The sequence below is a fragment of the Pelobates fuscus genome, chromosome 4, assembly GCF_036172605.1.
Source record: "Pelobates fuscus isolate aPelFus1 chromosome 4, aPelFus1.pri, whole genome shotgun sequence".
Classification (NCBI taxonomy): domain Eukaryota; kingdom Metazoa; phylum Chordata; class Amphibia; order Anura; family Pelobatidae; genus Pelobates; species Pelobates fuscus.
The window spans coordinates 372,065,898-372,178,397 of NC_086320.1; the positions used below are offsets into that span (position 1 = coordinate 372,065,898).

Below are 112,500 nucleotides of genomic sequence, written 5' to 3' on the forward strand. Positions count from 1 at the left end.
AAAGAAAGAATGAACTCTGTACAACTGATCTTGTTTAACTGGTCTGGGTGTAACATGATCACCAAAATAAAGCATGTCCACATTCACTAGCTTAGTGACATCTCTCTGTGTTTCTACACCTGGTACAGTGCGTCTGTGTAACTCTGTATTAATTGGGATAAATTTACAAAATAGTGATTTTATGTTTTTTTTTTTATATGAATATTTAACGTGCAGTGGTTTAACATTTACCTGCAATTTCTACCTCTTGCTGCCCATTGTTTATAATATAATGACATTTAGGAGCGTCAGAGCTCTCGCCCTTTGACCAACACAGGTCACCAATCTCTCAGACTTATTCACTGAGAAGACAAAAGTCTGTCTGATGTCACATAAGAAGCAGCCTTGTGACTTGCACGTTTTGTCCATGTGGCACACCCCTATCTCAGCCGTGTGCCACCCACCTACCTAATAAAATAGTATTTTACTCGGTATGCCACTATGTAAGTTAAATAAATTGTGCAGGAAGAGGCCAGAGCCAGTAACCCCAGGCAGGAAAAGATACCAGGAGGCGTTCTAGTAAAAAATGAACTTTCTAAATGTTTCACATGTTTTATCTTACCGTACCCAATGAACAGGCAGGGTTAGATAATTATTTTATTCTTTTTAAATACTTTTTTAAAGCTATCACTATCAAATAAAGCAAATACTGAGTGTAGTGAAGGGGGAGAAGAGTGGGGCAATAGTCTCTGGGGGCTGAAGTGAGGGGCATTGCAGGGTCAACAAAGCCCCCCCTCCTGGCACACTGCCAACATCCAGCTGCGTCTCTGTCCGATACATGTAACAGGTGCAGAGCAACATGCCGGCATCCACGGCCTGAAAACTGTGCCACGCGCAGTGCCCATACTTCCCCACCACTAGAGACCAGGGACCCTCGCTTCCTTTCCTACTTCCACCAGTAAAACTTGTGTTACATAGAACGTGACGGCAGATAAGAACCATTCGCTCCGTCTAGTCTGCCCAATTTTCTAAATACTTTCATTAGTTCCTGGCCTCATCTGATATCTAGGATAGCCTTATGCTATTTCCCACACATGCTTTGTGTTCGACTATACTCTGTGTGTGACTGTATATACATGGATATGCTGGTCCACATGGATTGTGTGTTATGCAAAGGATTAGCGCAGTAAGGACTAACCTAGGCCAAATCAACTGAACTAAAAATATCTCAGTTCCAACTCTTTTCAAATCTGCTTTGCGAGCCTAGAATCCTAGATATTACAAGTCTTGGTATTTTGGTTTTAGAATTAATGGTTCCACAAACACCTTTATTACAATGTGTAGAGGGCATGGAAGAATGGTTTGGGGGAGGAGCAAATACCAGATTTCCTCCCCAGCGCCTCATGACCTTGCGATGCCCTGTAGCAAATGTCCAAACTTGAGTAGATAATGGACTCCATGCATATTAAAAACAGGCCTTTCCTGATTTGACAATGTAACAGGTTGTTTTCCAATCGTTGACAGTCAGAAACAAGCTACAGTGAGGTTTGAGGGACGATGCTAAATGCCAAGGGGATAAGCCTTTTTTATATCGTAACTAGCAATGCCTGTCATCGGCATCCTAAATCCACAAACCTCCCAAAAATCTTCCTAACCCTCTCTTAGGTCTCCCTTACATGATCTTATTTTCAGCAGTGCTCCTGCTATGATAACTTCAGATTTCCATTAAATATTGCTGCTGTTATGAAACATGTCAGCTATTCCGTTAGCTCTCAGCACACAGTGTGCGCATGGTTAAAGCATCAAGACAGTTGGCATCAGTGTTTTGATTGATCACAAGTCTCCCGATCTCATGCTTTGAGAATTAACTTTGTCTTTCAGGAATACTGGAGTTGTGTATATGTTTAGATTCCAATTTTAAGAAATAATATATATTCTTTACAAAACATATTTGATTTCATATCAAACACAACCGTGTAGAACCAGAGAAAATATCCGTCAGTTTTACATGTTGGCTACTTTCTCCAAAACTTAAAGTTTCCTGGTCAATCTCTGACGATTTGCAGTTAAATTAAAATTACCCCAAGTATGGTGCTCAATTAGTGAACCACTTCCCTCAAGGTAAAAAAAAACAAAAGGTGTAGGAATTGTGTGACTTACAAATACTTTCAGTGTTATTAGCTAAAGTGAGGATTGTCAAGAATTCAAAGTGCGCTGAAAATTTAAGGTCAAAATAGCTGGACTTGAAAAATTCTTCATCAGCTATGTGTCCACTTCTGCTATATTTGTTTTACATTTGAAATTCACTCTGAAATCTCCTTTCCTTAGTGACAATTCTCACTCAAATTTGAGCATGCCTCCCAACTGTCCCACTTTTGGTGGGACAGTCCCGATTTTGGGTTACTGTCTTGTGTTAGTTCCCTGGTGTCCCACATCTGGCCCCGGGCAGTAGAGAACGAACACATGATTAAACATACTTTGTGCAGTGGGCATTAGGATTGCACCCTGCATGGTGCTGATAGTTTGGGCCAGACTGACAGCTGCACTCTGAGCCAGTTAAATGGTTCATGTGCTCTGAGCCAGCTAAAAGGTCCAATCAGAGGCTTCTCTATTTAATTGGACTGCACATCAGATGCTGTGACGTCAGGAAGGGGTGTGGAATAGAGGTAAAACTTTTTTAAAAACTATTTTGGTAGTGATCTGGAGAATCACTACTAGAGAATAATACCCAACACAGCATTGTTTTTTTTTTTTGTATTTCTAAAACGTATATATGTTTAGTAACTTTTTTAAAATTTAAAAAATAAAATCTTTATTTTATGTAGTGCATTGTCAATTTCACATATAGCCAGGGCATGTTCAAATATAACATTTCGATTTGTCATCAGGTAGCTTATTGTACATGTTAGTTGTTCTGCACAATTTTTATGGTATAAGAAACTATGAAAAACATGCATTACACAGTGCCTAGAGATTTAGCTTACCAAATGTATCTAACTTTTAGGAGCAGTCTATTCTCTGGCAGAGATTGTATTTAGTAATTATGAAATATGAGATAACAACGATAGGGAACAAGATGCTTAGTATGGAGCACTAGTGAGCGAAGCAGGTGGGCCAGTTCCAGGTGCTCGTGAGCAGCAACATGATTTGGGGCTTACTCGGGTTGTCAGATTTACCTAACATAGGGAGCTGAGTGCTTGATGTTCTCCCGTTGTTCTAGCTATATATAATATCAACTTGTCTTACATTGCCACAGCCACCTAGTTAGGCAATTCAGAAACAGACATAGTGAGACATTGGCGTGGAAGTCGAAAAAATGGCGCACAGTTCTTGATTGCGTATAGCGGGAAAAACACGGCTTGACATGTAAAGAACATTACCGTGTTGAGCCTGCAGCTATATATTTATAACAAATAATAATAATTTCCCATGCATACAACCACATGAAAAAGTAATTGAACAAGATAAACCAGTTGAAGCTAAAGAGTATAGAATCCTGGGACCCCCTAACAACCCTATTTGCCAAAACTGTGCTTAGCTACACATAACAAGCGTCAATTCTCATATGTTTTTCCTTCAGCTTGCCTTGTCATGGGTCAATAAAGAGAGATGGATTCCAGAGGTGACCTGCTCACAGTCATCATGTGGCGTTACGGGAGGCTGTGTGTCCCAGGCCTCATGTCCCAGGGAGTCCTCCTAAACCTATGCCTTCAGGGGTGTCTGTCCAGTCATGAGTCTCGTAAAAGGGCTCACCCTTCTCAACTGTGTGTTCCATGTGTCTCATAGATGTGCTCCTCCACCTGCTTCGTTGTTGGCAGCTGTCGGGTCTCTCCGGGATGTTTGCCGGTGCTATGCGGTCCCTGCTCGGGTAGGGGATAAGGTTCGTGCCGGTTTTCATATGTCGCTGCTCTTCGGTTGCATGCGCGGGTGAGGCTGGCTTTGTCTTGTGCAGAGTAGTAGCCGCTGGTGGTTGTCTCCGCTTGGGTGTCCTTGCCGGCGGGTGAGGACGTCGTTTTCGGCACCATGTTTTGGCCCGCTTAATCTGGGTGGGCGATCGGTAAGGTGGTGTCATAGGCGATGTAGCGGCCGAAGCGTGTAGTGCTCAGTCGGTCGTATAGTTTCTCCCAGAACACTGCAAATGTGGCCTCCAGCCGCACCAGGATGTCTGTCTCCTGTGTGGTCTCGTGTAGCCCGCTAGTGTTCTCCGCCATATTGGAGTGTTCTTAGTGTTCTTGCCTCTGTTGGGGCTGCCGCCCCAGCCTCTATGGGGGCCCACCTGGGACCATGATGACCCCCACCGGTCCATGGGGGGGGGGTTAACAAGGGCCCTCTGATTAAAGTCGTTGTAGGCAACAGTGGAGCGGCCGTCTCCCCCGCGCCGATCATGCTGGTAGGCCTCGAGGAGCATTTAGGTGGATCCCGGTTATTGTGACACATGTCTGGTAACCCAGCTCTTGGTGTCTCTGTTCCGTTAAGTGTATGTTTGAGGTGATTGAGGTACTGTGTGAGCTTGTAGCACCAGAGATTTGCCCGTAGGAGCTGGAGCACCTCTTTTCTGCGACCTCTTGGCTTAGCGGTCAGGCCCCGCACCCTGTTTAGTAACTTTTTAAGGTTTTGTTGATTAAAAATGTAATCGTATTGAATTGAAAACAAAATTGGAGAATGTAGGTTAAAATAAGAGTATTTGAACAAATCAATTATTTTGGCTGAACTATTGCAATTTTCAATTCACTACAATTTACTGTTTAGTGCATAACATGTTTTAATAATTAAGATTCCCAGGAAGAAATCTAACTAAATATCCACACGTTACATTCACTCGTAATGATTCGCTCTTACATCAAATCACCTAGGATTTATAGAGCATGATTGGTGCAGACAGTGAATCATCCAAGTTTGCTTATTATAAAAAATACTCCAAATACTCAGGAATCCTATGTTTATGAAATGCTAAGTCATTAATCTGGGTGAAAGTGTTTGGCTTTTCCTATATTGTCCCTCATATATTGCAAGTAGAAAGTCTGCATTTAAAACCGTGGGAAAACCGATAGCAACACAAAATGTGTGTAGTCAAAATGCCATCACGCACTTTTACTTCATTTGCTGAGCAACAAGTTCTGGTGATTTAAGATCCAACTTGCAAACTGTAGGCTAAATAGAGGGGTTAGGGTAAGGCTAGTTTTATTGCTGACTTAATTGGAAGTGGAGCCGCTGCTCTGTGGAGACTGACCTCGCACTGGAATAAAGGTGGGTTTTATAGCCATTTTTAGCTTACAAAACAAACTGGTAATGCAATAGCCTTTATTGTGACTCCTGCCTTTCTAACTTGCTTATATTCCTGTGTAATAGATTACACCAGAAAATGGCTGTATAGGGTTTAGCTCTGCAGAGCTAACAGAAGTATCCGCTTTGGAGCCTCTGGCTTTTGGCCGATGGTAGTGGTGGAGGGGTGTAGTGCCTGGCGGACCCTTGGGAAGAAGTCGAACCATTCAGAAATGATTTGACTCCTTACAATGAGGCGGAGGGGCAGTGCATACGATGCTTGGTGTGGTGGTTATGGTGCTTGGAGTATTCTTTAAAGAGGAAGATTGACAAGTGGAGGAGGGACCATTTTTGAAAGCACATTAAATAAAAAAAAATGTACATTGGGGACGGGGCCTGACTGACATGGTGGAAGGATGTGCACTGCATGAGCTCCTCTCCTACACTACATAACACTGTGGTTTCTAGTCCCCTCTAACCTGCTTCGAATTGGAGATCCTGGTCAATTCCTGGGAGGCTACACCAACCATAAGCCACGTAGGCTGACAACTACTCTATCGGAAAATCCAACGGATGCCTCATGGTGGCGCAAAAAACCCCACATGATACCTGGTCCAAGCTTGATGAGATCTTCGAGAATTCTGGAGGATGCTGGAGAGCAAGATGAGTCGGTCTGACTTACAGCAGCAGTGTGGTCGCCCACCATACAAGCCGGAGAACATTCCACAGCAGAAACCCACGGCCTTGGCAGTAAAGCAGGCTCCAAATGGCGCCAGAAAAGGAAGCACCCATCACTCCAACCAGGCCCGGACTGGCCATCGGGCACACCGGGCAAATGCCCGGTGGGCCGCGGTGGCCGTGGGCCGAGGCCGGCAGGGGAAGGTCCCAGGATCTCCCCTGCCAGTCTTTGCAGGGCCGGCACTATCCTAGCGCCGGCCCTGCTGTATTCCATGGAGGGCCGGTGGGGAGATCAGAGATCTCCCTCACCGGCCCACATGCTATCAAAGGCGGCCGCCGGCGGGGAGAGAGAGGTAGGGAGCCAGCCTGCCAGCAAAGGAACCCGGTGTTCTATCAAAAAGACATACCCCGTGAAAAAGACATACCCCTCGTCACTTCCGGTGACGCGGCCGCACCGGAAGTGACGTTCGGAGGGGGTGTGCGCCGCCGCGCAAGCGCACAACGACTGGGTAGGTGATTTTAGAGCAAGAAGGGGACATTAAGCCCACAGTGCGCACGCGCCTCATAGTACTCCCGTCGGAGGGTCATTGCGCGTGCGCACTGCTGGGCAGAGAGCGCTTCACACACCGCGCGTGCGCAGTTGAGGGGTAGGTAATTTTTATGGCCATTTCGCCTGTGAAATCTCCATACCCCTATACTGCGCGTGCGCGGACCCAATAGACCGCGCGTGCGCAATGTGGGGTAGGGAAATTTCACAGGAGAAATGGCCATAAAATTTACCTACCCCTCAACTGCGCACGCGCGGACTCACATCATCAGCTCCAAACTTATCTGGACACAGGTCAGTCTTTCCCTGCTCCCAACACCCTCAGCCATCCGAGGGGAGGGTACAGTATATTGGGGGGGGGTGTCTGCGCAGTATATTGGGGGGGGGTGTCTGCGCAGTATATTGGGGGGGGTGTCTGCGCAGTATATTGGGGGGGGGTGTTTGCGCAGTATATTGGGGGGGGGTGTCTGCGCAGTATATTGGGGGGGGTCTGCGCAGTATATTGGGGGGGTCTGCGCAGTATATTGGGGGGGGTGTCTGCGCAGTATATGGGGGGGGTGTTTGCGCAGTATATTGGGGGGGGTCTGCGCAGTATATTGGGGGGGGTCTGCGCAGTATATTGGGGGGGTGTCTGCGCAGTATATGGGGGGGGGTGTTTGCGCAGTATATTGGGGGGGGTGTCTGCGCAGTATATTGGGGGGGTCTGCGCAGTATATTGGGGGGGTCTGCGCAGTATATTGGGGGGGTCTGCGCAGTATATTGGGGGGGGGTGTCTGCGCAGTATATGGGGGGGTGTTTGCGCAGTATATTGGGGGGGGTGTCTGCGCAGTATATTGGGGGGGTCTGCGCAGTATATTGGGGGGGTCTGCGCAGTATATTGGGGGGGGTCTGCGCAGTATATTGGGGGGGGTGTCTGCGCAGTATATGGGGGGGGTGTTTGCGCAGTATATTGGGGGGGTGTCTGCGCAGTATATTGGGGGGGTCTGCGCAGTATATTGGGGGGGTCTGCGCAGTATATTGGGGGGGGTCTGCGCAGTATATTGGGGGGGGGTCTGCGCAGTATATGGGGGGGGTGTTTGCGCAGTATATTGGGGGGGGTGTCTGCGCAGTATATTGGGGCGGCTGCACAGTATATTGGGGTGGCCTGTGTGTTAGATGTGGGGGACAGTGTGTTAGATGGAGGGGCTGTTCGTTACATGTGGGGGGGTAGTGTATTATATTTGTGGGCTGTGCGTTAGATGTGTACAACCCTAGTTTCACAGAAAAATATTTATTTCCTAGGTATCATATGCCATGGCATGCTTTTTGCTACGAAACCGCAGCCATCTAGTCACTCGCCAGAGAAGGATGAGAAACTGCACCCCAGCGAGAGGGACTGCCCCACATCAGCAACCAAATCCGTCGGTCACCGAATTCAGTAATCTCCGTCTCTTTGTCCATTCTGTATGTATGGTACTCCCAATTCTTATATTTAATCCGGTGTGTCTCCCACAATCTGCGTGCACTGTGTCTGTTATGCCAGTCACTCTAACCTGTTTATTTCTTTTTGTGTGTGTCACAGCTCTGACAAGCATGTTCTCCTATGGGACACGAAGTACATGAAGAGGAATGAAGAAGCACATGTTTGATGGTCGTCTCCAGGGTGGAGAATTTAATTTATAAGTAATGAAGTGGCATCTGACACGTGACAAGCTGCTCCTGTTTGCACAGCAACTTCAACATTGTGTACTGTGATCACGGCATAGTTCAGAGGTAGGTAACCTTGGGCAGTCCAGATGCTGTGAATTACATCTCCCATAATGCTGGCAAAGCATTATGGGAGGTGTAGTCCAAAACCTCTGGAATACCGAATGCGTATGAATGAAAAGTATGCTCTGTGTGAATGGTCAGTAACAAGGGTTGAAGCCTTGACGTGGCGTTACTGCTCACATGTGTATCCATGTGCCAATTCAACCAATGTGAGTCACTGTAATACTTATGAGGTAACCATAAATACCGTGACTAGGGAGAATTAAATGCCTGTATCGCCTAAACACTGCTTACACTGTAACCGTATCTCCTATACACTGCTTACACTGTGACCGTATCTCCTAAACACTGCTTACACTGTAACCGTATCTCCTATACACTGCTTACACTGTGACCGTATCTCCTATACACTGCTCATACTGTGACCGTATCTCCTATACACTGCTTACACTGTGACCGGATCTCCTAAACACTGCTCACACTGTGACCGTATCTCCTATACACTGCGACCGTGCCACCTAAACACTGCTTACACTGTGAATGTTATTTTTTTCAAGTTAGTTTTAGTGTTTGCAGTTTCATTAAATTGTTAACCACTATCCTCAATCTTCTGTTCTGAGTTTTCTTAGATTTGTGGGAAGAACAAGGTGATCCTCTCAATTTTACACTCCTTTACTGATGGTTCCAGTGCCAGAGAAAAACCCACCACCATTAACCTAGACCTGCTGAAACAGAAGAGATTACCTTCTTCTACAGAAAACTTCCATATGACTGCTTCGGAACGCATGCTGCAGACATGAAGTAACCTTCATCTTCCAGTGATTAATAATCCTGGACGGCCCAGATAGAGAGAGACTATTCTATTATAAAGATACTGCCTTCCTAATGCCATACAGCCTTTCTGTACAGGTGATTGAACTTTCTCCATGTTGGATACGACACTGTTTTTTTCAGCCAGTTTCCGCATTGACTTTTATATTTTTTTCACTATACATATAAAGTGTAAACTGCATATTAACTTTGAATAAATAAAGTATATTGCTGACACCTTAATATGCTACTTGTGTTACTTAACTATAAATAATAACAGCACTTGCTGTGTCCCAATGTATGACATCACTGCAATTCTACAGCAGGGTGATGAGATGGTGGATTTCAGAGGAGAAAACACAAAAAAACAAAGACTTCAGGTTTTATTGTTGAACACAGATTGGAGTGCCTTTTTGGCGTTATAGATGTTTTGGGAACCTATATAAATTTAGAAATGGGGTAAAGACTCTTTGTTTTAAAGGAAACCTATGGTGCTAGGAATATCAAACTGTATTTCTAACACCCTCTTCAGCCTTTTTGTCAGTTACCTGATTGTTAGGTCAGGCTCCGCCAACATCAGGTCCCTCCTGCGCACACATTTGGGCTTCCACATCGGAAAGCATTAACTCAAGGCTTTTCTATAGCGTTTTTAAAGACACTGGTTGTCCTCATGCAAAGCGTGAGGATGTCCAGTGTCATTTCACGTAGTTGGTCTCCGCTAAGGACCTGAAGCGCCTCTAGTGCCTGTCTGGTAGACAGCCAATAGAGGATGAGAATCTTTCAAGGTAATTATTGCAGTTCCTCAGAAACTGCAATATTTCACATTGCAGGGTTAAGGGGACATAGGCACTGCACCCAAACCACTTCAGCGAGATGAAGTGGTCTTGGTGACTATAGTGTCCCTTTAAAGAGCAACTTCTTTCTCTGCTTATTGCTATCTTTTGAAAGTCATCACTGTTATAAGCAAAACTTTCCATAGGCACAGTGACAAGAGGACCTATGTGCACCATAAATTATCATAGTTTGATACAAAGCCATATTTCCGAACAGTCCTGGATTGTTTGATAGAGTACCAGTTTGGGGTTGCTCTCCATTGTCCCACAGTAATTAGCAGGTTAACGTTGATTACAGATACACATTTCACTGCACATTTCAACATTTTTTGGAGTTTTAATATTATTTTTTTTGCAGGGAACAGCAGTAAACAAAAAGTCTAACAATATTTGTTAATTTCTAATGTAACAAAATAGTGAAAAAATATGTTGTACATCAATTACATACATAATAATTGCACGTGGACTATTATCAGATATTGTTAGCCGCTCTATACTCTTAAGATTATAACTCCTGACTAGGACTTAGATGATGCTGTGATGAGATCTTCCTTTAGTACAGCCTTCTGTATCCAATAGTCTCTTATGCAGGGACTCCTCAAGGCGGTTTGCTCCTTCCCTCGGGAGCTGTAAAAATAAAAAATTAAGTTAAAACTCACCAGAACGCATATTACAATCTACATATTTGCAGATTAACGCTCCAGATGCTGAAGAGGACCTTGAGAAAGAAGATGCATACAGAGGACATTTTAAGTCCAATAAAAAATACCTTCACCTGCCCTTCATGTCCACTGGAATACAAGTGGAACAGTGACCATCTGGGGTCTTTGCACAACATTCAAAATACATAAATAAAATATCATAAAAATATTAAGTGCTTTAGGGTTCGGTCATAATATCAGAATTGGGTCTAATGCAACAGAGGTTTCCATTTCAAGAACCTGTTGAATTCCTGCTGAGCCGCCAGTCATAGATGATGCACAACTATCCTCTTGTTAAACAGAACGATGGTCTCTATCCCGTACTGGGACACCAGATCTAAAATACAGAAAATGCATTTAGTGTATAATGCTTTAAGCTGCCTCCCACATCAAACAGAAACTTGATCTGGAATTGAGAAAACAGTATATATAATGATTTAAACCTGACCAAACTGGGGCACTATATCTGGAACACTTTATTACCCCCCCCTGATTAAAGTGGCATGGAGTATATAACCCTAGATTTCCCCTTTGATGGATCCTGATAAGTATAAGCAGTTTTTATGATACAGTCACAGTGTGAGCAGTGTTTAGGAGATACGGTCACAGTGTAAGCAGTGTATAGGAGATACGGTCACAGTGTAAGCAGTGTATAGGAGATACGGTCACAGTGTGAGCAGTGTTTAGGAGATACGGTCACAGTGTAAGCAGTGTATAGGAGATACGGTCACAGTGTAAGCAGTGTATAGGAGATACGGTTACAGTGTAAGCAGTGTTTAGGCGATACAGGCATTTAATTCTCCCTAGTCACGGTATTTATGGTTACATCATAAGTATTACAGTGACTCACATTGGTTGAATTGGCACATGGATACACATGTGAGCAGTAACGCCACGTCAAGGCTTCAACCCTTGTTACTGACCATTCACACAGAGCATACTTTTCATTCATACGCATTCGGTATTCCAGAGGTTTTGGACTACACCTCCCATAATGCTTTGCCAGCATTATGGGAGATGTAATTCACAGCATCTGGACTGCCCAAGGTTACCTACCTCTGAACTATGCCGTGATCACAGTACACAATGTTGAAGTTGCTGTGCAAACAGGAGCAGCTTGTCACGTGTCAGATGCCACTTCATTACTTATAAATTAAATTCTCCACCCTGGAGACGACCATCAAACATGTGCTTCTTCATTCCTCTTCATGTACTTCGTGTCCCATAGGAGAACATGCTTGTCAGAGCTGTGACACACACAAAAAGAAATAAACAGGTTAGAGTGACTGGCATAACAGACACAGTGCACGCAGATTGTGGGAGACACACCGGATTAAATATAAGAATTGGGAGTACCATACATACAGAATGGACAAAGAGACGGAGATTACTGAATTCGGTGACCGACGGATTTGGTTGCTGATGTGGGGCAGTCCCTCTCGCTGGGGTGCAGTTTCTCATCCTTCTCTGGCGAGTGACTAGATGGCTGCGGTTTCGTAGCAAAAAGCATGCCATGGCATATGATACCTAGGAAATAAATATTTTTCTGTGAAACTAGGGTTGTACACATCTAACGCACAGCCCACAAATATAATACACTACCCCCCCACATGTAACGAACAGCCCCTCCATCTAACACACTGCCCCCCACATCTAACACACAGGCCACCCCAATATACTGTGCAGCCGCCCCAATATACTGTGCAGCCGCCCCAATATACTGCGCAGACCCCCCAATATACTGCGCAGACCCCCCAATATACTGCGCAGACCCCCCCAATACTGCACAGTCCCCCCGATACTGCACAGTCCTCCCCGATACTGCACAGACCCCCCCATTATACAGTGCAGACCCCCCTTTATACAGTGAAGACCCCCCATCATACTGCGCAGCCCCCCATCATACTGCGCAGCCCCCCCATTATACAGCTAAGTCCACCCATCATATTGCGCAGCCCCCCCATCATACTGCGCAGCCCCCCATCATACTGCGCAGCCCCCCATCATACTGCGCAGCCCCCCCATTATACAGCTAAGTCCACCCATCATATTGCGCAGCCCCCCCATCATACTGCGCAGCCCCCCATCATACTGCGCAGCCCCCCATCATACTGCGCAGCCCCCCCATTATACAGCTAAGTCCACCCATCATATTGCGCAGCCCCCCCATCATACTGCGCAGCCCCCCATCATACTGCGCAGCCCCCCATCATACTGCGCAGCCCCCCCATTATACAGCTAAGTCCACCCATCATATTGCGCAGCCCCCCATTATATTGCGCAGCCCCCCATTATACTGCGCAGACCCCCCCAATACACTGCGCAGACCCCCCCAATATACTGCGCAGACCCCCCCCAATATACTGCGCAGACACCCCCCCCAATATACTGCGCAAACACCCCCCCCCAATATACTGCGCAGACACCCCCCCCCAATATACTGCGCAGACACCCCCCCCCAATATACTGTACCCTCCCCTCGGATGGCTGAGGGTGTTGGGAGCAGGGAAAGACTGACCTGTGTCCAGATAAGTTTGGAGCTGATGATGTGAGTCCGCGCGTGCGCAGTTGAGGGGTAGGTAAATTTTATGGCCATTTCTCCTGTGAAATTTCCCTACCCCACATTGCGCACGCGCGGTCTATTGGGTCCGCGCACGCGCAGTATAGGGGTATGGAGATTTCACAGGCGAAATGGCCATAAAAATTACCTACCCCTCAACTGCGCACGCGCGGTGTGTGAAGCGCTCTCTGCCCAGCAGTGCGCACGCGCGATGACCCTCCGACGGGAGTACTATGAGGCGCGTGCGCACTGTGGGCTTAATGTCCCCTTCTTGCTCTAAAATCACCTACCCAGTCGTTGTGCGCTTGCGCGGCGGCGCACACCCCCTCCGAACGTCACTTCCGGTGCGGCCGCGTCACCGGAAGTGACGAGGGGTATGTCTTTTTTACGGGGTATGTCTTTTTGATAGAACACCGGCGGAGCTCTATCTTGCAGCTCCGCCGGGTTCCTCTCGCGAGATCCGGAGCGTTGCCATGGCAACGACCGGATCTCGCGAGAGTGAACTCTAGCCCGCAGGCTAGAGTTCACTCACCGCTGGACCACCAGGGAAGGTGCATCATGCCGGTCCCCCCCTCCCAGATGCCACAATGCCGGTCCCCCCCCTCCCACTCACCAGCGTGCCGGTCCCCCCCTCCCAGGCTAAAAGGTAAGAAGGGAGGGGGGGTCATAATGCTTACTTATTTATTTTTGGTTTTATTTACCCCCCCACACACACAATCCCTATTCTAACATGTATACAGAGCACTCTCACACACATCATCCATAGCACTCTCACACACATCATCCACAGCACTCTCACACTCAGCACTCTCACACACATCACACTCAGCACTCTCACACACATCACACTCAGCACTCTCACACACATCACACTCAGCACTCTCACACACATCACACTCAGCACTCTCACACACATCACACTCAGCACTCTCACACACATCACACTCAGCACTCTCACACACATCACACTCAACACTCTCACACACATCATCCACAGCACTCTCACACTCGGCACTCTCACACACATCACACTCAGCACTCACACACATCATCCACAGCACTCTCACACTCAGCACTCTCACACACATCACACTCAGCACTTTCACACACATCACACTCAGCACTCTCACACACATCACACTCAGCACTCTCACACACATCACACTCAACACTCTCACACACATCATCCACAGCACTCTCACACTCAGCACTCTCACACACATCACACTCAGCACTCACACACATCATCCACAGCACTCTCACACTCAGCACTCACACACATCACACTCAGCACTCACACACATCATCCACAGCACTCTCACACTCAGCACTCTCACACACATCATCCACAGCACTCTCACATCTGCACTCTCACACACATTGCACTCAGCACTCTCACACACATTACACTCAGCACTCACACACATTACACTCAGCACTCACACACATCACACTCACACATCACCCTCAGCACTCACACAGCACTTTCTCACACACACATCACACACACATCATCCACAGCACCCACACACACAGCACCCTCACACAAATCAATCACACACAGCACCCTCACACACATCACACCTCACACACACATACTGCACCCCTCACATACACACAGAACCCCCCCCGACACACTGCACCACACACATACACAATACTTCCAAACATATTTATATATATATATATATACACACACACACACACACACACTAGATTCCTTGTAAGCAAACACATACTACACTCCTAAACACACACACTCTCTACAAACACTACATCACTTATACACACACACACACACTATAGCCTGCATGCACACTCTTGCTACATCCCCTATACACATTCTCTACAGCCCCTCGCCACATATGCATTACATTACACCACAAACACAACATGCCTAAAACCGACCTTATAACACAATACCACACCACAATCAGCTCACTCTGCACACACACAATACCACAAGCAGGCTCCAAACACATGGACAATACTCTTTCCTGGCATTTTTGTCTCCTGGTATCCATTTATAGAGACACCAGAGACAAGTTGCAAGGAAACATAGTGCAAGCATATTATTAAATTTGCTTGCGCTGTGCAGAACAAATACAGGGCCTTTTTCTCATGCTAGAGCTCTTCAGCAGAGCTCTGCGCATGGTCTGCCCTGGAAGAGCATTGAACCAACATGCTCACTTTGAGAGGGGGCGTGTTTGTCATTGGTGATGACAAAACACACCCTTCCTGCCCCGCCCCCTTCTTATTGGGCCACTGTGGTAAAAAAATGCCCGGGCCGAATTTTTTTCCCAGTCCGGCCCTGACTCCAACGTAAGGCAGCTGGACAGCGACGACAGCTACGATCTCCTGCTGGGTACCTTACCTTTTTCGGAGATCCAAAGAGGATCCCCGACCGTGATATGTCGCCTGATCTACCGGCTCACCTCGAGACCTTGAAGTTCACCGTACTCACCTTGACAGCGAGACTATGTCATACCCTTGGTCGGCATAGGCTGACCTGAGCCAGAAGGGACTTATCCCTCCATTCTGCTTAGATGGGGAGATGTGTGGGTCAGTGCCTACCACTCAAGCACCCTCCTTTGCTGCCTTTGAGTTTCTGAGATTTTATTTTATTCTTTTTATTTCACCATGTTATGCCTCTAACCAGTTAGTGTTCTCCTAGGGAACTTCTCCTGTTAAATACAACTAGCATGTTGCCATCACTTTATCTAAAAATGGCACAAAATGCTTAGTTCGTTTAGCTTGCCTACCCTTAATATAAAATGTGCAGTTTTTCTCATGTGCCATGACAATGTAACCATGTGTATCTACCTAAAAATGCTTGTCTATGCTGTCCTGACATACTTAAGCATGTTTGTATAATCTTGCATGCTATAAATAAAGAATATAATAAATAAATAAATACATGTACATTTGCTTGTTTTTTTCATAGATTTAACGGGAAAGCAAGTATGCTCTTGTAGAGCCTGCCTTGTCCCCCAAGTCACTGGGAGCTAGTGAGCGTGAGTGCCTGTTTCCCTCTGTGTCCCAGGCTCTGAGTGCATGTAGGCACTTCCAAGCGCCCACGCGGCTCAAAATTAGAGGCTTCTCACTGAAAGTATATGCTGGGGAAGAGGGGGGGGGGGAGGGGGGCTTGCAAAGGCTGCAGACAAGAGAGCTGCAGCTTTTGCAAGATGTTTTTAGATATACCCAAAACGAAAAAAACAAACCCATAAATAAATGTATGCATGTTTTCATTTTGGGAATATCTACTAAAAAGTGATGTATTTAAAAAGGGGACTGTCACTTTAAATGGGGACTTGGAGGGGAGTTCATTGTTCAAGGATACCAGGTAAGTACCAGATGTTGGATTTAATATCATGATCACTTATAAAGTGCCTACATATTACGCAGCGTTTTACAATGGGGACAAATTAATGCAATCAGGAATGAGTTAAAAAGGGCGTTGCAACCACAAGCTTACAATCTACTCAAGCAAACTAGATTACATTAAAAACTGCATAGAGATACATGTCAAAGTTTGTCAAATAATAGATTTTGCACCCAGCATACAAAGTGTTAAACAATCCCATCTGAACCAGGATCCACATGTACGCCGTGTCAGCGATTCCCAATGTCGGTATAGGTTGCAGAGGAATATATTGGGGGTTTGTATAAAACATGGAGCGCTGTTTTCTCCCCAAAATGTTGTAACATCTTCTGTTTGCACCAATATTTCTCCTGTGTGCGCCATTCCTGGGTAGATAATAGTAGCGCTGCCGAAGTATTTAAAAAAAAAATAAAATAAAAAATAAGGGTAAAAATATGCCTTTTTGACTGACAGTTTTTTCCTGCTCTTTCAGAGTTTTCTGTGACAAGTACCCAGCTTTCACAATCTTCCTTTCTTTTAAAGGGCTACAAAATTCAGACTGCAAGTGCGGCTTTTATTGTAGAAACACTGATTATCTTGATTGTCAGTTTTATAGTTATATACGTAAAGATACACTAAAGTGTTAGGAATCCAAAACGGTATTTCTTACACTACAGCGTCCCTTGTGCTCCCCGCCACCGTGGGGCTGCTGGGAGGCGTCCGGCTGAACTGGATTGCGAGGGAGCTCTGATCTCTCTGATCTCTCTGATCTGCTCCCTCGCAGGCTGTTTTCTGATACCGCGGGAGCCGGAATATGACGTCATATTCTGGCTCCCGCGGTATCAGCAAAAGGCGCGCGAGGGAGCCGGTCAGAGAGATCAGAGCTCCCTCGCAATCCAGTTCAGCCAGACGCCGCGCCTGGGATCCAGGAGGTGACCTGGCAGGAGGGAGCACTTCCCTCCTGCCGGTCACTGGAATTTTGCGCCTCCAGAGCCGGTGCGCCCTAAGGCAGCCGCCTGTGCCGCCTTATGGACGCGCCGGCCCTGCCTACAGTGTCCCTTTAAGAAAAAAAAAACATTCGCACAAAAGTGAATGAGACACTTTTTTTTTTCTTTTTTTTATTATTTCCACACTTCCACAAGCTCTATTTTCATGTGATGTAACAGAAACATGGCTTGGAGATATCTTGCACATTTTTGTATTTAGAATACTATCCCATGCTAGGTTAGGTATGCATATAACTTCGAGTAACATGAATAAGTATACTTATGCTTATAATGTGATTTGCAGGTCTTGTGTTACGACTAATAGAAAACAATAAAATTGACAAGCTTTTTACACGTTATGGACTGAGGCTTAAGACACAATAGCAGTTGAATGAGACACTTTTTATACATATCTCCCAAATATCCGCAGGACACAGGAGCCAGCCCTGATATGAGCAGAGCTGAGCTCTGTGCATTGGATGGGGAGTGTAGCTTGCCTCCCAGACAGAGCATTGAGAGGTTGTAGGATGGGCTGAATGGTATGGGGTAGGATGGGCTGGGCTTCTGCAAATCACTCAGCAAAAAGCTGATGGACCAGATGTACTCATATTATCCACTGACTCAGATTGGAGCTCTGTGCTGACCTAGGAGGCGAAGCTCTGCCCATTAACTCCACACAGTGCATTCAGCCAGGGACAGGACTGCAGAGCCAGGCAGAGTGTTGGCTGAGGATTACAGGAATTGCAGACTCTGCACTCTGACTTTGCCTCTGTCCGTGTGTTACCAGCAGGATGGAGACTAATGACAATGTATCCACAGATGAAGCACGTAAGTCTTCACTCCATGATAAGCAATGCTCCAGGTGCAGTGTGAATATTGATTGCAATGCTGGCTGAGATTTGTGGGTGCTTCGTGATCCACAGTATTTCCAGCTGCACTACCAAATGCTGCTTTGGGGGTATTGCTTACATGCTATATTTTCTATGAAGTCAGTTTATTAAGAATTTACTAAAGATGAAAAAAATAAATCTGTAGAATTGTTGTCTGGCTGAGCATACTGTGAGATAGTTAATAACAGATTGAGTGGGACTTCCATTACCCTTAGTTGTCCTAGTTAAATATAGTTTACACCTTCAATATCCAACTTTATCAGATATCTCTGTCTCACTTTTCCTAGTAGATGTTTGTGTGTTTTACAGAGCTCCACAAAAATAACTCCCAGTGATATGTATGAGTTTATCACAAAGCTTCAAAGCGTTGCAACTTACTGTAATGTGTATGAGTGTATCACAGAGCTCCACAGAAATAAAACTCATAGTGATGTGCAGTGTGTATGTGTATCACAGAGCTCCACAGCAACAAACCTCATAGTGATGTGCAGTGTGTATGAGTGTATCACAGAGCTCCACAACAACAAACATCATAGTGATGTGCAGTGTGTATGAGAGTATCACAGAGCTCCACAACAACAAACATCATAGTGATGTGCAATGTGTATGAGAGTATCACAGAGCTCCACAGAAATAAAACTCATAGTGATGTGCAGTGTGTATGAGTGTATCACAGAGCTCCACAGCAACAAACCTCATAGTGATGTGCAGTGTATATGAGTGTATCACAGAGCTCCACAGAAATGTGCACTTTGAATATTTCACAGATATATGATAGAACTCCGTAATGTGCTGTAAGCCATAGCCAGTGTGTACAGAAATTAGTTTGCATAAATAAAAGACAGATTTAGTTTCCAGTGACTTCCCCAGTTACTTGGATATCAGTAGCTCATGAAATCCTCAAAAATGTTTAAATAACCACACCTTGTGATCACGCCCCCAGTAACATCCCACAAACACGTCTGGTTACTTAAACTTTTGGGAGGTATGCGGTTCTGGCTGTTTTTTTTACCTGCACAGGGCTTGCTAGGGCAGGCTTTATATTCCAGTGCTGCGATGTGTTCTGGCATATTTTCTAATTCCGTCCTGCTCAATCAGACTGCAGCAGTGATTTTAACCCTTGTATCAGGTCAAATCGCTACATCTCTGGTGGCCAAAAGGTAAATCTCCAGATGTTTTAAACCGGACGTTTCCATGGTGCTTTGTCATTCTAAAGACACCCACAGCATCATGGGAGTTGTAGTTCTACAACATTTGGGGATCTACCTATTGGGCACACTTGCTGTAGATATGATATCCTCATGCCCCAGATTCGCCAGTCTGTGGGAACGTGCGTCGGATTTATTTACTAATCCGGAAAAATTGATTCGGTAACCCAGATATTTTTTCCTAATATTCTCTTCTAAATTGTTCACAATTCCTGTTTTTGTGGATAACCCTTTCCTAGTCTAAGTGGGCCATGCCGCCGGTTTAACCCTTCTGATGCAAGAGAACTGAAATAAACCATAGGTGTATGAACATTCTGGGTCCATAGGGCCACGTTTTACAGCTGTTGTTTCCGAGGGGCAGACGGAAGGTAGACAATGTTTCTTCCCCCCGCTATTGTTCAGTCCTTCAAACTGCAAGTAGTATGCATGCAGACTGTTCACCATTCCAAGGGATCTGTTATTAATTATTATGAATTAGAATGTTTGCGTATAACGTGTCCTGATGTTTCCAAGTGTTTAAACGTTTTACCCAGAGAGTGTGGGAGATTGCTGGTATTACGCAGCGCGTTGGGGAGGGATTTAGGACCTGTCTGATTATTTTTTTTTGGTGTATGTTTTAAGCTGCACAGTAAGTAGGTCACAAACATTCCTTGCATACTCCCTGCATGGAATTAATAACCCTCCCATTGCCAGGATAGCTTCGCCAGTGATGCAAGACAAAATTACAAGTATTTATATAGCGCCAACATATTCCACATCGCTGTACAACAGGTAAACAAGACAAACATTTCATTCTAACAAAACCTGTTTGACCTACGGGTCCAGTAGATGAAGGGGGCCCTGCCCTAATGAGCTTACAATCATTCTAAAGGGAGTGTCCAACGACTTTATTTAAACAAAATAGTGGACTGGGCACACAAAAGATGTCCAAGGTTTTGAACAAGAAAAGGTGTAAGCTTGAGACACACTCCTTCTGAGCTGGAACATTGCCTGTTATTCAATAAATCTGCCTTAAACGTTTTTTGGGTTGATTGCAAAGACTGGCAGAACACGAGTAGGAAGCAGTGGGATGGGGTCCCAGAGATGCCATGTTCCTTATAATGGCAAATTAGGTGTAAAATGTCCTGAAAAGTGATCTAAAGATGTAAAATGAAACTTTTTGGTTCCACTGGTTTCCATGGTGACTACACCCCTTTTAGTACTTTAGACCACTTTCCAGAACACCGCACATTAAAGGGATTCTCTGGTGCCAGAAAAATAAACCCATTTTCCTGGCACTGTAGAATCCTGGAGTGTCCCCCTCCCTCCCGCTCCCCATCCCATGTCGCTGCAGTCATTTACCTGAATACAACACCGATGTCCCTCGGTGCTGGGTCAGGCTCCGCCCACACTCATCCCCCTCCGACGGGGGAGACCTAATGTGCATGTGCGGCAATGGCTGCGTTCGCATTAGGATCTCCCCATAGGAAAGCATTATTCAATGCTTATCTATGGGGATTCCAGAGGTCCTCATGCATAGCGTTAAACGGACATGCGTCGTTTAGACGACCAAAAGGGCCGAAGTGGTCTGGGTGCCTACAGTGTCCCTTTAATACATAGCCCCATCGTATCGGTGTTTTAGGGTGCCATTTTAGGTAGGTGAGACTTTTTGAGAAGGTGTGAGAATGGGGGGTGGGGGTGAGCATATTTTTACAGAAACACTTTTTGGTTAATGTTGGAGCCCGATCAGATTTGGGCCACTAATACCTAATGTCTGGACCAATTAACTCCCTAAGGATCAAATATTTAACTTTGTTGCCACCAGAGTATGGGCTCTGAAGACATTATTCCAGCATGGGATATACTGCTCATTTTGATATGGGATCTCAGTGGAACCATGCTTCATGTCCATGACACCGTTTATTTTCGCCATAACCTGAGTCCTCAAGGGGTTAGTCTCATGGTGATGTGGGGTATCGTGTGAGCTGTAAATCCTCGTCTCAGACGGGATCCTGTGTTTAATTTGATCAGTGCATGCTTTCAATCCCATGAATTCGGGTTTCACCTTCTAGGAGGGTACTTACCCAACCAACATTGAAATCAGTATTCCCTTAGCTCTCTTACTCCTTGATTTCCAATCAGCCTTTAATTAAAGGGACAGTACAAAAGCAGATAAGTGGTCATGGTGTTTCCCATGATAAATCACGTTTCAGATTTTCACTGTTTGCAATGTGAACCAATATTATCTAGCGCTTAAAACTAATATAAACCGCTTTTTAAGCGCTAGATAATATTGGTTCAATAGCTGCTAATCCAGAGAGTGATACCTGTATCTAACAATAAGTGGTATTTAACAGATCCTGCCCCACCTGCAAGCCATGGGCCCTTTCTGTATACAGCCACAGGACAAACCGTTTCAGGTAGTTTGGCACTCCCAGTTATTTAATGTAAATGGATACAAAGACTGCCTCTGGATATTCATCGTAAGTGCTTTTATCTTTTTTTGTCCACTATAATGTTCAATTGATAAGTGGGCGTATTGCCTAATCCAGCCACCATTTATGAGATTGAAAAGAGCTATTGTATCTACGTCAAGCAATGGGATGTGAGCGCAGAGCATTTTTAATTGATCTGCATGTATTGTGAGACCGCATGGCTGCTACTCTGCAATGCAATAAAAAACGGCATTAAACGACTGCATATCCCATCAACCACTTATGAGATATTTATATGTCCATTAAAAATGCCAGGAGGGCAAGGATTGGTGCCAAGAGACCTGTAACTCCCCTGTCTAGCAAGTGACAAGATTGGCAGCTGTGAGATCTTTTCCAATCTTTCTGTCATTACTAGAAACGACTAATGTGACACCGACTGCCAGTATTATTGCTAAACATTCATCATAATTGCTCAGTTGGGGCAGGGTGAACCAGGGCCGAATCTCCCATTGGGCAGAGTATACACCTTCCTACAGAAACATGCCTGTGGTACGAGCCCACTCTGCCTGTTAAAAGCCCACTCACTACATCCTGTGCGGAGTCTGTGGACTCCAGTACTCTGAGATCGCTCTATTCAGTCTAAAAGTCTGATCTGTGCATGGCCCTGCCCCTCAGACTGAAAACAGCGATCTGTGTATGGCCCCGCCCCCTCAGACTGAACACTGCGATCTGTGTGTGGCCACGCCCCCTCAGACTGAACACAGCGATCTGCGTATGGCCCCGCCCCCTCAGACTGAACACAGCGATCTGCGTATGGCCCCGCCCCCTCAGACTGAACACAGCGATCTGTGTGTGGCCCCGCCCCCTCAGACTGAACACAGCGATCTGTGTGTGGCCCCGCCCCCACAGACTGAACACAGCGACCTGTGCGTGGCCCCGCCCCCACAGACTGAACACAGCGACCTGTGCGTGGCCCCGCCCCCACAGACTGAACACAGCGATCTGTGCGTGGCCCCGCCCCCACAGACTGAACACAGCGATCTGTGTGTGGCCCCGCCCCCTCAGACTGAACACTGCGATCTGTGTGTGGCCCCGCCCCTCAGACTGAACACCATTATCTGTGCATAGCCCCACCCTCTCAGACTGAACGCAGTGATCTGTGCATGGACCCGCCCCCTCAGACTGAACACTGCGATCTGTGTGTGGCCCCGCCCCCTCAGACTGAACACTGCGATCTGTGTGTGCCCCCACCCCCTCAGACTGAACACTGCGATCTGTGTGTGCCCCCACCCCCTCAGACTGAACACTGCGATCTGTGTGTGACCCCGCCCCCTCAGACTGAACACTGCGATCTGTGTGTGGCCCCGCCCCCTCAGACTGAACACTGCGATCTGTGTGTGGCCCCGCCCCCTCAGACTGAACACTGCGATCTGTGTGTGGCCCCGCCCCCTCAGACTGAACACCATTATCTGTGCATAGCCCCGCCCCCTCAGACTGAACGCAGTGATCTGTGCATGGACCCGCCCCCTCAGACTGAACGCAGCGATTTGTGTATGGCCCCGCCCCCTCGGACTGAACACAGTGATCTGGGCATGGCCACGCCCCCACCGACTGAACAGAGCGATTTGTGCATGGCCACGCCCCCACCGACTGAACAGAGCGATTTGTGTGTGGCCCCGCCCCCACAGGCTGAATACAGCGATTTGTGTGTGGCCCCGCCCCCACAGGCTGAATACAGCGATTTGTGTGTGGCCCCTCCCCCACAGGCTGAATACAGCGATTTGTGCGTGGCCCCTCCCCCACAGGCTGAATACAGCGATTTGTGCGTGGCCCCGCCCCCACAGGCTGAACAGAGCGATCTGTGTGTGGCCCCGCTCCCTCATACTGAACACAGACTGAGCACAGTGATTTCATGGAGGGAGATGACTGGCCAAGAGGAGGATGGACTGGGGCAGCTGGATCAACTCATGCTGACAGGTAAACGCACACACTGCTACACACACTGCGAACACATACAGTGCTACACAAACTGTACACACACTGCTACACCCTCCTACACATACTGCGCGCGCACACCCTCCTACACATACTGCGCGCGCGCACACTTCTACGCGTGCTGCGCGCGCGCACACTTCTACGCGTGCTGCGCGCGCGCACACTTCTACGCGTGCTGCGCGCGCGCACACTTCTACGCGTGCTGCGCGCGCGCACACTTCTACGCGTGCTGCGCGCGCGCACACTTCTACGCGTGCAGCGCGCGCGCACACTTCTACGCGTGCAGCGCGCGCGCACACTTCTACGCGTGCAGCGCGCGCGCACACTTCTACGCGTGCAGCGCGCGCGCACACTTCTACGCGTGCAGCGCGCGCGCACACTTCTACGCGTGCAGCGCGCGCGCACACTTCTACGCGTGCAGCGCGCGCGCACACTTCTACGCGTGCAGCGCGCGCGCACACTTCTACGCGTGCAGCGCGCGCGCACACTTCTACGCGTGCAGCGCGCGCGCACACTTCTACGCGTGCAGCGCGCGCGCACACTTCTACGCGTGCAGCGCGCGCGCACACTTCTACGCGTGCAGCGCGCGCGCACACTTCTACGCGTGCAGCGCGCGCGCACACTTCTACGCGTGCAGCGCGCGCGCACACTTCTACGCGTGCAGCGCGCGCGCACACTTCTACGCGTGCAGCGCGCGCGCACACTTCTACGCGTGCAGCGCGCGCGCACACTTCTACGCGTGCTGCGCGCGCGCACACTACTACGCGTGCTGCGGGCGCAGACACTACTACGCGTGCTGCGGGCGCAGACACTACTACGCGTGCTGCGCGCGCAGACACACTGCTACAATACCTGTAGCATTCTCATATTTGTTGTAAACCAATGCACACTTCATTATCATTGGTCACTAACGCCAGTCAATCAAAATAACTGTCAAATTAAAACATTGTTGCCAATTCCTGCACTTTATATAAACACACAGACATACACACAGACACATGCACTCACTGTTACACACACACTCTACATAAACACACAGACACTCATTCACAGACATACATACATAAACATGCACTCACTGCTACACACTGTTACAAACACACTCTACATAAACACACAGACACTCATTCACAGACATACATACATAAACATGCACTCACTGCTACACACTGTTACAAACACACTCTACATAAACACACAGACACTCATTCACAGACATACATACATAAACATGCACTCACTGCTACACACTGTTACAAACACACTCTACATAAACACACAGACACTCATTCACAGACATACATACATAAACATGCACTCACTGCTACACACTGTTACAAACACACTCTACATAAACACACAGACACTCATTCACAGACCTACATACACACACTCACGTACTCTATATTTTTGTGTGTGTGTGTGTATATGTATGATAATTTTTGTCGTGTGTGTGTATGTGTATATATATATATATATATATATATATAAAAACAACTGTCACCTCAAAAAAAATGTTTTAAGTAATAGAATACTTTCAGCAAGTTTTGAAAGGAAATAGAATTTTTTTTTAAAATTAAAGTGTGTATATACAAATTTTTATTTTTTTTAAACTCATACCTACTTTCAGCCATATACATACACTGTGGGTCACACAGAGTGTGAAAACTGACAATTGGTGTCCATGGTCCCTGTTTCTGTGCTGGGAGACACAGACCAAAGGAGTATGTACATGGCACCTCTGGCTATATGGTACATGCCGTCACATACTAAGGTTGGGAGGATTCCTTTAATCATTTTTTTATATGTACTTTTATAAAAAAATCTTTCAAAATTATTATTATAGTCGCACATTTTAAGGTGAGTTGTCCTTTTAAATGAAAACTTTAAATGAAAAAATATTTTTTTATGGGGGGGCAGGGGAGGGGAATTAGGGGCGCTTGAGAATTCTGTGCCTTCAGGCACTCATGATGTAAATCCTGCTCTGGGGAGAACCCATGTGTAACATGGCTTTAATGTAGAGATACACTAGATTACATTATACGCGATTTCTCTGATAAATGTTCATTTCAACAAATAGTTGTTGATTTTAAAAAAAACATTTTTTATTTTTTTGTGTTTCTGTAATTAAAAAATCTCAGTAGAGTAATTTATTATTTACCATATTTGGTGCAATTTAAAAGATGACTTCCTCTATCAAAGAGGATTTATTTATCTGTTTTAAAAACGTCATGGTAATTTTAAAGAGACATTACATGGAAAAAGTACAACTCTATTAGAGTTAATATATTTAAAAAAACAATTTAAATGAATGGGGAAAACAAAAGAGTAGTATCGGCTGCTTCTGCGGAGGTGTCTGTGTGGACAAGGAAATTACGGAGATCTTTTAGCCAGTCAGGTTCTCCAGCGGCCTCTAGTATGTATCACGTGAAGCTTTGCATAGCTGTCAGCTTCCATTCACACAAATGAGTGCTTCATATTCCTTTTTTTGTTTTTCTCTCTAATTGACGAATCAGGAATGAGTCTGACCGCACATGTGCTGTTACTGTAAACTTTCTTGTGTAAAATCCAATGGAGTGTGTTAACTAGATTGTAAGCTCACTTGGCCAGGGCCCTCTCTACTGTCCCTATTAACACGTGTTGTTCATCTCTTATTCATGGCTTATACCACGTTGTAAAGCACTGCAAAAATTTTGGCGCTGTTTAAATCCTGATTAAAAATAATTAAACCTTACGCACTAGGGGTGAGCTGCATCACAACTTTCAGTTTTTGCTGCCCGTGTCTGAGGTCCAAGCCCCAAGCTCCGTTATCACAAATGAAGGGAGAATTTGAGGTAAATGTGGATTCTGTTCCGTGATACATAATGTCTCAAATACCCCTTCTGCAGTACCAACATGGTGTGGCTCTTGGCATGCCAGGAGAGGGAGAGAGACGATGGCAGCTCAGAAGGTGGAATAACTAAACTTTCTTCTACAAAGTGCCACAATTCTGGAACATGTTATCACCCAATACGAGGTCTGCGTTATACCGTAATGTGTGTAAACTACTATAAATGCATCTATAAACCAGTCTCTGTAAATAAAACATTGGTACTTGTTTTGAATGACTTGTGTGATCGCATGGTTATAAATATCTCATGATATCACCATAAAGGTCATGGCCGTGTGGGCAGCATGTGGACATCTGCATAATACAGCTGAGCCCCTCTTAAAATAAAGTATTGCGGCTCAAATCTAGAGAAACTGCTGGTGTGTTAACATTAGGATCAGTTTGTAGTTAAAGATAACTGATTATGAATCCAGTCTGTTAAATCTAATCACTATATAAGTCGGTATATTTGCATCTGATTACATAACATTTGGAGTTTCTGGGGGCTTGTTCTGCCTGTTTACCAGACCAGTCATTACATATATTTTCCAGTGGGAGTACAATGCAGACCTTGTTTTGTGATTAGACATGAGACCAGCGTGATACCGTGTAACCAGTCATGCAAACCCAATGTTGAGAGATGACATTAATGTCTTAGCGGGAGGGGGGGGGGGGGGGGGCAATCTGCGTTGCTCTGGCTCACTGTTGGCATTGACTCATTGCGCATGCCACCTGCCAAAGGACATTGTCTGTCCATCTCATGTTAAAATCAGGCATTTGTATCAGAATATTCAAGTCACTTCTTTACCACTTGTGCGAGCGTCAAACACTATGTAGTGACGAGCAACACCACATGCTTCTGTACTGCATCTCCCATGATGCTCAGCCAACCGCATGGGCACAAACATTGTATTGTTTATAGAACAATAAAGTAAACACATGCTCCAACAATAGAACTGAATATTGGAGTGTAACTTTAACCATAGAAGTGCCAGGCACACCATCTCCGTAACCTAAAACCAAACATTACTTACCTTTTTATCCATTGTCGAAATCTCTCTGACTATCAATGATAACAGTCTCCCTTTCCTGCCCAGAGAAAATTGGCAAATGCACGACTATTTCTACAAATGAATCGATCAAGTAATGTGCCAGTCGCTCAATAGAATGCGTCTAATAGGGAAGGACTGACTCATTGTTCAGGGACAGTTGTGGACTGAAAGCTGCAAAAAGTTAAAGCATATCAGTCTCTTTTCAATATTTCATAAATTCCTGTGCAATCCAAAGATACCATAAGACATTTTAGGGACTACTTTGTCTTCTGGGCAAGCCTAAGGTTGACCAAAGCCAACTTTTGTCCAATCTCAGCAGCCGTCACAAGTGCAAGTGTTTCGCAAGAGAACCAAGAGCTAAAGGGGACAGGCAGCCTGGAGTGTCTCTTTAATAATATAAACCCACCCAGTATAACTAAATTCTAACCTACACAGTGCATCTAACATGTGTGGGAGCCCGGAATGTCCCTTTAATATAAACCCACCCAGTATAACTAACAGTAACCTAACCTACACAGTGCAACTAACGTGTGGGGGAGCCTGGAGTGTCCATTTAATAATATAAACCCATCCAGTATTACTAACTGTAACCTAACCTACACAGTGCATCTAACATGTGTGGGAGCCTGGAGTGTCTCTTTAATAATATAAACCCACCCAGTATAACTAACTGTAACCTCACCTACACAGTGCACCCAACGTGTGTGGGAGCCTGGAGCGTCCCTTTAATAATATAAACCCACCCAGTATAACTAACTGTAATCTAACCTACACAGTGCACCTAACGTGTGTGGGAGCCTGGAGTGTCCCTTTAATAATATAAACCCACCCAGTATAACTAACTGTAACCTAACCTACACAGTGCATCTAATGTGTGTGGGAGCCTGGAGCGTCCCTTTAATAATATAAACCCACCCAGTATAACTGTAACCTAACCTACACAGTGCATCTAACGTGTGTGGGAGCCTGGAGTGTCTCTTTAATAATATAAACCCACCCAGTATAACTGTAACCTAACCTACAAAGTGCACCTAACGTGTGTGGGAGCCTGGAGTGTCCCTTTAATAATATAAACCCACCCAGTATAACTAACTGTAATCTAACCTACACAGTGCACCTAACGTGTGTGGGAGCCTGGAGTGTCCCTTTAATAATATAAACCCACCCAGTATAACTAACTGTAACCTAACCTACACAGTGCATCTAATGTGTGTGGGAGCCTGGAGCGTCCCTTTAATAATATAAACCCACCCAGTATAACTAACTGTAACCTAACCTACACAGTGCACCTAACGTGTGTGGGAGCCTGGAGTGTCCCTTTAATAATATAAACCCACCCAGTATAACTAACTGTAACCTAACCTACACAGTGCACCTAACGTGTGTGGGAGCCTGGAGTGTCCCTTTAATAATATAAACTCACCCAGTATAACTAACTGTAACCTAACCTACACAGTGCACCTAACGTGTGTGGGAGCCTGGAGTGTCCCTTTAATAATATAAACCCACCCAGTATAACTAACTGTAATCTAACCTACACAGTGCACCTAACGTGTGTGGGAGCCTGGAGTGTCCCTTTAATAATATAAACCCACCCAGTATAACTAACTGTAACCTAACCTACACAGTGCATCTAATGTGTGTGGGAGCCTGGAGCGTCCCTTTAATAATATAAACCCACCCAGTATAACTAACTGTAACCTAACCTACACAGTGCACCTAACGTGTGTGGGAGCCTGGAGTGTCCCTTTAATAATATAAACCCACCCAGTATAACTAACTGTAACCTAACCTACACAGTGCACCTAACGTGTGTGGGAGCCTGGAGTGTCCCTTTAATAATATAAACTCACCCAGTATAACTAACTGTAACCTAACCTACACAGTGCACCTAACGTGTGTGGGAGCCTGGAGTGTCCCTTTAATAATATAAACCCACCAGTGTAAATAACTGTAACCTAATCTACACAGTGCACCTAACATGTGTGGGAGCCTGGAGTGTCCCTCTAATAATCTAAACCCACCCAGTGTAACTAACTGTAACCTAACCTACACAGTGCACCGAACGTGTGTGGGAGCCTGGAGTGTCCCTTTAATAATATAAACCCACCCAGTATAACTAACTGTAACCTAACCTACACAGCGCACCTAACATGTGTGGGAGCCTGGAGTGTCCCTCTAATAATCTAAACCCACCCAGTATAACTAACTGTAACCTAACCTACACAGTGCATCTAACGTGTGTGGGAGCCTGGAGTGTCCCTTTAATAATATAAACCCATCCAGTATAACTAACTGTAACCTAACCTACACAGCGCACCTAACATGTGTGGGAGCCTGGAGTGTCCCTCTAATAATCTAAACCCACCCAGTATAACTAACTGTAACCTAACCTACACAGTGCACCTAACGTGTGTGGGAGCCTGGAGTGTCTCTTTAATAATATAAACCCACCCAGTATAACTAACTGTAACCTAAGCTACACAGTGCATCTAACGTGTGTGGGAGCCTGGAGTGTCCCTTTAATAATATAAACCCATCCAGTATAACTAACTGTAACCTAACCTACACAGTGCATCTAACGTGTGTGGGAGCTTGGAGTGTCCCTTTAATAATATAAACCCACCCACTATAACTGTAACCTAACCTACACAGTGCGCCTAACGTGTGTGGGAGCCTGGAGTGTCCCTTTAATAATATAAACCCACCCAGTATAACTGTAACCTAACCTACACAGTGCATCTAACGTGTGTGGGAGCCTGGAGTGTCCCTTTAATAATATAAACCCACCCAGTATAACTGTAACCTAACCTACACAGTGCACCTAACGTGTGTGGGAGCCTGGAGTGTCTCTTTAATAATATAAACCCACCCAGTATAACTAACTGTAACCTAAGCTACACAGTGCATCTAACGTGTGTGGGAGCCTGGAGTGTCCCTTTAATAATATAAACCCATCCAGTATAACTAACTGTAACCTAACCTACACAGTGCATCTAACGTGTGTGGGAGCTTGGAGTGTCCCTTTAATAATATAAACCCACCCACTATAACTGTAACCTAACCTACACAGTGCGCCTAACGTGTGTGGGAACCTGGAGTGTCCCTTTAATAATATAAACCCACCCAGTATAACTGTAACCTAACCTACACAGTGCACCCAATGTGTGTGGGAGCCTGGAGTGTCCCATGTTTACTAGCCCAGCACTAAACCCCACCCAAAGGAACAAGCATTAAATGTAGATGTAATGTTGGTGCTCTGACTCCCTCTTACTGCCACTCTGCATGATTTGCTCTGTTTAAGTAACAAAAATATGCAACGCTGTCGAAAATCCGAAGGAGGGCAAATCAGTTTAGTTTTTTTGCTGCACTAAAAAGCGCAAATGTATAACACATGTCTGCCCGTGGTTTCATTTCCTATTGGGAAACACAGAAGTGCTGCCAAAAGTAGGATAAGAGGGTGCGGTTTTAGCTCTTTAAATATCTTGGTTTTGGAGTGATTTCTCAAGTGTATTTCAGTCTATATTTAGCAGATATGGGTTGTATTCACTAAACCGTGAGTTAGTAAGACATTGAAAACCCTCTGCCAAAATAGCTGGGAATGGATCTTAGCTGACCCGCATCCTCCCTACAAATCCGAAGCGTTACTTATAGTGAATTGTGGTGAACTGACAAAGAAACGGTAAATTTCAGGCGGAAATAAGAGATCTAGAAAAGAGCTTGACAGGACACTATAATAACTTAATTGGAATTAAATTGTTATTGTGCCAGGATTACCCCTGCTCAGCTTACCTCCAGGGGTTAAACGTTTAACAAAAACTTTACCCCGCTTTCAAACCTGATCCAAAACTCTATTTGTTAATCAAAGAGAAATACCAAAGGGCTTGTTCCTCTATTCACTGCATCCTGTCTGACTGCATGTCAGTGAAAGCAATGAATGTCAAATCACTTCAATACTAAATCATTTTTCATCTACAAATTTAGTAGCTATAACAAAAATGTAAACATGATATTTTATGCTGGTTAAAGGAACACTCATAGCACCATAACCACTGCAGCTCTCCTGGCGTCCCCCTGCATTGTAAAGAGTCAAACCATTTTAGTATGATTTGACTTGTTCCCAGATGTCTGACGCTAAATACCACGGAGAGCTGAAAGCTTCTAATCAGGAGTTACAGTTAGCTCTTCGGAACCAAGACCTGCAATGCATGGCCAGCTCGCTGGCTAAGAGTGTCAGCGAGCGTCCGGTAGGTGGAAAGCTGTACCTGATGGATGCCAGGTAAAAAAGATCAGACCAATCTAAAAATGTTTGACTCCTTACAATGGGGGGATTGGCATTATAAACACTGTGTGCTGTCGTGGTTATAGTGTATGAAGTGTTTATTTTAAGTCATGTTAGCCACTACAAGTGCTCTTTAATTGTGTTTGTAAGACATATTTATAAACCCAGAACCGGGTTCTCACATCATAATACTCACCGCACGCTCCTACCATGCTCTATTGCATAGTGATGGTAACTTACATCCGTGCAGCTGCAAATAAGCATCTCACATGTAGCGGTATAGCCGAATGGAAGCCATTCAGTAGATATTCATCGAGGTAGTTAAACCATGACTTGGGGTTCAGGGCCTTTTTGTGCTATTGTCGGCCTAATTGGTGGTTTATTTATTTAGTGTTTAGTCATGTGGTTCTCAGTGTGGTGTATTACCAAACTCTATAAATTATTATGTATGCATACATATATAAACTCTGGTCCGTCTACTTTAACAAATATTTATTCAGAGACAAAACAACAACAACATACAAATAATGACACACAATCTAACTAACTATACCAACAACAACAGCAAAACAACAACCTAACTAACAATAACAACTATATCTTATAAAATCACCAGATCCCACTCACAGTTCACTATGATAAAAATTAGCCCATGTCTGCTTGAGGGTCTGCTCAGTAGCACAGCCAAGAAGGAACAGGAAGGAATGGGGATAGGGGGAAGTGGTTATCTCTTTCCTGACCTGTAAAGGTATTGAATTACCCAATTACCATATCAAAGGGTAAAGCTTATCCCACTGTGAGAAAGGCATACATGAGCTTGGTCACATGACCCCTGGTCACCATATTAGTTTGATGACAGAATGTCACCACATTCCCTCACTTTTTATTTTCTCTTATGTTGAGCACATTTAAAAGTGAGAGAAATAATATAGTCAAACAGGGGTTGCATCACCCCACATTCCCCCAATTTCTATTGTTTTCAGTTGTTCCGTTTTTAAATTAACTACTGCCCTAGTGGGTTGGCAAGAACCCTGGTAGTTGTTCATTAATATTATATGGTAATGTGTTCATGTGTTCACAGTAATAATCACTAGTTTATGACACAATATGATGTTTAGTTTAGCCTGGGACTGGAATCTGAAGACTGTGACTGATCTGTGTGCTTGATAGCTGTGATTTTAGAATGAATTCTCCTTGAATATTGTCTTAGCCAATCCATTACAAAGCTTGAGGTTTGTTTGTTTAATGGCACATGCAAGTTCATGAGTGTAGGGGAAACTCATTCTGTGACCACCTTGAAATGACACAAATTCCTGCTTCTTGCTGTTACTTTATCCTCATTCTGGGCTGTGTTAATAGTTTGACTTGGTAATCTCAGCACTTCTTCATCTGTATAGTATCCATTTTCAGGATAATAGTTTGACGTGTAATCCCAGCACCTCTTCATCTGAATAGTAATCATTTTCAGGATAAAATAGTTTGTCTTGGTAATCCCAGCACTTCTTCATCTGTATAGTAAACTGTGACAGGACATGTCAGTTACCTTCACCTCTCTGGGCCTTCCAATTAAAATGTTCTTTGAATCAAACACAGACAATGAAAAATGTACAACAGTAATCAGCGTATTGTCTTGTGTCAAAGGCTTAACTAGTTTTGTCTAATAAAATCTATTTGGTTGTGGTGTCTTAAGGCTATGTTTACATTTTAGATGTAGGTAAAAGACCCACAAATGTCTCCTGAAATTTTGATTAATTTAGACATTTACTCCACACCTGATGGAGAGTTGAACACAAAACCATATTAGTTATTTTATAATTTACTGATGAATGCATGCAATAATCACAAAATGTACATAGTTTTAACCGAAAATTATTATACATGAATGTGAGTGGGAAAGATGTAAGGGTGAAAAATGTATTCGCAATTGAACGTAGGTGCAAATTCTCATACCCACAACTATTTAATCCCCTGCGTATAGCCAAATAGAACAAATAGCATACATTGTCACTTTATTATTTATGCCATCTTCACTCAAGGCAATCTAATTAAGTGTTCTTGCATAGCAAGACCACTTAATGTTATCTCACATATATATTATTATTATTATTATAGCCAAATTTGCCACCCTAACTCCTCCCACAGTTTTTACACTACATAGACAAAAATATACCAAAACGTGCAGATTGTTCCCGATTGGTGTGCTATTACTTTGTGGAACGTTTCGGCGAATGGTTCTCGGAATATCGTCGTTCTTGTGGCGAAATTTGTCCCATAGGAATGAATGGCAAAGCTAGAGTGGGAGCTGGCAAAAGCTGAAAAATCAGGACATGATTTCTAAACTGCCACCACTCCCTCATTTTCAGGCTCACCTACACAAATCTTATATCAAAATGTTCAGCTATCCCTGCTGCCACTTAAAATGTCCACAGCTAAGCCATAGTCCTGATAGTTTTCACAATATGACCATTTGTTTGCAACTCACGCCGTCCATTGACATTCATTGAAACTGCAGTCTGCAAAGCTCACATTTGAAGGGCAATCTCTAAACTGCGACTGTGCCTTCATTGTTAATATTGCAGAGACATTCTATACATCAAAATGTAGGTCTGGCAAGCGGGAGGGAAAACATACCATCCACAGGAAGTCCTCACAGAAATGGCCAACTTTTACACCACCTTATATAATCTACGAAATGACCCGAATTCCCATCAACCAACCCCAACAGAAATACAACACTTCCTCTCCAAGGTAAAGCTACCTAACCTCACACTAGCACAACAAGAGGCAATTAGTGCACCTATAACCCTGAACGAAATCACACAAACGATCAAATCATTACCCAAAGGCAAATCACCTGGCCCAGACGGCCTTACCAATACTTACTACAAAACATTCAGTCGCACTATAGGTCCACATCTTGTAAATACATTCAACCATATAATTACCACAGGTGATATACCTCAAGAAATGCTGACCGCTAATATAGTTACCTTGCCGAAACCGGGCAAACCGCCAACCAAACCACAAAACTTGAGGCCTATATCTCTGCTAAATACAGATGCCAAAATTCTAGCTAAACTATACGCCACGAGAGTGGCGGATATGATACCCACCATCATCCATCAAGATCAAGTGGGGTTTGTAAAAGGGAGGCAGGGAGCGGATGGTACGAGGAAACTATATAACCTACTGTACTCCAAGAACCATCGGGGGGAGCCCAGTGTATTCCTGTCACTAGACGCTGAAAAAGCGTTTGACAGGCTGCACTGGGGCTTCTTACGTGAAACATTGCAGAAATTCCACTTTCCCAACCAATTCATAAACCTGATTGCGGCACTGTATTCCTCACCATCGGCCAAAGTCACGAATAGTGGCTTCACCTCGGCACCCTTTAAAATATCAAATGGAACACGACAAGGCTGTCCGTTGTCGCCGCTCCTATACATTTTGGCACTGGAGCCGCTGCTCCAAAAAATCAGAGATGACAATAACATCACAGGTATAACAAGAGGAGGGAAAGAATACAAACTCACTGCATTCGCGGATGACGTCATGCTGTCATTAAATGACCCGCTCACGTCCATCCCAGCGTTTACTGACATTTTAGGCGAATACAGCGCATGCTCATATTATAAATTAAATATTACGAAAACACAGGCTATGTGCCTCCACGCAACACCAGGTATGACCAATACACTACAACATTCCAATGCCTTCGAATGGAGACACGATCACCTCACTTTTCTGGGGGTCAAATTTACAAGGCACGCACATAAACTGCTCAAAACTAATTATCATACACTTCTCCACACTATCAAAAACCAGTTATCCGGCTGGAAAAATAAATATATTTCATGGACTGGCAGAATAGCGGCCGTTAAAATGATGATACTCCCCAAACTCCAATACTTGTTCCGCACACTGCCTATACAATTGCCAACGTCATACATCAACGAGGCACAGAAAACTCTCAACTCCTTTGTGTGGATGCACAAGAGACCTAGAATTGCAGCGAACATACTTTATTTACCGAGAACCAAAGGAGGCATGGGACTCCCAAATTTGGATTTGTACTATAAAGCGGCACTTATCAGCCCACTCATAACAGCGTTCCATCTTCATGCCTCTCCGCCTACCTGGGCACATATAGAGGCAACTTACACAGAGGGGTACGACATTACGATAATAGCTGGGATCCCTAAACAACATAGAAGAAAATTTCAAAATATGCTACCAATAACCTCGTTGACACTACAAATATGGGATAAATACATTTGTACCCTAAACCCCAATTTAAAAATTCTGCCAATGATGAGGATCCGCTCCTTTGAATTACTTATCCCACACTTGAACATTAACAGATGGGACAACCTAGGTCTAACACATGTACATCAACTGCTGGCCAATGAAGAACCCCTCGCCTTTCACGCCTTACAAACACTATATGGCCTGCCTCCCACAGCAGAGTTCGCACACCGGCAAATATGCTCGCGGATAGGAAAAAATAGAGACCCAAACATGCCACAGACTATACAAAGGAATATGTTAGCTCTGGGAAGACTATGTGGGTCGACTAAACGGCCGTTGGGCACGATCTCTACACTGTATGATAGCTTACAACCCACTAGAGATATCAGGCAGATGAATTTCATTAGACAATGGGAAAAAGATATTGGGAAACAGCTACCAGAAGACGAGTGGGAGAGAAGCTTTGTAGCTAATAACCAGCTTACACTTTGCACTTCTCACATAGAGATGGCTAGGAAAATGCTTTATAGATGGCACATGGTGCCAACCAAACTGAAACATATAGACCCAAAACAAACAGGAGCATGCTGGAGATGCGGACAGGCTAAAGGTGACACTATGCACATATGGTGGACATGCCCCGTTATCACCAAACTATGGGAAGATGCCAAGGCCCTCATACAGAAAACGGGGAATATAGTTATCCCTCTAGAACCAGAAATCTTTCTCCTACAACACATTCCACCGAATATCTCTAAAGCCCACAAATACCTCGTCTTCCATATTGCCATAGCAACGCTCACATCTATAGCCAAAGCCTGGCTACAAAAATTACCACCCACAATAGAAATGAGTATAGCACAAGTAGACAAGATCAAACTATACGAGTGTGCCACAAGGGCCCACAGAGCTCCCAAAACATTTTGGGTAGAGGCTTGGAAAATGTGGGATGAGTACAACCGCCTCCAGAGGCAGGACGTAGAACCCAGGGCAAATACAGTGAGCTGAGGAGCACGAAAATAGAACAAAACACTATGGCAACTAAAAATCCCATAAAAAACATGAGACGCCATAGCGGTAAAATCTATGAGACCTGAAAAAGATCGCAAGAAGAATTCGTACCTAGCTAACTCTGGAACACCACATCCCCCCCCCCCCCCTTCCCCACCCCCCCACCCACTGCCCTCCAGTTGAAAGTTGAAAGTTGATCAGTTAATGGTCTACAATGCACACCTTATACCAGGAATACACAAATGTGAACTAGTAACAGATATCATATAGAATAATAACTTGAGCCACAGATCAGCACGGATGCTAACGTAGAGAGTCAATGACCGAGAGACAAATAGATAGATCTGTAATATATGTCTGCTACAAATGGTGTGGCGGATGGTACTGTATACAGCGCACATCATGCACTAAATCCACCCCACCCTATATTTTGGTACAGTCAACTCTGGCTCAAAGGCTCTCCTCATTCTTACTATCGCTATTCTTATTATTATTAATATCATTATTAGCATTATTGATTTGTGTATTATTTCTTATTCTCTGTATCTTTACTTATTACGTGTACAATTACTTGTATCATTACTTGTAATATTACGTATATTGTCACTTGCACTGTTTCCTGCAATTGCACCTATATTGCCTGTAGACCTATGACATACAATACTGTAAAATGTTGAAAACTTTTAATAAAAAGAAAGTTTAAAAAAAAAAAAAAAAAATGTAGGTCTGGGTCTTGTGATTCTCACAATATAAAGCTCTTCGCTGTAGGATTTATAGTTTTTAAAATACGACCGTTTGAAGATGGCAACCGCCAAAATACTCTGACCTGTGCAAGGCTGCAGCAGCAAGTGATGTCATAGACAGGTCCTTTTGCAACTGCTAATGTTTTTATAACTGTATGTTTTAATGTAACTGTGAAGCACTTGCAATTAAAACAACGTTGCAATTAAATGTGCTATATAAATGATAACAGTTACTCCGCCCACTCCAGTTGTAGACTACTGGTGGAGGCAAGAACACTTCACACAATTTCCCCAGAAATTGTAGCTTTTCTAGTTTCCCTATATTCTTAATGACAAAAAGCAAAAAAAAAAACAAAACAAAGCATCAAAGATGGAGAGAGAGAAGAAAAAAAAAATAGACTGAATGCTACCATGACACAGTTTGGCAGCGTGCAATCTATAGAAAACTGTATGTTGCTATTCAAAAATCAAAAATCAACTTGAGGCTATATTTGTTGGGAACCAAAAAAAAAAAATGCTTTTAATGTTTTTACTGTTGTAAACCAACAGAAAGTTACACTATCACATCTCTCCAGTGTGATCAAATATAAGCCTCACGTTGGCCACAATTCACTTAAACTATGAATTTTTTCATTATTAATCCAGCATTAAAAAAATAAATAAAACATAGCTGGCAGTGCAGGCGTGCTAAACTAATAAAAACTAAAAATATTTGGAATTTCGCCCACCTGACTGTAATTAATGAATTTAGAGGCTTATCCTTAATATGAAAAAAAAATAAAAATATAACAATACATACTAAGGTCCTCTTTAAACTGGAGTGTTACGAGATAATGGTGAGACAGATAAAATATAGAAACAAAAGAAAAACAAACATACATACATACAGATGTAGAGGACAACAAACATTATGGGAGTTATTAATTACTGGGGACCCCCAATTGATCAGTATTTCCCTCCCTCATCTGTTCCCTAAGCGCGTTCACGTCTGCCTCCAATCTCTCAGTCTGTCTCTTTAGGTCCCAGTAGTCTCTATTCCCTTCTTTATTCCTCCAATTATCCCAATTCCGTCTATTAGTCTGATGCTCATCCCATCTATGGTTCCTTCTCCAATTATTCTCCCAATAACTGTTCCTGTTGTTTCTCTGTTTTTCTTGCCAACTGTGATTTTTGCAGTTATTGTCTCTCCTTTTTAGCCTCTCCCATGTATTATTATTATTCCAATTATTATTGATTACCTTAGGCCCCTCCCATCTATTTTTCCAATTATCTCCCATTACATTGCTTCTTTTAGCACTGTCCCTATTCCTATGGTCCCTCTGTGGATCTCTCCATCTTTTGTCAAAGTCCTGTTTTGGTCCAGTTCTCATTATCCCTCTTGTTCTGGGGTACATCCCACCTCTGGCTTCTCCATTTACCATCTAAATCTCTACCAGAGTCAACCTTGAATGTTCTTATGGCTGAAACAGAGAAGGCCTGTTCTGAGGAAGGATGCTTAATCCACCAATTGTCAGCTCTAGTTAGTACAATTTCTAAGTCTGCTGGTGTTGGATCAAAAAGCCTTACAAATTCTTGACACTCCCAGGGAAGGGCTTCCATTACTTTAGCAATGTGTTCTGGTGAGCCCAAGACCAGAGGCTGTTGAGGTTGGCGTAGCGTATACCAGAACAATATCCTTTGAGCTACCTCTCTAGGACCATCTGCTGGCCTCATCATAATATTAGCTATTTCTTTCTCTATGCTGAGTAGATAGAAATTTGTTGCAGCAATTCTTCCTGCCTGATCAGACACACTGTTATTAAATCCAAATAGTCTGCTAGCCAAAGGACCCATAGCATATTCTAACAGTTCTGTCCATTCTTCTAAGTTAAGACCTCCTCTTTTTGCTCTATTTGCTCCCCTCATAAACCAATGTGTAAAGGTGTTAAAGTCGTCAGTTGGCATACTTCCCCACCATTCCTGGAAATTATCTTGTCTGTGATTGACATAGTCCTTGTATGTCTAGAGAAGCTAGTAGGCATTTCTCTTACATTAAAATGTTCAGTTATTATTATTATAGGGGCTTGTGGGACACCATTTACAATTGGCACATTTCCCTTGTGTTTTGATTTCAGCACTGGTTCTTTACTTTCAGATATATAATACGACTGGTCTGGGCATACTCTAGGAATCTCCTTATCCCATTTATTTGTGTTTTCTTTAATTTTCATTTCATATTCCATGACTAGGTCTTGGAGTTCAGTGATCTTAGCACTATATGCATCTCTCTGTTGTTCTATTTCCTTTAATTCCTTCTCCAACCCCTCGATCATTTTGTTTGTTCTTAGGGCAGCTATTTTAAAACAATTTCTTTCATCAAGAGCATCTTCCATTTTATTAGTGGTTACTAAATTAGCTTGCTGCAATTCGAGTACCATGCTTGCCAAACCCCTTATTGTAGCAACAACCGCTTGTGCCACCAAGCTTTTCCTTTTCTTAATATGGCACTTTTTATTAGTAACAATCTGTGTCAAAACATCCATGAAACCTTCATATTTTCCACAATTGGGGCCTGCTGGTTCTGGAAGTTCATATGGTCCATCATGTTTGTCAATGTCATTCTTGAAGTACTCTAGTACTTCTACAGAAAAATACTTAGTACCTAGAAATGACATTTTAAAACTGAGCTCCCCCTGAGTCTTTAATCGAAATACACCAGCAGACTAAGTAAAAAAAACAACAAGCTTTTAACAATGGGATCAATTTAAAAAAACTGAAACTGGCTCCAAAGAGATTGAACCAATTGAGAAACTTAATTACATTAACCTATTCAAACAAACTCTTGTCTTTTAAGAAAAAAACTTCACAGTCTCAATAAAACAAATGCCCACAGATAGCAAAACCACCCTTCTGCTTTTAAGTGCAGTGGGGGGAAAGTAAGGGGGGGGGGGGGGGGTACAAATAAACAGAATGATTTAAAGGAAGATATGGGAACTGGAAAATACCTGACTGTAACTTCAGCACAATGATAATTCCCAACCATATAACAATCTAACATAGGCACCTTTACTTAATAATATTTACCCCAAATACAAACTGTTCATTTTCTATTAAACACGCTCCAGTGTAAAAATGGAAATGTTAACCTGGCTAAACAATAGCCACCACACTGTATTAGCCCCAATACCTTTATCATGTAAACACAATGCTCCTACCCAGAATTCAATGGTTCAAACAGACAAAAGAGACAAACCAAAAAAACAAACAGTTTGCTATTTAAACTTGGAATGCAGTGAAGCCACAAAATGTACAAAATGTAACATCTAAAAACAATTACAATATATTCAGTTTAGTTCTAGTTAGTTGCAACAGGAGAGAGACAATACAGCACATGGGCTATTAAAAATGGCCGAAACATCAATAATACCAATGCAGTGCAACTATTCAATCTTCCCCTTTAATCACCAATAATTTAAAACTGTGCAGAAACAAAATTAAATTATAAATGCTACAATTTGCAACAAAATACGTTCTGTCAGTCATAATGCACAGTCGGATCATATCATGTGTATCTGAGGGTCAGCCATATAGGGCAGTGGGGATTCAAGAGTCGGAACATTGTTAGTAGTTTGAGGAATGAATCTTAGGATTGAGGTACAGGGTGCTTCTAGCAATAGTGTGTGTGTAGGCATGTTTTAACCCTCGCTGTTCTTGGCGTCTCGGGTTAAGGAGACTATTACGAGTTTCTTAATAATGGCATCTCGTTAGATGATGTTGCCCAGGATCTGGTGGGCTCGGCTAATAGAATGCGTGCAAGGCATGGGAAATGTATTACAGGGTAGAATGGAAAAGGAGTCAGAAGGAAACGGGGGATAGTACAGGTAAAGGTACAGCAAGGAGAAGGGCCTGGGGGAACCAAGTTAAGCGTGGCGCAAAGCCCCTATTCAGGCCAGCCTCAGCACGCGCAGCATCCGTCCGCGCCACATATTCGACCATTCAGTGTGTTTCTTGTCGGTCCCTGTCAATGATGCCTTCAGCGCTTCTGTGGACTGGATTTACACTACTCTGTCTAGCCATTGTTCTACTGTCGGGGTCTTATCTTCCAGAGGGCAGGTATCGTGGATTTGGCTGCATTGAGGAGATAACGGTAAATAGATTTTTTTTTTTATGTAGCCAATTGGAATGAGGTGGCATGCAGAAGTACATGTTCAAACTCGAAGGGTTGTGGTGCGGTGTGGATCGCATTACAAAACTGTATAATTCGGGGACAATCCCACCAGATGTGTCGGACCGTGCCCTCGGCCTCTCTGCACCTCCTGCAGGTGTTTGGGACTGTGGAGAAAACCCTGTGTAAATATTCAGGTGTTCTGTACCAGGAAGAGAGGAGTTTGTAGTTGGTCTCCTGATATCTAAAGCTCACTGAGCTCTTGTGGGCCAATATCAAGATTTCTTCCCATTGAGTGTCTGAACGCTTTTCCCAAGTTGGTTTCCAGGTGTGTTTGAGGTATGATTACGTTTTTGTCGCTGCATAAGCTCTCCCTAAATATATCTTTCTGTCATTACTTGTGGGCTTGACTTGTTCCCTTTCTGATGAATCTTGAATAAGTAAATCCATGTTATGACTAGTTTTAACACTGGGTGGCAGCATTTATATAGTTTTATTAAACAAACATTATTAATCTTTGTTTTGCATTTTTATTTATAATGTGTTTGCTTGCGATTTTGTTTTATCCTGGCAATATAAATGTAACAGGCTAGTTTATTTTTTATAAATAGGCATTAAAGGAACACTCTGGGCACCATAACAACCTAAAAGAAAAAAGGTTGTTATGGTGCAAGTATGTCCCCAGGTGATGGCTTTAACGGTTTAACACCAAAGTCTTCAAAGTACCCGGCAGCTCTGCCCCTGAATTTCCTTTGCAGTTCGTAGCTTTAATCAGGAAGCCTTGGAACAAGATAATGCAGTAGCCCACATTCACAAAACGGAGTGAAAAAAATAGGTGCTTTTCCATTTGTGAATAGGCTAGTGATAGGCTAAGAGTATCAGCCTATCAGCGGCTGCCAGTCCGAGATTCTTAATTCAAGCCTCCGACTGCAACGGAAGTTAGGGGGCACAGCTGATGGGCGCCAGATGAAGACTATGGTGTTAAACCTTTTGTTAATGGTTTAACCCATTTAGGTAAGCCATTGCGCAGGGACCTCTGCGCACCATAACAACTTAATTATATTGCAGATGTTATGGTGCTTTTTGAACTTGGATGTTAATGTAATCCTATATATTTCTAACCTCTATGTAGTGTCTGAATGCTACCGAGAGATTCTTTATTCTAGGTCCAACTGCCTGACAGCCCTTCTTTTGAAAGTTTAATTTAGAATCATGATTGCTACTTCGTAACCACATTTCCAAAATAACATTTAATACACCCTACTGCTGTTTAAAGGAGAACGATCATTTCTCGAGAAATGACACCACTGAATAGGAATAACTTGTACCGTGTGTCATTTATTTATCTGTTTATGTATTTTTCCATGTAATGCTCTGCTTTCTTTTAAATGTTTATGAAGGATTTAGCAAATTACAGCAATATCTTTTCAGTCCTGGCACAGTCCGTATGCACTTTCCATTGGAGGAGGAGAAAAAAAAAACACTTTCTGTTTCTCCTCCTCTCTCTGTGCTCTCTGCTGGGAGCCAAGATGGGGGCACTCACTTCCAGGATTGAGGTAAATACAGTGCTGTTAATTTAAACATATCATTTTTTTTTTTTTAGACTTCACACATGTACGTTAACTTAAATAGTGATTCCAACCAAAAAAAAAAGTTTTTATAAAAAAAAGTGTTTTTTTGTTGTTTTTTTGTTAGAGTAGCCCTGCGTGAGGTGGTCCGCCCTCCCCAAACTTAAAAAAACAAAACATAAAATAAAGCATAACACCTTCTCCTTTGAGTCCAATTTCTCCCTGCAGCCCAATCCTTCTTGCCTGTAATCACTTCCTCTCGTTGGAGAGGGAGGGAGTGCCAGGAGGACAGACTGAGGAGAGGAAAGTCATGGCGTCAATTTGCACAGAACTGACGCTAGCCAGCCCCTGGCTAATGATGCTGGCGGAGGTGTAATACTACTTCCAGCCAATAAGGATTTAATCTCTGTATTTACGGCGTTTCATAATACCATGACCACTGCGGTACAACAGTCATAGTGCCGTTCTATGACAATGTCAATAATTTAACCGTTGGATGCAAGAGGAAGAAAAAATACCATTTACAATGTAAAAGTGTGTCCTTGGAATGCAACAAGATTTTAAAACCTGCTGCTCTGGTATTGTCTGACCAGCTGGAGTCTGTTCGACAGTGCTCATCTAATCTGTATCTCCAGCCGACTCGTTTCGCCAATATAACAGGCTTCCCTGGGGATGCAAATAAATTCAGCTGTGTCTGCTGCTTTTCCATATTTCTTAAAAGCAGTAGAATTGGTGGGATTGCCAGCCTCAGGATAATATTCTATTTATTACAGGATTCTATTCAGCACTGTGGGTAAAGTGGTACCTTTTTAAGGCTTGTGTGTAACTGCCCAAATTCACGAGTAGTAAAGACACTCTGCCAGCCTTGGAACCTGAATAAAATTAAATAAACATGGTGCAATAATCTCCAGCCAACATTTGCTTGTGTCCAATAATGACCAGTTGAAGATTATTGCGCCTTTATTGTATTTTATGAGTAAGTCTTGGGCCCGAGACAGCTGTAGCCACCGTGGCTGCCAGTAGTGCCAACTTTCCTTTTTGCTTCAAAACATGTGGAATGAGGGAGCATAAGGTAGGTATATAAATTGTACACCTTCTAAAACAAAAGGCCTTGAAACATATAGAGTGAAATATATACGTACCTGGAGGTTGTGTCCTATGGAAGCAGCTCTGTAAGAAGCCATTAAATGTCAAATAACACACAGGACAGCTTGTGATGCATGGTGGTCAATAGGATGGACAGCTACACGTGCACCTGCATTGGTTTTTTAACATTACATTTAATTTTACATGCCCCCCCCCCCCCCCAACATAAGACGGGGTCTTATATAAATTTTTGTTCCAAAAAAAACATACTATGGCTTATTTTTGGGCCATGTCTTAAAGGGACACTGTAGGCACCCAGACCTCTTCAACTCATTGAAGGGGTCTGGGTGCTATGTCCCTATTGCACTTAGTGCTGCAATGTAAAACATCGCAGTTCCAGAGAAAGTTCAATGTTTACATTGCAGCACTAAGTCTGCCCTCAGTGGCTGTCTACTAGACAGCCACTGGGGCGCTTCCGGAATCTAAATGGACTTTTGGTCCGTTATCTGATGCTGGACGTCCTTACGCTCTGTATGAGGACTTCCAGCGTCTGATTTCCCCCAATCGGAAAGCATGCGCATTAGGTCTCCCCGGTCGGCTGACGGCGGGGGAGGAGCGTAGGCCGAGTCTGACCCAGCGCCGAGGGATATCGGCGCTGGATTCAGGTAAGTGGCTGAAGGGTTTTTAACCTCTTCAGCCCCGCGGGAGTGGGGGGATCTATTAATCCTATAGTGCCAGGAAAATGGCTTTGTTTTCCTGGCACTATAGGATCCCTTTAATTTTGGGGGAAAAACAGTAGCAAGCATGTGCAAGAAAGCAGGTCTACATTCGGGGGAATTTCCCTGAACATAGACCAGTTCACGAACGAATGGAATCCCGCAAATCTATGTTCAGGGAAACTTCCCCGAACATAGATTAGCGAACTAGTGACAATCTCAACTAGGGCTTATTTTCAGGGTAGGGCTGTTATTGCGAGCAAAAAACGCATTTGAGCTTATTTTCAGGAAAAAACTATATATTTGTTGTGTCGAGGACCCCAGCCACTTAAGGAGTATTCTTGGCCATAGGCAATTATTGCCATTTTATAGAAACCCCAATGTTTAAATGTATAATTTGTTGGAAACATCTCTCCAGCCCTTCCTAATTAGCTTTTTTTGTATTAAGGTTCTATCTGAGTGCCTCCCCATAATATTTTGTAAGTTTGCCAAAGGAATATACTATATTGTCTGAGAGTCCTGGGAGTTGCAGTCTCTTTCTCAATTTTTAAGTTGTTGTAAGGTTCCCTCATGTTACAAAATATGCTTTCTAAGAGTCCTGGGAAATGCGGTCTCATCTCCCGTTAATGTTCGCCCATGTTCTTAGCTGTCTGAGAGTCCTTAGAGTTGCAGGCTCTCCAACCATTATTTGTAGAAATGTATCAATCTCCCCATGTTACAGAATGTTATGAGAGTCCTATGAGTAGCTGCTCTTTCATCATATTACTTGTAAAAATGCCTTTCCATCTAACATTGTTCTGCGTAGTCCTTCTCATCCACAATTACTTGTAGAAATATTTCCCGATGTTGCAGAATGTTTTGTGTCCTGTGAGTCGCAGTCCTTCCCCCTTTGTTTGTTGAACTGTTCCCCTGTGTTATAGAATGCACAGATTCCTGGGAGTAGCAGTTTTATCCCTGCGTTACTTACACCCCTTCCCCTGCCCCCCCCCATGTTACAGACTATACTGAGAGTCCTGGGAGTAGCAGTCTCTCCCCATATTACTTGTAGAAATGCCCCCCATGTTACAGACTATACTGAGAGTCCTGGGAGTAGCAGTTCTCTTTCCCATATTACTTGTAGAAATCCCCCCTCCATAGTACAGATTGTTCTGAGAGTCCTGGGAGTAGCAGTCTCTTTCCATATTACTTGTAGCAATACCCCTCCCCATGTTAAGACTGTTCTGAGAGTCCTGGGAGTAGCAGTCTCTCCCTATATTAAATGCCCCCCATGTTACAGACTGTTCTGGGAGTAGCAGTCTCTCCCTATATTAAATGCCCCCATGTTGCAGACTGTTCTGAGAGTCCTGGGAGTAGCAGGCTCTCCCCATATTACTTGTAGAAATCCCCCCTCCATTTTACAGATTGTTCTGAGAGTCCTGGGAGTAGCAGTCTCTCCCCATATTACTTGTAGAAATCCCCCATCTATATTAGATTGTTCTGGGAGTAGCAGGCTCTCCCCATATTACTTGTAGCAATGCCCCCCATGTTACACACTATACGGAGTGTCCTGGGACTCGGAGTAGCAGTTCTCTACCCCATATTACTTGTAGCAATGCCCCCCATGTTACACACTATACTGAGTGTCCTGGGAGTAGCAGTCTCTCCCCATATTACTTGTAGCAATCCCCCCCCCCCCATGTTACACACTATACTGAGAGTCCTGGGAGTAGCAGTCTCTCCCCATATTACTTGTAGCAATGCCCCCCATGTTACACACTATACTGAGAGTCCTGGGAGAAGCAGTCTCTCCCCATATTACTTGTAGCAATGTCCCCCCATGTTACAGACTGTACTGAGAGTCCTGGGAGTAGCAGTCTCTCCCCATATTACTTGTAGCAATGCCCCACCATGTTACAGACTGTACTGAGAGTCCTGGGAGTAGCAGTCTCTCCCCATATTACTTGTAGCAATGTCCCCCCATGTTACAGACTGTACTGAGAGTCCTGGGAGTAGCAGTCTCTCCCCATATTACTTGTAGCAATGCCCCCAATGTTACACACTATACTGAGAGCCCTGGGAGTAGCAGTCTCTCCCCATATTACTTGTAGCAATGCCCACCATGTTACAGACTGTTCTGGGAGTAGCAGTCTCTCCCCATATTACTTGTAGCAATGCCCACCATGTTACAGACTGTTCTGGGAGTAGCAGTCTCTCCCTATATTAAATGCCCCCATGTTACATACTGTTCTGAGAGTCCATGAGAGTAGCAGTCTCTCCCCATATTACTTGTAGCAATGCCCCCCATGTTACAGACTATACTGAGAGTCCTGAGAGTAGCAGTCTCTCCCCATATTACTTGTAGCAATGCCCCCCATGTTACAGACTATACTGAGAGTCCTGGGAGTAGCAGTCTCTCCCCATATTACTTGCAGAAATCCCCCCTCCATATTGGATTGTTTTGAGAGTCCTGGGAGTAGCAGTTTTCTTTGCCTGCTCTCCAGCTGGCTGACTCTCCCCTTCCCTCCTCCAGCCCTCCTCCTCTCACACTCCTCCCAGCCTCTCCCGGCTGAGCTGGCTCCCTGACCCCCTGGAGGGAGGCTGTAGATTTGGGGTGTCCTGTGGGGTCCAGCATGCAGTGTATCCGCAGACAGCCAGCCCACTCCAAGTCAGAGGAGCTGATCCTCCAGGAGAGCAGCAGGAAGGAGTTCCAGAAAAACTGCACCCGGCTGGGTAAGTGATCCCACACCTACCGGGCTGACTTACTCTGTGCAGCTCAGGGGGGCCAATGGACTGCAACTCCCACACCCTCAGCACTGCTACCGCAACTTCTAGCTGTGTTACAGAGCGTCATGGGAGTTGTAGTTCTACCACAACTGGAACTCTGCTTTTTCCTCTACCCAACACTCCCTCAGTCCAGCAACTCCCCCCTAATCCTATTGGGAACTGAGTGTGTCCTTAACCCTGTGAGTGCCACGTAACTGTGAGTTGCTCAGCTGCCTGTAGTGTAAGGGTTAATCTCAAGTAACAATTTCCGTAGCCACCTCCTACCTGTTCAACTAGTGTATGTGTAGTACTGAGTTACTGTATCCCCAGTGAGTGAGGGTCCCTGTGTTACTGTATCCCCAGTGAGTGAGGGTCCCTGTGTTACTGTATCCCCAGTGAGTGAGGGTCCCCTGTGTTACTGTATCCCCAGTGAGTGAGGGTCCCCTGTGTTACTGTATCCCCAGTGAGTGAGGGTCCCTGGGTTACCGTATCCCCAGTGAGTGAGGGTCCCCTGTGTTACTGTATCCCCAGTAAGTGAGGGCCCCTGTGTTACTGTATCCCCAGTAATGAGGGTCCCTGGGTTACTGTATCCCCAGTAATGAGGGTCCCTGGGTTACTGTATCCCCAGTGAGTGAGGGTCCCTGGGTTACTGTATCCCCAGTGAGTGAGGGTCCTGGGTTACTGTATCCCCAGTGAGTGAGGGTCCCTGGTTACTGTATCCCCAGTGAGTGAGGGTCCCCTGTGTTACTGTATCCCCAGTGAGTGAGGGTTCCTGGGTTACTGTATCCCCAGTGAGTGAGGGTTCCTGGGTTACTGTATCCCCAGTGAGTGAGGGTCCTGTGTTACTGTATCCCCAGTGAGTGAGGGTCCTGTGTTACTGTATCCCCAGTGAGTGAGGGTCCTGTGTTACTGTATCCCCAGTGAGTGAGGGTCCCCTGTGTTACTGTATCCCCAGTGAGTGAGGGTCCCCTGGGTTACTGTATCCCCAGTGAGTGAGGGTCCCTGTGTTACTGTGTCCCCAGTGAGTGAGGGTCCCTGTGTTACTGTGTCCCCAGTGAGTGAGGGTCCCTGTGTTACTGTGTCCCCAGTGAGTGAGGGTCCCTGTGTTACTGTAACCCCAGTGAGTGAGGGTCCCTGTGTTACTGTAACCCCAGTGAGTGAGGGTCCCTGGGTTACTGTATCCCCAGTGAGGGAGGGTCCCCTGTGTTACTGTATCCCCAGTGAGTGAGGGTCCCCTGTGTTACTGTATCCCCAGTGAGTGAGGGTTCCTGTGTTACTGTGTCCCCAGTGAGTGAGGGCTCCCTGTGTTACTGTGTCCCCAGTGAGTGAGGGCTCCCTGTGTTACTGTGTCCCCAGTGAGTGAGGGCTCCCTGTGTTACTGTGTCCCCAGTGAGTGAGTGTCCCTGTGTTACTGTATTCCCAGTGAGTGACCAGTGAGTGAGGATACTGAGTTTCTGTATCCCCAGTGAGTGAGGGTCCCTGTGTTACTGTATCCCCAGTGAATGAGGATACTGAGTTTCTGTATCCCCAGTGAGTGAGGGTCCCTGTGTTACTGTATCCCAAGTGAGTGAGGGCTCCCTGTGTTACTGTGTCCCCAGTGAGTGAGGGCTCCCTGTGTTACTGTGTCCCCAGTGAGTGAGTGTCCCTGTGTTACTGTATTCCCAGTGAGTGACCAGTGAGTGAGGATACTGAGTTTCTGTATCCCCAGTGAGTGAGGGTCCCTGTGTTACTGTATCCCCAGTGAATGAGGATACTGAGTTTCTGTATCCCCAGTGAGTGAGGGTCCCTGTGTTACTGTATCCCAAGTGAGTGAGGGTCCCTGTGTTACTGTATCCCCAGTGAGTGACCAGTGAGTGAGGATACTGAGTTTCTGTATCCCCAGTGAGTGAGGGTCCCTGGGTTACTGTATCCCCAGTGAGTGAGGGTCCCTGGGTTACTGTATCCCCAGTGAGTGAGGGTCCCTGTGTTACTGTATCCCCAGTGAGTGAGGGTCCCTGTGTTACTGTATCCCCAGTGAGTGAGGGTCCCTGTGTTACTCTATCCCCAGTGAGTGAGGATACTGAGTTTCTGTTTCCCCAGTGAGTGAGGGTCCCTGTGTTACTGTATCCCAAGTGAGTGAGGTTCTCTGTGTTACTGTATCCCCAGTGAGTGACCAGTGAGTGAGGATACTGAGTTTCTGTATCCCCAGTGAGTGGTGAGTGAGTAAATCCGTTCCTGTCTTTGGCTGTTACAGTCCTGTTCCACACACTACACCCAGCATGACACATTGTTGGTGTTGTCAGACTATAGGAACTACATAACTTCCAGTGCACAGCAGGCTCACCAACATATAAAGGCAATTGTTGACTTAAGCCGTTTAAACACCGAAACAAAAGATTGTAAAGGCTCCACACTTGTATGTAATATGTGTTTTCATTGTGTGATTTAGGAGTTGGTTCAGTTACATTGTTTTTATGTACCTTACATAGTCTAAACCTATAACACAGTACTGTACAAACAGCCGTCATGCAATATAGAAATCTGATATCTGACTGTTACTCGCAGTGTAAGAAATCTGATATCTGGCTGTTACTCGCAGTGTAAGAAATCTGATATCTGGCTGTTACTCGCAGTGTAAGAAATCTGATATCTGACTGTTACTCGCAGTGTAAGAAATCTGATATCTGACTGTTACTCGCAGTGTAAGAAATCTGATATCTGACTGTTACTCGCAGTGTAAGAAATCTGATATCTGGCTGTTACTCGCAGTGTAAGAAATCTGATATCTGGCTGTTACTCGCAGTGTAAGAAATCTGATATCTGACTGTTACTCGCAGTGTAAGAAATCTGATATCTGACTGTTACTCGCAGTGTAAGAAATCTGATATCTGGCTGTTACTCGCAGTGTAAGAAATCTGATATCTGGCTGTTACTCGCAGTGTAAGAAATCTGATATCTGGCTGTTACTCGCAGTGTAAGAAATCTGATATCTGACTGTTACTCGCAGTGTAAGAAATCTGATATCTGACTGTTACTCGCAGTGTAAGAAATCTGATATCTGACTGTTACTCGCAGTGTAAGAAATCTGATATCTGGCTGTTACTCGCAGTGTAAGAAATCTGATATCTGACTGTTACTCGCAGTGTAAGAAATCTGATATCTGACTTACTCGCAGTGTAAGAAATCTGATATCTGACTGTTACTCGCAGTGTAAGAAATCTGATATCTGGCTGTTACTCGCAGTGTAAGAAATCTGATATCTGGCTGTTACTCGCAGTGTAAGAAATCTGATATCTGACTGTTACTCGCAGTGTAAGAAATCTGATATCTGGCTGTTACTCGCAGTGTAAGAAATCTGATATCTGACTGTTACTCGCAGTGTAAGAAATCTGATATCTGACTGTTACTCGCAGTGTAAGAAATCTGATATCTGACTGTTACTCGCAGTGTAAGAAATCTGATATCTGACTGTTACTCGCAGTGTAAGAAATCTGATATCTGGCTGTTACTCGCAGTGTAAGAAATCTGATATCTGACTGTTACTCGCAGTGTAAGAAATCTGATATCTGACTGTTACTCGCAGTGTAAGAAATCTGATATCTGACTGTTACTCGCAGTGTAAGAAATCTGATATCTGACTGTTACTCGCAGTGTAAGAAATCTGATATCTGACTGTTACTCGCAGTGTAAGAAATCTGATATCTGACTGTTACTCGCAGTGTAAGAAATCTGATATCTGACTGTTACTCGCAGTGTAAGAAATCTGATATCTGACTGTTACTCGCAGTGTAAGAAATCTGATATCTGGCTGTTACTCGCAGTGTAAGAAATCTGATATCTGGCTGTTACTCGCAGTGTAAGAAATCTGATATCTGACTGTTACTCGCAGTGTAAGAAATCTGATATCTGACTTACTCGCAGTGTAAGAAATCTGATATCTGACTGTTACTCGCAGTGTACACATTGAGAAATTGTAATATTGTGATCAAATATTAGATTATTATTGATAGGACATAATTATTGTATTTAGTGTAGCGTATAGTATTTATTACATCATGTAATATTGAGATCAGATAGGACATTATCACATACTCACTAGGAGTACATTTAATACGAAAATCAGACAATAAATTGTTGCATCCTTTGCAGGAGATGCCCTCAGATGTCCAAACCGTTTGTATCAGTTTTAGAATGCCCTTTCCCGTCCTGTAATGCTTCAAAGTGTTCCTAAAGGAACAATCTAGGCACCATAACAACTACAGTACACTGGCATCGGCTAACGCTCGGTCAATCACTGCCGCCTTCGCACTATTTGATTGGTGCTTCGGCGTCAGCCCGAGCAGAAGAGGAGCGGGAAAGACAGACCCCTGGAGAAGCATCTTTAGTGTTCAGTCTAGAACTGTTCAACACTTCAAGACAAGACTGTGCAGTGGGCAGTCAGACACCATAACAACTTCATCAAGAAACTATATATATATAATTTTTTTTAATTTTTAACAGAAAATAGTTTACAAAATGGTTTAATGTGAGCAGTGTTCCAACCATCCCTCAGCTCCTTCAGCACTGATCATCAGAAATGTAAGGGGATATTTTGGGAAGCTTTGTGTCGTACTAATTCATCACAATTTTATAACCGATCTCCTGAAATCTTGTATAGAATAGAACTTTGACGAGAGTGGATCATAATCTTAAATTAAAGACCACGTGGAAGCAATTGATAAAATATCGAGATGCTCCTGATAAGTAGTGCTAAGCGATTACAGTAGTCCTCAAATATCGCTTGCTGCCTGTGTAGATTTAAATGGGGCGAAAACAAACCATAAAAATGACACAACTGATGGTACGAAAAGGCTGGTTACCAATCCTGGATTCAAGGAATCCCCTGTACTGAGTGTACAGTAAACTGGTTTACAGCACCTCTTTTAAGCTTTAAAGTTATTCAAAGGTGGTAAATGTCAGAAAAATAAACGCTTTTCCTGAGGGGAAATTAGAAAATGCAAATGTTCAACATTTCTACAAAATTAATTCTAAAGAAAAGTTGACGTGTTCTTCAAAGGTAGTTGGGTGACAGATAGACGTGTGGTGTCAGTGAGTGAATTTTAAAATGCATTGGATTATGGCTGAAGATATTTTAGTACAGTTATTAAAAAATACAGTGCCTGGTGGAGATTTTGGGCAGTGGGATTTTAGCAATTTAAATTAATTGAATGTATTATTTTTACTGCACGCTATCCCTTTACGTCGATGTTTAAAGAGGAGTGGCCATATTTCTATTTTTAAAGTTTCGTAGTTTATGCGTAACAGAAAATGCTAGTAATGTGCGTGGTTTTTATGACCTATCAAACAGAGTTTACCAAATTAAAACATGCAATGTAGCATGACTTATGTTGTTTGCTTTGTGTCTTGCCTGTAACAACAGGAGCAATAATTTTATATTTAAAGGGACACTATAGTCACTAGAACAACTACAGCTTATGGTATTTGTTCTGGTGAGTACAATCATTCCCTGCCGGCTTTTTGCTGTAAGCACTGTCTGAGAAAAGAGTGTTTACATTGCCCCCTAGGGTCACCTTCAGTGGCCACTCCTCAAATGTCTACTGGAGGAGTTCAGCGTCTCCACGCTCTGCATGTAAACAATACACTTTCATCATAGAGATGCATTGGGGAGAAGGCAGCCTGCTATTCCATGTAGGTGGTCAATACCCCCAACACCCAGGACCAACCTAAGCATCTAGAGAGGCCAGGCATGTACTCCATACCGCAAGACATTTATCCGTCCTACGCTTAAAAGCCACCACCTGTTCCTCCATCTACCTGATCTCCTCAACACTATAGTGCCAGCTTTGGTATGTGGTTGTTGAGGTCACTTCTAGAGAATGCGGCTGTGCACAGTGACTAAATATTTTGAGATTTTAATTCTTTTTTTTTTTTTATATACCAATCAATTTGACACTGCCAAAGCGTATATCCGCAGGATGGAAACCAACTCCCTCGTCGGCTAAGGAAGCCATGTTATCAAACACCTGTTTCCAAAATGGTTCAGTGTGAGCAGTGTTCCAACCATCCCTCAGCTCCTTCAGCACTGATCAGAAATGTGAGGGGATATTTTGGGAAGCTTTGTGTTGTACTGATTCATCACAATTTTATAACCGATCTCCTGAAATCTTGTATAGAATAGAACTTTGAAGAGAGTATATTATAATCTTAAATTAAAGACCACGTAGAAGCAATTGATAAAATATCGAGATGCTCCTGATAAGTAGTGCTAAGCGATTACAGTAGTCCTCAAATATCGCTAGCTGCCTGTGTAGATTTAAATGGGGCGAAAACAAACCATAAAAATGACACAACTGATGGTACGAAAAGGCTGGTTACCAATCCTGGATTCAAGGAATCCCCTGTACTGAGTGCATGTGGGGGAATGAAAACCCCCTTCTATAGAGCGACACATGGTGGAGCCTTCAATGCTGTCAAAGCAAAAAATTGGTAGAATAAGTAACCTCAGAACCTTTTTAAAGGGAAAAATATAGAAAATATCACCACAGTGTATGTAGCAATAGTGCTGCTTCTTTTCAATATGCTAATCCCATAAATATAAAATATTGGTGAATTATGGGTTCAGCACTGACACCCCAGCAGCCTCTCCTTGGTGACAGAATTCTCTATGTCCCACTGTAGCTTTTGTTTCACCAAGGTAAAGGTTGCATCCTCAAGATATTTGTGGTCACAGACTTCTTCAGGTTAAGGGGATCCCACTAACTAATTCGTTATTAGAGATACGTTTTCTTGTTTCATTTAGATTTACAACTGTATCGCCCAAACGTCTATGTCCTGGGTCCTGATAGGGCCTCAGTGATGCATTACATTCTGACATAAAGCCACAACCAGAATATAATGGTAAACTGCTCACCTAAATCTTAGAGGTTCTACATTCTACGTGTTAAACTGGCAGGACGGGCTCCATTGCCAGCTGAACACTTGTGGCAGGTATTCCCTCTTGTAAATGGCATTTCTCCAATTGAAGCTCCTTGAATTGTGTTTTGTTATATATAATACTAGTGGGTCGGGGAAGCTGCAGGCGGTCCATGATTCAGGAATTTTGGATTCTAGCAGATGGCTTGTTTCCATTGGCCCCTCTCCATTGAGCAGGTATCTTAGGATGTTTTGATATTTGGAGAGGTTTCCTGCATGTGCCAGGACTTAGACCATTGTTCTTGAATGGAAATGTTTTTGTTGGGAAGATTAAAATTTAATTAGAGGGGAGGTCGATTGGAACATTATATATTTATTTGATTAATGGATGTCTTACAGAATATGTTACATTCATTCACAATGTGCCTGTCTTGGGTGACAGGTGGCATACTGTCCTTGTCACATCTCCTCTCTTGATGCTGTCCCTGTCCTGGTCCCTTGATGTTAACACCCTCTCAGTGCTGTAACCCATGACAGCTGTCTGATTAGACAGTTTTCCCAATATGGGCCTCCATTTAATAATTTGGGGTTCAGTTAATCACAAACACCCATGAACTTTAATGTTGTCCTCCATAGATAAATCTTTTGAAAAGTTTATCCTAAAATATTAAATCAGGGCTGGGGGATTTGTGTTTTTGTTTGGGAAGCCAATGGTTAAACTCTCTACATCTCACTGTTTAGTGACAACATTCCCTGCTGTTACGAAGTCGATGGACTTGCTACGGCACAGCGATCGTTCATAAAGCGGGGTTTTGCTCAGGAATGTGACACCAACTAGTTCCCCTCTCGCAGACATGAATTATTTATCGAACAAAAACAGAACGGCACAATGGACTTCTCCCGGGTTTATTTAATAACAATATGCATTGTAGGTTCAATAGTGAATGCAAACATCGGGTTTGGATTTACAGATCACATTCAGATCTCCTGACCGCAAGCTGTCTCTCTCTATACATTGTCTGACCATTTCCTAAAAAATAACTTGGCTTTATTTAATATCCCATTACAAAATGCTGAGCAGTAACACATGGGCCCTTCCTTTTATTTTTTAAATTTTTTTTAGGTTCCTCACTGTACAGACCTGCCAAACTAGGGATTTACATAGTCCTGGTTCCAAACGAGTAAAAATAATAATTATTAACCCTGTGTGTTGCATATCCCTCTATCTGTAAAGGGTTAAATCTGATCAATCCTGTCCTCAACCATATACAATGTACTCAGAAAGTATTCAGACTCCTTTCATTTTTTTTTATGTTGCAGCCTTATGCTACAATTGTTAAAAAAAAATGTTTTTCTCCTAATTTAAAAAAAACTTTGCAAGTTTATTAAACATAAATAAAAACAACCTAAAATATACACAATAGTCATCAGAACCACTACAGCTAAATGTAGTGATTCTCGTGTCTGTAGCCTGTTTCTGCAGGCTTAGTATTGTAAACGCTACATTGCTGCCTAGGGCCACCCCCTGTGGCTGTCACTCAGACATCCACTGGAGGGACTTCCTGGGTAAGGTCTGCAATGTTTGAAGGACCTAAGCTGACATGCATTGGACATGCATTAATTCAATGCATCTCTATGAGGAGATGCTGTTTGGTGCATCGTGGCGTTTGGCTGCTCATGTGCACCAACCTCTTAATGCTTTCCTATGGAAAATCATTGGATTGTTGAGATCATCAAGATTGATGATCTAATCCAAGGAGGAGGAGCCGGCCAGGGAGAGATCACTGTTTTGTGGGAGAAAAGGTAAGTACAATCCCTTTTTCCTTCAAGTGTGGGTTGGTACATTAACCAGTGAGCAAGTCATTATAGCATTAGTACATGTTTGTAATCCCAATGCTATAGTGTTCTTTTACATAGAACAGTGATATAAGTATTCAGACCCTGGCACTGAGGACCTCCGACTGGCACCTTCTGACAGTACAATGACCTTAATCACGCAGCCAAGCCAACTGAAGAGTGACTTGGGGACAACTCTGTGAATGTCCTCGAGTGGTCCAGCCAGTGCCCAGAAGTGAACCCAAACAAACATCTCTGGAGAAACCTGCAAATGGCTGTCAACTGACAGTCACCGTCCAACCTGACAGAGCTTGAGAGGATCTGCAGAGTCACATGGCATGAACTACCAAAATCCAGGTGTGCAAAGCTTGTTGCATCCTGCTAAAAAAGACTTTAGGCTGTCAATAGCTGTCTAAGGTGCCACACGAAGTGAGTTAAGGGTCTGCATACTTATGTGAATGTGATATTTCAGGTTTATTCTCAGTGACATATTTGCAATAGTGTCATCGATGTGTTTTTGCTTTGCTTGGTCATTGTGGTCATTGAGTGTAGACTGATGTGAAAAAAAAATAACGAGTATAAACAATTGTAACATGACGCTGCAATATAGAAAAATAAAGGGATCTAAATGCTTTCTGATTTTGGTCATTGTGCCCTAGGTGGGAACACGCAGTTTAATTTCTTTTCAATCCTTTTGCAGAGTTTCCTGTAGCAACCTTTTGTACTGATTTCCTGTTTTCAATCAGAGCTCTTTGTATGGTTTGTATCGGAATTAGATAAGTCTGAGTGTGGGGTGGCAATGATTGGATCGTGTTGCGTATTATGGCTTTCTATAGACAAACTATCTTTTCTCTATAATTTCTGGTCCGAGGAAGGTGTGCCAGATGTACCCAGGTAAACCTAATAAAGGACAGATTTTTCCATTCTTTCTTCTTTCTGGTAACAATTTGCCATTTGGCATAAAAATGACTTAATACTGCTTTTTTTTCTGGTTGAAGATAATGAATGTACCAATTTGCTATCCCTATAGATACTTGGTTGAATACATTTTTTTAGTTAATGTATTCTACGTAAAATTTAGCTTGTAATTGTTTTTTTAATTTACTTTTTATTTTTTTAAAAGACACAAGACTTACTTTAAGTAATTTTTGTTTATGAATAATTTTAGGTTTTTATTATGAAAGAGGTTAGCATTTCTAAAAACTCAATTCCCCAAAGTGAGATTACTGGGTGCACATTCTGATGAAAAACACTACTATCGCTAAGTCTTTTCTGAACTCAGGTTTGCAGGATGTGACCCCCGTTTCCCGGCTTGTTTGGCTGATGACATCCGAGGAAACTGTAATCCGTTTTCCTACACACAATATACATTAACGCTGCATATATACCGGAACCTATAGATTCCTGTCTTACATGAGTGCGCTATAGGAGTGAGTGTGTGTGCGGTTAAAACTCTATATTTACCTGCATTTTAATATTTTGCTAGTGGGAGAGTTTACAGAGATTCATTTTACGATTTCCTTTGTTCTGACAGGGCTGCAAGATGACCTGGATTTGAAGTTCCTGCTGACGGGGAGCGAGCTGTTCAAAGTAAAATCGGGGTCATGGCGGAGAGCGCGCTATTACAAGCTGCAGGAAGACTGCAAGACTATCTGGCACGACTCCAGGAAAATCCTCCGGTCACCTGGTAGACAGACATGTGAGTAGGGGCATTGAAACCTAAAATGGCCACCGTGGATGTATGGATATCCCTTAAACCCTTACACATTCACAATTAATGTCTAATTTTTACATCCACTCTGCTAGTAGCCACACAGATTATGTGAAATTTTGATTAGTCTATTGACACCATGACCACTTCACTGATTTCACCTTGTCATGGAATCTCTATGTACAGTGTTTTGCTTTGAAATGCTGCAAGTACAGAGATTATGGCATCGTCTTAAGAAAATCCAGAACTAAGTCACGGCTCACTAATGTCAATTCTTCACAAAATTTGCATCTGATGTCCAGACAGCCATTGGTGGCAAGCCCCCTCCCCCTTGGCCTTGCCTCACCTGTCCTCCATTCAGTCTGTCCTTCCTATCCCTCAGCCAAACAGCATTGGGTTGAGGGGAGAACTTGGACTCAGCGATAAAAAAGAGGCAAGTTGTTTTTATTTGGTGTGTGGGGGGTGATTAACACTTTAATTTATTACCGTAGTCACTAGTTTTTGGTTGGGTAACACTTTAATTTATTAGTGTAATCAAGAAAACAAAATCTGTATCATCTGTCTCAATGAAGAGACTTGCGTACATGTGGCATGATGATTATGTGCGGTATTGATGCCACTCTTGATGACTTGGGTGTGATGTTTCAACATTGATAAACTGAGTCTTGATATCAGGAGCCAGCATGTGCTTTAAGCATTGTTCTACAGTTTCTCTGAACTATGGCTGTAAAATGTATTTTAAATATAAATGATATATTTTATTACATTATGAGATATTACTTTCCCTTGTTATGGGCCCAATGATCCTGGATGTGTGGGTGTTCCCTGCTTGCTTGAGAAGCACAATACGTGCCAGAAACGACATCTCATGGAGGAGAGCAGAGGAACCGCTCTAGGAGTCTTCTACTATACTATATATATTGTGGTGCTTACATGGAGAAGTCGAAAAGCAGAAGTTGTACAGGTTGCTGCTGTAAATGTCTCGAATAATACTCAGCGCAAGTTCCTTTGCTGTTAAAATAACTATAAATATTGTAGCTGTACAGGAAAAAAACCTCAGTTTTTGTAAAGTGACTCATAGGTGCTGTTTGATCTACAACTGTCATAAACCAAGACTTTGTCACTCCGGGCGTTTAAAGAAAAACCCACAGGAAGCCAAACGTAGAGCTCAGTCCTCCTCCTGAAACTGACTGATTATAGTGGCATCAGACTGGGCATGCAGCATTGCCTGGCATGGCATTTGTATATAGTATCAGTGACTAGTTATTTCATTGATGTGGCTCTTTATCTTTTATTTAAGTACCTAACCTAGGCTCATGCCTGAATGTTCACATTTTATTTTGTTATACGTTGCAGAACAATGGACTCTGAGACATAGAATATACCAATTACTATTATTTATTGAGATATTGTTGTAAGTAGAGCCCTAAGATAATATTATGAATCCAAATGCTATGGTTCTGAAGCTGAGCACCGCCGTCCTGGACAGGAATCCCGCCATGAACAGCTATATTTCAGACAAAGCATTTCGGCAGTATGTTGTGCTTGCGGATCATATATGCTTCTCCCCATCTTTGTTTCCATTAACGATTTTATTTGTGGAATGTATTGATTACATTAAACCGAATATCACCTGATTATCTGCACGTCCGCCAATGGCCGTTTCTCTTTAAAGGAAAAGCAATTGGTTATAGTCTCTTGTGTCTATACACACTGATACCTCCAACTAAAATAACCTCCTGCTCGTCCATAATACATTATATATGAAGCAGAGGCGTAACTAGAAACCACGGGGTCTCTGTGCGAAAATTGCCAAAGCTCACTGTTGTCCAATGCCAGCAGCCGTCACAAGTGATGGCTGAAGGATCCAACCATTGTCTCACGCATCGTGTCATCCTCCATAGACCTTGGTGTTGTGTTCTTGCACCTTTAAAACATTTTTAACCTTTTCTCCAGCGCCAAGACTCTCTTGGTGTTCCGCCTGTGTCTCCTTCCGCAACGTAATCCTGCTCTTGAGCCAAGGGCCAGTCCAGTTTCCTCTTAAAGAAGCATTGAAAACTGATGCGTGTGCGCGGAAAGCCCTGCTCGCAAATGCTTCTCATAGGAAAGTATTATATTTAGTGCAGCGGCAGCGCCTCTAGTGGTTTTCTGGAAGACCGCCACTAGAGGTGTGTTTAATCCTGCAATGTAAACATTGCCGCTTGTACTAAACTGTAAATGGCGCTTTCCTTTCCTGGAGTGCAGAAGTTAATGCTTTTTATAATTAATGATCATAATAACCTGGCTCTGTGCACTGGGCATTTACAAGCAGCTGGGCAATTCTTTGTCTTTTTATTTCAATACCTGTTCTTTGTCTGCAGTACAATTGGTCTGGTCCTTCGTAGAAATGTGTACAGAGAAACATGGATCATATCAATGATAATATTTACAGTGTCATACAAAGACCTCAAAAAGATCATTTCATATTATTTGCTATAGAATCCATTAACAGGAGCCAAAATGTCCTGTTTCAGATAGAGGGAACCTATTCCCTATTATCTTGACATGATTTGGCCTTTATTCTGTCTGCGTTTCGCTACGACACTTCGGCAAAAACGTAACTCCCATAGACCTTGATATTTATCAGCGTGCTAGCACAGGAGCCTGGTATGTTTCTGTATTTGCAATGCAGACCTCGGTGTAATTATACTTCTAGTAGAATATTAGAAGTCCCCTATTGCTACTGGATAAAAGATATTCAGTGTTTCCTCCAGCGGCTCAAAGCATACAGAACTCTAGCTCACCTACCTAAAGTATAAGAAATCTAGAATTCCGTTGTGTCGATCAAATGGAGGAGAATTCTGGAAATATAGCCATTATCTCACCTGTATCTTTTCATCTCTAAATTTTACTGGAAATTTCACCTTTACAATCTAAATATTAAATACAAAAAATCCCAGAACATAAATGTAAAGCTTACCTTGAATCCAACACTGGGCCCAGTTCTTCCCTTGCTTTTATGATGTCACACCGCATCGTTGCTTCCCTCTCCAATGTCCAATCAAATGCTGCTTATAGAGAATCGCCAATCAGCCTTTTCTGATAAAGAATCATTGTATTCAATGCTTCTCTTTTAGAAGACGTGAACATTAAACCTCACGTTTTCATGGTGTGAAAGTTCATGAGCGGCAGGATGAGCTGTGTGACCGCTCATCTGGCCGCTACAGCTCCCCCCACCAGCCAATCCGAATGCTGGGAGGGGAAGCAGAGAGGCACGGAGGGCTGCGAAGAAAGAAAGTAGAGGTGTGGGGAGTAGAATAAACCGAGGGAAGGGAAGCATGTCTTGCAGGCTCGCTCACAGCACTGCTGGAGAAGTTGATTACCCCCTTCGCCAATGATCGATGCGTGCGAATGACGGATGTATTTTTTGCACAGAACTATCATTAGGCAGAGTTCATGTCCTGGGATTTCAAACTGGAACACTGAACATACAGATTGCTTGATCCATGGCCACTAAAAGGAGATGTTGCCATGGAGGTTGGAGTATTTTGTGGATAACGGAGTAACTTTAATGCTAAACGCTCCATATCAAGGTATTTTCCATAATTCTCTGATCACCTTTCACACCAATTCTGACAAATTGTCCCTGTTTTAATATGATTGTAAACTGGCAATGTCACAGCCCGGTCTCGTGATTACGGCGTGTGAGGTTGGTGACTCACTATGAATCAATTCAGTGATTCAAACATTTCCAGAAAACTTTTTTTTTTTTTTTTTTGCTTTTGCTTCCCCCCCCTAACAAATGTTTTTAAATTATTTTAAATACAACAGAAAAACATGGTGTGTCAGATTTACATTACCGAGCACCCCGATTTATTTTGGCTACAGGTAAGCAGCTGGTATTGGGCTGTCCTTCTTGGACCATTTGGGGTTTAGACTGACTTTAGTTGTTGCCCATTTGGAGTGCAACTGGGAATCATGGGGTCCCCCTGGCACACACTATGCGAAATATTCACACAGATCCAGGAATATGAAAGTAAAACCATAATCATTCATGATGTAGAGAAATAAGTTGGGGAAAACGCCTTTACGGACAGGTTAATTGATCTAGAAAATAAAAATTAATTTCCACTTGTCCAAACAGCTGCTGTGGGGTCAGTCTTAAAGGGACACTGTAGGCACCCAGACCACTTCAGCTAATTGAAGTGGTCTGGGTGCTGTGTCCCTTTTGCAATTAGTGCTGCCATGTTAAACATTGATGTTCCAGGGAAACTACCATGTTTACTTTGCAGCACTAAGTCTGCCTTCAGTGGCTGTGTACCAGACAGTGGTGTATTTAGGATTTGTGCTGCCCCAGGCGTCCTGCCCGGGCAACCCCCCCCCCCCCCCCCCTCCTTATTTAAATTTTCCCCACCCCTTCCTGTCAAGGCCGCACTTTGACTGACAGACGCACACTCACTGACAGACGCATACTCATTGGCAGACACACACTCTCATACACTGACAAACAATGACATATACACACTGACAGACATACACACAATCACACACACACTGACAGCCAGACACTTACAGCCAGACACACACTGACAGTAAGACACACACAATCACTCAGACACACACTGACCGCAAGACACACACAATCACTCAGACACACACTGACCGCAAGACACACACAATCACTCAGACACACTGACAGACCCCCCTCTCCCCAACATGAATTAATAAAGATAACTTTTTCTATTTTAGTTTAAATCCACCCAGCCTCCCTACCTTTGGAAGAGCTGGGTGGATTTTTTTTTTTACCTTTTTCGCCAGTGGGTCTTCTTGTAGGGAGGCAGGCAGGCACTTGGGCGGATAAGTAGAAATCCAGGCACTTGGGCGGCTGAGTAGAAATCCAGGCACTTGGGCGGCTGAGTAGAAATCCAGGCACTTGGGCGGCTGAGTAGAAATTCAGGTGGGTGGCACTGGCGAGTGATGCCGGGAGTGATGCCGGGAGCCGGAATATGACGTAATCAGTGCTCCCTCGCCAGCGCTGCCCGCCCGCATGGATTTCTACTTAGCCAAATGCCGCCAGGCTAACAAGGTATTTGCCTGGGCATTTGGGGGCGGCATTTTTTGCCGCCACCTGGAAAGTGCCGCCCAAGGCAAATGCCTTGTTTGCCTCGCGGCAAATACGTCCCTGGTAGCAGACAGCCACTGGGGGAGCTTCCCCAACTTGAAATCGATCTTTGATCTGGTATCTGACGCTGGAAATCCTCACACTCTGCATGAGGAACTATAGACCACGCTCGTCGTGGGATGGAGGAGGGGGCGGAGCGTCGACCCAGCACCGAGTGACGTCAGCACTGGGAAACGGAAAGTAAATAAAGGGTTTTTAAACTTTTTATTTACCGGGGGAGGGGGATGGGGGTGTGATAGAGGGGAGGGAGAGCGGTAGTGCCAGGAATACAGCTTTGTGTTCCTGCCACTACAGTATCCCTTTAAGGTTAGGACTCAAAAACATTTTCACCCAAACCAGAGTTACAGCAACTAAAAACTTTTTGTAACATTTATTTTCTCTGTCTCATTCATTTTTTTTTTTTTGTGTGTGTGTGCTCACATTAGATACAGAAATTTGAGTAAGATATATTTTGTGGGTAAACAAGCATTCACAATTTCTGTTAATACATTCCCTTTTTCCCTTTAATGCAATAACGCTGTGCCCACGCCTGGTGAAATCAAAGATCTCTCCTCGCAGAGTTTGCTTTATCTTCACAGGTTTATGACGGGACTTTGACCTTGGCACGGGAAGAAATAAGTGCTCCATAAGGGAGAGTCTGTATGTTCCTCTGTATTGACTCCAAGAGCAGCTTTAAATGCAGTGCTTGGCCACCTACCAGGGACATCTGACTTTATAATGGGGTTCTTGTTGGTTTTTTACCCCAGAGCTGATTCTCCGCTCAGATTCCTTCTCACCAGGGGTTATTTAGTTTGTGTTTCTAGAAGAAAACAGCTGCGTGTTTGTTTCAGCTGAAAATATTCTTGTTTTCTTTGGACGGTTTTAAGTTTTTTGTTTGACCACCTGAGGTGTGTTCTGTTTGAGAATAATTGTGTCTTCTGCGCTACAGTCTCTGAAGTTTTCAAAGTAATTCAGATTCCTAAGGTCTGCTTGGCGACAGTGTTCATTGTAGTATGACCTCTCCCTTTCTCACCTAGACATTGACTATTGTAGAATGACCTCTCCCTTTCTCACCTAGACATTGAGTATTGTATCTCTAGCTAGACGGTGGTCTGCTTGGTAAAGCAAAGTCTGTATTCCTGCAGCATCTATGGCCCCGTTGTGGCTGGATGTGCTCAAATGAAGGCATTCCACCTCTGTTCATAGTTTTATAAAAAGCTAAATCTCCTTTGTCGAAAATATTGTAATATAGCATTTCTACGTAGAATGGATGGACAGAGACTGAACACTTTTTTTGCTATATCAGAAACACTGTCTCAGCTGGATGTCTCTGGTGTTTGTGTAATACTGCAACTATTGACTACAATTTTTTAGCATATTTTCCCCCTTTCTATTACAAAATAAATTTAAAGGCAGGTGTGTTTCTTTATGCAGAACAAAAATATGCCATTTCCTAACTCTTATAGCATTTTATTTTTCATTACAAATCTTTGCTAAAATGTTAACACATTCTTCTATAAAGGAAGCAAAGTTAATTTGTTGAACACATTGCCTGTTTCATCACCTCAGTTTCTTTATTGCTTGTGTTGGGGTGTACTTATTCCATCAGACATTGGTGGCCAGGTGTAGTCTTCTTATTGCAGTTTCTGTTTTTGTGTTAACAGTTTGCGTTGATGACATTGAGGATGTGCGGCATGGCCATCAGACGGAAGGGATGCAGAAACACGCCAAGGACATCCCAGAAGATCGTTGCTTTTCCATCATCTTTAAAGGTCAGCGGAAGAACCTGGACCTTATTGCTGCCAGTAGTGAGGTGGCTGGTCACTGGACTGTCGGCCTCGAAAAAATCTTAACCAACTGCAAATCCATGAGCCAGAATCAGAAGCTCAAGCAGTATCCTTCCAGCTCGGTGTGATGTACGCATGAAATTTAGCAAAACTTGTGGAATTGGTATCAGAGGTCATGGCTAAGATGGGACAGCGATGTCCCATAAAGTAGCAGATACATGTTTACTCCTGTTCTGTACATTTGTTTTCAAAGCTTTCTAGGTTGATAGAATGGACACCATTACAAAAAAAAAAAATAATTGAAACAAACGACAAATGAAGCATCTGTTTTTTAAAGGTTTACAATGTTAAACTGTTCCAGGCCAGAAGTGTAACCCACAGAATGACGCGGTGGTAAAGATGTAGATGGGTATAAATGTTCTTCAGGAAAACCAGGAAAATTTGATTTAGCCGTGCTAAATATTACAATATAATCTGTATGGTGAAGGTAGAGGGGCACCCCAATTCACATTGAAATACAGTGAGGATGGAATCTACAACATTTACATTGGGACTGGCTGGCACTAATCTGTTATCATTGAGGTAGAGGGTCTGCTGTAGTTTCCTGATGGCATGGCCACCCATCAGTCCCTGGACTATATGGACCTGAAATACATTTGTTTGTGGATGAGATTTATTTTGAGTGTGATGCCAAATTTAATTTATTAATTTCATTTTTCTTGGTGTTCATTGTGTTTGGAAAAATTATATCAATCATATTAATCTGCTATTAGTGGAATAGCATGTAGGGTGGTTATTGTACAGTATCTTCTGTAGAGAAGGTTAGTGAGGATGCTTTACTCCTGATTCTTTAAGTAAAGGCAAAGCGTAGGTTACGGGGGAAGGAGGCTGGGCCAGTATCACAGTACATGGCCTGAAGACTGGACACTACCTCGCCAGCAGGGTAAATAAAATACTGTGAATCTAGGTGGGCACTACCTCGCCAGCCAGTATACACTAGGGTACATAAAACCCTATGTATCTAGGTGGGCACTACCTAGCCAGCCAGTATACAGCAGGGTAAATAAAACCCTGTGTATCTAGGTGGGCACTACCTCGCCAGCCAGTATACAGCAGGGTAAATAAAACCCTGTGTATCTAGGTGGGCACTACCTAGCCATCCAGTATACAGCAGGGTAAATAAAACCCTGTGTATCTAGGTGGGCACTACCTAGCCAGCCAGTATACAGCAGGGTAAATAAAACCCTGTGTATCTAGGTGGGCACTACCTCGCCTGCCAGAATACACAAGGGTAAATAAAACCCTGTGTATCTAGGTGGGCACTACCTCGCCAGCCAGAATACACAAGGGTAAATAAAACCCTGTGTATCTAGGTGGGCACTACCTCGCCAGCCAGTATACAGCAGGGTAAATAAAACCCTGTGTATCTAGGTGGGCACTACCTCGCCAGCCAGTATACAGCAGGGTAAATAAAACCCTGTGTATCTAGGTGGGCACTACCTCACCAGCCAGAATACAGCAGGGTAAATAAAACCCTGTGTATCTAGGTGGGCACTACCTCGCCAGCCAGTATACAGCAGGGTAAATAAAACCCTGTGTATCTAGGTGGGCACTACCTCGCCAGCCAGTATACACTAGGGTAAATAAAACCCTGTGTATCTAGGTGGACACTACCTCGCCAGCCAGTATACAGCAGGGTAAATAAAACCCTGTGTATCTAGGTGGGCACTACCTCGCCAGCCAGAATACACTAGGGTAAATAAAACCCTGTGTATCTAGGTGGACACTACCTCGCCAGCCAGTATACAGCAGGGTAAATAAAACCCTGTGTATCTAGGTGGGCACTACCTAGCCAGCCAGTATACAGCAGGGTAAATAAAACCCTGTGTATCTAGGTGGGCACTACCTCGCCAGCCAGTATACAGCAGGGTAAATAAAATACTGTGAATCTAGGTGGGCACTACCTCGCCAGCCAGAATACACTAGGGTAAATAAAACCCTGTGTATCTAGGTGGGCACTACCTCGCCATCCAGTATACAGCAGGGTAAATAAAACCCTGTGTATCTAGGTGGGCACTACCTCGCCAGCCAGTATACAGCAGGGTAAATAAAACCCTGTGTATCTAGGTGGGCACTACCTAGCCAACCAGTATACAGCAGGGTAAATAAAACCCTGTGTATCTAGGTGGGCACTACCTCGCCAGCCAGAATACAGCAGGGTAAATAAAACCCTGTGTATCTAGGTGGGCACTACCTAGCCAGCCAGTATACAGCAGGGTAAATAAAACCCTGTGTATCTAGGTGGGCACTACCTAGCCAGCCAGTATACAGCAGGGTAAATAAAACCCTGTGTATCTAGGTGGGCACTACCTAGCCAGCCAGTATACAGCAGGGTAAATAAAACCCTGTGTATCTAGGTGGGCACTACCTCGCCAGCCAGTATACAGCAGGGTAAATAAAACCCTGTGTATCTAGGTGGGCACTACCTCGCCAGCCAGAATACAGCAGGGTAAATAAAACCCTGTGTATCTAGGTGGGCACTACCTAGCCAGCCAGTATACAGCAGGGTAAATAAAACCCTGTGTATCTAGGTGGGCACTACCTCGCCAGCCAGTATACAGCAGGGTAAATAAAACCCTGTGTATCTAGGTGGGCACTACCTCGCCAGCCAGAATACAGCAGGGTAAATAAAACCCTGTGTATCTAGGTGGGCACTACCTCGCCAGCCAGTATACAGCAGGGTAAATAAAACCCTGTGTATCTAGGTGGGCACTACCTCGCCAGCCAGTATACAGCAGGGTAAATAAAACCCTGTGTATCTAGGTGGGCACTACCTCACCAGCCAGTATACACTAGGGTAAATAAAACCCTGTGTATCTAGGTGGGCACTACCTCGCCAGCCAGAATACAGCAGGGTAAATAAAACCCTGTGTATCTAGGTGGGCACTACCTCACCAGCCAGTATACAGCAGGGTAAATAAAACCCTGTGTATCTAGGTGGGCACTACCTCGCCAGCCAGTCTACAGCAGGGTAAATAAACCCTGTGTATCTAGGTGGGCACTACCTCGCCAGCCAGTATACAGCAGGGTAAATAAAACCCTGTGTATCTAGGTGGGCACTACCTCGCCAGCCAGTATACAGCAGGGTAAATAAAACCCTGTGTATCTAGGTGGGCACTACTTCGCCAGCCAGTATACACTAGGGTAAATAAAACCCTGTGTATCTAGGTGGGCACTACCTCACCAGCCAGTATACAGCAGGGTAAATAAAACCCTGTGTATCTAGGTGGGCACTACCTCGCCAGCCAGTATACAGCAGGGTAAATAAAACCCTGTGTATCTAGGTGGGCACTACCTAGCCAGCCAGTATACAGCAGGGTAAATAAAACCCTGTGTATCTAGGTGGGCACTACCTCGCCAGCCAGTATACAGCAGGGTAAATAAAACCCTGTGTATCTAGGTGGGCACTACCTCGCCAGCCAGAATACAGCAGGGTAAATAAAACCCTGTGTATCTAGGTGGGCACTACCTCACCAGCCAGTATACACTAGGGTAAATAAAACCCTGTGTATCTAGGTGGGCACTACCTCGCCAGCCAGTATACACTAGGGTAAATAAAACCCTGTGTATCTAGGTGGGCACTACCTCACCAGCCAGTATACAGCAGGGTAAATAAAACCCTGTGTATCTAGGTGGGCACTACCTCGCCAGCCAGTATACAGCAGGGTAAATAAAACCCTGTGTATCTAGGTGGGCACTACCTCGCCAGCCAGTATACAGCAGGGTAAATAAAACCCTGTGTATCTAGGTGGGCACTACCTCGCCAGCCAGTATACAGCAGGGTAAATAAAACCCTGTGTATCTAGGTGGGCACTACCTCGCCAGCCAGAATACAGCAGGGTAAATAAAACCCTGTGTATCTAGGTGGGCACTACCTCGCCAGCCAGTATACAGCAGGGTAAATAAAACCCTGTGTATCTAGGTGGGCACTACCTCGCCAGCCAGAATACAGCAGGGTAAATAAAACCCTGTGTATCTAGGTGGGCACTACCTCACCAGCCAGTATACAGCAGGGTAAATAAAACCCTGTGTATCTAGGTGGGCACTACCTCGCCAGCCAGAATACAGCAGGGTAAATAAAACCCTGTGTATCTAGGTGGGCACTACCTCGCCAGCCAGTATACAGCAGGGTAAATAAAACCCTGTGTATCTAGGTGGGCACTACCTCGCCAGCCAGAATACAGCAGGGTAAATAAAACCCTGTGTATCTAGGTGGGCACTACCTCACCAGCCAGTATACAGCAGGGTAAATAAAACCCTGTGTATCTAGGTGGGCACTACCTCGCCAGCCAGTATACAGCAGGGTAAATAAAACCCTGTGTATCTAGGTGGGCACTACCTCGCCAGCCAGTATACAGCAGGGTAAATAAAACCCTGTGTATCTAGGTGGGCACTACCTAGCCAGCCAGTATACAGCAGGGTAAATAAAACCCTGTGTATCTAGGTGGGCACTACCTAGCCAGCCAGAATACAGCAGGGTAAATAAAACCCTGTGTATCTAGGTGGGCACTACCTAGCCAGCCAGTATACAGCAGGGTAAATAAAACCCTGTGTATCTAGGTGGGCACTACCTCGCCAGCCAGTATACAGCAGGGTAAATAAAAGCCTGTGTATCTAGGTGGGCACTACCTAGCCAGCCAGTATACAGCAGGGTAAATAAAACCCTGTGTATCTAGGTGGGCACTACCTAGCCAGCCAGTATACAGCAGGGTAAATAAAACCCTGTGTATCTAGGTGGGCACTACCTCACCAGCCAGTATACAGCAGGGTAAATAAAACCCTGTGTATCTAGGTGGGCACTACCTCGCCAGCCAGTATACAGCAGGGTAAATAAAACCCTGTGTATCTAGGTGGGCACTACCTAGCCAGCCAGTATACAGCAGGGTAAATAAAACCCTGTGTATCTAGGTGGGCACTACCTCGCCAGCCAGAATACAGCAGGGTAAATAAAACCCTGTGTATCTAGGTGGGCACTACCTCGCCAGCCAGTATACAGCAGGGTAAATAAAACCCTGTGTATCTAGGTGGGCACTACCTCGCCAGCCAGTATACAGCAGGGTAAATAAAACCCTGTGTATCTAGGTGGGCACTACCTCGCCAGCCAGTATACAGCAGGGTAAATAAAACCCTGTGTATCTAGGTGGGCACTACCTCGCCAGCCAGTATACAGCAGGGTAAATAAAACCCTGTGTATCTAGGTGGGCACTACCTCGCCAGCCAGTATACAGCAGGGTAAATAAAACCCTGTGTATCTAGGTGGGCACTACCTCGCCAGCCAGAATACAGCAGGGTAAATAAAACCCTGTGTATCTAGGTGGGCACTACCTCACCAGCCAGTATACAGCAGGGTAAATAAAACCCTGTGTATCTAGGTGGGCACTACCTCGCCAGCCAGTATACAGCAGGGTAAATAAAACCCTGTGTATCTAGGTGGGCACTACCTCGCCAGCCAGTATACAGCAGGGTAAATAAAACCCTGTGTATCTAGGTGGGCACTACCTCGCCAGCCAGAATACAGCAGGGTAAATAAAACCCTGTGTATCTAGGTGGGCACTACCTCGCCAGCCAGTATACAGCAGGGTAAATAAAACCCTGTGTATCTAGGTGGGCACTACCTCGCCAGCCAGAATACAGCAGGGTAAATAAAACCCTGTGTATCTAGGTGGGCACTACCTCGCCAGCCAGAATACAGCAGGGTAAATAAAACCCTGTGTATCTAGGTGGGCACTACCTCGCCAGCCAGTATACAGCAGGGTAAATAAAACCCTGTGTATCTAGGTGGGCACTACCTCGCCAGCCAGAATACAGCAGGGTAAATAAAACCCTGTGTATCTAGGTGGGCACTACCTCGCCAGCCAGTATACAGCAGGGTAAATAAAACCCTGTGTATCTAGGTGGGCACTACCTCGCCAGCCAGAATACAGCAGGGTAAATAAAACCCTGTGTATCTAGGTGGGCACTACCTCGCCAGCCAGAATACAGCAGGGTAAATAAAACCCTGTGTATCTAGGTGGGCACTACCTCACCAGCCAGAATACAGCAGGGTAAATAAAACCCTGTGTATCTAGGTGGGCACTACCTCGCCAGCCAGAATACAGCAGGGTAAATAAAACCCTGTGTATCTAGGTGGGCACTACCTCACCAGCCAGTATACAGCAGGGTAAATAAAACCCTGTGTATCTAGGTGGGCACTACCTCGCCAGCCAGTATACAGCAGGGTAAATAAAACCCTGTGTATCTAGGTGGGCACTACCTCGCCAGCCAGAATACAGCAGGGTAAATAAAACCCTGTGTATCTAGGTGGGCACTACCTCGCCAGCCAGTATACAGCAGGGTAAATAAAACCCTGTGTATCTAGGTGGGCACTACCTCGCCAGCCAGAATACAGCAGGGTAAATAAAACCCTGTGTATCTAGGTGGGCACTACCTCGCCAGCCAGAATACAGCAGGGTAAATAAAACCCTGTGTATCTAGGTGGGCACTACCTCGCCAGCCAGTATACAGCAGGGTAAATAAAACCCTGTGTATCTAGGTGGGCACTACCTTGCCAGCCAGAATACAGCAGGGTAAATAAAACCCTGTGTATCTAGGTGGGCACTACCTCGCCAGCCAGTATACAGCAGGGTAAATAAAACCCTGTGTATCTAGGTGGGCACTACCTCGCCAGCCAGAATACAGCAGGGTAAATAAAACCCTGTGTATCTAGGTGGGCACTACCTCGCCAGCCAGAATACAGCAGGGTAAATAAAACCCTGTGTATCTAGGTGGGCACTACCTAGCCAGCCAGTATACAGCAGGGTAAATAAAACCCTGTGTATCTAGGTGGGCACTACCTCGCCAGCCAGTATACAGCAGGGTAAATAAAACCCTGTGTATCTAGGTGGGCACTACCTCGCCAGCCAGTATACAGCAGGGTAAATAAAACCCTGTGTATCTAGGTGGGCACTACCTAGCCAGCCAGTATACAGCAGGGTAAATAAAACCCTGTGTATCTAGGTGGGCACTACCTCGCCAGCCAGTATACAGCAGGGTAAATAAAACCCTGTGTATCTAGGTGGGCACTACCTAGCCAGCCAGTATACAGCAGGGTAAATAAAACCCTGTGTATCTAGGTGGGCACTACCTCGCCAGCCAGTATACAGCAGGGTAAATACAATCCTTTGTATTATTTTATTCCATGTATATAGATGTCTTGCACACAGCAGTGACTGAGCCTTTATGCTGTCTGTCCCTCATTGTTGACTTCCCTGCGACAGTCACTTCACCCACTGTAATCCAGCAGATTATCCCTTAAATTCCAGAAAGGTGCCCAATACATTGCTTTGCAATTTGGGCACACCCCCGGCACATAATGTGTTAATGTATCACTGTTTTTTCCTACTTGATGCGAATTTCCAGGGTGTGTACATAACAAAAGCGCATAATCTTGCCTTGTAGATACTACAAACCAAGAGGTCAATTAGACCTCAATAAATCATTTTGTGCACGCAATAGTGTGATGTTTAAAATTAGTTTTATTTCATTTAAACTGGTCCAAACCAGGCTGTGTGTTTAATGATTAGCAACATATCAGCCAAAGTGCATTCTTAAAAGGAATGACCCATTCTTAAAGGGTACTGGTCTCATTTACATCTCTCTAAATTATGTTCCATTAAGTTTCAAGCCTCGCTGTAATAAGCATTTTCTGTGCTGATTCCTAAACTTGACTTTGCTCAAGCCTTTAATGACCCCACACTCAGTGTGCATACAGTACCACGACTCTTTTAATACCGTGGCAGTATCTGGGTCTAAAACTGTACAACTGGCTACAATGAGCCGGTAATGACAGGGAATCTTGCCTGCTCTGTGTTTACTGTATGTTTTTGCGGTATTTTGTTAAAGCCACTTTTATCTGTTTAATGTGAGACTACACATATGCCCTTAATTATAGGGAGTTTTAGAGAGAAGGGCGTAGGCTCCTGGATAAAAATATACAACTGGGAAAAGTAAAAACAAAGATTTTTTTTTTTTTAGTTTCAGTGATAATTCGTGGCACAAAAAAATGCCATATGTAATACTTGTTCTGGAGAAGACATCGGTGTCCATCCATAGCAGTGATGAGTGACTATACAAACTGTGAAGAATTCCGAAGTGACTCGATCAAAAAATCAGATGCCAAACCCTAGATTACAAGAGATGGTCCTTCATGCATTAGTTAATCCCTTCCCTTCCTTTTCTAATAGCTAGATGTTGGAGCAGAATTTATGCAGGCGAGTTATCAAAAATGCCGCAGGCTAGAACTTGTGCCTCGGATAACTACAGTTATGAGCCCTGAGTTTCATCTTCAGAATTCTGGGTGATTTTATGTATGTTCTGTTTTCTTAACTGAAAATCTAGTGACTGTGCTCTTTAAAGGAGCTATAAGCCGGGCAGCTTCATGTTTTCCCCAGATGGTGACAGGTCTCTGACAAGTTGAGTAACTCAAAAGGAGCTGTCAATATACTTAGTATTGCTATCGCTCGGGATTCAACTAAATTTGACTAGTTAGATGCAGGTTAATTGTAGTATACCCAACATAATAATACAGGTTAATGGGTGCATACTGTTTTTTAACTTGATAAGTCTTACAAAAGCACATATTCAAGGTGTAAAAATCATATTTGTCGCCCATTTCTATTTGTGATGTAGGTAGTTCATGATGCCGGATAAACGTCTTCTGATCCTTGCCAAATGAAATATAAGTTTGATGTGTTTTTTATTTATTTTTATTTTGGTTTTGCTCACTGTAGGAGCAAACTTGCCAGTTGGCCCTGATTTCTTGCTCATTCGTATTTCTGAAAACATCCAGGTACCAAGCTTGGGCCCATTACCGTTGTTATCCTCGGAGTTCCGTTCTAGGTACAGAATTGGTGTCCACTACTGCTGTCATCCGAAGAGTTTAGTTCTTGGTTCACATGTTGTGTTAATTCTAAGACTTTGGTTTTAGTTCATGCTTTGTATTTCTTACAATGGCCAAGTAAAGAATTGGGTTCTAGGTTCAGGAATTGTTTTTCTTGATTTCCACAGTCTGCCACTGTGATTTGTTCTAGTTAGACTTCCATGGTTATCCTAACAGTTTTGTTCTATTGATAGACATTGCATGTATTACCATGTTCCCTCGATTAGTCTGGTACTAGTTTCAGGCCATTTTTAAATGAACTCCTTGATTTTACTATTTTTTGATCAGCTTTTTTTTAATGATCACAATCTGTTAATAGAACTTCAAACGGTTCCCATAGACTTTAATGGTGATTTCTGTAGATACATCATTAGGAAAGTTTTTCTCACAGTACGTGATCATTTGAAAAGATTATCTAAAACTAGTAAATCGAGGCCCGAGTTGGGCACAGACCTTGTGTTTCTTACCATGGTCAACTTAAGAGTTCAGATCGTGTTCATTTCGTGATTTATTGTTCTTAATTACATAATCAGCTGGATCCATACTTGTCTTAGAAAATCTGACAAAAACAAAGACAACAAAATGAACTTAAAAGAGCTGAAGGACTTCCTGCAGGAAGTGAATATCCAGGCTGACGACCTCTATGCTGCAACAATATTCCAGGTATAGTATCATATGGAAAGTACCTTAACCTGTCTGGCTGAGTATGTCTGAGCTCTGATTTCCTAACATTCCTTGTAATTGATCATTGTTAAAAGTCATCTGCGAAAGTTCGTGATTTCACTTTTTAAGAAAATTATAGAACAAATACTAGCCAGTTTATTGAATAAGAACATTTATTTAATTTCATGACGGTAAATTCCCAGATAGGTGGGAGACCCAATTTTCTTTTTAGAAAATAGTGTATTTGATTGTGTTTATTTATTTTTTTTTTAATTCAGACTTTTCTCTGTTTCTGATGTGAAGCAGTCTTTTCACCCACAATATGGTCTGATAAGGAATATGTTTGCTTAGGAAAGTGACCCTAGCACTGTATATTTATAATGTAAAAATATCTGGTTTAGTATTCTCTTAAACAAACTAAAGATATCTTGATAGAGAGAGAGAGAGAACAAAATAAAATACAAACCGTAAAAAAAAGCTATAATAATATAAAAAGTTCAAGCCAGTCTGCTCAGTAATATCTGTTCTTAGCTTCTCCCAGTCTCATGTAAAATATTTCAGAATGCTCAAAAAGGTAAATAGAAAAATATCCAGAAGAACATTCCTAATATTGTTCCTATTGTGAAAGCCAAGTATGTCTGGCAAAGGAAGTTCCATGATATAAAAAAATCCACAGCAGGTGACCTGGGCACTCTCCAAAGTACACCTTAATCCTGTAAACACAGAAGTGAAAAATATGGAAAGACCTAGCCCAAAAGTTGTGGCCAGGAAATTACTGGAGAGGCCTACTGAGCTATCGATTTGTAAATGTAAAAGAGGCAAAACACTGAAAAAATGCAAATATAGACAACACTATCGTACGGTCTTCAATCTGCATTCCACAGAGCTGAGAAACTACTTGGAGGGTTTCTGGCTTTTTAAAAAGAATGTATTCAGTTCTCCAGTCCTTCCTGAAATTTCATCCAGAGGACATGACCAAAACACAGGATTCCGCATAGTAGTTTAGCCTCAGCTGTTTACGTTCCCAGCTGTATTAAATGTTTTATCGAGAAGACCAATGACCTAATGGCTGCATGTAGAATTTCAGTAAGTCAAGTCAATGTATGTAAGAGCAAAATAAATTGCTTTCACTTCTGTTTCAGGAATCCTCAATATTATTGGTGCTAATAGATCCCCTGTCCCTGTCCCTCTGTCTTCTAATCATTATAGCCACCCATCCCTCTAGCAACTCCATCACTTCATCGGGAAGCTAGGTTTCTCCTCCCTATGCCTGATCTTGTTTGACATGCACATGGATAACGCAACTCCTGACTTTTGCATGTTCTCTGATAGCTTTCTATAGGAGAGTCTGTACAGCAGATATGCACTCAATGGCTTTACTCCTATTAAATCAACGTTCCTATTTTCTAAGTGCTTGTTAATGTTTGTTCTCTTCCTGCCCTAAATATAATATAGCTTGTGTATATTCAACACAAGGCAATGGAATGGTCACGTGTTGTTACACCTACTAATTAGGTACTTCAATTTATCCCTGTGACATCTATAAATACTGGGCTACTACTAAAATGTTTTATTATGTAGAATTTAGATAATGTAGAATAAAGATTCTTATTTATCAACTTCTGATTTCCAGACATGTGACACGTCAAAGTCGGGCTCTCTGGAAGGTGATGAAATTGAGGCATTTTACAAATTACTGACACAGCGACCAGAGATGGATGGAATGTTCAAGACGTACTTTGGTAGCAACGATCTGATCTCCGCAGAAAGCCTGAAACAATTCCTACTAAAGGAACAAGGCGAGAACGTGAGTCTAGAACAAGTGAAGAACCTCATCGAAAAGTATGAACCAAGTGAAGTAGGTAAGTGCTGTTATAGATGGAAATAATGTTTTTTTTTTATATATTTTGTAACGTCCTATTTCAAATTACACTGCTCGAAAGACTCCTTGAGGGTTTTCCTATCTCACGTCTATGAGTTGCACTGATCTGTTCCACCAAGTTGAAGGTACCTCAACCAATGTAGCCAATAAACCCAGATTTGGATGAAAGATAAACATATCTTCAATATGTTCAACTATGGCTTAATGTGGTAGAAAGGCATGGAAAGAAAGTCGGCTACACAAAACTATTATGGAGCCTGTTGTATCCTGCTTTAATGGCAGACTGCATTCAACTGATCATCTCTGGCACATTTTGTTGCAGCCAAAAAGCAAAACTCGATGACAAAAGATGGACTCCTCATGTATCTGCTGTCTGATGATGGAAATATATTTAACCCAGCTCATCGGAAGGTTTACCAAGACATGACGCAACCTCTGTCTCATTACTTTATCTCATCCTCTCACAATACGTACCTGATGGATGACCAGCTGAAAGGTCCAAGCAGTACTGAGGCCTACATCAGGTACATCATCACTCTTGTTTTCTGACAACATACACAGTGTTTTACTATAGGACATTATTACCTGATTTTACTTCCTTACCATTATAATTTACTGCAGTGTATTGATTGCGGGGTTGCCAGGTTACTATATTTTTGTGTGGAATGCTTTTGAATTATACATTCTTTAATTCAAGGTGTGGACGTGCTGCCCAACAGTATGTGAGTTATCTGTGCTTCTAGGGTAAAATCATTTAACGGACTGCTCTAGAGATGTCAAAGGAGTCAGCTGATTTCGGGAGTTATGGTGGTTGGAGTGCTGTGTTTTTCTAGGAGTCTCCACAGAGGTGCCAGAGATGTTACTCCACCTCTGGAAGCGTCATTAGTACATTATTAGCGACTAATGTCAGTTCTGTGCATATTCTATGCAAAGATGCTCATTCATTGGCTGAGAGAGCTCAGCTGACGCTATCAGCCAATGAATGAGCAGCAGGATCGACATCTGACTTCTGCAGCCCTGCAGTGGCCTGATGTTGTTGGCCTGCTGCAGAGCGGAGATGGCGCCCAGCTGGACCCAGTTTAGATGGCAAAATGACATGACCTATTACCAGTGTCAGGGTACTTCTGGCATGATAATCACTATAGGGCGTTGCGTTGGTTATGATGCTTAATATAACCTTATAACATAATAGGCCTCTTTCATGTTTATGGCATCGCTAACAATGTCAAGGAAATTAATTTGTTCTCATATTCTCATATTCATATACTTTGATCAATATATTGATGCTTAAGAGGACAAATGAGGATATCCAGCCCATTGTAAAGTAAAAAAGATTGATAACAAACTTTATCACAGAATTACAATTCTCCTGCTGCTCCGCCAGTCTTCTAGTTACAAAGTCTAAAAAAAAACCCAAATAATAAAAACTTTTCAGTGTCAATTATTAGATACTTGTATAAATATTCAACGAGCAATAAGTGCAGTGATGTCCACATTTATGTCCAAAAACGTAGTGAAGAGAGGAACTGAACTGGATATTTAATGTTCCATTTCCCCTGGAGAAGTTTGACAGCTCATGATAATGGTTTTGTGTCTATATCTTATGTCTATATTTATTTATGAGCAGATGGTTTAGTTTTTCTTTATGCAGTCTAAGCGTTCCTAGATGCACCTGACACACCTCTCTTTCTAGATATTTCTTTGATAGAAATATTAAGCCTCTTTTATGCTTTGCTATATTTATGATTTCACTCATTTAAAAAAAAATAAAAAATGAATTCACTTAATTAACTATTACATGAACCAAACCACACATGAGGTTGTAATCTGTACTAATGGGTAGCAGAAGTTGTGTATAGCGAGCAATTGATAGAAAGTTCTAAAAGTGATATAATCACCATGATTGAATTTCATTGTTGTGTGCTTTCAATTCGAGTTTTAAAACATTTTTTCTGTTTGTGTTTCTTCCACTCAGGGCTCTGTCGCGGGGATGCCGATGTGTGGAATTGGATTGTTGGGATGGGCCTAATGGCGAGCCAGTTATTTATCATGGTTACACTCTCACTTCAAAGATCCTCTTCAAAGACGTCATAACGGCCATTAAAAATTACGCCTTTAAAGTAAGTCAGGATCCAAGGTAAAAAGTCAATAGACAATGCATGCTCGTCCACTAGTGACTGGATACACACAGGGGAAGCCCCATCTCCCACGGAGAAATTAAAATAGACTGTTGGGAGTCAGATTGGATTAGAAAACATTAGTAAGTAAGCGTTTGCAGTGATCTAAAATAGCAATTACATACAATCTATGTATTTATTGTTTGTCACTGCAAATGATACCAAAGTGGAACGAACACCGGCCCTGATTTTAAAGGAACAATCCAGGCATTCTAGGTACTCATGCTCCTTGCATAGTTTATGGTAAAATAAGGTCCATAGCCCCCTGTCCCTATGCTATTCACTATAGGAGCGGATATATAAGGAAATAGATGTATTTAAAACACTTCTCTCACATTGTATCACAAAAGGAGCAAAGGTTCTATCTGGACGGAAACATTTTGTATATGAACATAATAAAATATTTTAAGCTCAGGATCAGCCAACAGATCCCTGCCACTTCCTGGTGCCTTCAGATTTACAGCAAATTAAGAGAATTCCAAGGGGAATCGTTTTGCTATTGTGTGTGTGTGTGTGTATCTCTCTATCTCTCTATCCATCTATCTATCCATCTATATATATAATATAATTCTGTGTGTTGCTTGCTTGTTGTAATTAATTATGTAAATAAGGCATTATCCCCCAGCCAGCCCGGTATGTTCCTTTATTTATCTGTAGAGATTGCTATTAGCAGAATGTTGCAGGCCCTCGGTCTGCAGACCTGTCTTCCCTGATAATTGCCTGAGAATGGAAAGTGAAGGGTTTATCTGGATGTCTCTATTGTTAATTTCCTTCCTTTGGGATGCAGTTCTGTTCCACCCTAGAGGGAAATTATGTCACTTTGTAGATAGTGGGACAGCCAGAATCTGGATGCTAGGAGAGCTATTTTTAAATGTAAAATAAATAATCATAATAATAATAATAATAATAATGATCTTAAGCTGCCTATGGTGTGTTCAGGGAGAGCTCTCTCGCTTGCAAAGCATCATGGGGATTATCGTTTCCTAGAGATGGAACGCGAGACGCTAGCCTGCATGCAGATCGAACCGGGGAAGAGACAAGTGGGATAGTAAACAAGGAACTCGGCTGCCTGTCTGTCCTGTTTGTTTGTTTATTTTCCAGTTTAAAGGAAAAGTCAAATACAAAAGATTTGATGCAAAATGGAAGAGTCCAATAGTTTTGATTTAAGTGAGGAATGTGGTTATAGCGCATTTCTATGATGTTCAGTGAATAAGAGGAACTCTTTTCCTTGAAAGCATTTCGTGTCCCAGTGGATAGAAGTATAAAACTCACCACGTTTACATTTCCTGCTGATGCCACCTCTTCAAGATTCTCCCCAAAATTCCGTTTGTATCCATGCGCAAAAAGAAATCAGAATTTGCATAAAAGGCCAGCCAGACTTCTGATATAAATTAAAACCTTTTAGCAAGCCTTACTATTATCTACAAAGTGACCGTTCCTACCTAGTTACCTCTCCTATTCAATTATGTTATGTTAAATAAGAATTGAATCTGAATGCATTGTCCCCGACACACCTACCTTCACTGGAATGTGTTCTAAAATAAAAATGTTTTATAACTAGCCCATAAAAATGTATTGACTCTTTGTTAAGACTGTAGCACATTTCAAAGCATTTTTACACCTGGTTCTCGTAGTTCGATGTGCAGTGGTTCAGTCTAACATCTTTAGTTTGCTTTTTCCCATGAAGACGTCACGGTACCCTGTGATAATCTCACTGGAGAACCATTGTAGCCTTGAGCAGCAGAAAACTATGGCCAAGCACTTGAAGAACATTCTGGGAAATAATCTTCTCACCGCGCCTTTCGATGGAATGATAAAGGAGTTTCCATCTCCAGAGGTTTGTAAATTCTTATGGATATTAGTAGTTAACAAATTCTCAACAAAACACACACAATTCACAATTCAATCTGAGGATATAACGCGGCATTTCAAATAGTTTAAAGCATATATACCACAATGGGGTGATTATAAATTATGTTCTCCCCTTCCCCCATTGATGCCCCTCCCACCTCAGTAATATATATTTTATTATTAAAACCACCCTTGGGCATCTGAACTGTCCTCTGTATGTGCACGGAGAGTGCGTTTGATGTAAATGAACTTTCCCCTCTTGTGATCCCTTTATACCAGTCAGTTGGTATATCAGCACTGCTGTGGAGGGACGCTTCTTGGGCGCAAGCACTTGTAAATCCACAGTGAGCACTTGTCCCTTTCTATCCCATGATTGGTGCTACACACTACGCATGCTTGAAAGCTGACAAGTGTAATTCAAAACACTCAGACTACCATGGCTTGTAGGTGGAGCTATGAGCTCCGCTGGGGGATTACAGGGTTTCTAAGTGCTGCTATGATCTCCTCTGGGGGGATTATAGGGCTTTAGGTGGGGCTATGATCTCCTTTGGGGGGATTATAGGGATTTAGGTGGGGCTATGATCTCCTCTGGGGGATTATAGGGCTTTAGGTGGGGCTATGATCTCCTCTAGGGGGATTATAGGGCTTTAGGTGGGGCTATGATCTCCTCTGGGGGATTATAGGGCTTTAGGTGGGGCTATGATCTCCTCTGGGGGATTATAGGGATTTAGGTGGGGCTATGATCTCCTCTGGGGGATTATAGGGATTTAGGTGGGGCTATGATCTCTTCTATGGGGAATATAGGGATTTAGGTGGGGCTATGATCTCCTCTAGGGGGATTATAGTGCTTTAGGTGAGGCTATGATCTCCTCTGGGGGATTATAGGGATTTAGGTGGGGCTATGATCTCCTCTGGGGGATTATAGGGCTTTAGGTGGGGCTATGATCTCCTCTGGGGGATTATAGGGATTTAGGTGGGGCTATGATCTCCTCTGGGGGATTATAGTGCTTTAGGTGAGGCTATGATCTCTTCTATGGGGAATATAGGGATTTAGGTGGGGCTATGATCTCCTCTGGCGGAGGGGAGGGGGGATTATAAGGCTTTAGGTGGGGCTATGATCTCTTCTATGGGGAATATAGGGATTTAGGTGGGGCTATGATCTCCTCTAGGGGGATTATAGTGCTTTAGGTGAGGCTATGATCTCCTCTGGGGGATTATAGGGTTTTAGGTGGGGCTATGATCTCCTCTGGGGGGGAGGGGGGATTATTGGGCTTTAGGTGGGGCTATGATCTCTTCTATGGGAAATATAGGGATTTAGGTGGGGCTATGATCTCCTCTAGGGGGATTATAGTGCTTTAGGTGAGGCTATGATCTCCTCTGAGGGGATTATAGGGATTTAGGTGGGGCTATGATCTCTTCTAGGGGGATTATAGTGCTTTAGGTGAGGCTATGATCTCCTCTGGGGGATTATAGGGTTTTAGGTGGGGCTATGATCTCCTCTGGGGGGGAGGGGGGATTATTGGGCTTTAGGTGGGGCTATGATCTCCTCTGGGGGGGGGGGGGGGGGGGGGAGGGATTATAGGGCTTTAGGTGGGGCTATGATCTCCTCCATGGGAATTATAGGGCTTTAGGTGGGGCTATGATCTCCTCTGGGGGGGATTATACGGCTTGTAGGTGCCCTGTAATCCCCCCATTACAAATATGTCATATGTGCCAATCGTTATATTGAGGGGAAAAATAGAAAAAGACTTGAGAAAAAAAGAGGTTGGAAAGTAGAGTAGGTCATTAAAATAATTAGTGACAATAAAAAAAAATAGGAAGCAAAAAAAGAACTAAAGCAAACATTATAAAAAGGGGCATCATAAGTGAAACCTCAAAAAATAAATCTTAACTCTCAGCTTGACACTTTGCCTGCTCCTAGTTCGTGTGTATCTAAGAAAGCTGATTGACTGGAAAAACTAAGCAGCCAATCAGAATGCAGCTTTGGCAGTAAATGGCTCAGTTAGGTGTTCTCTTGTTTCTAAGACTCAATGCTTCATGTAGCAGCACAGACTGAGCTGTATATGTATATGTGCATTTTCCTCTGGGTGGAATTTCATGTAATAATCCATGACATGCTGCAGTACCTGTCGTTGTTGTTGAATACAGTCCTTGCTCACTTGAGACTTTCTCCTCTCCCATCAGCAACTGAAGGACAAAGTCTTGGTAAAAGGCAAAAAGCTGAATAAACTGGAAGACAGTCTGCAGAAAGAGAACAATGCCCAGACGGAGGCTGCGGACGTGTCCGATGAAGATGAAGCTGCAGATATGGATGATGAGGCTGTGAAATCCAACGTGCAAGCGAAAAAGACTTCGGTCAGTGCGAGTGATCATAAAACTCAATAATCTAAGTGGTGACATCAGAAGAGTGGGTTATTTTTATAATTTAAAGTGAACTTCCCATCAGACCTTTTTGTGGATAAGAAGAAATGGTTTGTTGTGTTGACCTAAAATGCGAGAGTATTTTTTATTTTCTTTCTTTCCAACCTTGTGTATACGCAGATTTACATTTGTATTACCTTCCTCATTGCTCCCACTCTGGTCCTCAACTCATGTTGCAAACAAGATTTCTACATTGTGCAGAGGGAGTGCATGGGACATCTTCTGCCCCCTCAATGCTACTGTAGAATAGCAGCTGGAAGGGAAGGGGGTAGGATGGGGAAATCAACCAGACTTTCCCCCCCCCCCAATTAATCCACAGCTGGAGATGTATATATTTATTTATTTAAGAACATGAGCTGATTTTAGCTTTTTTTTTCTGTCTCTTTCTCTAGAGTGCAAAGTTGAAACTTGCCAAGGAACTGTCAGACATCGTGGTTTACTGCAAGAGTGTTCACTTCCAAGGTTTTGAATACGCACTTAAGAACCAATCCTTCTACGAGATGTCCTCCTTAACCGAGAGCAAGGCTCTGAAGCTGGCACAGGAGACAGGTGAGAGGTTTTATTGAATATTTGTTATTTTAGCTCTTGTTTAGTTTTGTATTTACTTTATTGTCTGTAATAACATGGGCCTTGTATCTTCTCTTATCCAAACTAACTGAAACAAATTGCAAATTCTTAGATGATTTGGGAGGAAAATTGCAGATTAAACACATGCTTATAGACTTTATAATTCACTACTAAACCATGGCACACAATAAAAATGTCCTGGGCATGTTATAATGCACCTGTCTCCTCCCCGGGATTTGTAATATATGAAGTCTGCTAAAGCACATTCTAGCAGTGATGGCTCAGATTTGTATTCCAGCTCCTATCATGCCCATCTGGCCATATGCACCAAAGATTACCATCATTATCATATCATATTGCTGACTTTTGCGATTTTCATATTTTCTACCTTGCATTTAACACTATTGAAGAGCGTGTTGTCAATAACTTCCCCCAAAAGATCCACATTTCAGAGCCAAACTCTGCTTGGCATCCAATAAATATGTTATTCACCATAGCCTTTATATGTTAGTAAATAACCCCCCCCCCCCCCCCCCCCCCGATCCTGGTGTTGTGTTACTGGATTACTGTGTGTATGTGCTCTAATGGGACTTCAGGTTGGCCAGACTGGTTATTCCTTTATTCAAACCTTTTGAATCGGGAAATTAATTAATTAGGGGTTGATTAACGTTGTTTTCATACAAGCATTTTTTTTCACGTGTCGTCTAAGGTACTGGTTTTATTCGGCACAATAGCAGACAGCTGAGCCGAATTTATCCAGATGGCAGGCGGACAGACTCTTCCAACTACAGTGCCGTGGACATGTGGAACGCAGGGTGCCAAATAGGTAAGTACATTTGTACTAGAAGTGGGGCTATTACTATGGAAACCAGTGAAACCAGCAGGTACCTTCCTTTGGTAACCCCTCCCCTTTAACATTTTGGAGCACTTTTTAAAACCGAGCACTTTGATAAATCTCCCCTAATGTCTTTCTACCTGAGGATTATGGGAAGAACACGCTCCTGTTATATTGGTTAATTCCCCAATTTACTGGGTGATTCGTCTTGCCGGGATTCCTTTTCTTAAATATTCCTCTTTGCAAGCTTCACTCTCCGACTCCCACTGCTGCCATGTAATTGTGCCTGGAATCTTAGAGAGAGCAGCCAACATTTTCTCAGGTTTATTGAAACAGCCGGCAGCATTACTGTGCTTGGTGCCAAAATTGGATTCGTTTCCCATAGAATAACAAAAAATAAATCTGATATTAAATTCTGTCTGTGCGTTTGGGATGTTTTCCTTTACATTTCTTTAAATCTGAGATCACACGCTGGATTGTAAATGAATCTTTTATTCTTTTTATTCGGTTATGTATCATTTACCCATGTCACGCAGAGCGCAGTTTCACGATGTATTGTTTGTTTATTCAGTGGCTTTAAATTTCCAAACCCCCGGAGCAGAGATGGACGTGTACCAGGGTCTGTTCCAGCAGAACGGTTTCTGCGGGTATGTCCTTAAGCCAGAGTTCCTGCGGCAGTCGACGTCGACGTTTAACCCCAAATCAATTCAAGAAGGAGAATGGTGGACGCCCAAAAAGCTACAAATTAAGGTTACGTATTGATCAGCATCATTGTGACAGGTTTAATATGTGGATAAAGAAGCTGCCGTGTTTTTGTCATTATTTTGTAGTAAATGTGTCTCTATCTTTCTATGTATCTTCCTAGCTATCCTGCTCTGTGTTTTTATCATTTTGTTGCTCTCTTACTATATATTTCATTATATCGCATGCCTGCAGTATATCAATGCTTTGCTAGGTTTCCTTCAGTATGTTTCTCTAAGTCTCCCTGGCTTCCACTTAGTATGGAGGGACTCTCACTTTATACATGTAGCTTTGAAGAATGAATGTCTTGCATGAATATTCCTTAGAGTTATTATAAAATTGGTTTAATATAATTCTCCAGGAAAACAGAAAGGGAACATGTCATGGTGAAGATTAACGAGATTATTTCAGACTATGGTTGAATGACGTAATTATCCATTCTATATTAAATGGTTTCTTTGCGCCTGTCGTCATCCTTTAGGTGATTTCCGGACAGCAGCTGCCCAAAGTGAACCAAAGGAAAAGCTCTATAGTGGATCCAACGGTGACCGTAGAAATCCACGGAGTGGCCCGCGATCATGACAAAAAGCATACCAAAGTCATCAATAACAACGGTAAGGATAGATTTGGGTCAAATTTACCTCCTGCTCCCTTTTAGAGGGGCAGTGACGCATATCAGGTTGCTCATAAAGACACTGATGCAGCTTATTGTTTTGCGTTTGTCATCTTTTTCAGGTTTTAACCCTGTGTGGAACGAGCAGTTTGAGTTTGATATAGATGTACCTGCCCTGGTGCTGGTTAGATTTTTGGTGGAAGACTACGATGCTGCCACGCGTAATGACTTTATTGGGCAATTCACCGTTCCATTGACAAGTTTACAATTAGGTAAAATTATTTCTCCTTAATTTTCCTGGAAAACAGACTCTGTTTTGCAATTTTCTGCAGAGTATTCTTTCATTGTATGCATCTCTGTGTCGTCTCAACCTAAATGTATTAACAAGAGAAGTGGAATCTGCTTGTGTTTATATAGCGCCAGCAAATTCTGTAGCGCTGTACAAGGGGTGGACTAACAGACACGTAAGTGTAACCAGAAATATAAAAAATCACAGTGAGTGCCTGGGATTTTTTCTATTTGCATATATTCTTTGGGGTTCTTTGCTGACCTATGCTTAGTAGCACCCTGTGTTTAATTGTTGTGACTGAGTGCGACCCTATACTTTTTTTCTATTACGTAATTGTAACCAGATAAATGGACGCACAGGAACAGAAGGGTCGAGGGCCCTGCTCAATGAGCTTACATGCTAGAGGAAGTGGGGTATAGTGACATAAAGTGTATAAATAGGGGTAATGAAATATGTTGCTAGATAAGTAATCACTATATATAGGGTGAGGTAGAGGCAAAAAATGCCTACACAATTCAAAATCTAAACAAGGAAAAAATTAGACCTGTGCTGCAGATACTCCACACTGAAGTCCCAGCAGTGTATATACAACCAAAAAACAAACATGAGTCCTGCGCATCCAGTATAGGTGTGCACACCCAGGTGCTACCACAATTTTGAGGACAAGGTTAAAGCAGCAAACGTTTCGAGCAGCAGCCCTTTCTCAATGCTACTGAGAAAGGGCTGCTGCTTGAAACGTTTGCTGCTTTAACTTTGTCCTCAAATAAATTGTGCTAGCACCTGGGTGTACACACCTATACTGGATGCGCAGGACTCATGTTTGTTTTTTGGTTAGATATGTATCACTGAGAACTTTGGTTATTTTTGACAGTTACAGGAGAGGAGTCATGGGGGGGGGAGGGCGGGAATAAAAACTTGCTAACAGTTTAAATGATATACTTTCCTGAAGACGTGTGTTTTCAAAGATTCTATTTTGTCTTGTGAATAAAGCTGCCGAATGTGCATTATGGGAGTACGTAGCTCATTTTTTTTGTTACGTACATACAGTGTGCTATTTGTGTCTAACACATTAATCCAATTATATTCCTTCTTTTTTCTCCACAAGGCTATCGCCACATCCATCTTCTCAGCAAGAGTGGAGACCCCTATCCATCAGCCACATTGTTTATACACACCGTCCTCAAAGAAAGCAAAGACTGAACGACATACCCCTGACTTTTACAACTTGATTTAAAAAAAAAATGTTATTGACATTTTAAGGTCAAAGTTGAAACAACTGTTAAATTTTAATTTTCATTTTTTTTTAAGTATTTTCCTACCAAAAGAGTAGGAATGTATTTTATTTTTTTATTCTGTTTTTAATGTTATCTTATTGAACCTAGTGTGGCCGTGTCTTGTTACCGGTAGTCAGACCTGGGTGCTGTTTTTATTTAAAAGAAGCCAAGTGTAATATAGTTTACAAACCTTATATCCTTGTTGATCCTGCTAGTCTGTGTAATAAGAGATCAGACTGAGATGCATTTAACGTGGCAGGGTGTGCAATATACTGCATGTGCCTTACACAGTCCCATACAAAGGGTTTCTGTACATGTACATTTATTTTAACTCTTTTACAAAGCAGATCTAAAGTACCTGGTAGAATAGATGTTAGTTAGATTAAAAGAGACTTACAAAGAGATGGAAGCTCTGAGCATGTTCTACTGTAGAGCTGGGGTGTCCTGTCTTGACCCAACAGTTGCCATGGACCTACATTTTCTGTAATGATATGAAAAATATACGCAAAGCGTCTCGTGTAGGGCCAAACAAATTGCCCTCAGAGACAGCGTCTTCATTTTTTCACCATCATATTGGACCACAAACCCATCCCTCCCAACAAATAAAGATTTCAGGTTTGGACAGAAAGGTTGGTCCATTGGGGTGGGTGAGGTCATGATTAAATGATGAAATGAGCCTGACCAAAAATGGGTGAGTCAGTCTGGCGTGAATGCACACTTGGCGGACACTAAGTTTGTCTGGCTGGTCCAACTAAGGGATGCCCAATCTAATTATGGAAACCGTTCCTTGGTGTCCTCAGGTAGTTGGACACCAGGGAACAAACCAGTGACTGTTGGGAGGCATGCACACACACTAAAGGTGTAATACACAGCTGATATTGGTTTCTCTGTTTGCGATGCTCTTATAAAAAGATGTTAGGTCCTTTTCTGATCTTACAAACCACGGTTTTCAGCCTAGTGGACAATTTATAAACGTACTCTGGATGATGGTTAAGGGTAAAATATATTACTTTCTGTCAAAGAATTTCTTTTTTTTCTTTTCATAATTCTTGAATCTAGAGAAATAAGCTAATTTTGGAATGAATGGATCCGTTTAGAAAGTAATGATAAACGTATCAAATTTGGGCCAGAACAGACATTACACGGCCTAATATATGCAATATGAGTTTCCATGGCAACACCATATATTGGTACTTCAGGAAGAGTTACAAAACCCTGACCCCCTCTCCTTTACCTCACTTTCTATCTATTGCCCACCAAGTAGATTTGCTTTATTTTGTTAGAGCATCAGCAATAATAGGAATAATAGATTTCATGTCCTTGCACCTTAATGGGCACACAGTTGATAATTAAAGTCTAGAAATTAGAAATTGGTCCTAAAGGCACTGGTTACCATACCCTAACAATATACACCACATAATCCTCTCTTAACTAGTACAGAAAGGAACAAAACACGCTGCTTTGCCATTCGCTGTAAGGAGGCTAACACCGACTTCTCACGCCTTCCCTTATCCGAGTGGTTTCTAAATAACTGACAGTGAAAGTCAATATACTAGAAAGCTTATGTCCTGATAAGCTGCCTGCTGGGATGCCGTTACTGCTATCCCACATATTAATTTATGAAGAAGAGGGCTATTTTTTGTTTTGTTTATGTAATGCTTTCAAAAATTAGTGGCCTTTCAAAGCTGTTTAGCCAACGTTTGTTGATAATTGTCTTTTGTACCTTGTTTTCTTATACACTGAATTTTAAATGTATTTTTAACTTGTCGGGGAAGGTTCATATCTTTGGTGAAATGTAAGATTGTTGGGGTATCCTATCACAAGTCGTAGCATATAAATTAGAGCGTAAAACAGGTGTAAACATCAAAAACGTTCATAAACCTGGAAAGGGAACTGTAAATCCTAGATAATAGTTTATAGTTGTTAAATAGATTTTTCCAGTTTAAATTTAAAGTTTACAATACTCAGTACAACTGCTCACAATTGATTCGAACACCGTGGCTACATTTATTATAGTTTGCGCAGTAACTGTGCTTTTTTTTAAATTCAGTTTTATATTTTTTTTTCAATGATTCATTTGGAGAAGAAAATAATTTACAGTGAAGGTTTAGATGCCCTTATGAGAGAAAGGGACACATTGTCAATCCACTCCTATGGTTTATTTATGAAATGTTCTCTGATACATGTAGTATGATTTGCAGGTAAACATTTGTTCAGATTTCAACATTTTACTTGTTTTGTTTTTTTACGGAATTACACTTTTAAAAAATGAAAACGCCTACTGTGAAATGTGAACACAATAATCCTTGTATTCATTTTGAAAAAAGGACCTTAAGGAAGCTGCAGGGACTATATAACGCGTTCTCACTGAACTTGGTTTTTACGTCAATGCGCCGTTCGGCTCTAGACCTAGGCAAAGCCTCTGACAGGGATGTATAGCCCTATCCGTTCAAATGGTGCCTCTCCTAAATATTAGATAAGTGTTTTCTTTAGAAATACTAGCCTCTAAATAGGGGGTGTCATTGTTACCCGTTCATATTGTATCCTAGAAAATCTGCTGTAAAATAATAATAACCAAGCCTACAAATGTTTTTTTAAAAATCCTTATATTTTGTGTTTTCAGAACCAATTCACTTATTGTATTAGGTGTGGACTTAAAGGGAATTTACCATCAATAAAAATCAATCTCTCACTGCCGAATGGTTTTGTTTTGATTTTTCCATGTTGTTTGTAAATGTTTACTGTTTCATTCTTTTTTTTAAAGCATTCTAATACCCCTCCCTGCCGAACGCTTTCTGAGATATCACACATCATGTTGGATTCAGAATATTGGCTGGTGATTTTAATGTAGCGTTTGTGTGTACATTGCTGTACAGTACGATCCAAGGTCGTCTTAATACTTGATTGGATATATCACCCAAATCAGCAGCATGGGAGGATTTTTTTAAAATTAAATAATTCATTTTCTTTTTCTTTAAAATAGACAAATGTGAAGTAGACATCACAGCAATATTGCAGTCCAATGTAAATATGTGCATTAAATGTTCTATTTACCTAAAGTTTAGATCTGTGTCTCTTTTCTGAGGACTGTTATTTCTCTCAGTACCAATTGCATAGTCCCACGTGAAACAGGGGCGCTAGGCATGCTGTAGGATGCTGCTCCCAGCCATTTTTGCACGTTAAGTAAGCCATACAAAACGGTATGAATAAGTAAGCCATTTTATTTTTGTTTTCAGGCAAAATAACTTGAACTATTGTGTAACTTTATATATATATATATTTTGTGGCACTGGTAAGCGCCCTAACAGTTTGTGGTAATTGGATCCAGAGAGACAATTTCACAACAAAATTTGTATGGTTCAAAGCACGGCCTTTTTATAAACGAGATCATTCTAAGTGAAATACTTTTACCTGGAATTAAACAACATTGCAATTATTAATCTCAAATAGTTTGTGATTTTTCTTGGTTATTCAAGAAAGACCTGTTTAAGGATGGGTGCTACATTAACAGGGTAACTGCATAATTCATATGTATTGGTTTATCAAAAGCCAGGCTTCAAAAACCAGGTCTATTCAATAAGACTTCATAATGGACATTCTTTGTCTCTATTCCATTGAGACCTCTAGTGGTTGGTTAAAATATGCCAGGTAATTTCAATTTGCACTTTATTATCCTATTCTGCATACATGCATACAGGCAGCTATATCCTTGCAATATATTTGTACTGTGATTTATTTATAACTTGCACTTTTAATATAAACAGATGTTACGGTAAGTTATCTAATTAATCGGAAAACTTACAGATGTATCCGAATCCAGTTCAGGGGTTTGTATAAGCTGAAATAATGTGCATTGGACAAATTATTATAGGTGGGGCAGAATGCATAAGATGCTAAAATCTATATTAAACTGCTGTTATATGTATGCGGTGTCTCCAATTCTCCTCTTACATTGTATTTTGTGTAGTTTAACCCCTTAAGGACACATGACATGTGTGGCATGTCAAGATTCCCTTTTATTCCAGAAGTTTGGTCCTTTAAATTTGAGTTTAGATTTAAAAAAAAAAAAATAGGGGTGGGTACCAACCTCTAGTTCCTAATGAGAATGTTCTTACTGTAATTTTCCTTTATATGTGTGAGATTCTTTTTATTTTACAATTCTGTAGAACTAATAATGGGGTTAATCTTTAGTCCAGAATCATGTAGACTTAGGCCAAATGTTTGCACACATTACACCAACATAGTTAGATTGGGGAAATAATGACTTACATTGCAGAAATATCTCCATTCTCGAAACCGTCTCAATTTAGCAAACATCCCGGCTCATGAAGTTCAAGTAAAAATCCGTATGCAAATGAATTTAACCCCTGAAGGACACACGACGTGTGACATGTCATGATTCCCTTTTATTCCAGATGTTTGGTCCTTAAGGAGTTAAACAAGTCTGATAAACTGGAAAAGAGTGCATTTTTTTTTTTGGTTTTTTTAACTAAGGAATTGATAGGTATCAGTTTACACCAGTTTTTTTTTTTTTTTTTTACATTACAACGGTTTCATTAGTTTCTACATTTAAACACGGAGTATCCCTCTCTTCAATGTGCCTTTTATATAAAGTGATGACTTGGCACTCTATTGCTAAATTTACTGTGAATTAAACCCTCCCAGCAACGCACACATATGTAGTAATTGTAACATAATATCATTTAGTAAAAATCTAAATTTGGGGGATGGAGGGAGTTTTTCTTACTATATTTATACAGCCTGTTCTACAATATAGAAGCCAATGCCCGCAGGAGATTGTGTCTATTCTCATATTCTCTCACTACAGAGTACCAAATAAACCGAAGTATCAAGTCTGGTCGCTGTGTCTTATTAACGCTGTATCAGTATGTTTTGCTGTACATAACATGTTTAGCTGGGGTTACAGTGCTTTATTAGTTACTATGTATTCACATCATGCCCGCCCGCCAGCCAAGTTTACTTCCTAAATGTTTGATGTATCGTTTAATAATCTTAATTTTATTCTACAATTTATTAAGAGTTTATAAAATGGGAAAACCGGTTGCCTGAAGGCGGGCTTTGAGGCGGACCCTCGGGAACCCAGACCTGGAGCTGTGTAATATTTCTGATGGTAGCCCTGTAGCAAGATACTGATATACTATTTAGCTACTCATTCACGATTAGCTCTCAGCACACAGTGTGCACAGGGTTAAAGCGGGATACTGAATCTTAATTACCTTTGTACCTGGCAATATGATTTATCTGAATTAGTAATATGGAGCCAAATAGTAGCTGGCATGTTTGAGAAGCAAAAGTCATTACAAATTAAAATCAGAATGTGAGTCACAGGCCAAGTCATGCAGAGTGGAGCTTCACAACTTTTCTACTAGCCATTGCCGTCTCGGTTCTCAGTTACAGAGTGACTGAGCACTTTAAAGAAGATGATTGACACTGGACAGCTGAGCTTACACTATGCAATGTGCTGTAGGACATTATTAAAATATTAGTGACGGGGTGCACAGTAGTGTCAAAAATGTCTGTCATTTCCCCTCATTTTATACACATACAGTGGAACCTCGGAACTCGAACGGTCCCGTTCCTGAACAATTCGGAAGTCAAATAAATTTTTTTAGTAAAAAATGGCTCTGTACCCGAACATACAACAAAGAGCCAAATGTCTCGATACGCAAACGATCTTCGGTACCCGAACATACAACAAAGAGCCTTGTCTCATTTTCAAGTCAGACAATTATTATAAATAATTGTAAAAATGGCCAATGGCCAACAGTAAATTTGAGGGCAGGAACCATTCAAATAAATGCTTACTATTAAAGTGATCTCTGCATTTTAATGCATACATATAAATGTAAAATGCTGTAATTTTGGGGGTCTGGAACAGATGAATCAATTTTACATGAATTCTTATGGGAAATGTTGATTCGGTTCTCAAACACTTCGGTACTCGAACAGCCTTCGGGAACAGATTAAATTTGAGTTCCGAGATTCCACCATGTGTATGTGTGTGTGTGTGTATATATATGTATATATATATATATATGTATAAGTATTTATGCAGTGTATAATCATGTACTGTAACTAAACCCTTGTGATTGTTGCCTATGTCAAGTTTTTGTTTAGTGAATAAGTGAGAGCACAGGATATTTGATTGTTAAGGACGTTGATTCTTTCTTACCTGCCCGGGGCACATTTTCCACTAAGTTGGCTGGCAGCAATCCTAGGATCCATGGCTTCGGCCTGGCGTCTCTGGTCCATCCACTGACAGGGCACACGTTCAGCCACTCCATCTATTCAGGACGGCAGCCACCATTTGGGAAACCATGACCATGACTATGGTGGGCAGAGGGTAGGGTGGTGAAAGGATGATAATGGGGGGGCACTCATGTGACATTCTAGCCCTTTAAATTCCACTCACTTTCTCCAGTGATTGCTCAGGTGTTCTGTATAGTAGTCTCCCAGTACAATCCTTGTCTCTATTAGTGTATATTAGTGTTGTAGCAGACTCCATTCCCTTATGTTCGTTTGTCCGTACCCCCTTGTTCGTCTCCCAAATGACTGGTGTGTGGCCTCCTGGCTATGCCCCAGTGAACACCGACCTCCCATGGCTGTTAACTACACAAATTAATAGTTTAACACCTCCACTTGAGTGCTTTCACTTGATGCCATTCGTATATTTGTATATGGCAGCCATTTTGTCTCCCGAACGCAGGCAGCCGTACCTAGTTGTCGAACGCCTGGAACTGTTTTCAGCCGCGTGTCTCTAAAAACTCAGGCAAAAATGGTACTAGTATCCGTCCCACTTCCCGACCTACCGAACAGGGGGAGCATCCTTCCGTATTTGCACAGGAATCCCTCGAAAGCCGACCAGCCACCCTGCCCACTTTTTAGGAACTGTTTTGGGCTATAACCTCGTGGCCGGTCGGTCAAAACTTTGTTTGAACGTAACTTTCGTTTTACCGAACCTATCAGAGCGCTTTTTGGATATTGCGCTCAGATTGGGCTATTTGGGAATATGATTTTTGTAGGGTTCCTGTACTGTTTTCATGTATTTTTTGGATATGTTACAAGTATATGTAAGAAGTTGTATTTGAGAGATAATTGAGTTATTCTAATTTGAGCTCAATTATCTCTTAAACACCAAGGCTCTTGGGAAAGAAACCCTTGTGTTTTTGACTTTGAAACCCGATGCTAGGGGCAATGCATAAAAGCCGTGTATGGCAAAATAAAGTCAGTTGTACTCCCAGCACTGTGTGTCGTCGAGTTGCTGGGGAGGAGGTGAGCTATTTACTTAGCAGTATCTTTTTCCTGATTCTGCTCTTGGTGATCCAGTGGAGGAAAGCCCCTGTTAGGACTAGGGCTCTGCTACAAGTGTGTGTGCTTGGTTGCCAGTATTTGGCTTTCTCTCGGACTTCGCTTCAGGCTGCCTGCCCAGACCTTCGGCCTGTCTTGTGCTCTGCTTCTCTGCCTTGCCAATTAGCCTTTCTAGCCCTCTCTTAATAAAGCATCCGTGCCTTCACATACCCACCAATACCCTGACAATACTTCCAGTATACCCTGTAGGTTGTGCTTGTGTTATGGTACTTTTTGCAGTAAACCAAAATGTTTAAATGTCTATCTGTTCCTGTCCAAATCAATAAAATAAATTGCGTATATACGCTGAAGTAATTAAGTCTGACACACAAGGTTCAGGTTAAAATAACTTCGAGAAAATTTATTGGCAAGTGATTAAAAAGCGGACACGCAGGTCCTTTTAAGAGACATTTTACGTCATCATTGCTTATTAGAATATCAGTAAATAAACATCATTAATTGGATTAATTGTCAAGTGTCGGGATTAGTGTCCACCTATCAATATTATTAATTGGCTCAAAAGACTAAGTGGTTAATCCCGTGTCCACCCACCAAGAGGTGGGATTGTTCTGGACACGGGTGGGGGACAAGGGGTCTTGAGCGTCATTTTACACGGTCGGTGATCTCAGGCCTCGTGGCCAGGTGCAAGGTCTCTTATGAATAGAACATTTCATTACTACTGTGTTCGCATGGCCTTCAAATTATACTTTGTTGCAAATCTAAGGAAAAGTCAGCAATTCCTGTGTTAATCATATCTTTATAGAAAATACAGTCTTTGTTCTATTGTATTAGATGTGCTGGGAAATTCTGTCATGTAAGGTGATTTTAAAATGAACAAGTTAGGTTATGAGGACAAAATGGAGGATTGAAGAAGTCAGGTTAGGGGGACAAAATGGAGGATTGTCACAGTATAAAGTTAAAATGGAGTTAGTGCAATAATTGAATACAAATACAATAAGGTTTTTTAAATAATCCCACATCAGTCCCCCCTATGAAATGTTAGATTCTAAGAGATAAAACTTTATTAAGTTAGTACCAGGAAGACGTGTTAACCCAAAGGCACAGAAACCCCGTGGCCGCTAGCTAGGTGTTAATGCAAAGTGCAAGGCTGTCCCTAGATCTGACCCTAATAGGCTAACTCATCCGTCAGTATGGCTCTCGAACACTTCACACCCAAGGGTATCCCATGGCAGCTAACCCACCACTTCTCCACATGGGGCCTTTACCATTCACTGACAGATGCTGTCCCTGAGCTAGTCCCTTCCTAGAATTCCTGCACTTTATCAACAAAAGGGATTGTTTGCAGCGGCAGACAGGGTGAGTTGATGTCTTGGAAATCTTGGTCATCAACTTCAAGATGGGCGAAAGTGGGTGCCGCTTGGTCAACAGTCTTCAGGAGGGATTTTCTCAGACATGGGAGAATACAACAAAAGAGAAGAGCAAAGAGAAAAAGAAAAATTAGTATAGCCATACCAATATGCATTAAAGCCTTTTGCCATCCCGTCATCCAGCCAAACCATCTTTCCCAGGGATCTTGTATCCCAGAATTCCTTTTCAACTCTATAGACAGGTCATTTAATTTTTCTATGGCTAATGTAACTTTACCATTAGGGCCTGTGTTTTCTGGGATATAGGTACAACATGTCAAGGTGTCGGGCAAAATTTTACAAACCCCTCCTTTTTCGGCTAAGATCATATCTAGGGCCATTCTATTCTGGAAAGCCATTTGGGATGTGGCCTGCAATTGTTCGGCCAATCCCTGGAGGGCGTCTCTGGTATAATTAACAAAACGCTGTTGATTATAATAAATGTAGTTTATCCAATTTAAATTCTTGTTTGTGGTAACTATGGCAAAAAGTGATTCAAATCCTGCAGCAACTTCATCTCTCGCTTTAAATTCATTGGGCACCCCCCTAGGCACCCCAATGGCATCAATATAAACATGAGGATCAAAACTTCCTTTTACTGGGGCGTTACGCTTAACCTTAGTGTGCCTGGACTCATGGGTGACGAGGTGTGTGTCAGAGATGATATGTATAGGCATAATAGCTTTAGCCAAAGTACACTCCCCCCACCATTCCTTGTCCATTCTGGATCTTAGCTGTAAATCCCCACACAACCAGTAGATATCCCCTAATGACCTGGTGTGAAACTGCAACAAGTTCATAGAGACACTCCTGTAGGTAGCACAATACCCCTTAGAGAAGTTACCCAAGAATTTACCAATTCCATCATAATTAGCATAACAAGTGTAATTACCTTTATACACGGTAATACCATCTGGGGGTTTGACATCCTTGGTTAGGAGAGGATACTCCTTTGTCCATGCAATACATATGGACCTGTTAAAATCATAGTGATAGGCAAAAAGGCTTAAAACACATTCCTCTATATCTACTGGCAGGATTAGAGGTACAGTACCCAGGTGAGGCCGGGCACCACCACACACATAGCATGCAGTCTTATTATGCTTATTAGCATTATATTTCATCCATTCTAACCATAAATTTACATCATTAAAACCTGTTTCAGCGGCCATGGTATCTTCAAAGGTGGGGTTAGCAATGGCCATCATGTCTTGAAAGGTCTGGATGTGAGGTTTTAATGGGTTAGGGACCATATGGGTGGCCCCTTGCCACTCAGAAGAGTTGCACATATCTTTTAAGAAGAAATGCCCTAATTTACGGTAGGAACCCTTTTTCCAATATATAGTTACATAGTTAGATAGCTGAAAAGAGACTTGCGTCCATCAAGTTCAGCCTTCCTCACACCTGTTTTTTGCTGTTGATCCAAAAGAGAAAAAAAAAAAAAAAAAAAAAAACCCCAGTTTGAAGCACAATTTTGCAACAAGCTAGGACAAAAAATTCCTTATTGACCCCAGAATGGCAGTCAGATTTATCCTTGAATCAAGCAGTTATTTCCCTACATTGAAAGATTATATCCTTGAATATTCTGTCTTTGCAAGTATGCATCTAGTAGCTGTTTGAACATCTGTATGGACTCTGATAAAACCACTTCTTCAGGCAGAGAATTCCACATCCTGATTGTTCTTACAGTAAAAAAACCTTTCCTTTGCCTTAGACGAAATCTTCTTTCTTCCAGTCTAAACGCATGGCCTCGTGTCCTATGTAAAGTCCGGTTTGTGAATACATTCCCATCACATACTGGTCTGCATCCGTTGGGCTTGGATGCTCAATGTTAAGGATTAATTTCATTGGTGTACCCCCCCCAGGCTTTCTCAAAGTCATTCTCTGGAGAAGGGATCTACCTTGATCATCTACTTTAGATAAGGCACTTTTTGGCTTGTAACCCCAGGCAGGCCCGGCATTCCATCCCGCCGCCCCCCAATGATTACAATTGTGCCCCCATTGCTTGTCAACTACACAAACATATGGATCTTTTGAATGAGGGATATCTCTGTAAATACTCTGGATTTGTGATGTGGGGAACGGGCATTCTACAATATCACAATAGTCAAAGGTGTAAGTAGCCACATGGGTGCATGATGAATTGTACCAGAAGGTATACCCACTAATATCTTTGGTGATGGCTACTTGTTGGGCCTTTATGAGGCTGATTAAGGAGAAGATGTGCCAGAGGTACATGCTTGTGCGGTATCTGCTTCCTCTGGGGCAGGAGATTTCTTGCAGTGGGAAGCGTGGATCCAATTTGGCCTACCGGCCAGTTTGACGGAAGTTGCGGTAATCAGGAGAACTTGGAATGGACCGTCAAATCTTGGTTCCAGGGTATTTTTCCGCACAAACTTCTTGACCAGAACCCAATCTCCGGGGAGCAGGTTATGGGCACCTGTATCCAATTCGGGATCTGGAATTGAAGAGAAAACTTGGGCATGTATTTTGTTTAAGGCACTTGCAAGTTCAGTTACATAATCTACTAAAACATCTGATTGGAGCTGTAACTGCTGCGGATAATAACAACCTAGTCTGGGTGCTGTCCCAAATAGAATCTCATATGGGGACAGTGAATGCTTCCCTCTAGGTGTGTGCCTAACACTAAATAAAGCTATTGACAGGCTTTCTGGCCAGGGCATCTTTGTTTCTTGTGACATTTTTAACATTCTGGCCTTTAGAGTGCCATTCATGCGCTCTACTTTACCACTACTTTGTGGGTGGTAAGGGGTGTGGAAGGCTAAGGTCACCCCTAGAGCAGTCCAAATTTCTTTAGTCACTGTTGCTGTAAAGGCTGGGCCTTGATCCCTTTCAATGACTTCTGGGAGTCCGAACCTACATACTATCTCTGTAAGTAGGCGTCTTGCGGTTGTTTTCGCAGTGATATTGGCCACTGGGTAGGCCTCTGGCCATCCTGAGAACATGTCCACTATGACTAGTGCATATTCATGGGGCCCACTCTTGGGCATCTGGATGTGGTCAATTTGAATTCGCTGGAAGGGGTACATGGGCTTTGCCAGGTGTTTTGCAGGCACCTTGATTGGTCTTCCTGGATTGCATTTTGCACAAATGACACAGGCCTTACAGAAGCTGCTGATCAATGTTGTGATTCCGGGTGCTTCATAATACTTCTGTATGAGGGCGGCCATTAATTCCTTTGACAAGTGTGCAGGCCCATGTGCCCATTGGACAACTGCTGGATATAAATTTTTGGGGAGACAGAATTTGAAGTTGTTGTAATATACTCCGTCCTTTTGGACAGCTCCTTTCTTTTTCCATTTCTGGATTTCTTCAGGAGTGACTGCAGCTTGCTGTTCTCGCAAAATTCGCAAATCAGTAGGAAGAGTTTGCAGAGCAAAAATAGGGACTTCTTCTTCTTCTTCTTGTCCGGACACGTCTTCATCCACTTCCTGCAAATCCCTGGCTGCTAGCTTAGCAGCCTGATCAGCCAAATGGTTGCCCATTGCTTCATCTGTATCCAACTTCCCATGGGCCTTTACCTTCAAGACGGCCACTTCTTTAGGGAGTAGGAGGGCATCCATTAGCTCCTTGATTGCAGTACTATGCTTGACTGGCGTACCGGCGGTGGTAAGAAATCCTCTTGTCTTCCAGATTAGGCCGAAGTCATGTGCCACGCCTAGAGCATATCTTGAATCTGTATAGATATTGGCACGTTTTCCTTCGGAAATTTTGCATGCTGAAGTCAGAGCCTGTAATTCAGCTTCTTGCGCAGACATTGCTGGTGGTAAGGATGATGATTTGATAACTTCATCTGTTGTGGTTACGGCATATCCTGTATGGTATCTTCCTTCTTCATCAGCATATCTTGAACCGTCCACAAACAGGGTAAAATCCGGATCTGGTAATGGATTCTCGTGCACGGTTGGTAGGTGCACTGTCTCCATTTTCATCTGTTCAAAACAGTCATGAGGTGTTTCGGGGTCATAATCATTCACTATGACCAGATCTTGAAATTCTTTTTCTAGGAAGTGGCGTGGCCATGCTTCCAGAAGGTCAGTTGTTGGGTATTTGACAATACCATTTTCCTGTAGCTGTTCTTCATCCATGGTGGCCCATAACTTTGCCATGGGCCCAAGATCATTCCATGACTTTGTCTTCAATTTGGTAACAGGAATATGTGGGATAGCAGTATCCCAATGGCGGTAGAGGTAGTTAAGTTGTTGAGGTAGTTGGACCAAGACCATGCTATTGCCTTCAGAGTCACAATAGAAATCTTGAGCAGTGAGCTTAACATCAGTCCAATGGTAGAGCTCATCTTCATAGCAAGGCTCGGGAGTAATGTCTGGTTTGTACCACATGGTACAGAAGGCGTGATCTGGGCCTTCACAGAGAGGCTTTTCACCTTCATAAAATGTCAAATGTGGATGCATGACTTTCTTGATACATCCACAAAGCAGGTAAATGTAGGTTTCATCTGTGATAAATCCATAATAGATACCCCCCTCAGGGAGTGGAAGAAGAGTGGATGGGTTAAGAACTTGACATCTTCGGATGGAAATGTTGTCAGGTAGAAGAAGATGGCACTGGAGGCGTAGGTGTCTGGCTGGAGACACGTGCTTGAGCTGGACTTGGTTGATGATGGCAGAAATGTCATGACTTGGTTGATGATGGCAGAAATGTCATGAGGGGCCAAAACAACCAGGGGGTGGCCAAGGACCAGGTCTGAGGTTCTTTCTATGAGCTCTCTTGCAGCAAAAACAGCCCTGAGACAGGAAGGAGTCCCTCTGGCCACAATGTCCAGTTGACATGAGAAATAACCAATAGGCCTCTGGCGGCCTCTTAAGTCATTAGTTCGGGTGAGAACTCCTGTTGCGTGGCCTTGTCTTTCAGAGACAAATAATTTGAAAGGTTTGGAGTAATCAGGTAGGCCCAAGGCAGGAGCAGAAGCAATGGCACGCTTGAGAGCATTGAAATTGTCCAGAGCTTCATTAGTTAAACAGAAAGGGTCAGACTTAAGTGCGTCATAGAGGGGTTGCATGAGCAGGGAGGCTTCTGGGATCCATGCTCTGCAGTAGGAAATGAGGCCTAGGAAGGCATGGAGAGATTTTGAAGTTCTTGGAGTTGGAATATCCAGTACGGCTGGGCGCCAAGTTGTTATGGTACCTTGAGATAGGCAATGTCCAAGGAAAATTACTGAGGGTTGGCAGAACTGTAGCTTGATGAGTGAAGCTTTGCATCCTTGTTCTGCCAAATAACAAAGCAGGCTAATTGAGCACTTTTCAGTAGTGGGTATATCATCTCCACAGAGCAGCAAATCATCCACATACTGAAGCAGAACAACTTCTGGGTGCTCGGCTTGCCATGGGTCAAGGATGGTGGCCATGGCCTTTGCAAATTGACTTGGTGAATTTTGTGCCCCTTGGGGCATGACAGTCCAGGTATACTGTTGCATCTCATGGGTGAAAGCAAACAGGTATTGGCAGGATGGGTCCAGTGGAACACTGAAAAAGGCATTTGCTAGGTCAATGACTGTGAAAAATTTTGCAGATGGTGGGACTCCAGAGAGCAGAGTATGGGGATTTGGTACAAGAGGGGTGTCCAGGACGGTAGCTTCATTAACAGCACGGAGATCCTGAACCATCCTGTACTTCTCTGGCTCACCTTTTGGAGTTTTCTTTTTCACAGGGAATAATGGGGTGTTGCATTCAGATTTGCATTTCACTAGGGCACCCTTCTCCAAGAGTGCCTTGATGTGGGTAGAAATGGCAGCAGCCTGTGCTGGTTTTAATGGATATTGTGGTTTTCTTGGTAATTTAGCCCCTGGAATAAGCTTTACCACCACAGGGGGAACATTTAGGTGACCTATGTCCTCTGGGCCTGAGGACCATAACTTGGCGGGCACCTGTGTTTTTAATGCCTCTGGGAAATTGGACCTTAATTCTGCTGCTTTCTCACGGGGCTTTTCTAAATGCAGCATTAGAGGCAAGGAGCACAAGGCTGAGGTGTCTGATTCAGATAGAGGTGTGGACATTTCTACCTGCCCATCCGGGGTGAAGGTAATGGATGCTTGCAGGCGTGAGAGAACATCAGCACCTAACAGGTTAATTGGGCATGTGGAGGATACCACAAAGCGAGCTAGCAGGCTGGAGCCAACTCGGAGTGGAGTTGTTAAAGGGCTATGTCTTGGCTGGCCATCCACTCCGACACAAGAGACATCAATATTTGACAGAAAGGATGGATCTGGCAGGTCTTGTTCACGGAGAACACTACGGGCTGCACCTGTGTCAACTAGAAAGGTGGTAGGGTGGCCTTCAATGGGCAAAGTCACTGTGGCAAGTGGCCCCCCTTTATCCCCTGTAGACACTGCCATTACAGGGGTTACAGACACAGGCTTGCCAATTTCCTAATCATCGGGTTCCTCAATTATCGGAACCTCTTTTTCGGCCTTAGGGGCCGGGGCAGGCCTGGATGACTTTCTTGGCTCTCTCTTGGGTTCTGGACAGTCACTTTTAAAATGTCCCTTGGCTTTACAATTAAAGCAGAAACCATCCTCTGGTCTGGTGCCCCTGGGGACAGGGGTACTGCGTGATACCATAAGAGGGGCAGAGCTTGGCCTTCTGGGGGTCTGGGCAGATTCTAAGCCCCTAGCAACTAAAAGTAGGGTATCCAGGGGAACAACCTTATATTCAGGGCGTGCAGCAATGATTCCCTTGCGTATAGAGTCCTTAACACCTTGGACAAACGCACCTGACAGCATTTGTGAATGAATTTTGTCAGTAAGATCAAACCCCAAATCTGTAAACATTTGATACAGTCTTGCATGAAACCTTTCCACTGATTCTCCTTTATCTTGAATAACATCAGTAAGGCCAGCAGCCTGATCTGCAAGTTTGTCCTTAGCCCATTCTTTTAATTGGGTGCAAAAAGTTACTCCAGAGGGGTAATCAACATCACTGTTGAGCTGATCTGTACTGAGGTGTCGGGCCATACTTGGCCAATATGCATCCCCTGCTTTAATAGCACAAATGCTCAATAGATCACGCCATGCGGCTGAATAAGTCTTTTGAATTTGAACTATCCCTCGGTAGAAGGGCATGGGCTGCTTTTCTGGGTCCGGGAGTGATTTCATCAGAGCACTAGCTTGAGTGGGGTTAAAAGCTACATATTTAGGAGGGGCCTGTTCTCCCCGACCCTTGTGGCCGAAGGGATCATCGATAGAACGATGAGATGGGGCTCCCGCAGCAAGTTCCGATGAGACATGGGACACCCTGTCCATCTCGTCATCATCGAATTCTATGATATTGACTCTTCTACGCGGTGCAGGTCCCGCGTGAGGTGAAAGGGTCGGTGGCTGGGAATGAGCCCCAGATGCAGGGGTGGCTAGCGAGTCGTAACCTGGGGACAGGTAGTCGCCGGGAATTACTGGCATCAGGGCTGAACTGGGAGCCGCCATATTGGAGGCGGGGAAAGGAGTTGCTTCAGGATTAAGGGAAGGAGCGGCGGCCATATTTGATATGGGCACTTCCGGGGTAGATTGGGCCGGACTGGGCATGACCGGAACCTGGGGAGTGGCTTGGGGAAAGGGAGGGTAACCGGGGTAGGGCAGGGCCATGGGATATGGGAAGGGGTAGGGCCAGGCAGGGGAGGGCAAAAGAGTAGGGTGGGCAGGTACGGTTAAGGAGGTAGGATATTGGACTGGGGCGGAGCTGGTTATCGGAGGAGACAGGACAGGATTAGTAGGGATGGATGCAGAAAGAGGAGTCGTAGCATGGGAGGGAGGGGTAGTTAGCTGGACGGGTGCTGATGGAAGGGGATTAACCATAGAGAGGGATTGCAGGGAGGAGGCGGCAGATGAGATGTTAGGATTAGGCATGGAAGGAAGCGTGGGGATGGCTGAGGATGATGGGACCGTTAGAGAAAGGGAAGGGGTAAAGAAAGATCCATCAGAATTCAGGACCGGGCAGACAGGGGAGGTGATGGGATGGGATTCGGGAGGATCGGGAGTGGGGAACATAGTCAGCTGGCTATCACCTATGGCTGACTGAACCTTGGGGACGGACATCCCCTGGGCGCCATTTTGGGGCGCTGGCTGAGGGTAAACCCCAGCAACACAATTTTTATGATACACAAACAATTTTACACCTTTGTGATTTACTTCTTCCTCAACCCAACCTTCTAACTGAATAGCCTTCGCTACTCTGTACCATGCTTCAGCAGTCTTTAATAAACCATTATCTGTAAGCTTGCCTTTCATTTCTGCTAGTAACTTGCGCCAACTTTCTGGTTGCAATCTCCCACATGTCGGTACAGCAACTTTACATACTTTTGCAATCTTTTCAACACCTTTAACCATCTCTTCACCCTCTCTGTTCTCTACCAAATCACATGCTAACCAGCCCTTGCTGGGCTTATCTAAATCCTGTCCCATAGTCCCTTTACCCCTATACCAGCGTCCTAGATATAGAGAGAGAGAGGGAAATTTGAACAAGAACGTCTACAATGCTCGACTGCCACCCGAGAATCGTGGGACTTTCTCAGGTGCGTCTTCCCAAAACGTAGACTAGTCACTGAATCCGCCTACCCGGGGTGGTAGACACGGATTGGAGCGAGGTGAGAAGTGTGTGACCAATCACTTCTCTTTTAAGAGGAATGGGAGTGGATAGTATAATAATATAGAAAGTGTAGAAAAGATGAAAGGCAAGGAAAAATCCTTAGAGACAGACACAGGAGTACATGAGACTCCTCATTAAACAACCAAGACAACAATACAGTTGAAATACAGTGCATGCATCACAGTTCAAATAAAATCAACAGTAATTCCTTTCCTTTACTCGTGTGCTTACTCCAAAGTCACCTCCCTCAATCCCGTAGTATCTTACTACCAACGGCCAAGGATAACAGCTAACACCGGTCCGAAATCCATATGCCTCCCTCGTCACAGCAGCCCACTAATGGTGTCTGCGCTACCCTCACCCTTGTAGTGCCCCTATAAAAACCCACTTTATAAGTCCCACTACTCCATGGTGATGAAGACAGCAATGCCTGCCCGAATTCACACACCACAAAATAAAAATTGGAATAGCTCCAGCTCAGCGCTCAAAGCTGGAGGGTACCACCACTCTGCAAGCAAAGTAACGTGCACAGAGAAGCTAGCAAGGCTATCAAAGTGACACAAGAAGGATCCCCAGGAAACTATGAGTCTACACAATCTCCACAGATCCAACACACCTCTTTTTCCCTACAGCCCCAGCCACGAGGCTCCTAAAAGAGTTAAACAGGAAAAGATGACCCCCAGGAACACATCCACAGGTCAACCCCCCTTTTTCCCTACAACCACAGCACCGTGGTTCCTAAAAGGGGTAAAACAGGCAACAGAAGACCCAGGCAAATCCCCTCAGGTCCACCCCCCTTTATCCCAAAAGAGGTAAAATACAAACAGATAAACAGACAAAACAGAAGACCCAGGCAAATCCCCTCAGGTCCACCCCCCTTTATCCCAAAAAGGGGAAAACAAGCAAGACAGAACCCCAGGCAAATCCCCTGCAGGTCCACCCCCCCTTTATCTCAAAATGGGGAAACAGGCAAACAATTCAAACACAATTCAAACACACCCAGGCAACAGATAGACTAAAATGCAGGTAAACAAATGAGTAACGAGACACCGGGCAAGATATTACCTGTCTTTGATGTCCTCCCGGGAAGCAGTCACAGACACGTGGACGGGTCAATCAAAGGGGCCGGAACGTACCGGTGGCTCTGCAGAAGTCTCTACCGTGTATCTGGAGGTGATCAATCTCCCTTCCTTCCCCCTGGATTCCTCCGTCCACCCTTGTCTTCCTTAGGACGGCTCACCGGCCGGACATAGCCCGATGCCCCACGTTGGGCAGCCAAGTTGTTATGGTACTTTTTGCAGTAAACCAAAATGTTTAAATGTCTATCTGTTCCTGTCCAAATCAATAAAATAAATTGCGTATATACGCTGAAGTAATTAAGTCTGACACACAAGGTTCAGGTTAAAATAACTTCGAGAAAATTTATTGGCAAGTGATTAAAAAGCGGACACGCAGGTCCTTTTAAGAGACATTTTACGTCATCATTGCTTATTAGAATATCAGTAAATAAACATCATTAATTGGATTAATTGTCAAGTGTCGGGATTAGTGTCCACCTATCAATATTATTAATTGGCTCAAAAGACTAAGTGGTTAATCCCGTGTCCACCCACCAAGAGGTGGGATTGTTCTGGACACGGGTGGGGGACAAGGGGTCTTGAGCGTCATTTTACACGGTCGGTGATCTCAGGCCTCGTGGCCAGGTGCAAGGTCTCTTATGAATAGAACATTTCATTACTACTGTGTTCGCATGGCCTTCAAATTATACTTTGTTGCAAATCTAAGGAAAAGTCAGCAATTCCTGTGTTAATCATATCTTTATAGAAAATACAGTCTTTGTTCTATTGTATTAGATGTGCTGGGAAATTCTGTCATGTAAGGTGATTTTAAAATGAACAAGTTAGGTTATGAGGACAAAATGGAGGATTGAAGAAGTCAGGTTAGGGGGACAAAATGGAGGATTGTCACAGTATAAAGTTAAAATGGAGTTAGTGCAATAATTGAATACAAATACAATAAGGTTTTTTAAATAATCCCACATCACTTGTAAGGGACCGCTGTTTTGCTGCACTTGAGTTCGAGATCCATAATCAAGAGCCCGGTAGGCCTTCAAATGACAACTGAGACCTTACATGGAATTCGCAAGAACAGCCGAAGCACTTACATCCTTCACCCAACAAGTGGCTGCCTTAGTCCTGTTTCTCCAGGAATTTCAGGCCAGTTACGCCACCCTACTCCAGCATTAAAGACAAAGAGCTGAAGCAGCTCCCCTTCCACCATCTCCTATGTCACCAGATCAAGCAATTCCAGTGAGTTGTGCTTGTAAGTGACCGCTGTTCTGCTGCACTTGAGTTCCAGTTGCAGAAACAAGAGCCCAGCGGGATGTCACAATGATATCTATGGATGATATGTATATATCACATATTTTAGTAAATTCCTTTGTTTTATCAGACCTCAGGAAGATTCTGAGGCTGTTTGGGGAGAAATGAACATATTATACACTTACTTTTTTCCACAGAGCGCTTCTGTGCCCTCTATCTGCCACTTCCAAGATGACTTCTTACTTCTCTTTCCAATTGGTGCTGTAACCCCACCCCCTGGTGCTATGAACCAATAATGTCCCCTGACTAGAGAGTAGTGATGTCGCGAACATGAAATTTTCCGTTCGTGAACGGCGAACGCGAACTTCCGCAAATGTTCGCGAATGGGCGAACCCGGCGAACCGCCATAGACTTCAATAGGCAGGTGAATTTTAAAACCCACAGGGACTCTTTCTGGCCACAACAGTGATGGAAAAGTTGTTTCAAGGGGATTAACACCTGGACTGTGGCATGCCGGAGGGGGATCCATGGCAAAACTCCCATGGAAAATTACATAGTTGATGCAGAGTCTGGTTTTAATCCATAAAGGGCATAAATCACCTAACATTCCTAAATTGTTTGGAATAACGTGCTTTAAAACATCAGGCATGATGTTGTATCGATCAGGTAGTGTAAGGGTTACGCCCGCTTCACAGTGACAGACCAAACTCCCCGTTTAACGCAACGCAAACAACCGCAAACAGTTCATTTGCACAACCGCAAACTCCCCATTTGCACAAGGTTGGATACCGTTCCTTGTCCTCACTGATATAATTGAAGGTCTCTTCCTCCACCCAGTCACGTACAACACCAAGGGTCCCCGAAAGTTGACAACAAGCCCCCTGTATTTTTTTTTTAAATGTACACTACTGATATGAGTTGCACTGGTGTGACACTGTGCCCTGGCAGGCACTGAAACGCACACGTGTGAAGGAAACTGACTGCTATTATTTCACAGTCAAAAAAGTTTTTTTTTTTTAAATGCAAGCTATTGTGACACCAGATATGAGTGGTGGCACTGGGACCACCTTAAAAATATTGGATATCGCTAAAAATCATGATCACTATATACTTTCTCTACAAACCTCTAAAACGAACCAAACTACTCATCCATCCGCTATACCACTTTATCCCACCTAGAACTAGTGCCCAGTTAAAATACTTGACTCTTACTTACCCACACTCAGTCATGCCACACACATTTCACCACTACTCTCACTGAATCCCTCTGACTACGGCTAAATTCATCTTCTACATCAGAACACTACTCCTAAGATTGGGTTGTATCTATGTCTCGGGTCTTTCAGTTAGAATAGGGGCAGTTTCGGTCTCCTTCAACACTGACACTCCAGTGTATATTATTAAAAGATTGGGCAGATGGAAATCCTCAGTCTACAACCGATATATTCCTCATCCCGAGAAAATAATGAGGAAAGCTTTTAAAAGTTTGGCTTTGTAAATTTGATGCTATAAGTGTGTTTTTCTTTAATATCTTTTCACCCTCTTTGCATGAACCCGATTTACATATATTACTAATATCTTTCTGAACATATATATTATATTATTCACTCACTCACTCACTCATTCTCTGGGCCGGCCTAAGACATCATGCTGCCTAGGTCCAACGATAAATGACTATGGGGGATAATGTATAATAAACACAGGTTACTGGCTATGGGGGGGATAATGTATAAAACACAGGTTACTGGCTATGGGAGGGATAATGTATAATAAACACAGGTTACTGGCTATGGGGGGGATAATGTAAAAAAAAAAAATGAATGCAGCTTCAGAATTAATCTAAATTGTATGCTGTCTAGGAGGTGGGAGGGTTTGGGAGGGAGGGTCTGCTGCTGATTGCCTGGAATGTGTCTGCTGACTGAGGTACAGGGTCAAAGTTTACTCAATGATGACGAATAGGGGGCGGACCGAACATCGCATATGTTCGCCGTCCGTGGCGAACGCGAACACGCTATGTTCGACGGGAACTATTCGCCAGCGAACCGTTCGGGACATCACTACTAGAGAGGCCAAAAGAATGCCTCCACTCATGGGAGGCTAACTCTGCTGCCCGAATGGAAACTCAATGGGAATCCCCTGAAATTCTTCCTTAAAGGAGACTAGGTATGTGCAAAACCAGCTTTAAAAGGACAGATTTCAAATCTGTCCCAATTTTTTTGTACATGCCTACTTGCTCTATGAAAAGCTTATCTAGACAGCCACCAATGAAGGGGTAGGGACCTTGCAGAACAGAAACTTATTTCAGAATAAAGGAGTCACAGATCATTTTTTTATTTTGATGCACATAGACAATGGCTGGAGTATGTCAAATTACCTTTTTTCAATTTTTTTTTTTTTTTTTAGATCATCCCACTCGCCCCCAGAAAGTAAAATCTTAGTGATTCTAAACTTTTGCAAATATTTTTTTTTCCTACATAAAAACTGGCAGGGGTCTGTCTCAAGTGGCCTTATGGTCTGAAAACTATTTGGAAAAAGAAAGAATAAATAAAACACATTAAGCTGTTTATTTCCTGTACCCTTACAAGTAAACGCGGTGATGTACTTCATTAGATTGTCTCCATGACAGTAAGTATGTTAAGTATGTTAAGCGTCTGGTGTAGACCAGATCTGCCAGAGAGCTACAGATATCAGATAAAGGGTACGTAACACTGGTGCCAACAGCTCTGGGAAATACGTTATTGCCTTTTCCTGATATATAAATTGTGTTTTGTTTTTTTCTGTTAGATAAACTGTTTACATGATAACAAAGGATTAATGTGAATTAGTAATGCAACCAAAGCTCCCCATCCATTTTAAAACTAATCTCTTTAGTCTTTTTATTTTTTTATTCTCATACATCCTCTTATGTATAATTATACATATAATAAAGTAGGAACTCTTTCTCATGGGGGCATAATCAGTGGCAAGGGATGGAGTTTCAGTAAAATTGGGAATATGGGTAAAGTGAATATAGAAAACCACATACATTTATGAGCTGCTGGCCAGCTCTGGAATTATAACGTGGGTGGAACAATCCTTGCCTCGGGATGTATCAATGCTTTTCTTGCTAAGAAAAGATCTTCAACAAATTGATATATATGCAAAGCAGAGACAGAAGCAGTATATAGTGCAGTATTAAGTAGATATGGGGATTTATATGATAATGCACTCACAAGGGAAAGAGCACCGTATAGCTCCAGTAAAACAGCATACAACGGTATGATCTCCACGGCTAGGTTATTTTCAACCAAGGAGGGCCCATGTACTAAATATAAATAAAGGCACATAATTGTGAAGATAGAGATGCTTGTCCTGCTCACTGCAGAGTTTAAGTTAAGTAAAAGTATTTAGAAGACCTTTATTTGATTGTATTCATGGTAATCTATCATATGTACTAAGATGTGAATTTCAGCGTGGGCGTCACCTTTATTTGAAAAACTAATTTGGGAACCATGTCAATGTGTCATCAGCAATGAATGTTTCAAAGGTTGTATTTAAAATGTGTCTGTGATGAAGAATGCGTACAGAGCATACAATGTTCACTTAAAGACTATTCCAGGGAATCAGGAATCTATCGGGAAATTTTGCGACAAAATAGATGAATTGGAAAAATTCTACAACTCCTCTCCAGCTCTGCGATTTTTAACCATAATTTGAAATAATTTTTGTTAATCCTCCCAATTCCCATGAATAACATTGTATACAATCAGTGGAGGTGTTTCTGGTTGACCACTAGGTGGCAGCAAACAACAATGACTAGAGGTGATGGGACCGCAGTACACAGCTCTGTAATTAGATGTTTTATAGATACTGTTGTAGTTGGTGAGATTCTATTAATTATAAGGCGTGAATGTATTCTTTCAGAATGAAAATAATTCTCTGCTTATAAAATGAGTGGTACATTTTGGAAGTAACTAATACTATCCAAAGAGCAAGGACATACAGTTACACTTCCAATGAGTTACTTTTGCAGTTTGTATGTACAGCTGATCTGTTACTCTGCCCCTCTCCCAAAACAACAGGTAAGATGGGAAAAAGGACCAGGTAGACAGGAACAGCGGGATTCTTGCTGTTGGTAATGGTGCACTGGAGCCATCCCAGCATCATTTGTCAAACCATTATGGTACAGCTTGACACTGACCTGAGTCCTGGAGGGAAAAGAAGTGACAGACTTCTTTTTAGTTAAAGGAACACTATAGTCACCTAAACAACTTTAGCTTAATGAAGCAGTTTTAGTGCATAAATCATGCCTCTCAGGTTTCACTGCTCAATTCACTGCCATTTAGGAGTTAAATCACTTTGTTTCTGTTTATGCAGCCCTAGCCACACCTCCCCTGGCTATGATTGACACAGCCTGCATGAAAAATAAAAACTGGTTTCACTTTCAAACAGATGTAATTTACCTTAAACATTTTTTCTCTTGTTCTGTAAAATGAACTTTAACCCCTTAAGGACCAAACTTCTGGAATAAAACCAAACTTCTGTCATGTGTCCTTAAGGGGTTAATCACATACAGGAGGCTCTTGCAGGGTCTAGCAAGCTATTACATTGCAGGGGATGAGAAAATCTAAAATAAACAGAACTTGCAATAAAGGAGGGATAAACTTTAGATTACTCTTTACAGGAAGTGTTTAGGAAGGCTGTGCAAGTCACATGCAGGGAGGTGTGACTAGGGCAGGCATAGGCAACCTTCTGCACCCC

The 112,500-nt window shown here is 43.1% G+C and overlaps 1 protein-coding gene and 2 long non-coding RNA genes across 6 annotated transcripts; 2 read left to right on the top strand and 1 right to left on the bottom strand.

Annotated features, from left to right (window-relative positions):
• The first annotated feature begins 7,726 nt into the window (after nucleotides 1-7,726).
• LOC134608168 (uncharacterized) lies at nucleotides 7,727-9,098 on the top strand. The gene is made up of 3 exons (XR_010090721.1): nucleotides 7,727-7,909; nucleotides 8,028-8,218; nucleotides 8,857-9,098. It is a non-coding gene; the product is annotated as an uncharacterized LOC134608168 (long non-coding RNA).
• Nucleotides 9,099-10,299: 1,201 nt separating this feature from the next.
• Nucleotides 10,300-12,107, bottom strand: LOC134608169 (uncharacterized). 3 transcript variants are annotated; one of them, XR_010090723.1, is made up of 4 exons: nucleotides 11,925-12,107; nucleotides 11,616-11,806; nucleotides 10,800-10,896; nucleotides 10,300-10,485 (listed from the first exon to the last, which is right to left on the bottom strand). It is a non-coding gene; the product is annotated as an uncharacterized LOC134608169 (long non-coding RNA). The 3 variants fall into 3 exon arrangements; XR_010090724.1 differs by lacking the exon at nucleotides 10,800-10,896; XR_010090722.1 differs by lacking the exon at nucleotides 10,300-10,485 and having other exon boundaries at nucleotides 10,600-10,896.
• Nucleotides 12,108-18,057: 5,950 nt separating this feature from the next.
• Nucleotides 18,058-88,854, top strand: PLCD1 (phospholipase C delta 1). 2 transcript variants are annotated; one of them, XM_063452729.1, is made up of 15 exons: nucleotides 18,058-18,294; nucleotides 58,696-58,860; nucleotides 65,677-65,905; nucleotides 75,310-75,439; nucleotides 77,073-77,301; nucleotides 77,644-77,845; nucleotides 79,297-79,441; nucleotides 81,186-81,335; nucleotides 83,534-83,704; nucleotides 84,163-84,319; nucleotides 85,047-85,163; nucleotides 85,744-85,922; nucleotides 86,395-86,527; nucleotides 86,649-86,798; nucleotides 87,921-88,854. In XM_063452729.1, the coding sequence occupies exons 1-15, from the start codon at nucleotides 18,258-18,260 to the stop codon at nucleotides 88,013-88,015; spliced, it is 2,289 nt and encodes a 762-aa protein (XP_063308799.1). In that variant the 5' UTR covers nucleotides 18,058-18,257; the 3' UTR covers nucleotides 88,016-88,854. The 2 variants fall into 2 exon arrangements, with proteins under 2 accessions (XP_063308799.1, XP_063308798.1); XM_063452728.1 differs by lacking the exon at nucleotides 18,058-18,294 and adding an exon at nucleotides 48,231-48,401.
• The last annotated feature ends 23,646 nt before the right edge of the window (nucleotides 88,855-112,500 follow it).

Excerpts from the sequence above, each read along its gene's own strand:
- PLCD1 (XM_063452728.1), top strand. The coding sequence starts at position 48,302 with ATGCAGTGTATCCGCAGACAGCCAGCCCACTCCAAGTCAGAGGAGCTG. Across the intron at positions 58,861-65,676 it reads GTCACCTGGTAGACAGACAT|TTTGCGTTGATGACATTGAG; the intron begins GTGAGTAGGGGC and ends TTGTGTTAACAG. Across the intron at positions 84,320-85,046 it reads GAAGCTGGCACAGGAGACAG|GTACTGGTTTTATTCGGCAC; the intron begins GTGAGAGGTTTT and ends GTGTCGTCTAAG.